This window comes from Malaclemys terrapin, chromosome 4, assembly GCF_027887155.1.
Source record: "Malaclemys terrapin pileata isolate rMalTer1 chromosome 4, rMalTer1.hap1, whole genome shotgun sequence".
Lineage (NCBI taxonomy): Eukaryota > Metazoa > Chordata > Testudines > Emydidae > Malaclemys > Malaclemys terrapin.
Window position 1 is genome coordinate 54,447,805 of NC_071508.1, and position 132,652 is coordinate 54,580,456.

At 39.8% G+C, this 132,652-nt stretch overlaps 1 protein-coding gene and 1 long non-coding RNA gene across 8 annotated transcripts; one reads left to right on the forward strand and one right to left on the reverse strand.

The window, feature by feature from the left end:
- Positions 1-32,312: 32,312 nt before the first annotated feature.
- Positions 32,313-38,876, forward strand: LOC128836999 (uncharacterized). The gene is made up of 2 exons (XR_008444874.1): positions 32,313-32,434; positions 38,683-38,876. It is a non-coding gene; the product is annotated as an uncharacterized LOC128836999 (long non-coding RNA).
- STK33 (serine/threonine kinase 33) lies at positions 34,784-119,075 on the reverse strand. Of its 7 annotated transcripts, none has more exons than XM_054027780.1 (14): positions 119,031-119,075; positions 75,408-75,685; positions 70,458-70,574; positions 68,666-68,779; positions 67,071-67,175; positions 65,594-65,732; positions 64,237-64,325; positions 57,626-57,710; positions 53,967-54,042; positions 49,016-49,128; positions 48,656-48,741; positions 39,114-39,359; positions 37,474-37,557; positions 34,784-35,626 (listed from the first exon to the last, which is right to left on the reverse strand). In XM_054027780.1, the coding sequence occupies exons 2-14, from the start codon at positions 75,615-75,617 to the stop codon at positions 35,459-35,461; spliced, it is 1,632 nt and encodes a 543-aa protein (XP_053883755.1). In that variant the 5' UTR covers positions 75,618-75,685; positions 119,031-119,075; the 3' UTR covers positions 34,784-35,458. The 7 variants fall into 7 exon arrangements, with proteins under 7 accessions (XP_053883755.1, XP_053883750.1, XP_053883752.1 ...); XM_054027775.1 differs by lacking the exon at positions 119,031-119,075 and adding an exon at positions 118,662-118,822; XM_054027777.1 differs by lacking the exon at positions 119,031-119,075 and adding an exon at positions 118,405-118,418.
- Between the last annotated feature and the right edge of the window lie 13,577 nt (positions 119,076-132,652).

The window sequence follows — 132,652 nt, forward strand, 5'->3', positions numbered from 1 at the left end:
CCTCCTCCTCCTCCTCCTCCTCCTCCGCTAAGGGTGGTTCGAGGCAGTACAGGTATCAAGCTTCTTGTATTACCCCCAAACTGGCTGGCAGCATTATTTGCCAGCACAAATTATCTCTGAGTAGTTCTGAACATCTACAATTTTTAGAACCCACCTTTTTTTCCCCATCAGCCTTATTCCCATTAGGAATAGCCCAGATTCTTTAATTGACAAGAGACTGCCCACAGTTTGACATTTTCATGTTAAACTAACAGTCACATTACTTTTTCATTTTTAAAAGGTACTATTCTCGATCAGCGCCAACATGCATATTATTGAGTGCCTTTCAAAGCTGGCATTTAAATATTGCTAATGGAATTTCTTTGTAATCATTCCCACTGAGTTTAACTCTGTACCACACAGCAAAGCCATCCTAGCATCTGCCATCGACTCAAATAATAACAGAAGATTCATAACTGGCTCTCACTTTCAGTTTTTGTAAACATGATGAAACAAGAAAGTGACTTTAAGAAAGAAGGCTCAACAGTAGTACAGTGGAAAGTCTCACCTGGAGGGTAGTCGTGCTTTGGGAAACCTCAGAAGAATTTTCTGAACATGGCAATTAAAATAACAATTATGCAAGGAATTCAAACCCATTTGGATTTCTTTTCTGTTAGACTCTTTCCTTTGTCGACACAGATAACTCTATTACTAACCCTGCTGCAATGCCCATGTTGCACTAACAAGTGTGGTTCTTTCAGGCTCAGAATTTTTTTCCTTTTCCTTTTTAAAAATAATCTTCTTATTACTCACTGTTGAAGTGAATGTGTTATTGAAATAAAATCTGGACAAGGACAGGTTGGTGGTTTTTGTTGTAGCTGAACAGCCAACTGGCTTATTTTAATCTGCTATTGTTCTGGAAATGAGGAAATATTTTTAACACTCCCAAAATGTGTTGGCCTGGTTTGAATAAAATCAGAAGCATTTGTCTGCAGCTGGGCCAAGATCACTCATTGAGGTAGCAGAGCAAACTGGATCGTAGGCTCTTGGAGGTAGGGACTATCCTTTTGCTAGGTTTTTATTCACTGGCTAGCAGATCAGAGTCCTGCTCCATGGCAGAGGCTTCCAGGTGATATTGTAGTGTAAATAATAAACACTAATGAGTTGCACACTTCTCCTCCAGCATAGTAAACTCAAATGGCTGAGAGTGTTGGAACCTTCTGGCTACAGGAAGGGCAGGCTGCCATTTTTTAAATCTAGTGCCAACTTGTATTTGTATACAAATTATTTAAAATATAATGTAACCCCTTTGGGGTTTAGAGAGTATGGGCCTTTAAATCTTTTTCCTAAGGGGGAGGGAGAGAGTAAGAAAAAAGGAGGGAAACGTCAGGGGGCAGCGCTGGAGCTCCAGGGAGAGGGGGAGGCAGCCTGCAGGCCCTGGAAAAGTTAAGCAGAGAGAACCTGCCTGAAGCCTGGGAAGGACAGGGCCGATCGGGGACACCCCAGGGCAGGAGCCAGGAGGCGCACTGTGCCAGGGAGGACTCGCCCGAGAAGGACAGGCCGGAGCTGGACCCAGTATCACTGTTGCCCAGAGCTGCATGGAGCTGTGAGTACTGGGGCTTGTGACTCAGCACTGGGGAAGGAGGGAGGTTGCTAGCTAGTTAAGTGGGGAGGTGGTCGCTCTGTGTGGCTTTGCAGAGAGCAGCAGAAGAGGGCACCGGAGGGGTTTGTTGGGGGAAGGTTCACTGGCGCTGAAGACGACCAGGAGCACCCAAGACTCACCACTGGACTGGAACTTTGCTCAGGACTCCTGAACTCTGTGTGCAGACACATTGCTCGGTGTCTGCCCTTCCAGACTGCGCTACCACTGGGCCTGTGTGGCCTTGGCTTGGATGCAGCCCTGTCTTACTGCTCCCCCTATATTTCCCCTTGTTGTTTTTCTCCTCTCATCCCTCTGTAAATAAATATTTCCCTTGTTATAGCCACTGTACTTTTCCTGTGGGTGTGTGTGTTCACTCTGGGGGGTTTGGAACAGGTACCCCTGGAGTGGAAGGAATTTCTCTTGCTGCATTCCTGCGCACGCCTTCTCTTGGCCAGAGCTGCCTGCAGAGCAGACTCCATCTTGGCCATGAGGGCGCTAAAATTACAATAAGTCAAACTCTGCTCTACGTGGAAGTCACTTCTGATGAAGTCAATACCGTTGCACTCATGTAACTGAGAGCTGAATCTTGCCCTATTAATTTAAATTTGAATTGTTATAATGGATCAGACCGGTGGTCCATCTAGTCCAGTATACTGTCTCTGTCAGCAGCCAGCACCACTCACTTCATGGAAAGTTGCAAGAAACTCCTCAGTGGACAGTTATGGACTAGCTTGCTCATTGGGAATGACTTTCAATCCCTGTCACCCAGTGGTTGGCTTATACCCTGAAGCATGAGAATGTATATCCTTATAAAAAATTGTATTATTTAATGTAACTGTGGTTCTTCTCTTTCTCCTATAAACGTCTGGTCCTTTTTTGAGTCCTATTAAACTCTTAGCTTCAAAAATATACTGTGGCAATGAGGTCTATGGCTCAAAAATGCACTTTTAAAAATCTCTGTTTCATTGAGTTATGCTGTATTATGAAAAAGGTAAATGGGAGTACCCAATTTTGTATTCTAGTACCCAGTGCTTCTATCATGTCCCCTCTTATTTGTCTCCTCTTAAACTAATCCATCAAAAGCTTTTCAATCTCATTTCATATGGATATTTCTCCATGAAGTACATTATTGTCTGTCTTTGCAAACCTTCCACTTGTATTATATCTTTACTCAATACCTACAGTAAATACTGATAATTAAGCATAATCCTTTCCTAAATACATATATACAGAAATATCTTGTATCCAATCAGCCAGAATGTCTGTGTGATGCTGTCATAGCTATCACCCTTTCCTCATTGCAGCTGCTACATCTCACTGGTTTCAATATTGTCCCCAATCTATTCTACGGGATTCTGCACGTATGCTTTTCAAAGATAACATGGGCTAATGAAAACACTGACTATAATCCTCCAGTACATAAAAGAAGCTCTTTATCAACTCGCAGTCCTGGATAGCCAAACAGGTCAGCCTCCACAGTAGTCTAGGGCAGGGTAATTCATGCGGCCAGCAGACACACATCACTTGATTTCACAAAGGCCATTTTACCTCTGTATCATGCAAACTATTTGAATTCACTGAGGTCCTGTTCTCTTGTACCAATGACAATCTACTTTTGGATTTAATCCACTGACCACGGCTCCTACAGATTTCACAGGCATCCCCTCAAGTCACCCCTTTTCTTCAGCCTATCTTTTGATACAATGCTCTGCCTGCCCTTTCCAGGCCTGGGGAGATGTGCAGGAGCAACTACACACTATTGGTAACCAGGAGCCCTTTCTCCAGACATTCATGATTCTCTAGGGGATCTCAACTTCTTGGCTTAGGAACGTCCTTCCCCAAAACTGGGCATCTCTTTCAGACCCACCTAGATTTGTTTGTCCCAACACTAAATATTTTCCAGTAGTCAGAAGATCAGTGGGGTTTTAAAGGAAATTACAGTAAATATGCGCAAAGGTACAGTTGTGGCAGAAGTGAAAGAACACAGGAATCATGTTAAGTGTCATTGTCGGTAGAACTTGGATGTGTGGCAAAGTAGCTTGCCATACAAATTCAATAGCAACAATAGCAGAAATTACAGCAGACCCCTGACGAAGAGAAGTCTCTGCATCCAGTCAAGTCAGGTAACTAAAGACAGAAGAGGGAGTGAGGAAAATTACTTAACAAGTACATGGTGATGTGGGTCCCAGGTATAGATACGGCTGGTTGAAAAATGGGTGTGTATGCTTTTTTGCAAAATAAATGAATAAACAAATAAGTAAACAAACAGAAATGGTTCATTTTTCATCCAATTTTTGAAACTTTTTGAAGTTTTCCTACCAGCACTAGCTATAAAACAATCCTGAATTATCAGAAACTCTCTGATTTTAACAGTATTTCTACGCAGCTAGTGCTCTGTCAATTCATTCCTTAGGCATGAGTAAACTTGTTATGTGTAATTTAAAACACATGTGAACACTATGGGTCACCTGAAACTCAAACATTACGGGCTCCCCATTGCAGGTGGGAAAGAATATGGAAAAAAGGAGGAGAGAAAAAACAGTTGGTGTAGTAATATATATTTACCTGTACCTTTACCTAAACATGCATATGACAAAATATTTCTTGCCATACCGTAATTTCTTGAATTTAACATTTAATAGCCAAAAGATGACAATTTCAGGAATGATACTAACGGCCTGATCCAAAGCCCACTGAACTCAATAAAAAAAACTTCCATTGGTTCAATGGGCTTTGGCTCAGGGCCCTATATCAGAACTGCTGGCTGGCTACCACCATTGTATCAATTCCAGAAATATCAACAATCTTTTGTTATACCCCAGAAAGGTAAATGGGAAGCTATTCAAAATGACAATGGATGGGAAAGTATTTCTCCAAGTTTGAAGTTAAGTGCTCCTCAGTTTTGATCTGAAGCACCCTCTTTATTCAAGTCTTGAGCCTCTGAGGGCAGAATAGAAATCATGCTAAATTATGGTGCATTTATACTGTGGGAAATTACTGTTAGATGCTAGCACTGAAATTATTGATGTATTTTTATTTGTGACCTTAGTAGTACTTGAAGACTGGTCTCTCTTTTTCTAGACATGAAACATTAGTACATTGACTTTCTGTACCCCCTTCTTCTCACAATTTTTCTGTGTTACATGGTACTTCAACCATGTAGCACCAGGAGTCACGATTTTCTGCTTCTAATTGTAAGTTAAAAGAATAGTGCCAAGCCAGCACCAGAGAGTGCATCACATTGTAGAGTAACCGTGGCCACATTCTGCTCTCAGTAACACCTGAATAGATCAGGAATCACTCCAGTGAAGACAGTCTACCTAGTATCATGGAGTTTGACCCTTTGACCTCACTCCTGTCCCTGTTCTTTTATTAGTTGTCCCCCGTAATTTTTTGGTCTCCAGGTCCTGTGGACCCCCCCCCCTTAGGCTAGGGGGGATCCTTTAGCAGTGGGCGGGCTCACCCGCCCACTTCCTGGATCCCAATAGGATCACGGAGTGTGGAATTTGGCCTATGTTTTTCGGGAACAGGTCTTCTCACTATAATGGATCGTCCATGGCTTAATTATTATTAATAATTCTTTATTGATTCTTTTACTGAGATTATCCATCAGCAGGGACATCCCTACATGAATGAAGAAAGAAAAGTAATGGGACTTAAATGATAGACCGCAACCAGGCAAAAGAGACTGGTGATGATGTCATATTTTAATTAGAGTCCATGAAGGTTTATGGCCAAAGATATTGAAATATAACTTAATGCAACTGTGATGATGTTTTTACTTTCTGCGTTTCTACAGTAATAACAGACTGTTACAGGGCTTTCCCTTCACCCTTTCCCCTGGTTCTTGTCACGCAGACAGAAAGCAGAAGACCAGAAGTCTGAGGTGCAGGCAATTCAATGTTTATTGGGTTAGTTTCAAGCAAGCGTATCCATAGCTCTGATGCTGCAGAGCCTTGTTTCCCAGTGTCCCATTCTCCCCATCCTTAGCAGGCATAATTATACTTGAAATGCACACCCTCGGTCCCATCCCTTATAATTTATGATCATGTTCTGTTTTGGGGGATCGTGAATCTGGGGTCTTCATCCCACCTCTTTTGTACCCCATGGGAGGGGTAAGGAGTAAGGTTGTGTACTGGCCAAGGCCAGGTTTTTCTTTGGCCTTTTAGTGTTTTATACCTTTCCCCCATCCCCCCTTACCCCTCCCAACTGGTTGCTTGACCTGGCCTTGAAATAGGAGTTGAGGCAGTCTTCAAGTGTGCATTCGTAAATTATACTCCCACCACGCCCAGTAACAATTTCATTGTTCTTATCTGTTTCCATTATAGTAACAAACCCATCTGGCTTGGCAGAAGCAACATACACACTGTCTTTGTCCTTTGTTCACACATATTAGTCAGAATATAAGTATATCAAGAATCAAATGGGCAAACAAGACCCAAAATACTGTCTCAGGTGAAAATACAGGCCTGAATCCTACATTGTCACTAGCACTCCTAACACAGACCTCCAGGCAGAATAAATTATCACACAGTTTGTGGGGCAACTTACATATCTGTATCCTGGGTTTATTTCCACATAATTTGCTGCATTCTTCAGGATTTTAATATTTAGTTTTTAAATGACTCTAGCTTATCTGGTTGCAAAGGTTGCCTTGAGTCTGTAAATCCAGACACTGCTGTCTCACTGAGTCTGCAGACAGAGCAGGAAAAAACACTCATCTATACCGAGGTTCCCCCAGTCGGCCTAATGCAGAGTATGATATTAATGTCAAAACCTAGTAACCAATTACAGCAGCCACTGCTGAAAAGTGCAGCGCACTCCTGCAGAGTCTGCAGGTTCCTGCTGTGCCACAGACCAGACTGCAATGGACATTCCCTGCAGTGCATGCAGTACACTGGGCCTGTGGGAATAACCCTGCACTGTTCAGTGATGTTGACTTAATATGCTAATACTATTAAACCAGCGGCTTTCAAACTTTTTTTCTGGGGACCCAGTTGAAGAAAATTGTTAATGCCTGTGATGCAACGGAACTGGGGATGAGGGGCTTGGGGTGTGAGAGGGGTGCAGGGCTGGGGAAGAGAGTTGGGGTGCAGGAGGGGGTGAGGGGTCTGGGCTTGGGGTGCAGGCTCTGGAGTAGGGACGGTGATGGGAGGTTTGGGGTACAGGAGGGGGTTCTGGGTTTGGGGGGCTCAGGGCTGGGGCAGGAGGTTGGGACGTGGGGTTGGGGCGCGGACTTACCTCTGGCGGCTCCCGGTCAGCGGTGCAGCTGGGGTGCAGAGGCAGGCTTCCCGCCTGTCCTGGCACCGCAGACCGTGCAGCACCCCCCCGGAAGCAGCCAGCAGCAGGTCCAGCTACTAGGCGGAGACGTGGACGCACGACTCTCGCCCACAGGCACCCACCCCTCCAGTTTCCCGTGGCCCCCCCGCCTAGAAGCCAGACTCACTGCTGGCCGCTTCCGGGGCGCAGCGTGGTGTCGAAACAGGTAGATACTAGCCTGCCTTTTAATTCCCGGTTGGCGGTGCTGACCAGAGCAACCCAGTGCCTGACATGGCGCGACCCAGTAATAGGTCGCAACCTGAAGTTTGGAAAATGCTGTATTAAACAACCTGTTAGGATAGAACAGTCTAGAGTTTGGGTTCTAACTCCAACCACCCAATAAAAAGACAAACAAAACAAAAACACTGCCAAAAATGTGTTCATTGCCAGCTCAGTGAACTGAAGCAAAAGAATATAACAGTAATTATGTTATTTACACTATAGGTATAGATGATAGCTCCTTGGCCAGTGTCAAATGGCATATCTGCACTGAAGTCAATGGAGCCTCACTGGTTTACACTAGCTAAGGCTCTGGCCCAATATATTTAAACCAGTTTCTAAACTGTAATCCAGTATTTTACAGTGGTCATTAAAGCAGAACTCTTCCCTGTTTCCTCCCGATCTGAATGGGCCTATGAACAAGAAACTTTCAGAATAAGTGAACTAAAATCTCATTCATTTTTTTACAGGCTGAGTATTTCGACAATGGAATTCCATTTCCAGTGAATCTAAAGATCACTTTAGCTACAGGTGGCCATAATTTAAATTCTTTTTGCGCTGCCATCAATCTTAATCATAGCAGCACTTCACATTTTCTCCAGTAAGGGTATTTTAGTACTCCCCCTGGAAACCCTACATTTTCAGGGATTTAAAGTACAACCATAAACATAGCTCCAGAATAGAACTTGGTTTAGAAGGTCTAAGGCTGAAAGCAAATATTTTCTTAGTATTTTTGAAAAGAAAATCATTGCAGCAATTTTTTTATATTCTAACTGAACCGGAAATTCTCCTGTTTCAGGGATATTTTTGCTCTTGTATAAACTCAGAACAGCTGAGTTTTTAAAAATATAACATTTGGTCACCGGGTAGTCTACAGCACAGTTAAAGTTTCCACATTTAAAACTGTTGAGATATTAAGATTGAAAAGTTGGCTAATACCCATGCTCATGAACCCAGAGGTAGATTTCCAACACTGCATGTAGCAGACTAGACGTGAAACTTTCCTTTTGTATCTAATATATAATCTTGGCCATGTTTCAACTTGATATGTATCAACAGTTCCAAAAAAGCAATATCCATCATATGATTAATTTTAAAATGAGTAAACATAGCAATGTACATATTTAACTGGTGCAGGAAAAATCTTTCTACTTTACTGTCACCATTATACAGTTCTTCTGGGAAATTAATATGTATCCTTAAATACACATAATATACCAAAATACACGCTGTATGCATAGTATGGAAAGAACAAATACATCATTAGTGTATTTACATAAGCCAAAGTAACTACTCATCCAAGAGACCAGAGCAACTGTGAAGTACTCAGATATTTCAATTGATTTACATTATACCTAATATACAGATTTTTTTAAATGTTTTTGATGCATGAATGAAGGGCCTGATGGGCTTTCTAAAGCCCATAAAAGTCATTGGAAAGACTTATTTACTTCAACAGCCTCTAGATCAGGCCCTATTGGCGCAATTATTGAGAAAGACTAACATCACTAGCACACCTAAACCTGAGTCAATGGGACTGCATGTCATTGTTTCCTGTGTTTGTATATTGGCTTGTGGTTAGTGCTACATGTTAGATGATCTCTGCCAAAAGTCCCATATCATATAAGAATCCACAAAGCTGCCCAATGTTTAGGCTAACCGTAGATAGAAAGGGAAAATTCTATATTAGATTGTTGTGTGAAACCCAAATGCACATGGAGGCATAGTCCCTGGACAGAAGATACTGGATATTAAATAGTTCTTGACTTTAGCCAAAGGATGAAGAAATGATTTCAGTTGCTCTATTTTTCTGTAAATCCGGCAATGATATTTAAATCTGCTGTATTTAAATTCTTCTCTGCAATTAAACATGTTTTACTTCTGCTTTCTGAGATCCCCAAAAAGGGATTGGACATATGCATTTGAACCCTTTTGTGTCTCCCAACCAGCTTCTGCTGATCCTATCAGGTTGCTATTGACAATGAGCAAAGGACAATATTAATTCATATATGTGGGATTTTTTATTCCAAATTTCCTTTCATTAACATTTGTTTAAGCTTTGTTTTGACATCAGAGGAATGTTTACTTGTATATACATTTACATACAATTCTATAAGTTACAAATCAAATCAAACTGCCTCTACCCCAATCTAACGCGACCCGATATAACACGAATTCGGATATAACGCGGTAAAGCAGCGCTCCGGGGGGGGGGGGGGGCTGCGCACTCCGGCGGATCAAAGCAAGTTCGATATAACGCAGTTTCACCTATAACGCGGTAAGATTTTTTGGCTCCCAAGGACAGCGTTCTATCGGGGTAGAGGTGTATTTGAATCTACAGCTCAGAATCATCATCTGAAACCCGAAGGGAGAGACACATCTCACTTTCTCTTCATGCCAATACTGTCCTCTCAATTTCCTAAATGTTCTGTGTTCCTCCTGTCCTAACTTGAGTAACTGAGGGCTGCAGACAGCTGTGTGCAAGTGCAGGGTTATGTGTCAGGCAGTTACACTTACTGGGACTCTAGCTATTCTAAAGAGACAGCTGCTGGACAAATGGCAAACTGACAGTTTTCCACTGACCTCTAATGAACTGCAGGTTCCTGAAGAATGAGAGAAATAAACTGCTCAAAAACCAAAGAAATAACAATATGGAATTTAGTTCTTGATAAAAAGAGAAACCCTGGATAGTGAAGGAGCCACTGGCAAGCAATTCCACATGCCAACATCAGTATAAAATAAAGTGCTTCCTATACATTACAGAAATTTCATTTCCCAGCCACTCACCGTTGAGCTGTCATGTCGGGACTTTCTGTTCAAATATAAAACCCTGCATTTTCAAAAGTGACTAGTGATTCTGAATGCCTCCATTTTTCAGTGCCCAACGTGAGACACCATAAAGGGGCCTGATTTTCAGTAACTGCTAAGCACTCACCCTCTGAATAGCAGGCTCCTTTAACGTCTCGCAAGGTTGCACGCTCAAACACCAAAGCACCCAAAATCACTACTCACTTTAGAAAATTTAGGCCAATACCTTTTTCTGTTAATACATGGCTAAAAGTACAGTTAAATATCTGATCTTCATACACAACCCTAATAATCCATCACCAGCCCCAGTACTGTCCAGTACATCACATCAGTGATTCAGGTTGCAGACTGGGTATATCATGCAAACTGTAAGTCAGACACCACCAAGGGTTAAAGTTTCCATGTGAATCACTACAAGATACTTACCAAGCAGTACGAGTAGGGGGTGACAGAGGGCGAATGGAGGTATGACAAGGAGTAATTCATTATCAGGAAGATACTTTGGACCAAAACTGTGTGTCTATTTACACCAATGCTGTCCCTTTTCGTGAATGTGATTTAAGGCATAATTTGGCTTAGGAAGATGCAATTTCACTAGCAAATTTATCTTTAGAGGACACATATATTCTGTTAATTATTCAAGTAAGATGTTTTGGAGCGTTCATCTCCTCCTTGTTTCCCTCCATATCCCGCCTTTGTTCTTACCTGCATGCCACCGGTTGCTTCAGTTGTTCAGAGATCATATCCCAAATCCTACACATGCCATAGTTCAGCATATCTGGAACTGCAAGCAAAACACTCCTACACTCTGCAGGTTGCTGGCCTTCTCAGTAATTAGTATCATCACTGTCCCTAAGGGGGGAAAATATGCTCTTGCCCCATTACCAGCTGTCTTCAGATCTTACTGTAGCTGCTCTCTCCCTCAAGGTATTCCTGCTTATGTTGACTTTGTGTTTTCAGATGCAATTTGTGATCTTTTTCATATCAAAAAGATTATACTCATCTACTTGTACGTATAGCTTTCTCACATCTCTCTTAGGTCTCTATTGCATGTTCATGCTGCAAAGATTGAAGTTTGTTCCTAATCTCCAGACTACTGTATGTTCTGCACTGGTACTGTACCATAAAGCTTTTTTTAATTTTTACTGAAACTTTAACCTGATCCAGCGGTTACTTACAACCTTGAATATGATGAGCCTTTTGAGGTTCAGATCATTTAAAACTTCTCATTTGGAATGCAAGGAGACTCGTTTTCTCTTTCTCCCACTGGGCTTTTCCTGCCTCCTTCCCGGATTCTATACCCTCACAAAAAATTGTTTGTCATCTTTGATCTGCAGCGGAAAGCATATTCTTCCATCCTATTTCTCATTCATTCAAAACTGACTGTTTCCTTGTTTTCTAGCCTCCAAATAATTTACCATTGAAGTTTCTTGAGATTATGTCATTGAGGGGAGATCTTTTAAAATGGGTTATCAGGGAAATATCAATTTTTTAGCCCTGAAAGTGAGCCTCTCCTGACAGTAGCCCCGTTTGGAAAATCTCTCCTTCAGATTGCAAACAAGAGTGGGTCTATGTGCATTACAATCAGAGATATCCTACATGGACTGTTTTGTTTACAGACAGTCACATAGAAAGCTGGGTGATTGTTCTGTTTCCTGCTCATGGAAAAAATTAGATGCAAGGGGGAAATTGTGTTTTGAATCTTTAAAGTAACACCTTCTAAATGGGATCACTCTCAAGGAAGGTGAATGTTTAGGCCTAATAGCCTTGAGTGAAATTGACCACTAACTTAACCCTTGGTGCTTGGGTGGGAATTCAGTGGTGCACAGGCCCTTAACAAGGGTGAATTTCACCCATGGACAAAAATGTCTTATAAATAAAGCATCTGATTAGGTCTCCATACAGTTCTACCATTGGACTACATGTATAAATGAGGAAACCTGAACTATCCTGACTTGTACCCATTAGCTGATTTCTATAATACTGTAGCTTCATTTTCCTCTCACACTCCATGCCTATGTACCAGTCTTCTTTGACAAAGGTGAACAATCTAAATCTTTTAAAACCATGCTCTCTTCTTTGGTAGTGTGTATACATAGGTCCATTTCCTGGTCCTAATTAGATCAATGGGCATTTTGCCTCTGACTCCAGTTTGTGTAGAATTGGGTCCTTCTTTCCATTCACATGACCTTATCCATCTCCATCTCTTCAATGCAAGTCTAGTCATGCTATGAGTATAAAAAACACTATATGATGAAACAGGTAACTGGTTGATCAGGGGGTTGATAACAGAATACACAGAGTTTTTCACCTCTACCAGTTTGTCCCCAATTCGCATCTAGTTGCTAGAGCTGGCTGAAATATTTGTTATTAAAGATGACAATTTTAGTCCTCAATAGAGGAGAGCACAGTTTTCCACAAACTAAGCCCAATTTTCTTGGAGGATACTCATTTTTGGAAGTGCTCATTGAATAATTCAGATTCTTGGTTGTTCCTGAACTGTTTCCGTCAGTCATCTGCTATTTGTATTTGTGTTTTGTGGTTGGCCACCTAAGGGCTTGCCCACACAAACACTGAGTTCGTGACAAGCGGTTATGTAAATCTACCCCTCGCTAGCCTGCCATAGACTAGGTGTCCACGTGGACCCAGCTACCGTCCACTTACAGTTCCTCTAGTCCACTTTGATCTACTCCCATTTCAAAGAGGGGTAGATCAAAGTGCACTAAGGAACGGTTAGTGTGCTACTGCAGCAGCACTTGGAGTGCAGGGTAGATTTACACCTTGGAGTGCTTGTGTAGACAAACCATAAGCGGCATAGAATTGTTTCTATACCCTGCTTGGATTAAACTTTTAAAGCATGTGAACTGCAAATAACTGATTGTTTTAGATTGGGATTTTCAAAGGGTTTTAAAGTGAATTAAGCATCCAGTATCCATTGACTTTTGATAGGAGTTAAGTGTCTAACACTCAGTCCCCTTTGAAAATCACAGCCTGGATGAATAAATGTTCGTGCTAAAATTCATGAAACTTTCAGGATTCCAAACATGTTCACAAATACCCAGCAGTTGCCCACATATCCAGGAATCATAGCAGAAAAAAAAAAAAACAGTGCTTTTATTCATGAACGTATTCACAAATAAATTATTTACTGTTTGGCCAGTTCTAGTTGTGATGACAAGCCATGAGCATACAATGTGAAATTAATTGGATATATCAGTCCAGTTCATATTAGACTGGTATTCAAAGCGATACATATTTAATGAATTTATACTACAGGATATGTTTAACACAGTGGGCCATTTACATTTACTTTAGTGGGGCTACACTAGTGTTACTGAGAGCAGAAGAGAGAACAGAGGTTCTGTAGATTAAAGCACTGGACTGGGACTCAAAAATTCTGGGTTCAATTCCTGGTTCTGCCACTGGTTCCCTGTGTGACATGGGGCAATCCACAATCACTCTGTAATTTGGTTTCTCATCTGTAAAATGGGGATAATAAATGCTTTGTCTATTTAGTCTTGTCTATTTAGGTTTTAAACCCTTCTGTCTTTTAAGATGTGTTAATATGGCGCATTGCACAATGGAGCCCTGATCTTGATTGGGGCCTCTAGGTACTACAATAATACAAATAATAATTTAGTTAATATTGCTGAAAAAACTATGGTAAAATATCAGATTAGTACTGGGTCACAATTTCTGTAGTATAAAAATGTACAGAATCCTATTCTTATCTGTTATGGCTTGTTTTCAAAACTCCTGCCATTTGAAGAAGCCCTCAACACCCCCCCAGTAAAAAAGCTAATTCGAAAGCCACATAGTTGCAGGAAATACAATGCTAGAAAACAGAGTCATGGCAAAACTAGTGATAAAATTATGAAGCAAAACACTGCTATAGTGAAATTCAGACATACATCTAGCCAGCTTTACAGCTACAATACACATTTGCTGCATATAAAAATTCTTCATTCAGTTCTGACAGTAGGCATTAGTCCATTTCTTTGAGAACCAAACCCCTTATCTGTATGCAGACTGCTTTTGTTCAGAGCCTTTCTTCATGTTCTCCCTCTCTTCTTAATTAACAGAAAACAGTTATGAATATTAAAGAACAAATTAACAACAGTGTAAATAATTTCTGGGTGTTTGTAGATTCCATATTTAGTTTTTAATTAACCCCCACTGGTTTCAAAAGGCTGTTTAGGAGATAGATATCCTTTTAAAATTCTCCTTGTGTTTTTTTTTTAAAGGTAACAGTGAAAAACGGCAGCTTGGTATTGCAGACACCAGCATCATATTTAGGGCAACATTCGGGCTTTGCTTCTTAGCTCAACTTGTAATGCAGTTTCAACAATGAAAGTCATGTAATGCCACCATCAACTAAATAACGTGGTGTTAGGATTCTGTGTTCTAAAATCTACAGTATAGTTATGGTAATGTTACAGGCCATTTTCTATCTTTAGTTACATGCATGCAGCCATTTTGATATCAGTGGGGTTAAATAGGAACATAGCGATTGCCAGACTGGATCAGGCAAGAGGTCCGTCTGGTCCAGTATCCTGTCTCTGACATTGACCACTATCAGAGGAAGGTACTAGAAACCTTGCAGTAGGCTGTCATAGAATAACCTATCACCAGGTAAGTTTCCTCATAACCCCCTAATAGCCCTGAAGCATGAGGTTTTATTTACCTTCCAGAGCTCTTGGGTTTTGTTTTGATCATCACAACAACTTTAGATTTCCTGGTTAACCATATAAACTTCCAATTCCTTTTCTAAATCTTGATAATCTTTCAGCTTCAGCGATACCTTGTGGCAATGAGTTCCACAGGCTAATTGCCCTTAGCAGAAAAAAGTATTTCCTTTATCAGTTTTAAATGTGTTGCTTTTCGGTCTCATGGCATTCATTACAGGTAAAATTGAGGTAAGTGTTTGTGCTCCAAACAGGGCTGGCTCCAGGGTTTTGGCCACCCGAGGCAGCCCAAAAAAAAAAAAAAAATCCGCGATCGCAATCTGCGGCAACAATTCAGCGGAAGGTCCTTCGCTCCGAGCGGGAGTGAGGGACTGTCCGCCGAATTGCCGCCGAATAGCTGGACCTGCTGCCCCTCTCCGGAGTGGCCGCCCCAAGCACCTGCTTGCCAAGCTGGTGCCTGGAGCCAGCCCTGGCTCCAAAGCAAATCAGTACCACACAAAGTGGTATATGTGTGTGTACCGTAAGAAAGAGCAATTTATGGCTTGTCTATACCTTTTAAAAATAAAGAGAAACAATTGGGACTTCTCCTGCCATCGATCTGTGCACACGTCCTGCTGAGTTCAACAGGAGTTGTACGTGTGAAACAATGACAGGATAGATGCTCTTAGGAATCTAATTTAAAGATGCCTCAGGAAAGCTTTAAATTGCATTTCCCAGTGAGCAGAATGGGGCATATCATCCTCTTCTCTGTGCATAACACCCATTAGCGTTAATTTGAATTATCCATGTTCACTGAAAGGAGAACGTGACCTGGTGCAAGCTAGAGGAATTTTTTGGATTCCCACTAATGCCACATATTCCCTCCACTTTCCCACACAACCATCATGGGTACATGTTCTTGAGAGACACAACATGCACTGCAGCAATACTCATCCCGACTACGACACACAAAAGGGCCACTTCTCCTCTGTATGTCCAAGGCAATTCTAAGGGATCAGAAATGGATACTCTGGATATTCTAAAGTCCTTAAACTGAAAAGGGAAGTTTGCTGCCTCTTTGCTGTAACTAAAAAAGCAACGGTGCCATCCCATGAATTGTATGACTCAGATCACAGGGAGGAAAATACATTTTATAGTCTTTAAAACATTATTTTATAACTATACATCTTGAGCCCCTACTTAGACAAAATTTGCTTTGCAATATACACTATTAAGTCAGTGGCAGCTCTGCCTGAGTAAGGACTGCAGGGCTCAGTCCACCGTTAGCATTTGTCTTTGGGGAGCCATTTCTAACCCCCTCCCTTGCTTTACTCTAGTTCTTCATCCTCCAGAAGAGAGCCCTAGTGAAGCTTCATTTTGTTTTATCCTAAGAATATATTAATGTTACAATGAAAATGGAAAGGCAGTTGTACAGTTAATTTACCAATAGTGATACAAATGAACTGAAATAGCTACTAACCCAGGTGCATGGGTTCCCATGGCCTAACATCAGTAGAACCACAATGGTTTCACTGTGGGGGTGGAATAGCGGGAGGTAATATCCTGTACACTGCATTGTGGCTTTCTCGCTGGATCCACAGAGGGGAGCTGGGAGCAGAGCAGGAGCATGACACAGTGAGTTCAGGAGCTATGCACATCCACCGAACTAATGCCCGCACAGAGAGGCTGAGGCATTACTATAGCTCATGGACAACAATAAGTGGCTACGCAGCAGAGACAAAGCTGTCCTCAGACCTGCCACTGGGTGGGCGGAAAGGAGTCCATTCCCGTCAGGGCTTACATAGATCTCCCACGTAAGGCTCATTTACTCATGCTTGCGGGGTTGGAGGAAGGGGAGTGGCCAGTGTATGGTCCACTGTGTGGGGAAAGTACCATAATTGAGCAGTAGGTGCTGCTGGCGCCTCTTTGCACTACAGCGCCCCAGTGCAGGAAAGAGATACCAGTTTAAAACACTCCAGGAAAGAAACGGACTCCAATCCCCAGCAGAATGTTATCTCAGGATCTCCTGCGCAAGACTGCCAGAACGAGCAGGAGTTTTGCTATGTGGGTACACGCCCACTAGTGACAGGGACATGTATGTTTCCTTGTGCAAAAAAAGAGCACAAGGGGTTTACTAATGTAGAAATACTTTTAGAGATCAGGGGCCATTGAAGTCATCAGAGTAACACCAATTTATGTCAGCTGGGGATCTGGCCCCAGTGGGCCTGATATTGCATACCAGCATCAACATGTCAGAAGGAGAAAGGAATGAAGCCAGAATAGGGTGACCAGACAGCAGATGTGGAGGGGTGGAGGATAATAGGAGCCTATATAAGAAAAAGACCCAAAAATCAGGACTGTCCCTATAAAATCGGGACATCTGGTCACCGTAGGCCAGAAACATGGTAGCAAAACATCTAGTACGGCCTCTGATGTCATAAAACCAGCAATGTGATCTGAACTAGCGTGGCCGTTGCCATGGCCAGTCCCTCAGCCCACCTTACTGCTACTTACGTGGGTTGAGAGAATTCCTGGACTGGTGCTCCTAATAGCATGTCTGGCAAGGGACAGGTAGCAAATGTTCTCTACTCACATCTGTTAAGTTACCTTTCTACACAAGCTGGTTTTCATGTTAACTAGGCCATTAGCAATCTGCAGTTCCTACATATTACAAGTGAATCCTGCCTCAGGAAGCATTAGCTTACACTGAGTTTTTAATGTAATATCCGCAGGGTTGGAGAAGGATTATATGGCATGAATATTTCCCCACACGACTCCACCTACTTCTCCTACTAATCAGACCCCCCAAGTCTCTCTTCTGCAGAAATCTGGGAGAACAGACGTGCTTCTGCCTTCATGGGGCAGCCTCCTCTGTGTGTTTTTTTGAGCCTGTTTTTGTGGTATCTTGAACAACACTCCCTTGCTGCATGGTGTCTGAGACAGAAGATTATGTGGGGTACAGCTAAAAATAACACTGATCAATTAGCGAAAGGGCATCTTCATGACTAAAAGCATTAAATTCAGCATTACAGAGTCATTTTGGGTACGTCTATATGGCGATAAAAGCCTCGCAGCATGGCTTTGGCTGGCCCAGTCAGCTGACTCGGGCTCACAGGGCCCAGGCTGAGGGGCTAAAAATCTCTGTGTAGACATTCAGGCTCGGGCTGGAGCTCAAGTTCTGTTCAGCCCTGGAGTCCCAGCCCTGCAAGGCTGAGTCAGCCGCAGGTGTTTGATCTCTGTGTAGACATACCTATTGTTCAATACTCGAACACTTCACACAGGTGCTAAGTATTTTTGAAGATATTCACAAATCCTGAAAGCTTCGTGAATTTTAGCACAAATGATAACAAGTTAAAAAATTGATACCAGATGCTTATTATTTAAACTATTTCAGTCATCCAATCAGGGAACAGAAATAATACCTCGTGACTTAGGGACCATCCATACAACATGAATTACACATAGCAAATAGCTACAAGTGAACATTTCATAAATAACCGGAATGTTGGCCTGATTCTCAGCTGGTGTAAATCAGCATGCTCCATTGGATCTGGCCTTGTGTGTCCAAACTATTCTGCAACTGCTACCAATAATGGCTATATCTGAGGAGAATCAGGATCAGCTCACATTTGACCAGCGAGCTCCAAAAACGGGCTAAATTCTCAATATAATTGTAAACCATTAGTTCAACCCAGCACGAGCTTAGAGCAACAATCTTTTCATCTGTTCACTTGTTCATTGTGGAGAACACTTATAAAGGAGGCATTTATAGAAATTAATGTGACATAGGCACTAAGAACAAAAAAGCCAAATTTGATGTAAATAGGTATCTGCAAACATTTCACAAAAGAGTCTCTAATGAAATCCTTGGAGAGCCTGCGTAATCTTTAGTTCAACAATTCAACTTTAGGTTCTTTTCTTTTTTCCTTTTTCTTTTTTTCCCCTTTTTCAGATGTTCCCCAAGGTGTCTGTGCTAGGAAATATCTTTATGGTTAGACAAGTTCAAATACAACTTAAAGAAAAAGTGTTTTTTATGTCACTTTTACAAGTTGAGGTCAGTACCTTACTGTTCAGTGAAGTCCCCAGCAGATAAAGCACAGGAGAAAGTCAGGGACAAGGCAAAACAAAGGAAGAGAGTTATGTTAAATTGTTAGCAGACCTCAATCTAGTTTAAACTGTGTTTTGTTATTTGAAAATAAATGTTTCCTGACACCCTCCTCCACGTCTTGTCAGCTTCTCACACAATTGCCACACGTCCTCACCATGTGTGGTACAACCTTCCTGAGCTCATCTCCATAGCCGTATTTACCTTAAGACTTGCTTCTGCCTTTGGTTTTTGCCCACTGATCACTTCTTGGGCTGCTGCTCCTTTTATGTCTAAGCAAGAAAGCAAGTACAAAATAGAATTGTAGCTACTAGAAGTGGATATGACCTATTAGATCATCTAATGCAGCTCCATGCAGGATTGTTCCCTACATTATGTTTTCAGTTGCTATGGCCAGTCTAGTTTTAAATTACCATCCTCGTGGGGCTCCCATTGCTTCTCTTGGGAGGCCATTTCACACTCTGATAAAGCTAAGTATACAATTTTCTCCCAAATAAGTACAGTATTTTCCCACGCTCCTGTAATTTTAAGAACTATCTCATCGTAAACAGGCTGGCATTGTCAAAGAGGCATAAGGGAGTTAGGCACCCAAAGTCCAAACTCCTTTGAAAATCCTATCCGTGATTCACAGCTCAGGTCCAGGCACTGTTGAAAGGTTGCCTTAAACTGTAGCACCGCAAGTGCAGTCCATCCATTGTACTGAGTACTCCTCTCCTCCATTATTGCTCCTAAACTCTCCTGTCCTTTTAATTAAACAGTAGTGCCCTATGTGTTTGGTGCCTTTGAATTTGATGGGGTTTCCTTTCATTAAGAGCAATAAAAGAACCACTTCTAATTCATAAAATTATAGTAAGTGACAGAAATACCCACTTTTTCTAATGTAAGCATCTGCACAGCTGAATGTTTTCACTGTGCAGTTGGGAATCACCCATCACAGTACATTAATATTGTATTAGAGAATGTAGATCACTTTTTCGTTCTTAATTGGTACTTAAAATTTTTCCTCTAGTGAAAATACTGATTGATTTTATGTTTAAATGAACTCGTTCACTGCAACTACAAATATCCTGCATACAAAGTACTTTAAACTAACAAATGTCACGATAAAAAATTGATAGACCTTACCTGGGGAAAAAAATGCTATTAAAATTAGCTTTATGCCGATTTCACATCTGTATTCAGAGATACTACAAATAATTGTAGGACATATGTAAGGAACCTTGAAATAAGTCTGCACAACTGTGCTTCATTTTTCAGTGTTCAACCCTGAAAGATTGAAAGTCATGACTCAAAACCCAAAAAATCACGAGATTATTAAGAATAATAAATGCTGTGTTCTTAGAATCATACAAATGGAGGGCTGGAAAGGACGTTGAGAAGTCATCTAGTCCAGCCTCTTGTGCTGAGGCAGAACCAAGTATACGTAGACCATCCCTGACAGGTCTTTGTATAACCTACTTTTAATAACCCCCAATAATGGGGATTACACAATCTTAATGTAATAATGAGCTTAATAAAGCCCCGTTTCTCACAAATTTGCCTGCTTGCTGAATCACTTATTGCTAATGAAACACTGAGCCCCTGGACTCATTGGAGTCTGTACTGGTGAAGGAATTAATGCTTAATGTTTGGTCTTTGGGTCTTTTCTTTTCCTTAGATACACTTCCCAGTTTGTCTGTGACCCTTTGCAAGATGCGCCCTTATCACTGACCAAGACAGTGTGTTCCCAGCCCTAGAAAGCAATCAAGTATTGGACACCTTTGCTTCCCATTTTACAAATAAGTTAACAAAGAAGTGGCACGAGATCACTGAAATCAAAATGGGGAATGGAACCAGGGTCTCCAACATGGAAAGCTCAGGTCTTAGCTATTCAGCTCCACTGCCTGAAAGCATCAAATATGTGTTTTTGGTTCTCAATATGCTAACCACTACACGACACCAGAGCCAGGGCCGGCTCTAGGCACCAGCGCAGGAAGCAGGTGCTTGGGGCGGCCAATGGAAAGGGGCAGCACATCCGGGTCTTCGGCAGCAATTCGGCGGCGGGTCCCTCAGTCCCTCTCGGAGGGAAGGACCAGCCGCCGAATTGCTGCCGAAGAATGAAGCGGCGAGGTAGAGCTGCCGCCGAAGTGCCGCTGATTGCAGCTTTATCTTTTTTTTTTTTCCTCTTCGCCGCTTGGGGTGGCAAAAAAGCTGGAGCTGGACCTCACCAGAGCCAGCAATAGGAGCCCAGAGTCCTGATCACAAATGTTCTACTGATGACTACCAAATACTTGTGTAACCCCCTGGCAAAGCATGTGTCATGTCCCCTCTGGCAGATGGTCCACATGCAGCACAACAGCTATTCCCATCTCTGAAGTGTTGGGGTGTGAAGTGGGGAACTGCAAAGACATTATTCAAATCTTGCAGCAGAACCTTGGAGGGGAACTTTGTAGTCCAATGAGGTTTGCATTTGTTTTGGTTTTATTGGTTGTTTTTGGGATTCTTTAAAAATCTGTGTCTGTGCGGACCTGGACAGGTTGGGTTGCCAGAAGCTGTGGATTTTGGGGAGCTGAGTTGCAGCAGGCACAAACGAGCCCGTTTCATGCTAGAAGCAGGTAGTGGGCAGGTGCATCAGAAACCTGGGAGCATCATATCGTTCACCCCTGTCAAGGCTGCTTCCCCACTTTGAACTTTAGGGTACAAATGTGGGGGCCTGCATGAAAACTTCTAAGCTTAACTACCAGCTTAGGTCTGGTCTGCTGCCACCATCCCAAAGCTAATTCCCTTCCCTGGGTAGCCTTGAGAGACCTTCACCAATTCCCTAGTGAATACAGATCCAAACCCCTTGGATCTTAAAACAAGGAGAAATTAACCATCCCCCTCCTTTCTCCCACCAACTCCTGGTGGATCAAGATCCAAACCCCTTGGATCTTAAAACAAGGAAAAATCAATCAGGTTCTTAAAAAGAAGACTTTTAATTAAAGAAAAAGGTAAAAATCCTCTCTGTAAAATCAGGATGGGAAAATAACTTTACAGGGTAATCAAACTTAAAGAGCTCAGAGGACCCCCCTCTAGCCTTAGGTTCAAAGTACAGCAAACAGAGATAAACATTCTAGCAAAAGGTACATTTACAAGTTGAGAAAACAAAGAAACTAACACGCCTTGCCTGGCTGTTTACTTACAAGTTTGAAATATGAGAGACTTGTTCAGAAAGATTTGGAGAACCTGGATTGATGTCTGGTCCCCCTGTCCCAAGAGCGAACAACTTCCCAAACAAAGAGCACAAACAAAAGCCTTCCCCCCACCAAGATTTGAAAGTATCTTGTCCCCTTATTGGTCCTTTGGGTCAGATGCCAGCCAGGTTACCTGAGCTTCTTAACCCTTTACAGGTAAAAGGATTTTGGAGTCTCTGGCCAGGAGAGATTTTATAGTACTGTACACCAGAGAGCTGTTACCCTTCCCTTTATAGTTATGACAACCCCTCATGTTTTAAGAGCATTACCCTGGGCAATGGGAAACAGGGATGTGCCCACTGCTGAGGCTGTGAGCGAGTCCCTGAGATACTTATAAGTCATTGGAAGGGAGACAGTGATGGGGGGGGAGGGTCTCTGGGGATTTAATAAATAAATAAAGGTCATAGTGAACTCATCTGGTAATCCTTTGAAATCAGAGGAAAGATTTCCAATCACTTCAAAGGGCTTTGAATCAATCCCTAAGTGACTGCCTAGGAAGGAGTACTGCGGAAAGGGATCTGGGTGTCATAGTAGATCACAAGCTAAATATGAGTCAACAGTGTAACACTGTTGCAAGAAAAAAAAACCAAACATCATTCTGTGATGTATTAGCAGGAGTGTTGTAAGCAAGACACGAGAAGTAATTCTTCCGCTTTACTCCACTTTGATCAGGTCTCAACTGGAGTATTGTGTCCGGTTCTGGGTGCCACATTTCAGAAAAGATGTGGACAAATTGGAGAAAGTCCAGAGAAGAGCAACAAAAATGATTAAAGGTTTAGAAATGACCTATGAGGGAAGATTGAAAAAATTGGGTTTGTTTAGTCTGAAGAAGAGAAGACTGAGAGGGGACCTGATAACAGTTTTCAAGTACATAAAAGGTTGTTACAAGGAGGAAGGAGAAAAATTGTTCTTAACTTCTGAGGATAGGACAAGAAGCAATGGGCTTAAATTGCAGCAAGGGCGGTTAAGTTGGACATTAGGAAAAACTTCCTAACTGTCAGAGTGGTTAAGCACTGGAATAAATTGCCTAGAGAGGTGGTAGAATCTCCACCATTGGGGATTTTTAAGAGCAGGTTGGACTAACACCTGTCAGGGATGATCAAATTCTTAGTCCTGCCAGGAGTGCAGGGGACTGGACTAGATGACCTCTCGAGATCCCTTCCAGTTCTATGATTCTATGCAACCACGTGAGTGGTAAATAACCACCAAAAACATAAGTAGCAGAAAAAAAAATTGAGATTAGTTTTGCCTTATAAACAAAGCTATGAAGACCCTGAACATGTGAAGAAAGCAAAAGTAAGCAAAAAAGCAAAAGGTTTTCAGGATTAGAAAACGAGGGACCTGTGAGGATGTGGTGAGAAAGCTGGACCTGGCTCATATCAAGAGAAAGTTAATAGGCTGCTTGTGTCCTGCACCCAGGTAGCCTCTGTCTCAGGGTTACCATTTCATCCCTGCCAGCCTCTTGTGCGAAAACAACGGCAGAACATCCATTGACATGAATGTATATAACATGGCATTAATTTATACACACTTACATGCGCTGCTGGCTGCTGGAGCCTTGGGATGGGATAGAGAGCCAAAAGCACAAACACCAGTTCATGCCAATACTTCCCACCCCTCTCCACAGCACAGACATAAATAAGCACTAACCCACCAGAAACATAACTATGGCCCCACCCCCTCACCAAATCAGTATGTACGAAAATAACGTCCTGCTTTGTCAACAGACACATGAAGAATGTGTTTCATGTGGACAGATGGACATTCCTAGCAGACCTGTGGCAGGAGCTGAAAACACTCTTCAGAAAACCCTTAGAAGTGGCAGGTCTGCCATAACAAAGCACTAGGAGGCTTTGCTGTGGGAACTCACAGGAGAACCTTTTTATAAGGACTACAACTAACAAATGAACACATTTGCACACCAGGATCACACAACGGAAACACTATGTTTCTATTTCAATAGGGGAGGAACTGAGTGTGTTTGGGGGCATTTACAGTGGGACAACCCAGGACAAATTCCACACTGGACAGGAGCAGAGAGGTGCACCTGTCCATACACTGTGTGGCATAGAAGGCCCTGAAGCCTGCGTTGGCTAAGGCAAGGAATTCTCAGCTCCCTGTTGTGCTTCAGTGCTGTTTCCCTGAGGCAAAGCTATTGTACCTTTTGTCTTTGCACTAGTTTTCAGGACTTGGCCTCTGGAATTTATTTGCTGATATCTGAAATCCATGTTAGTGGAAGCAGGTATCCAAATCCTGGCCAGATGCCAATGTGGGGGCTGTATTTTAGGTGTTCTTGCTGAATACCATGAAGCCAGCACACCTCTAGTATTTTATTCTCTAAAGAAGACAGGAACAGAAGGGGAGAGGAAGAGGCTGGAAAGGACAAGGGCTGAAGGGTCTAAAACCATTAGAGAACATCCCCCACCCCCTACTGAATCTGGAACTGAACCCATTATTCCTGGGGCAGGGAACATCAGGAAGAGCAAGGATGGTCTCATAGGTAAGGCAGTTAGAATGCTGCCCTGGAGAACTGGATTCTATCCTTGTCTCTGCCTGGGCTCCTATGTGATGCTAGTCAAGTCACTTACACTATACTTTCTACAGGTGGCCAACGTGTGTCTCTTAGTTTCTGAGTACTCAATTTGAGACTCCTGGGGTCTGATCTGCAGAAGTGCTGAGCACTGACAGCGGTAACTGAGGTCAATGGGAGCTTTGCACTGAACATATGAAGTGCTATAAAATGCAAAGCATTCTGAAAAAACAGGCCCTAAACGCCTCAAATTGGGCACCAAAAATTAGTGGACACGTTTGAAAATTTTTGACTTTAATCTCTGTGCATCAGTTCCTCATGTGTAAAAAAGGAGTAATACCACTTCACCTCACAGGTAAGTTGTGAAGATAATTTCTTTAATGTATGTAAAACACTAAGAGACAAGAGCATCATAGAAAAGCAGGTGAGGACATTAATAATTCTGTATTCAGTGCAGGGTTGGGACGATGTGCAGCAAAAATGGCATGGGACACACACATTGGATGATGAAAAAATATACATTGACTAGCAACCCAGTTAGCACCATCCATTCTGTGCACTGAATAAGGCAGGAGTCCTGTGGAAAAAATAGTACATGATTGTGTAAATTAAAGTCTGTATCATAGTGCATATGCACAAAAGGGGGCAAATTAAGATTGCACAGGCAACCTTAATTCAGGCATTTCCTAACTTTTGAGTGCTTGATTTTGCAACCCTAATATTCTTTTAACGTCGTTTCTTTGGATGTAACATTAGTAGGGCCCTATCCAAATTCATGACCATGAAAAACAGGTCACGGACCGTGTAATCTGGTCATCGCCCATGAAATCTGGTCTTTTGTGTGCTTTTACCCTATACTATACCGATTTCATGGGGGAGACCAGGTTTCTCAAATTGGAGGTCCTGACCCAAAAGGCAGTTGCAGGGGGGGGGTCACGGTATTGCCAGCCTTATTTCCATGCTGCCTTCAGAGCTGGGCATCCAGAGAGTGGCGGCTGTTGGCCAGGAGCAGAGCTATGAAGGCAGCACCAAAGTAAGGGTGGCAATACCATACCATGCCACCCTTACTTCTGTGCTGCTGCCTGCAGAACTGGGCGGCTGGAAAGTGGTGGCAGTGACTGAGGGCCCAGCTCTGCAGGCAGCAGTGCAGAAGTAAGGGTGGCAATACCGTACCATGCCATCCTTACTTCTGCGCGGCTGCTGGCAGCAGCTCTGCCTTTAGAGCTGGACTCCTGGCCAGCAGCTGCTGCTCTCCAGCTGCCCAGTTCTGAAGGCAGCGCCGCCACCAGCAGCAACACAGAAGTAAGGGTAGCAGTACCGCAACCACCCCCCACAACCTCCCCCACACACAACTCCTTTGGGGTCAGGACCCCTAAAATTACAACACCATGAAATTTCAGATTTAAATAGCTGAAATCATGAAATTTATGATTTTTAAAATCTTATGACCGTGAAATTGACCAAAACAGACTGTGAATTTGGTAGGACCCTAAACATTAGAGAAGACAAAGTTAATGTGTGTCTTGCACTTGAAGTGGTGGGTTTGGAGGGTTGTGAAGATTTAATGTAGTATTTCTTTGAGGTCCACAGGACAGATAAGTGCAAGGTCAAAAACTATGATCATTAACCTATAGTTAACCTATTAACTTTGTTATATATTTACTATGAACTAAACCAGTATAATTGTAACATGGAATTTTATTAAATGAATAACTTGCACAATAAAATTAATGGCCTTTCTCCACAGCTTGCAGCTCTATTTCCCAACTTTGTGTATCCTATTCCATGTCTGGTTAAGGAGAGTCAAACATATATAAATACAATGATCTACATTTTCTAAAGTGACGTGTGATTTTGGGAGCCCAATTTGAGACACTTTAAAAGGCCCTGATTTTGAGAAAATACTGAGCAGACACTCTTGGAAAAATCAGGCCTCCTTAATACATCTCAAGTTGGATACCCAAAAATTGAGATAACCAAAATCACTAGTCACCTTTGAAAATTTAAGCTATTCCATTTATATGTGTTTGAGTTCTTAATTCAATTAAATATCCTTAGCTATTGCTTTTTTTCCCCCCCCATTTTCCAAAAATTGATTTTGTTTTTAATGGAGCTGAAATTAACATGGCTCTTTGTTTTTTATACTTGTTTGTTCATCAGCATTGTTGATTATTTCACACGGCCACAACTCAGGAGATGAGGTTTGCGTGAGTCAATTAACGCTGCTGTAGAGCAGAGCCCAGGGGAGAAGCTCACATATGGCAAGATATGATGTGCAATTTGCTATTTTTTAATTTCTCAGTCAGAGAATGCTGGCCTGTTTAATATTTAGAAGCCAGAGGACATTCCTGATCACATTAGGATGTTTTTAAGGTAGGTCAAATTTGGAATTTCAGTAATTTGATATTATTTCAAGTTTATAAATGCCTTATGTGCCAAATATCTTAACTTCTTGAACATATACAGCAGTGAGATTTAAAAATCAAGACCTTTTTGCTATATAAAATTTTCTTTCACTATTCATTTCCTTAACCTGAATGTTACAGCAGAAAATCAGTAGATCTAAAAATAGTACATTAAAAGACTGCCAATGTTAGGTCCAAATTTTGCCCCCAGTGACATCTGTGGAACCCATGTGGAAGCATAGGAGGGCAGAATTTGGGCCAAAGTGTTTAATGTTTATTATAAACATTTCATGATAACCTACGTTAGACATGAAAAAGTCCTGTTAGGTCATCGTGTTCAGTTCTTTTCTTCTGTTCAACTATGGTCTGCCCCATGTTAATTTTAAATATGGAAAATACCATAATCATATATTCACCAAATAATATAGATCAGTCAATTAATAGCAGTGTGCCCTATCACCCCCTTCTCCAAGCTACCGGAGAGGATACCTCAGCAATGTTTCCTTGCAGAGTTTTTTCACTGCAGTCATTTCAGGGGGCGGAGGAGGGACACACGCAAGAACAGACCACAAACCCAGCATGCATTCTAAGGGTCAGTTGGAGGCCTGGGCCATCTATGTGGAGGTCATGTGTCTCTACCCTTATTCTGTGTCCCTAGTGTCTTTCCCTCCCTGCCCCCACCAGCACTCTGCCAACTCATCTGCAACAGAACCTGAAAAAGGGTACTTCTGTTGACCCACCCTGTAACACACAGCTGTTGGCAGGATGGAATATTCCCTTTTCATTGTTCTGTGTCTGCTCCATTAATGCACATTCCTCTATAGCATTACCCTTCTATGCAGAAGCTTATTCAAGTCCTCCTGATTGCCACTGACCTTCTCCACACCAACAATCTTTCTAATAAATCAGCTATTCTTTCTCCCAGACCACTAAGAAGAGTCTTTCTTCTGATCAAATTTCTTCCAGTCACTGTTTGCCATGTGTCAGGGGAAAAACAACCCATTGATAAGTTAGGTCATTGTGACTCACTAGCAACTGACAGGAAGGGGGAGCAATGGCCCCAGGAACTGGCAGTACAAAATGGATCCACTCATCTTTACATAACAGATTCAAATCTAGATTGGTAGCAACTGAAACTCATGACCATCTAATGTCCTTGTGAAATGAGCTTGGTCTCTCAGTGTAACTCCAAAGTGTCCACATCACCAGTTTGCTGGCAATCTCAGAAGAGGCGCCAACAACTGAATAGGACATGCAAACTGAAGTACCACATTACTGCTAGAGGTGGTCCCTACAGGTCAGGTTAGGGGCATAAATAGCAGAATGGTCTAGGGAAGCTTGGACTGTAGTTGCCCGTGCTGTCGCCTATTGTAAATAAACCAAGGACATCAGGGATCAGAGCGGTCAATCAGGCACTTTTTGAGCACTAAAATTCACTAAAAGTAAACAGGGAAAGGGTAACTGACTGTTCTTTTTGTCTCTGACAAGTGCTTTAATTTCTCTTTATTAAAATTTATGTGGAGACTTTTTTCCTCAGCAGTCATTTGCAATAGCTGGAACCTTAGTGCTGCTGATTTTTTACCACCTTCTCTCACTCACACAATCTCTCCTTTTCTTTGATCGTACAGAGCAATGCACAATCTTTTTCAAAACATTTCTTAGTTTTAATGCTGAGAACGTTGCAATAACTCCCTAGTGCATTTACTGGCAGATAGTGTTGTAATTTAGACTACCCTAGTACTATGGACTACCCTGTCCATATATCTTTTAGGATAATTAGCAAACCAGATACTTAAGGAAAAGGAGTCATTTTTATTGCAATCTTTTATTTTATTAACAGACTCCCAAAATGGATACAGTGATGCTTACAGTGCTTTTGTGCTTTTTGTGCAGATTATAACAGATGCATGATAAGCTATGCTATACTGTTATATTACATAGCATTAACATGAACGATAAATTCACTTCTAGCATACTTTTTAATTAAACTTCACTCCTATTATTAAATTCAAATTATACCAACCAAGAATATTGGTTCAAAGTAATTTTACATCATACATGGGGCTTCCGAATAGACATTTGTTTTGATTGGGGTGGAAAGGCAAATTAATTCATTGTTCTGGTTCAGAAATCATACTTGGTGTAGATGAGTGAACAATGATGAAAGATGTGAGGTAGCCAGATCTTAGCATTCAAGCAGTTATGAAAACTAACTTTCCAGCTCCCTCCTACATATGTAGAGGAGGAAACAGGCTAGACACTTACGGTACGTCTCCAATGCATACTCTTTTCAGCAGTGTGTAGAGTACATAGACTACATGCTCCCGCCCAGCACAGGTATAAATAGCAGTGTAGATGGGGAAGTGGGGGGCAGGGAGTGCTTAGGTGAGTAAAGACACACCTGAACCTGCTGGGTATATACTTTACATAGCTATCTACTCAACCAAGCAGTACATCCCCCCATCTACACTATTTTTTAAGTGTAACTCCCATCCTGTTCCTTAATACAGATAACAATATTCCTAAGGCCAGATCATCCCAGAAGATGCATGCACATCTCCTAGCCAAGTCAACAGAAGTTGTGTGTTACTCTCCTGGGTTGATCAGATTTCTGGCATCTAGATTACAGAATCATCCTGCCTGGGCTCTTTTGGTCAATTAATAGCATACTGCTACACAAGGGTGGAATAAGGCTAACCAGTGCCTGTATTCATCAACATTTTGGGACCACCAGCAGTGTCTTCCTTCTAGTTCCCACCCTCCTTCCCCTTCAGGTCATTCAGATTTCCACCCCAGTCCTACTTCCTAGACACACTTTCCTTCCAGCCACCCCTTACTACTTGAACTTCCTCTTAAGCAAGGCAGGTCAGATCCCCCTAGCAAGCAGCTGACCAGCAGCATTCAGATTCCTATTCAATCTCAACCTACAGCTTGGCCCTAGACTTATTGCTTTGTCCACAGCATCTCTGACCATGATGTTCAGAATCCAAGGATCCCACTGTAATCTACCACTGGTACTCCATCAAACTGCTGAAAGTGATAGTTTTCGCATTTAACCTTCAGAGAGAGACAGCGACAGAGAGAGAGAGAGAGATGGTAGGCCATTTTATAGTCTAAAAACTGTTGAATACAGATAGATGAGAAAGACAGGAAACAGATGGATCCTTGAACCTGTTCTGACATTTTTTATCCAATGGACATGAAGCAGGGAGGCAAAAATAATCAGACACTCATATAATATATAATGCCAGCATGTAGGTACAAATGATGCCTAACACCTGTATTCTTTTTAAATAAGCCTGAACATCTCAGGTAACGTGTACCTGGAATCAGAGTTGGAGTTAAGTATGGACCAAATTTAAAATCCAGACAAGTGAGGAGTAGTCAACTGATCCTTTGCTAAACCGTCTGAATGTTATGAATTAGAGTAACCCATTGCAGGGGTTACCAAACAGCAAATTTTAAACGCACACACACACACACACAAACCCTGAGGCAGAAAGTAACATAGGGAAAGAGTACAAGAAAGTTCCACAAAAGGTGTCACTGGAGAAATGGCATTGGTTGTTTCACAAAGAGGAGGAAACAAACAATGTTGTACTTTTAATCTCCTCCAAAACCAATTAGGAAATGCTTCTCATTCCCTTAAATACTTACATACAAGATACTGTCCATGCAATCAGGAAAAAAAAGCTATTTAACTGTTCTTGGTCTGTTTAAAAGGATAGTCAGTGTAAAGGCCTGCTGTTAGAAAGTGAATAATAAGGGACTGTAGTAGAAAAGGAAAAGGATCCCTGCATACCATCCTCTGGATACATATTCACCAATACACAGCAAGAGCTAACACTCTGATGGAAATAAAGGAAAATAAAACGTTACAGTGATTCTTAAATCTTGTCTGACCCAAAACTGAAATGATGACACTTTTCTTATAAAACATCACTCTACCAGTGCATGCTGTCGTATCAACAGTATACACACCCGCCCAGATTTGGCTTTACAGTTCAAATCTGAAAAGGAAGATACTTTATGACTTTTTATTCATGGGTTGTGAAATCTATTTACTGTATGAGACTTCCAATGTCACTTCCTCTCTCTCAGGTGAACCTTGTGGGGTAAAGAACGATGTTAAATGTTTTCAAATATATTTTGTTGCTGCTCACAAAAAGTGTAATATGCCTGAAAACAAGTATAGAATTTCACAACACAGCTTTTCAGAGGAGCAGATATACCAAGCACGCAGGTGTCCCAACATAAAAAAAAAAACAAAACAGTGAACTTTTGCTAATAAGTCAATGGGGCAAAATATGACAAGTGCCATAATGCAACCATTCTGTAAGGAAAATTCTTCTCTTTGGGTGTCCTGAAATCAACCGGTCATCTGCTTGGCTCCATCATGTGCCTCACCTATTTTAAAACATTTTACATGCAAACTTTATACACGTGAAGGGGTGGCAAAATATCAGCAGTCAGCCTCTTCTGAGAAAAATAAGACATAAAAGCCTGACATTGCTCTGCACTTAATTAGGTCTAACACAGCGACAAGTAAGTTTCTGATTTATAGTAAACCTGATGTTCACAGAGCAAACTACATGCTCAGTTCAAAGATGCTGATCATTTCATACAGAAAAAGGATTCTGCTTTGTAATTGTACATAATATTAATATTTGAAACATTCTTAAGGGTGATTGTACCTATTAAAATTGTATGTGTGGAATGAGAAATAAATGAACTGGTGTTGCATTTTTAAAGGATCAGGTTACTGTTGATTAAAGCCTTGTCTACATTAGTATTTCAAATTTCCCACTGGTGCAGTTCCATTGGTGGTAGAAACAGTGGGAGCGCTAGTGTAGACAGGCTGCCAGCAGCCACCAACATTTAAATTACTATGTCATTTAGACCAGCTCTGCATAGAGTTAGACAAGACTGTGGTTAAAATGCTGATAGATAGCTGGCATCAACTCCCCCAGCTTTGCTACCACTAGCAGCAAATTGGAAGGAAAACGTCAGCAGAGATGCAGTGCAAAAGTTAGCAGTAGCAGGAAAGACTGAGGTGTAGGTCTGAGAGAGACACATAATATGTTGATATGAATGTTACCATTGACTCATCTTTCATCTTGATGACATAGTGACAGGCAGGTGGTAAGGGGAAAGAATAAAAAAGCACTAGGAAAAGGGGTGTAAGGGAGAGAGACACATACCAGGATGGGGGAGCAGAGGGAGAGAGCACAGTACTAGAGGCTGGTTAAATGGATATAAGTAGGATGGAATGGGAAGCAACAGAGAGTCGAAGGCCAGGGGAGAAACAGGCACAGTGGAAAAAGGGGGAAACAGAAGAAAAATGGGCAAAGTCCCTTGCAAGCTATTGAGCTCAGTGGAGCGGGTAAGCAGTGATGCAGAAAGAGCTGGGGAGAGGAAGACAGCAAGCACTCAAGATACAAAGGGGGAGGCTTGAAAAAGAAAAATAAATCTTTTAAAGAAGGAAAAATTCAACTGAGGGAAAACGTGGACACTGAAAAGGAATGAAGAAAAGACAGAAGCAAGGAACAAGGTAAAAGAATGCTTGGAGCTACAGTAAGGGGTATTTGTAGTTTAAGAATAGGTTTGTCTGCTCAAACTCTGGCACTTACTGATTTAATGGAGGCTTCTCCAGTCTTTGGGATCCTAACAAGGGTAGAGTCACAAGCCCTTTCCAATCCCCGCACACCAAACTGGATGCTATATTTCACCCAGAAAATCTGACAGGTAAACTTGGAAATTTTATCGGGTGTGTTTATCGGGGCTGTTATCACCTAAGCTTGCCAGGGAGAAAGGGGAGGCCAAAACCCACAATAATCTTTCCAAGGCCTGCGAGATGAACCCTCCCCAAAGCCATAATGCAAATGTGATCATTTGTTAGCACACAGGTGAGAAGTGCTGCTCAAGGAGCTGCACCAGCGTTCCCCAGCCTGTAGGATGTAGTGGGGTGGGGAACAGGTGCATCCCTGCAGCAAGTGCCGCTTCCTATGTGCCTGGAGGTACCAGTGACCTCCTCCGCTAGCACTACTGCACGTGTGCCAGCTTCCTCTTTGTGGGATAAGAAGGAGTGCCGAAACAGGAGCAGCAGTAATGCAGCTTGTAAGCCCTGTTCCCACCTGCTCTGCGACCAGGGGGACAATATCATCTGTCTCCCCTTCCACTACTGCTAAGGAAGGCAAATACTACCTCCCAGCTAAGGGAGGACAAGAAGAAGGGAAAGAACACTGGAGGACAGAGAAAGCAATCATTTAAAATAGGGTGTCCAGATGTCCCAATTTTATAGGGACAGCCCCGATTTTGGGGGGCTTTTTCTTATATTAGCACCTATTACCCCCCACCTCCGTCCTGATTTTTCACACTTACTGTCTGGTCACCCTAATTTAAAAGAAAACCAGAACTGTACATACAGGATGGAAAAAGATCGAGAGACCACTAGGAAAAGGAGAGAGAATGGACTACGAACAGATGAGATATGGCAACTGCAACAAAGCACAGCATGCCAGGACAAGGCAGAGTTTGTGTAGAGGGGGCTCAGCACTGATCCACCAAACAGGCGTGTTCAAATCAAAAAGGCTGGGAATCACTAAGCTCCACAGAATTGGGTACCCACGTAATTTCTCAGGAGAGTGGGAAGTAAATAATTCTCCTGACTTTAAAGGTAAATGTTACTTATTGTACAGTGCCAGCACTGTAAAAATGATATACTCCTTTGATGTGGGGCAGTAAATTTTCAGGTTCCCATGGTTCAAAAGAGCAGCGGTGGCAGATTGTCAGCATGTCTGCTGGGCTTCTAAAAATTCTATATATGTTATAAAAGGGCTTATTTGAGCACAGAACACAGGCACCCTCGACACTGTATCAAGTCAGTGAAAGAACTTCATTTTGCAGCTATGCAACTACTGTGATCAGGTAGGACTGACCTGAGGTTGGCTAATGATGCAGCCACAGCTCTAACAGAGTGAGTTCCGACATGCCCTTCAAGTGACTGTCTCACTAAAGGAAAAGAATGAGCAATGCGAGTTAATAGCCCACAAGAGATAGGTCAGATTGTGGCCTAAAGAACTAACACGTTGGTGTCATGAGACTCAGAAATCCGGATGGACTTTGTAAGAGGCTTTGTCCGCTTCAAATAAAAACAGAGAGACTGTTAGATCCAGTATGTGGAACAGGGCTTTGCTGAGACAATCAAGACTGCATAGGAAAAATACTGGAAGGGCTGCCTGGTTAAAGTGATATTCTGGTAGAATTAAAATCAGATGAATATAGAAATTTATACTCTTATCAAATTTAGTATAGTCTGGAGAATTTATATCTTTGAACTCATTCTATGTCGTAAGATAAAAACACCAACCAGAAGATTAACACTCCATATAAACATACTTAAACATACAGGATCTATCTATAGGCTTCAGAGAGAATTTGGGTGGTTTTTCATTGTGTTGATATTGAATGATTCAACAGAGATTTTAACGGATTTATCATAAATTTTTTTTAAATGTCCTGATTCCTGCACAATCTGTTTGAATTTTATTGGATTGTTTACGACCCAAATAGAAACAGTTGAAAATGTGTGACATCTAGGTTCTGACAAGAACAAAAAAACTCAAGTATTTTTGTGGGGAACAAGAGAAAAAAAAATCTATTTGGTCCCCCAATACACAGTGAATGTCCTGAGCATAAGTGATTGAATAACTTGTAATATAAAGTTTGTCTAGTTTTCTCCCCCAGTGGAGCAATGTGAAGGTCTACAGGTGAGACTTACCTTCAGAGAGAGGCACTGAATTTTGAACGATAGAATACAATCTTATTTTACACAACAAGCCTTAGCTTAACAGCACACTTCACTGTCCTTTTGAACATTAAGATAAATTACGATGTAAAGGCCATTATTCTAACATCTGCTTTTATTTAAGTATTTCATCAACACATCAGAAGTTTATCAGCAAGAACCACAGCAATTTCATCATACTTCAAAAATACATCTCCCATTTGTCAAGTTTAAAATAAGTTTTGTAAGCAATCTACGGTGACTTAAAATAGCAGTAACAAATTTCATTGACCCAAGTATTTGTGCTGTAATGCCTAGAGCAACTTTATAAGCAATTTCCTAGAAAATTCTTATAGTGCAAAGGGCACGCTGTTATTCGGAACCCCCCCATTACAGATTCTGGCCTCTCATTTTTTCCCCATATATGTTTGTGACAAAACTAATGAATCTAAAGTAAAACACAGCAAGTGGATTCATATTAGTGAGCTACTCACATGCACAGTGCCTGCTAGTGTAGAACAAATAAGTTACATACCTATTTAGACAATTTGATAATCTGCAGTCTCACAACAATACTATCAGTGGATGTCTTCTTACAGGTTAGGAGTTCACACTGCTTTGGAATCTTCTTCAGTGTTAGAGGAAAGCCAGAGCTTTCTGCTGATTACAGGGCTCAGGAGAGCAAAAAGGTTAACAGTTCAGGATGTACATGTCCATTTTTATGCAGTGTCCTCATTTTGGCACAAGTAAGTTGCCCCATTTGTATGTTGTTCAAAGTTGATGGAAACCCTATGATTTCTTTTTGGTTCTAAGTGTGGTAGCGGGTTTTGGTATGTTTTTATTTCCCGTTCCTTGGCTTGAAGACATAGAGGACTTTTCTGTCTCCCCCTTCTTTTCTTGACTGTCCTGATTTCGCCTTGAATTTGACACTGGAGATACTGACCTACCTGCAGAGGACTATAATTAAAAAAGAAGTTTAATATATATGTGTTTTTATGTTAACAAAATAACGGTAGACATCATAGTACAAAAAGCAGATGAGTTATGTAGTGGTACCATGCCAGTATTATTCTACATCAATGTAAGTTATAAAAAAGTAGTTAAAGACAGTAAAGGACATTATAAGTGCAAGAGAAGCTAATCTATGAAAAATGCAATTCTTATCTTCTTCTGTGGTATTCTTGCACAGCTTTCATTCCACTAATCTAAAATCCCATGCTTTGGGGACAACACTACATTCTTAATACCTGTTTAGGACTACTTACATCCAACTGTAATTACCTGATATTAGTCTTCACTAGCCAGACTTCTGTACCAAGATTTATTATTTTAAGGAATATAATAATCACTATTATTGTTATTCAATTATCATAACAATCCAAATACATTTTAAAGCTCTTATCTTTATCCTTTATAAATGTGTAATTAGGACTATTTTTTCTGTTCTGCGTCTTGATTAAAACTTGGCCAATGCATGAGCGTACCAATATTCTTTAGTTCTCCAAGTCTTATTCTCTAATTTCCAGGTTTCTCTCCTTACTAGAACTGATTTTTTAAAAAAACCTGCTAAACCGATAAAGCAGTCAACAGCCATCCCATAAATACTGTCACTAGAAAAGGTTCAGAAAAGGGCAACAAAAATGATTAAGGGTTTGGAGCGGGTCCCATATGAGGAGAGATTAAAGAGGCTAGGACTCTTCAGCTTGGAAAAGAGGAGACTAAGGGGGGATATGATAGAGGTATATAAAATCATGAGTGATGTGGAGAAAGTGGATAAGGAAAAGTTATTTACTTATTCCCATAATACAAGAACTAGGGGTCATCAAATGAAATTAATAGGCAGCAGGTTTAAAACAAATAAAAGGAAGTTCTTCTTCACGCAGCGCACAGTCAACTTGTGGAACTCCTTACCTGAGAAGGTTGTGAAGGCTAGGACTATAACAGAGTTTAAAAGAGAACTGGATAAATTCATGGTGGTTAAGTCCATTAATGGCTATTAGCCAGGGTGGGTAAGGGATGGTGTCCCTAGCCTCTGTCTGTCAGAGGGTGGAGATGGATGGCAGGAGAGAGATCACTTGATCATTGCCTGTTAGGTTCACTCTCTCTGGGGCACCTGGCATTGGCCACTGTCGGTAGACAGGATACTGGGCTAGATGGACCTTTGGTCTGACCCGGTATGGCCGTTCTTATGTTCTTATGTTCTTAAATCTCAATCATTTTATTTTTACTTTCTGACAAAGTGCAGTTAACTATTGTAAGAGCACTTCTTGGGCCAGAGTCTCAGCTAGTACAAATCAGCTGATGACTTCAATGGAATGATGCCAATTTACACCAGATGAGGAACTAGCCCTTAATGTTTATCTTTATATATTCTAATTTTTATTTCTGCAAAAATCTCATCCTTCACTCACTTGTGCTGTATCCTTTTAAGTCAAAGAAACATTAACATAGATAACATAGGATTTACCACAAAATTTTAAAAACTAGGTGCTTCTTTAGGAATCCATACCTAGGAACCTACAACAAGTGGCCTGATTTTCCAAGATGTTAGGCACACAAACTACCACTGATTTCAATCGGACGTGCTAGGTCTTCAAGCATTTTTGTTTCATAACAGAAATCATTTGTAAATCTTATCGCAAAACAATATTTTAAAAAGTGAATAAAAACTCACCTGTCTCTAGTTAAACACTATTTTTTCTCTTATTCTAAAAGTGTCTTAAAATAAAATGTCAGCAAAGAAAACATAAAACTACGTAAAACTGAAGATAATTGGAAAAAAGAGTTTCTGAGAGAACACTTACAGCAATGGATGGCTTCGGGGCTATACTCTTTTTTTTAAGTGTCCCATTTGGTAAAGCATTTGAGTTATTTTTTTTCTTGTTGACCTGTGAAAGAAAAATCAAGTGGTTGGAGTAATAAACCAAGTATACTTAGGAGGTTAGAAAAGGGCCTACAATATGTCTACACTGTGATAAAAGACCTGGGCTGGAGCCTGGGCTCTGAGACTGGTGCCAGGCACTTTTTAATCGTAGCGTAGACATACTGGATAGCCTCAAACACAGCTCTTTTGAGAGGCAGATAGATTGGTTAAATATTTAACTGGCAAAAGTTAGACCCATTTATGAAACTTTTTATATACATTTTTTACTTGCAAGTTTACTATCAGTAAACGTCGTACACAGCTCAGCTCTTCCGTGTGTGTTAAGCACACCTTTCCCTTATGGCAAAATCCAGCTCCTTCCTCCAGTGGGGACCCCAGATCAAATGGTCTTGGGAATAGTTCCACTGTATGGACAAGAAGCGGTTAGCATTTGGGGAGCCCAGCTCTGCATAGCTTGTGTATGTGTCTCTAGGCAGTTGGTTTGGAGGAACATGGTGATCTTGAGGAGCGTGTACTCCTCCAATCCACAAGGCATTGCCACCAACCCTCTTCCCCCATTGCAGCAGGTGCGAAGTAGCAGCAGGAGCTACCACAGCATTGAGGCTACAGTTGCAGCTGAGGAGCAGCTCTGCAGTTTGAGTGAGGAGATAATTTCTTTTCCATATCCCTATTGAACTGCCTATGCAAAGTCCAGTTATTCAGGGGGGTGGAGGAGCTTCTAATTCAAACAAGAATATTCTGCTCTGATATAGTCACAGCACTGCAGCTCCATATCCAAGGCTGATTCTCTGCTAAGTGGAACCGTTTCCAGAGCGGGCACTATACTGTAGAACAGTGAAGACTTCAACATGCTGCATAGGAACAGTCTGCATTTTGATCAATAAATCTAAGAGACAGAGAGGTCATAGCTAATGCAGAACCACCAGCATTTGCACTATGGCTTTTAGTCTCTTCAGGCCAGGGATTCAGCTGCATGCTATGAAAAGTCAACACTTTAAGCAACAAGTCATCTGAGAAGTCAAAGCAATGCTTATTATAAGCATTATTCCTTGGGCTTCACTATGTTACTAGTGGTTTATACATGTGTTGCTTGCGAACTATTGTTTACCTTTTCCTTCACTTCCCCCAGGATGGTTTCTTGTGACTCCGACTTACAGAATGCAGAAGGAATGTGGAAGAAAAAAATGGAGTGTCCATCAGAGATTCTTCCTCATCTGCCCATATCATCAGTTTCTTAATATCCTATTCCTTTTCTGTTAAGTTTCTGCACACACACCAGCTTAAGGGAGTGAACAGGAGCAATAGATTCTTAAGGAATTGGTATTCTGGGTCAGTCTGGTTTTATTTCTCTTCAGAGGGTAACTGTACAGTACACAGCTCATCCTGTATCCTTGTATTTATTCAGATTCTGTACCCTATGTATAAATCTTTCACTAGGTTCCAGCGATCCTCTATGGCACTAGGTCATGTTCACCATTCCTTACCTTACCGATGTATTGACCCTTAATAATACTTAGCACTTATATAGTGTTTTATTTGTTCAGAGTATTGCACACATACCTGTTTTGTTGGTGTACAGGGTTTGCTGCTCCCACTCTCTGTTTCAGTTTCTGCACCAACCTCTGAGTTGCCATTGCTGCTAACAGGACTTTCCTGCTCTTCAATCATGTTTTCCTGATTCAATGCAGTAGATGGACTATTCAGTTCTTCTTCCACATTGCAAACTTCACCAATGTCCAGGTTGTTATTCCATTCCTTCATCAGCTCTAGGACATTAAATGGTCTCTGGACAATATGTGTTTCACCCTATATGGTAACAATTGGGGGGTTTTTTTGACTTATTGACTCTAGAACACACAACATTAGAAAATTTAACACCAAAGTAATTTGCCTATTTGCTATAAGAATAAGAAGTAGAATACATGAATCCTTACTCCAAGTCCTCGATCTAATTGCTAGACACACTATGTCAATTAAGAGTTCTGACTAAGACTTTATCTTTTTATACTTGAGTGATAGTGCCTGGAATGAATTTCTTTTGTGTGAAATAGGGCACATGTGCAGAGTAAACTAGGAATGGATTCATTTACTTAAATCTGCAATTAAATGTGGGCAAAATGGATGGCACAAACACTAAACTAACTACCTCATTTGCAGGCATAATCAGGCAGTTAAATATGTAAGTACATTGAATTGTACCCACAAAATCAGGCTGAGTTTAGGCCTTTTAAAAAAAATCTAGGCCTTAAAGAGCTCCAGATAATTATATAGCACATAAAGAGAAGTGGGAGTTTGTATTCTGACAATTTTTAAGAAGTGGAATCATTTAAGTTAATTGTCTGTGTTGGCTCATTTGAACACCTGTTGAGTTTAATTGGCTAGCATCTGGTGCTAATTGTGGGTAAAGAGAGTCATGGATTACTAATTGGCTGTCTTTACATTGTTTCATTTTCTTTTGTCTTCCTTTTCAGCTTTTTCTGTTCGGGTTTTAAGAACGTGTGTTTCAGTAAGATTCAAGACACAAAATGAAGAGATGTCCAGTTATTTGTGAATAATGTAAGATGCGGTATTTCCTCCATGAAGACACCCAGCACATATCTAGAAGGACACACAGTTTCAGCTTAGTGAGCACCACCAGATTGCTGATCTTAAAAGCCTACTTGCCCCACTACAGAAAACTCAGGAAAATTAAAAGTTCATCAGTGAGAATTTTCAAGAGGAAGCAGAGAGGTCTGGAGTATGTTGATCAGAAACGACAGTGGGAGATAAAATCTGGGTTACAGTAAAAAGAATGAGTCATGGATATAACCAGGACTAACAATTTCACTAAATGCTTTTCAGTTTAACTGGTTCTATGAACTTGAGATTTAAAAAGAACAAAAACTCCCCTCAAAAACAATTAAAATATTGAAAAATACACTTCTGCACATAATAAGGGCAAGAGAACTGGGCACAAGAAAAAGCAATGGCAGAAGGGAACTCGATAGTTCAAAATATAGGCTCTGACCCTCTGACGATAAAAAGTGCCATGTATCTGCTGCAAGTGCTGAGTTCCCTCCATTCCTATAAGACTTCAAGTCATTAGGAGTTAACACAGGGCAGCACTTCTTTGGATGAAAATATGGGGGAAGTCATAACTGAATCTTTATAAGGAAACAAACTGTAAATTGCCAGGGTAGCACTCAAACACAGGCAAACTCCTGTCAGCTGTTGAGAAAGAGCCTGTCTTGAGTCACATTATAGAAATAACGGTGGAGTCTTCAAATCAGGTTGGCGATGTAGTAAGTTGAAGAAAAAGATGTCTAAACATGTACCGAAATGCTACTGACACCACCAGGAAAGTTGACAGAGGCAGCTAAAAACTTTAAATAGACTGATAAACATGGTGAACCCTGAGGAATTTTAGGGTTAAGAAGCTATGGAGCATTTTTTTTAAAACAACGAACAGAATAACTGTATAACCAAGCATGGGGGAGCAAGCATGTTGCCTCACACATACTTAATGTGACAAAAACACTCATTTTTATGATTTTCCATTCAGAGTGAAGTGAGAGACAATGATTAGCAAAGAGAACTCTGACTACATCTGTCAACATATAAGAGATATATTAATTAAAAAGGAGGCAGGACCTTCTCACCCACAGCAAATGCAATATAAACATAAAATAACTAACATGGGATAAACTTGCAAGGACAGCAATAAAATCAACTAGCAAACATAGTTCATGAAAGCAGAAGGGAAAGTAACTGGAAAAATTATTGTAGAGAGCACCGTACAACTGTTTCTCTTCTTGAAATGTGTTATTAATAAAATATACTATTTTGTGTCTAGTGGAAAAATGTGGAAACCAAGTTCTGAACTCAGTTGTAGCATAAAAGATGTCTGTGAGAGACCAGCTCCCATCTCTGTTTTAAATGCTTTGACCATCATCACTCTTTTCAAATGCATGCTCTATAGAATCACAGAAGTCACAGGGTTAAAATGATTGTCAGATGGGTCATTTAGTCTTTGTGTAAGCTGGTGAGCTATCTCACCATCCCAGGAAAGAACTAGTGCCATGCCTGAGTCTATTGCAGGCGTCTGCCTCTGGGCACAATTTATTGTTCAAACACAAAACTCGTAACACTAAAACAAAGCAATTTCCCTGACCAACACAGGATGCAGTCCACAGAGACTTTCCCCTGGCCTTTCTCAGCCCCCAGAAAAAGGACATACCTTTTCCTTAAATACCTGGTTGGGCTATGTGACAGACAGGTAGTCCTTATCCCTTTCCTGGACGTTTTACCCTGTCACATCATTCCTTTGCATTTTTCCAGAACTGATAATGTCATGATCATTACTCCTGATAGAGATGGACCAAGTCTAGTAGTAAGTATCAGTAATAATGGCAATTCCACCAACTCCCTTGGCAATCTGTCCCATTAGCTAAGCTGTTTTATTATTTAAATTTCCCCACATTCACTTTTTGTTATGTTCTCTTTAAGTATTAAATGGAGATATCCCATCTCCTAGAACGGGAAGGGACCTTGAAAGGTCATCGAGTCCAGCCCCCTGCCTTCACTAGCAGGACCAAGTACTGATTTTGTCCCAGATCCCCAAGTAGCCCCCTCAAGGATTGAACTCATAACCCTGGGTTTAGCAGGGCAATGCTCAAACCACTGAGCTATCCCTTGTAATTCATTATTGGTTTCTGTCCATCCGTCTAGCATCCATTTGATATATAGGGAGAGGTTTTTTTTTAAACCCAGCATTTTGTCACCTCCTTCTGGTCTGCTGTTTATTTGATATAGTTGTCCCTGTTTTCATCATCATAAATTCTATTAGGACTTTAATATCTGCTCTAATTGCAGACATTGTTCTTTCTTTCTTGGCTATGGAAGCCTTTGTGCCGCTTTGTCTATGTCTTCAGAGGTGGCCTTTCCATTTGGATTATATATTTTCCATCTTTCCAACCTCAGCTATTTACCATCCCCATCCTACTGGGGATTTTTCCAGTGACTTTAGGTCGTCTCTCTACCATGTCCACGTTTCATCTCTCTGCCACTCCCATGCACCAGAAGGGAGTCCACGGAGAGTTGTGCTTTGTGGCACAGAAGCAGGGTGGGCCTCCTGTTGTGCCTCCACATCCTGTTTCCTGTGCAGCAGAAGCACACAGGTTCCAAATGTGTTCAGGGCGGACTGCAGCTGCGACATGCGGGGAGGAAGACAGGATTAAGGACAATAATGTTTTTCCTTTGGTTATTTAATGAAGGGAGTGACTTCTCTGTAGGGCCCTGATTCAGCAGTCCTTCCCTATTTAGCTAAGCACTTAGCCTGAAATTTTAAAGGTATATATCTATGCATTCCAAGGCCAGAAGGGACCACTGTGAGCCTCCAGTCTGATTTCCTAAATAATATAGGCCATAAAATAGCCCCAACATAATTCCTAGGGAATAACATTCAATCTTGATTTAAAAATTGCCAGTGATGGACCCTTGGTAAACTGTCCCATTGGTTAATTACTCTCACTGTTAAAAGTGTACGCCTTACTTCCAGTCTGAATTTGTCCAGCTTCAACTACCAGCCATATTTGTTCCACAAGTTAGGAATTTATAGATTATAATATATAATAGAATATATAATAGAATAATAATAATAGATTATAATCAGGTCGCCTCTTAGCCTTCTCTTTTAAACTAAATGGATTGAGTCTATCACTATAAAGGATGTTTTCTAATCCTTTAATCATTCTTGTGGCTCTTCTCTGAACCGTTTCCAATTTATCAACATCCTTCTTGAATTGTGGGCATCAGAACTGAACACACTATTCCAGCAATGACTGCACCAGTGTCAAATACAGAGGTAAAATAACTCTCTACTCCTACTCGAGATTCTCCTGTTTTTGCATCCCAGGATCGCATTAGTTCTTTTGGCCGCATTGTAACATCGAGAGCTCATGTTCGGCTGACTATCCACCACAATCACCAAATCTTTTTCAGATTCACTGTTTCCCACGATAGAGTCCGTCGTGCTGGAAGTGTGACCAACATTCTTTGTTCCTAAATGTATATATTTGCATTTAACCGTATTAAAACACATACTGTTTGCTTGTGCCCAGTTTACCAAGTGACCCAGATGGCTCTGAATCAGTGACCTGTCATCTTTATTATTTACCACTCCCCCAATTTTTGGGTCACCTGAAAACTTTATCAGTGATGATGTTGTGTGTTCTTCCAGGTCATTGATAAAAATGTTAAGGACAGGGCCAAGAAACAATCCCTGGGCGACCGACTAGAAAAAGACCTGCTTGGTGACGATTCCTCCTTTACACTTACATTTTGAAACCTATCAGTTAGCCAGTTTTTAATTCACTAAATGTGCGTCAGGTTAATTTTATATCCCTCTTGTTTTTGAATCAAAATGTTGTGAAGTCAAATGCCTTACAGAAGTCTAAATATACTACGTCAACCCTATTATCTTTAGCAACCAAATGTATAATCTCATAAAAAAATATCATGTTAGATTGAGAGGCTCTATTTTCCATAAACCCTTGGTGATTTACATTAATTAGATTGCCCTTCTTTAATTCTTTACTAATTGAGTCCCATATAAGTCACTCCATTATTTTGCCGGGGATCAATGCTGACAGCCCTATAATTACCCTGGTCACCCCATTTACCCTTTTTAAAAATTGGCACACCATTAGCTTTTTTACAGTCTTCTGGAACTTCCCCAGTATTCCATGATTTATAAAAAATCAACATTAATGGTCTTGTGAGCTCCTCAGCTAGCTCTTTTAAAACTCTTGAATCTGGACCTGGTGATTTAGAAAGCTTAGAAGCTTTAGTAGCTTCTGTTTAACATCCTCCAGAGATACTAGTGGAATGGAAAAAGTGCGATCACCGTATGATGAGACTATATCATCTGTTTCTCCCCAAATAAAGAACAGGAATATTTATTGAACAACTCTGTATTTTCTGTATTATTATTTATAAATCTACCATTTTCATGGACCAATATCATTGCCGGGATTATTTGTGTACCTAAACTATTTAAAAAACTCTTTTAGTCATTGTTCTGCTCAATGTTGCAAAAACTAGCTGATTTTGGAGAATAAGTCTTGTTGAAGGTCAATATGATTTAGGCTCCTAAATCACTTTGGAAGCTCAGAGTTAGGCTCCTAACGCAGTTAAATTCATTAATTGCCTTGGGCAAGCCACAATTTCTCCGTGGCTCAATTTTCCCATCTATATAATAGATATAAATAATACCAATCTACTTTACAGGAATGTTATACGAGTAAATCAGTTATGACCTGATCCTTTAGCTTCCTTTCTGAGGCAATGCCTAAATACATTTAAAAATCTGGGCTTTAAGGCATTGTATAACTTTAGGAACATGCTTAAATGCCATTGACTTAAATGGGAGTGAAGCACACCTTTACGTAATCTGCAGAATAGGGATGGGTTTAAGCATGTGCTTAAATGTTTTGCTGAATTGGGGCCATAGATTAGATAGCAAAGGTTTTTTTAATGAAGATTGATTTTGAGAAGTTTGTAGCCAAAAGAAATGAAAAATCTCATTCTGTGTGTGGAAGTTTATACTCAGAAAAATGCTGTGCCTCCTGGTTCCGCATCAAGCAAGATAATGGACTGGTAATTTCACCAAAGAGAAATTGTATCACAGCACCAGAAAATGATAGAACATCCAAACTGTGGAAGAGTTCACCTTCAACAGTGCTCACAGACTGTACCAGGAAAAAAAACATGAATAGCAGGGGAAAATCCAAACCCCTTGTCTGAAAGGAAACAGCACCCTCTGCCAGTCTCAGTGCTGAGAAAAAACCTCAGACATTCTCAGTGGGCAGTGAAGCAAAACAGAGATGTAGTACCTTCGAGCTTAAAATATACAGTACTAGATAGAAAGGAAATGGAATATAGGTTATGTGCAAATATCAAGGTTGAACAGTTGATAGGAAATTATAGGATTGCACTAAACTATGCACATAATAATAAACTATATTGGTTCTAAAAATTCCTGAAGAGAATTATATCGACGATGTGCAAAATATAATGTACCAGCAGATCGTTTAAACACAACATCCTAGTTGCCATACAACTACTCGCCTTCATCTGACCTTAACAAGATTCCTCTATTCTGGTCTCTTTTTTGCCTATTTTTTCAGATGATGAAAAGGGAAAGTGAAAAGGGTTGGGAAAAGCAGCAAAATGGTGTATATCAAAAATAATCAAAACTAGAAATAAAATTGTATTAATAAGTATTTGTAAATAATTAATCAGCGATCCTTTGCACAGCCCACAGCCAAACTACATATTGTCTGAAACAGACAACAGATAAACCTCTGTGGTAATTACTATCTAAAATTGGTCTTGAGGTTTGTTGATTAAACTGTAAATGTAATGTAATTCTACAATGAATTTTGTTTATTATTTTGCCACATTTATCTTTGACGTGTCACTTTTTGTTATGCAGGATAACTTGTGACTGTATAACTTTTGGGTACAGGTGGTTGAGATTTTCTGGTGGGAAATTGTAATGCCAAATGCATTAACTCTTATACAGGAACTCATGTGTCACTTGGCACCGAGGGGTTAATTTTTAATTTTTTTATGCACTACAAATCTCTACATGATATTGCACTTTCATGTTACCCATCTGGACACTTCAAAAATCCTATGAAAGCTGAAGCATGAAGTAGAAACTAGTGGCCTGATTTTCAGTACTGAGCACCTACAACTCCCACTGAAGTTAAACAGGAGCTACAGATCCCTCAGACATCTTAAGGAACACTGAAGACAACACATAAGTAGTATCACTTATCACTGAAAGTCCTCACTCTACACTCCTTAGCAAATCTAGCGAGTTTCTTATTGGAAACTGAAAAACATTTAACTACTCCTCTTCTAACGCCACAATATCAGAGCCTCGTGTACAAGAAAACAAATGTTTGGGGCAAATTAAATAAACAGTTTACTAATAAAAAACAGTTGCAGGACTTAAGTCTGAACAGAGATATGCATATATTCAACAGAAGTCTCATCTACATTTAAGGAAACAGCCATGTTGAATGCACCCATTTTTTAAACAGAGTCAGTTAACATGGGTATTTTCTTAGAGGTCAGTTATGCGTTCCCACAGCTTAATTTGTAAGAGTGGTGGTAGGAGAGAGAGATTGCTGTTTGCAGCACTACTGGCTCCAGAGAGTTCTGTCATGAGAGAACAGTTTTACATTATGCTTGGAACCTTGTACCTGGGGTTCTGTTAAATCAGCACATCCCCTGGTCCCCACTTTTCAGTACACTCGTCCTTGAAAGAGAAGTGGTTGTAGATGTCTTCTGTAACTACACTCCCCTGACCAGTGGATTTTCTGCAGCTGGGGGGTTGTTGTCAGGGTCTGTGATAGCAGAAGCCAATATGATCTTGGGCTAAAAATCCATCCCATTATGTATAAAAATCCAAACTTGACAGAATCTGGGTTATTGCCCTGTGCTGAAACTAAATTTGCAGGTGTTGGACACATAATTACTACCAGTAATTATAAAAATAATTTACACAGGGCTTGTTTGTGGAAAATGCATAGCTAGATCTGAGAAAAACTAGTCTCCTACTTACTTTTTAAATGAAGAATAACACAGTAAATTAAGTCTAGTGTTCGAGAAATGTATAGTATGAAAAGGAAAGGTTTATTATGAATTACGGGAATGTTCTGTTTGAATTTTGTAGCTCTTATACATGATTTACACTAGAACTCCACTAATGTACAGTTTGGTAAGCCACAAACCAACAACGAAAGGAGATTTCCAGGTCCACAGTTTACTGACGCACAGAACAGGGAGGTTCTCTTGGTATGTCAAGGCAGAATTAATATAGGTGTCATCACACTTCACAGGCCCCTGAGAGAGTGTCAGGGTCAGCCATGGCCCTGCCCCAAGAATTTACATGACAGTAGTTGATTGTCTCCTCTGAGATCTCCCTGCTCAGCTAGAGCACGGCCATTGTATTGCTGCTGGAGTGGCTCTGTTGTGGCTGAAGGAGTGATGAGAAACTGGTAGCTCATTCTGAGTAATGTATAGAGGTGTTCTACCTCCCCTACAGAACCAATGATTCTTAATGAGCCTCAGGTGCCTCGGTGTCCTCTTAGCATTGAGCCCTGCTGCAAGAGCAAATAAAGATGGCTACCACTACTATTTTGTTGCTATCTCCCCATCTCCATCCCCTCTGCCTGACCTTCCAATGAGCTGCATAATGGGGTGCATGTATTTTGATAACCACCTCAGTGCTTAATATTCTCATAGTGTAGATCAGGGGTCAGCAACCTTTCAGAAGTGGTGTGCAGAGTCTTCATTTATTCACTCTGATTTAAGATTTCGCGTGCCAGTAATACATTTTAACATCTTTAGAAGTCTATAATATATAACTAAACTATTGTTGTATGTAAAGTAAATAAGGTTTCAAAATGTTTAAGAAGCTTCATTTAAAATTAAATTAAAATGCAGAGCCCCCTGGACCGGTGGCCAGGACCTGGGCACTGTGAGTGCCACTGAAAATCAGCTTGCGTGCCGCCTTCGGCACACATGCCATAGGTTGCCTACCCCTGGTGTAGATGTTCTGCATCATAATGCAGTGATAACAGAACTTAGAGAATAGGTTTGGAACTCCTAGGTTTTCTTCCTGGCTCTATAACTCATTTGTCTAGGGAAAGTCACTTTTTGTCTGTGGCTCAATTTGCCCATCTAAAAAACAGGCATAATTATATTGACCAACATTACAGGAATGTTGTGAGATTTAATCAGCTAGGACCTGATTCTGTACTTCCTTATGGAGATGAAACACCCTTTGAAGTCAACATAAATTTGCCTGGGTAAGAAACACAGTCTCAGGCCATGGTAAGAAACTAAGGGCCTTATCCAAAGCCCACTGGAGTCAGTGGATATACTCCTACTGACTTCATTAGGAATTGGATCAGACCCAAATAGGAGGCTATGTCTGTGTATTTACTGGAAAGGACAGAGGTGATACAGCATGCATGGCTGGAAGGTCAAAATTCAGTTAGAAAACAAATAAAATGGGAAGAATTTTTTGTAAAAAACTCAAAACTTACTGTTATCCACAGGTTATCAAGCAATTCATTAGCTGTGATTCGGTGGGCAGGATCTACTCTCAGAAGTAGCTGCAGTACATGTTTAGCTATAAAAAGACACTTTGATAAATCTCATTTCTGTTAATTATAACAAATCCAACACATCTCCCAAATGTCTCTGAGTGCTTTAATTCAGCTGAGAATATTTTACTTATAATGAGATTAAGTTAGTTCACAAAATCATTTAAGTGAATTTTTTTTCTTAGACTCAATTTTACTTTTATGAGAAAATTAGTTAAGGAGGTCCAAAATACTGTAATTGTTTGCGGAGTTCATTGTTGTATTATTGGTGTTTGTTTTGTCAGATAGTTTAGTACTTACCAGCCTCACTAACTGTTTGCCAGATTGGATTAATAAAGTGCAGTTCTCCTTTCTTTATTAGTTCAAAAAGTTTTTCTTCTGAGCTTGCTATAAAGGGAGGGTCACCACAAAATCTACAACAAAAGTAAAGTCAATTAATAGATTCTTACCATTGTCCACTGATGGAATAACAGGTACGCAAGATAAAACAGACCAGTATGACTGGAGAAGGTTCAGAAGGGATCTACAAGAATGTTTCAAGAGCTGAAAAATATACTTTACTAGGAGAAATTAAGGGGCTTATCAAAGAGCAGGTTAAGAGGTAACTTAATCACAGTCTCAGTCACAATCCACAAAGGGAGAAGATGACTAATATCCCATAGATTTTTAACCTGGCACACAAAGGTGTAACAAAATCCAATGGCTGGAAACTGAAGTTAGAAAAATTCAAAATGGAAATAAGGTGCAAATTTTTAACAATGATAATAAACTATTGAAATAATTGACCAAGACATATGATTGATTCTCTATCAGTTAAAGTCTTTAAATCAAGATTGGATGTTTTTCTAAGAGATATGCTCTTGTTCAACCACAAGTCATTGGGCTCAATTTAGGAATTATTCTTCTGTGGTCTAAGTTATGCAGGTGGTCGGACTAGATGATTATCATGGTCCCTTCAGACCTTTAAACCTACTAAATTATTTTGTTCAAACAGTGATAAACACAGTCTCAGTCCCCAAAATGCATGAGTCAGAAAAAGCCTAGTTCAGAGCCCAGGATGAGTTTGTTGCACTAGCAGTTAAAACATTTTTTTAAATCTCTAAATTGAAAAAAAATTGACATAAGTCATTGAGAGAGAGAAACATGGAAATTCATTATGTCCTTTGAGCAAAGTCAATTTTCAGGAAAGAACTGCACTATGGGAAATTAAGTAACTTTGATCTTTTTAAATTTGACATTTACTATATGTAGTCATATCTCAACACTTTACTGAGCTACATAATATGGAAATTGCCTGATGTGGTATAATCTAAACTAATGTGTCAACAGAAAAGTGATTAAGAAAATAAATCTACAAAAGTGTCAGAAAAATATCTAGGAAATGCATGTATGTGTTTGCGCACGCATGTGTGTAAATAATTTGTGAACACAGACATCCCTGGCATTTCTCTGCATAAAATAAATTATATAACAACTTTCTTGATAGTAGAGTAAGTACAGTATTAAAACAAATGACTGAACTACATGGTATTGGACTTCATGTCTGCCAATTCCGTTTACACTTAAAGGAAATAATACAATACAGTATTACTACATTGTGTTATTTTTATCTTTTATATTCATTATATACTGACTAATGTGGAAAGAAACAAACAAATGAACACATTCAAAACAAAGCTGGGTAAATATTATGAAAACATTTGTGCAAATATTAAATAAATGAATTTCTTTTGCCTATGTTCTTGACACTTTTGTATTTGGTTTCTGTGAACAATCTAGTTTACGGGCAGGAATGTTCACAGAAACACCAAATTCTAAGGGATCTCAATATAATATTCATGGAAAGTAAACTTTGGACTTGTAAATGCGAAGTATTTACCATGGAAACTAGAGTCTATAGAATGATAATCAAATCAGAGAGCAGAAATATACAACCTATGTTTTGAATAAAAACTAACCACCAGAAATTAAATTTCAAATATTCATAACAAGTTGCTTGTGAACAATCTACAGACAAAGATTTACATGGCAAATGATTTCAAATAGTGATTAAATTCTGCTCGTGGACTATTTGAAAACAGAAATAAAGACTAAATTCATCAAATAAATTATTTGCCACAAAACACAGAAATAGCTATTGAAAATGTAACTGGCATCTCCTAGTGAAGGATGTCTGTCACTTTGTATCAAAGTATAGAATTATTATCCTGGGAATTTTTAATTTTGTTAAGGTAAAACATAAAATTAATATTTTAGCACTTTTTCCTGCCCTAAAACTTTAATCTCAAAATCACTTTTAACAAAAACTACTCTGTTCTCTTTTATCCTTCACTATTTTTCCTCTCCCTTCCCCAGCACTTATCCACATGGAACTCAATTTCAAGAAAAGAAAGAATTTTAAGCATGGCTTCATTTTAATCTATGATGCTGTAAGTACTGGACAGTGAGAGGGTTTGTATACCCCATATGTGCTGTGAGCTATTGGTTAGCTATGAGCAATATAAACACTATCCACGGGGCGTGGACGAGGTAAAGGAGGGAGGGCTAGATTTGCCTCCTTAGGTAAAAGCCTTACCTATAGGGTAACAAGTTAGCTAGCTATCTATATTAGCATGCTCTGAACTGCTACAAAGCAGTCCTGATTGCACATAGGAAAGAAACTCTTTACCCCTACCCAGTACACAACTGGATTTAGGCATACACTTAGCATACTGAGCAACAAGATTCCTTTATTCATCAATAAACTAACATATTTCTACATGTTAATGGACTCTCTTCATTGATTACTATTGTATATGATTCTATCATTACACGTTAAAATAGAAACAAAATGGAAAGTTTAAAGTACATCTCCGCTTAAATTATATATAAAAATGCATCATGCTGGCATTGTCCCATTATGCAGAGACAGTCCTGTGCATTATCATTCATGAAAACTGAGTTCATGAGTCACCTTATGCCCCCCAGATAAGTAGAGATCAAGCCTGTTGTGGCAATAATACACTTGGTGTCAGGATGGAGCATGTCAAAGGGAGGCATTGTTAGTAGCCTAGAAGGGTCAAAGTTGTGCTAGTGGCAGTAATGGTTGTAATAGCTTCTTTAAACCCATTAAGGGAAGACCAGAAACTTGTGCGATGAGGGAGAGGGAGGTGCCACTAGCAAAAACAGAGTTAACAGAAGAATATCCTACTGCTTTCTCTAATACTATTTTCAAATTAAGCAATAAAAAGAAATGTGAAATGGATTCTATTAACTCATGTACAGTATGTTCGATCTTGTGCTGTCAACACAACTAGGTGTGAATTAATGCTACATTGGTCTAACATTGTTGTGATTATAAAATGCTAATTTAAAAATATTTATATTGCTAATTAAGGAATAAGGTCAGAAGTTCTCAGCTGCGACTGTTATCAACACAATTCACTGTTCTGAATTTTACAAGTTCTCAGCAGTGAATTGTGCTGATTGCAGACACAGCTCAGAATTCTTATTAACCAATCACATCACCCAATTTCTAATGCCCATTTTATAATATATTCTATCATACTGACTTGTGCAACTATAACTACACTGCCATGCCAACATTAACACCATAAAGTAGGACCATAAAACTGATGATGAATAAGCATAAAAAAGTTCACATAACACAATACACACTAGAAATTAAAATAAGAATATGGGAAATAAAAACTATGATGAGGCCTTCATTATTCTGCGAACAAAAACAAAGGTGGGTTAGTTGCAAAGTAAAAAAAAACCAGACAGAGGAACCAATGTATGGAGAAAGATAAAAAAAAATCCCCAAAAGGGGAAGGTATGAGAATATGAATTGCATATATGTGTGTGTTTACACACACAAGTGTGCATGTACAAAAGCTAGGACATAAAAGAATCAGATTGCATGTAAGAGAAGTAGAAAAGTCTTGGGATAGAAAGCACACCAGTGGATCAAATAAAAAGAAGCAAGGCTCTAAAATCAATGCACTAAAACCATGAATTAGGGAGAAGGCAGCTAAGAAGAGAAAGCGACCAAGAGAAAAATTAAGAATATGAAAATATAAAACCACTAAGAGCATCTGTAAGCAATGTGACCTTTAAATTATGTAATTTTCACTTTTCATTCTTTATAGACTGTATTATGCAAGGCACTCCTGTAAGTATTTTTGCTGTAACTTGTTTTTAATACTTGGGATATGCTCACATGATTTTCAGCTAATAACTAATTTTGAGACATTTCTTCTCTGAGAAATAATATCTCATAGTTTGGTAACAATTAATGTACTGCTGTCTAGGCATGGTAATACTGCTACATTATGAGAAGCTTTATTAAAGACATTCATACAGTCCTGTAAATGTAAGGCTTGATTTTTCCCTCTTTGATAGCTATCAAGGTAAATCACAAAGAGTCAAATCCAGCATCTTTTCAGCCAGACATGTAAGGACCAGAATGAAGTGGAATTTCTTCATTGCTGCTACATGAGGACAGACAAGCTGTGCAGAGAGACTCTGCAGCCCTTGCACACCATAACTGCCTGCCAGCTACTATAAACTGGAGAAAAGGTGCTGCTGTGCAAAATAGAGGGGTGTGAAATGTAGAACGCTCTAACGTGTCATGCTCTAACTATCCTGTGCAGACTGTGCCGACGCAAACTAAATGGTACCTAGTTCACATTGAGGTACTCACATTTCAGACAGGACTACTTAACAAGCATTGGATACCTTTTAGTTCATGCCAGCAGAATCTACACAAGGCAGTCAGAGCATGACACATTAGAATATTCTACAATTCACATCCTTCTAGTCCACACTGCAGCGCCGTTTAGACAAGCCCTGCGCCTTTCCCTGCATGTTTCCCTGAGTATGCAGCTTTTTTGCTTGGGTTGTGCACTCCATTTGAAGATTTGCCCTATAATTTGCAAGTCAGTAGCCAATTCCCTCAGACCAGCATGTTAAAAAGACAACACCTAAATCCTTAGTTTAATTTTTTAGAATTACAATGCAATGTTCTGTAATCAGATGTTATTTCAGGACTATAAACTGGTTCATAAACTAAATCTTCAAAATCTGAGCATACTTTTAGCTCTCTTTTTCAGACATTCATTTGTAATATATTTCATATAAGTTATTATCTCAAAGATCTCCAGTCTATAACCTCTTTGCACACAAGTTTACTTTTTATTTTAATAAAAATTCATAAGCAGATTTATTATAAAGGGACAGTAGATTTATATTGATTTTACAAACTACTTACAGCATGTACATAATGACTCCTATGCTCCAAATGTCACACTGTTGGCTATAGTCATGGGCACTGATAACTTCTGGGGCTATCAACCAAGCAGAAAAAATAATATTAATAATAGAAAAAATTACATTTAAATGCTTAAACACAAACATGAAGAATGTGCTGATGTGGTATAATTTATTCCCCTACGAAAAAAAGAACCAACAGCAGATGTTTAAATGAATAATGTACAGGCCTTAACAATTCATGTTGATGTGTCCTCACTTTTATCATTTAGCTGCTAACAGGATTGTGACATGGTGACATTAACTTGTGACTAAATGTGGTATTGTTTTTCAAGTCGTAAATTGTTAAAACATTATTTTATAAAATACTGATTTAAAGTACTGCATGATACCACATTAAACATGTTTCCTTTCTGAAAAATAAGTGTAATATATAAGAATATTCACCTTTTCTTCATATGGCATAAGGGCTTTCAGTAGCACATATTGTCTAACATATATTCTGCACAGTGTACAAAATTTTTTCAAATTAACAATCCTGAAAATAAAAATGTTTTTGAACACTTAAATGGCTTTATATCTTTATTTCCATGTGTACTAGATTACAAAATGCATATACTGTAATCTATTCCCTAATCATTTTTATGTTGATATAGCCGTATGTTTAAAAAAAATGCTGCTTTGGAGCCAAATTGGTGGTGGTTTATCTACTACATCATGGGACTGAAGGTCATGAGTTCATTGCAAGACTTGAGGTCCTCATTCCCAGAATCAATGAAGATGACACGTTTTGGCCCCGAAGAGAAAGCGAAAGCTAAATGCTTCATGCATCAGTACCCCCAACCTATGCAGCACTGGAGCAAATTGACACTAGCTGCCTTAGTAGGGGTTCTCCCACCATCTCAACAAAGTCTGATTAACTATCTCAACCTCAATAACATTTTAATATACTATTTAACATTCTGTTGTCATTTAAAGTCTCTTTTTTTCAAAGCATTTGCCTCTTGATTTAGATATCAAGCTACAGAATGTACTTTAAAATACTGTCATAATATCATAACTTGTACACAAAATGTTTAAAGGAGTATTTCCATTGTCAGTATTTGCCAAATTTATCAAAAGCTATAAATCAAAATATCATCTCATCCTTAAGATATTAGCTAATTATTATATTTTAAGAATATTTTAATACTAGCATTAATCTATTCTATTAAAAGTAGGGAAAAGATGGCTACATTGCAAAGTGCAAGAGCTGGAGAATTCATACAGTTTCCTGTCTCCAAGAGAATAAAATATAGAGGGGCAGATTCTTCGCTGGTGTAACTCCAATAAAGGCAATGAAATAACATCACCAGAGGATGTGGCCCAAAGCATTTTTAAGTGCCTAGCTTGTACTTGTTACACACACTGAATAGGAAGAACAGCTATTTCTAGATTAGCTATAAAGGTTAGCTACTGATCACAAAGTAATTTCATCCTACACAGAACCCTCCTTTTAAAAAATATTTTGAGATACCATTTTTTTAATAGATTGAAATGCCTGTGGGGCTAAATTTTTTATCCTTCATTATCTTTCCCAGAAGGAGATCTGCTTTTACTTTGTTAAACAATCCACAGTCAGCTAATCAGGCTGTGAAACTTATTGCCTAAATGTATCATTGAGGAAAAGAGCTCAGTAGGATTTGAAACAGAATTAGATATTGGATGATGAGGACATCCACAATATACAAGACTAAAAAATGTTTAGACGGTCATAAAACATCTACTAACTGATTTGGGAGGAGGAAGGGAGTTTTAACAAATTTGACCTATGGGCAGGTTACTCCATAATTACCAACTTCAATATTTCTTTCAACTTCTTCCGAAGCATCAGATACCAGTCACTGTCAGAGACAGAACCACTCATAAGGCAGTTCCTATATGAAGCAGTATTAGGCCACGTCTACATTAAAAAGGTAAGTCAAACCAGTTATATCACTCAGGGGTGTGAGAAATGTATACATTGATCAACATAGTTATGTTGACCTAAGTCCCAGTGTAGACAGCGCTAAGTTGACAGAGAATTCTTTCGTTGACCTAGTTAGCGCCTCTTGGGGAGACATATTAACTACAGCAACAGGAGAACCCTTCTCAACACTGTAGTGAGTGTTGATGTGCTGCTGTAGCAGCTGAAGTGTAGACATAGCCTCAGTGTTTAATCCTCTTTTTCCCTTTGCAAAGTTTAGGAAGACTAGGGTCTCCATGTCCTCCCATTTTATCTGAGGGAGGTTTGGGGTGGTGGTGATGTATGTGAAATTTTAGAAGCACAAGCTTCCTGTTTCTAGTTAGGACCTTTAATTCGTAACAAGTAGTGAGTATGCCGAAGGCCCGAGTAAGGGTTGGGATTCTGCTTTTTGGGGGGTGGGGGATGAGTCGATGCCTCTTTCCCTTAGATCCACAGCGTGAGCTCTCTCTGCAAGACCTCAGACCTTTCTAGCCTGCTCTCCAGCTGACTGGAGAGAGGAAGGACATCTGAACAAACATCAATCATGTAATCTGTTAGAATCCAACAGCTATGTTACCCTTACACTGGGAGCAAAAATTCAACAAAATGAATTTCTAGTCTGTGGAATCCAATGCTACAGGAGAAGCCAAGAACTTAATAGGATTAAAAAAAAGTGAATTAAACATTTATATGGATACTGTGAACATCCACATTACACAAGATAGGATACGAAGTTTATAAGGAATATAAAGCCTCATGCTTCAGGACACAAAGTTGGTCACTATAACTGCCAAGGGTTAGAAATAAACTTCTCCACTATTATTATTATTATCCATTATAGTCACTTGCACCTCCCTCTGAATCATATGTTACGGACTACTGTCAGAGACAGGATATCAGACTAGACCAGGGGTGGGCAAACTTTTTGCCCTGAGGGTCACATTGGGGTTCCAAAACTGTATGGAGGGACGGGTAGGGAAGGCTGTGCTTCCCCAAACAGCCTGGCCCCCACCCCTTATATGCCCCCTCCCACTTTCCACCCCCGACTTCCCCTCTCAGAGCCCCAACCATCCAAACCCCCCCCCTTCTCCTTGTCCCCGACTGCCCAACCCCATCCACACCCCTGTCCCCTGACAGGGCCCCCAGAACTCCCACGCCAATCCAACCACCCCCTGCTCCCTGTCCCCTGACTGCCCCCCGGGACTCCCTGCCCCTTATCCAACCCCCCTGCTCTCCGTCCCCTCACCATGCCACTTAGAGCACCAGGTCCAGCAGCTGCGCCGTCCGGCCGGAGCCAACCATGCCACCGCGCTGCCTCGCAGCCCTGCCGCCCAGACCACTGGCAGCACGGCAAGCTGAGGCAGCGGGGGTGGGGGGACAGCAGGGGAGGGGCCAGGAGCTAGTCTCCCCAGCTGGAAGCTCAAGGGCCAGGCAGGACAGTCGTGCAGGCCAGAAGTGGCCCGCTGGCTGTAGTTTGCCTATCTCTGGACTAGACAGATCATTGGCCTGATCTGGTATGCCGATTCCTATAAGGGAGGGGGAAGCTCCTGACAAAAGGAGCTTAGAAATAGGCACCTCTCCATGGCTATTTGTGAGCAAGAAAGAACACGGAGAGTTATAATTGCATTTCTTCATGTGATAAGAATAAACAAACATTCATAAAGTGCTGAACTTACCCATGTAGGTAGGAGTCCCACACGTAGACTGAAACATGCTTTCGCTACCACCTACTTTCTGTACAGCTAAACCAAAATCAGTCACCTACAGGAAACAACACAGTAGTGAAACTATCCATACTGACATGAAGCTGAAGTTCTTCTGTCCAGCTGGGAGTTCATTGTTTGTAGCAAAACTGCTACAGTCAGAGATAATGGAGTTTGACTGGACCTCTCAAATCATCCCACTCAATCTCCTACCTCAAGCAGGAAGAGCTCTACCCCATTCCTTTCATACATGTCTGTTACTTTGGATCAAACACTGCTAATGTTTGTTCCATAACTACCTTGCTAGGCAACCTGTTCCACTATCTAAGCCTAAGATATTTAAAAGGTTTTTCCTGATATTCAAGATAACCTTAGACCCAGAGGTCATCAAAAAGGAATACACCAAGGACAATGGACAAATTCCTGTTAATCATTTTGCTTTCCTTGTTGATAGGGCAGGCTGGGAGGCTAACCTAAAATCTACTACAGATAGTAGAGGCAATAATCAGATACAGTCCATGGTGCGGGTAAGCAGGGATAGGGCCAGAAGTCAGAAAGGAAAGTCAAGTGAACAAAACCAAAACTTCTGTAAAATCAGAGAGCTGTTTATTAAGAGCCACACAGAGTTTGGACTGGGGCAGAAAACAACTCCTTACTCTAGCAGTCACTAGAGCATGCTCCCATGTGGGCCCACTCCTCGCAAAGATTGCATGTTCCTTGCACAGCAGTAGGAAAGTTGAAAGGGAAGAGGCAGCAGCAGGGGAGAGGGGCTGTTGAAAGCACACTTCAGCTGCTTGAACCAGAGAAAAGAGGGTGAAGACTCTTCTGCAGCTCCTCAGAAACAGTTGCTTGGCTAGTCAGCAGCTTGGGTCTACTGCACTCTGCTTTGCTTAACACATTCTGCACTGTACTCAATGTGTTTGTGCTTGCTTATTAAGTCACTGGTGGCTCCCTTAACCTCACAGGCTGGCTCTTTAACAAAAAATGACAGGGGGTAGAAAAATAACAATTATTACAGGCAGTTCTGTGAGCAATGTTCTGTTGGTCTGATCCAGACCTCAGAGTAGGATCCCAGCATCTCCGTTGAACCAAGAAATGAAGACAGAAGCTGGGAAAATTGGTTTGGAAAACCCCCAAACACCTTTTTATTTATTTAGTTATTGTTTAAAAATCAAATTAGAGGTTTATTCTATATGAAACTGGTGAGCGTGAGTAGGTTAAAAAAAAGAGAAGCTATTAACCACACTTTAGAAAGTCTCTCTAATATAAAGTGAACTAACACAGAGACTCTTCACTATTGTTTATTTAGGGAGTAGCTGCATATATTTTGTGGTTCTGAAGTACACCTGAGGTTACATTTATATCTGCTAACCGCTTTGGACTCTCATGGTAATGAGAGGTTTATCTCATGAGATGTTTGCAGTGAGCAACATTTTAATTTAAAAAAGCATTTCCTTTTATTTCTTTAAACTTATCTGTTTGCTCTTTTTCATTCCGAGTGTTTAATACTGGGAATCATTTCCCCAACTTCACATTAAATATTGAAAGGGTAACATTGTATTCTGTCCCTTTGCCTCCTTACACACAATATTTCCAAGCTATACAAATGACATAAATGGGGGACAAACCCTCTGCAATTGTTTGCTGTGGGGAGAGGGTGCAAGAAGTCCCTTCTGTCACAGCACAGCCATAACGTGACATCCCTGAGAACAGGGAAGGTTGCCTTTGAGTACTGGGGCCATGCTGCATACCCCAGAGAAGGTGTGCTGGGCTATGCGAGGCTCTTGTCACCTCTGCACATCAGGATGCGACAGTACAGCAAAGAAGGCACACTACAGCTTTTTTTTAAAAAAATTGTTATAAAAAGTGCAGCAATTTCTGTTTTTCGTATATCATCTCTAGCACCCTTGTGGGCATCCATCTAATACAGTAAAATCGCAAATGGAAAATTTGTTACTTGATTTCTTTTCTGTGAGTGACCTCTCTCCCAGTCAGAGAGATGTGGACTGTGCATCTTTTCCTGGAAATAGTGGGGGCAGTTCAGACTTGACCAGTGGACTTTGGGAACTGGCCATATCCTTTATCCCTGAGATAAGTGTGATGATTTGAGGATCTGTCTGTACCACTTCTGAATTGTTGATAATTTTATGAAATTATATCATGAAATTACTGTGTCATGGAAAGCCTACATGGATGTGGATCCATCAGGAATTAGCAGGCTGCGTCATGTCTCTCCCAGGCCAAAGACAATGGGGAGTGATCAGCACTCAACTATCATCTATTCAAAGTAAAACATCTTGGGCTAATGGCTTTTTTGTACCTGGGAGAAGACACTTCCTCCATTTGTCTGAAGGAAGGGGGCTTTGAGAGCAGTGGAAAAAACAGAAGGCAGAACAAAAGAAGCAGGTAACCCCAGAAGTTGTCTATAAAGGGACTCGTAAAGAAAGGGAAGTGGGAGGGAGTCATCTTGCACCCGAGTAAGATAAGGGAGGCTGTTGCAAGGCCAGGGTAGGCAATGGGGTGAAAGACCCTGTCTGCCAGAACACAGATGATCCCCAAGGGAAGGATAAGCTAGTGAGGGACATCGTGTTTATAGTGTTTTATTGTTTTGTGTGATCTGTACTCTCCTGTGCTTACCATGATTAAATATAAAGAGCATAAAGTTGACAGACTGAACAGAGTGTGGTGTGGGTGGGGGGGGGGGGAAATCACAACTATGGTGCGACCCTGAGAGTTAAACTGTAAACCAGAAGCTTTGGATAGAGTTCTAAGCGAGGGGCAAGTTTAAGTATTGGGTAGCCTGAAGGGTCAGTGCTCTGCCCAGAGAGGCTAGGCAGGTGGAGAATGGGTTCCAACACTCCAAAGGAAGGATGCCAGATACAAGGTCTGCACCCTGAGAGCATGCGTAGGGACCCCTAGATCGGGGCAGTGGCTGAACTCCATTCAGGCTCCAAAACTATAAAACACCCCTGGGAATCCAGAGCATAAAAGTTTGGACTCCCCTCGCAGCAGTGGGTGGCACTTGCTAGGATCTGTGAAAACAAGCACTTCCAAGGTGTACTGAAATGTTTAATTTCAACTAGTTAATAGATGTAAAACGCCTGACAGTAACACCCCTATACAACTGTGATAGTTACACACAGGGACCCAAGGAGAGGCCATCACAAAAATAACCCAGTGGGATAGGTCAGTATCAGAAAGGAAATCATCTGATAAATTGTTTTCCATTCTGGATCCTCACCTCTCCTAAAGGGAGACATTTGGGATACAGAGGAGAGTAGGGAAAATTACAGGGAGAAGAAGATATGTAGGACAGAAAGAAGGTTCCTTCTTCCCTAAAATTAGCAGTATTTATCTACTACAGGATCACCACCTGGAGCAACTTTCTGCCCAAGAATGAGACTGTGGAGAATTAAAAGTGAAGCTCAAAGTGTTTTCTAAAGGATGAACAAGCTAGTATCTGGATTGTGAAGGAAGGATCTTACACTACATGGGCTTCATGTGGATAAGCCCACCAACTGAGGGACTGCATCACTCTGGATGGTATCTTTCCTTTCCTTTGCATCTCTTGTAGACAAAGATTCTAGGCCTCTAAAATTAATCTCTGAAGCCCTCTTGTTAATTCATATTCATATAGGAATCTCCATGCAAGACTGTAGAAGATGCCTTGGTAACTCTTGGCTCTGAATCACCTTAAACATTAGTGCTTGAATGTTGCTGAATCGCATAAGGAAGATTGGCTCTCCTTGTGTTTCTCTCAACCCCCAGATTGGCAATCTTCCAAGAGGGGGATTAGAGAATTCTTCATATTACAAACTTGTTTATCCGTAGCATGGAGAGACACTAAGTAGATCCTTCTCGTGAGGTGCCTGGTGCTGACATTCTGTCAAGTACGCCATCAATAGATATGTTCCTAGACTCCTCAGTGGATAGTATCACTGTCAGTTCTTTCATAGACACTCTCAGGGATACAGACAGAATGAAAGGTAATGTTTTGTATTGGTATTGGTGACTGCCAATGAGAAGGCCTGGTGGTAATATGGAGACAAGTGCCTGCCAGTTCCACCAATATCAGTAGAACCCTTCAAGAGTCTGCTGCAATCCTGGAAGTTAAATTCTCCATCCTGAATTTCAACTTTTTCCATCAACTTGTTCAGATTTTGAGAATTTAGACAGACCAAACTCTTCCTGATCTTTTTCTTACTATATGGCGTAGACTCCTGTGCACCTTGTGTCTTGAGGGACAGTTTCATCTATCCCTAGTCCTAAAAGCTATTAAATGCCTTCAGAATGATTTGATGTTTTTCCTTTTTTCTCCAAGGTGTGTAAGAGCCCATATCTTCACAGCATACTGCCCTACCCCCAGTGTTCCTATGTCTGAAGTTGCCAGGAGAAGGAATATCCTGCCCTCTAGTGCTATTGCTGGATGGATGCAAGTCCAGCTGCAGTTTGGAATGGAAGGAGGGATTGGCCCTGTTCCTGGGTCTGGCCTTTTTCCTGGTGTTCCTGGCCCAAGTTTTACCCTGGGAAGTACTTTGTGGTGGACAGGAATTGAAGGGAGTTTCTACTCTTATACTTAGGACTCCCTCTAAATCCAGGGGTGTGTGGGACTCTGCCTTGTGCAGGCATATGCCATACACTGAGCAGAACCTCTTCCTTCACCAAGAAGCATCTGTCTCCTGGCTGCTACAGTAGGCCTCCACACTCCTCCCGTATCTATTACTGCTCCGTCTAGTGTCAAAGGAATAGTGAAGGTTCAGGCAGACACCATTCCTCAGAACTCGAGAGAGGGAAGTGAAGATCCCAGCATCCATATCCCAAGTCTTGAAAGCCCGGTGATGGGTAGAGGCAGAGTACAGATCACAGCAATTCTCCCACTTCAGGCAGTGGGCTGAAGGAAGCATGTAAAAATCTCAGGAGAGCAGCAGGAACAGGGGCAACAGCATGAAGGTCCCACAAAAAGATGATAGAGGTTGACAGCAGCTGTAACTGATTTTGTCGGAGGGGCAATTAATTACTTTTGTGAGGGAAGAGGCAGCAATGGCAGTAATTGATTTTGAAGGGGATGAGAAAGAGAGAAGGAAAAGAGAAAGGAAGATTGTGATTGAGAGGACAAAGGGAAATTGAGGAGCAAGGTTTTCTATAAACCATGTACTTGCATATACATAATTCCTGCAAAACAGGGGAGCTGTTCTCCCCAGGTCTCTCCCCTACCCTGCAACCACTTCTACTGCCACTAACTATGAAAGGATCTCCACAGCTCAATCTCTCACTTTCTCTGTTGGTCTTCAGATTGTTCCATCAGGCCTATTCTACCATGAGGAGGACAAGGTAAACAGAGGGAAAGATCTCTATAGATAGTCCCATTAAAGAATGGAGCCTAGAAAAACCTTAGTGCCCTGGACAGGGGAGTGTGTGTGAGAGAGAGAGAGAGAGAGAGAGAGAGAGGAGGAGGAGAAGAACGATCTTGCTTGCTGCAATTCTAAACTGAGGTATAAAAGCAAGACTATGACTGGATAATCCAGGAGGGCTGAATCACTGCTCTATTTGCACTGCTGGAGACAGAGAATTGGGCGTAAGAACAGAATGGGTGTTCTGACTCATGACAAGTCTGAAGTGCCTCTGTTATTTGCAGGAACAGAGATGCAGCCCACATGTCCCACACAGGGGGAGAGATCAAGATACAGAATTTTATGTTTCTCAGAATGAGAATAAGTTATGCAAAGTGGACACCAAGGTACATGTAGGCTGGATTTTGTACCATGGAATTTTCCAGAGCATTTTATAAAAGCATCGGTATTACACAATGTATGAGATATGATATAGATAAATCAGTATGTTCTATATTGTGTTTATGTTTATATGGATAAGCAGTATGTATGGATACATACAACTATCTACTGGATCAGATCAGCAATCCAACACTTCAATTCTACGAGCTTGTAATAATACACAGCAGCTGCTATTAAAATGGGGAACAACTAGTATATGATATAACATATGATTTATTAGCCTTCAAGGACCAATTATTACAATTAAAATCTATAGATATAAGTACATGGTACATTAATTGTGTTTAGTTAGTAAATATTTAGTAATATCTAACAAAGCCTAGAATGGTATATAATTGATATTTAAATCAAGGGCTTAGTCTAGATGTGCTTTTTTCTAAATTACTAAAACATTTACATTAAATAGGCAATACACATAATTTAAAAATTATAGTTTAGAATTCCTGCTAACTTACTGTTACTAAGAGTTTGGAACTATCCCAAGGTAAATCTAGATTAATAAGGTATGCTTTCTTTAAGGTTTGTTTCAACTGACCTAAAAGTATACCACCGATATCTGACAACCCCCCCCCCCCCCCAAAAAAAAAAAAAAAAAAAGTATCTTTCAGCAGTGGCACTTAGCTTCCAAAATGATTCATTTTAATAATATCTGCATTAGGCTGGGCAGGTTTCTTAGTGTTCTTAAAACACAATATAGTGGCTCTATTCAAAAGCTACTGGGGGGCTGACTTTGATACCTGGGTATCTAAACCATTGCTCAAAGCAAAGAGTTGCTACAATTTCTAGTCTTACCTTTATATTTAATTTCATTTCGTTTTCTTCATCAGTTTCACTGCTTTTAACTAAAATGTTTTCCAGTTTTAGATCTCTATGAACAATATCTGTCAAGGAAGAGAACAATAAATAAAAATGTATTTATCACTTGTAGTCAAAATATTCTGACAAATGTTTTTATCTTGTGGAAATTACTCATTCAAATGAGTTTCAGTTTCAATGCATTTAGCTTTCCATTACTGAAAACTTAAAAGGAAGGAGTATTTGCCCTTTGATCCAAGGAGTCTTATATGAAGATTCCAAATCTGGATCAAATTTGGATCCATCTTCCTGATGATCTGTAATAAGAAAAACAGTTTGCATTGCTCTGTGTTATACAGTAGCAGACCTGTGAACATCTTATAGAAAAGAGTAGTGGATTATAGATTTACAAAATGTGCATATATTTTCATAAATCTAGTCTCGTCTCATATCCAACAGACCAAAGGGGATGGGACTGTAGATTTCTTTATTCCCCTTTCTCTGCCCACCAAAAATAGAGAAAAAAGAATGAGGAGTACTTGTGGCACCTTAGAGACTAACAAATTTATTTGGGCACTTTGGGCTTTAGCCCACGAAATCTTATGCCCAAATAAATGTATTAGTCTCTAAGGTGCCACAAGTACTCCTCGTTCTTTTTGCTGATAGAGACTAACACAGCTACCACTCTGAAACCAAAAATAGAGAGAAGACCAAAGAAGGGGCCATTCCACAGACAAGGAATCATATGTTTGGGTGGGAGAAAAAGAGGAACTGCTAATTCCTCCAACTAATTCCAAAATATAGAGATGAATACATTTTTTTGTGTTATTCAAATACAAATCTTCATACTCCTACAATATAGGGAAAATAACTGGATACACTGAACTCTAGTTTTCTGGCTGAATTGGTTAACTCTGTCATGGACTGTGCAGGATTTTAATGCCTCTCTGGGGTGAATTAAAATGCTGATATTGACTGCATCTCACCAAGTGCAGGACAGACAATTAAGGAATATCTAGAGCACTCCACGCCTGCTTCTTTTTCTCTGCTGTAATAGACTATTTACTTGGCTGCTGAAATAAGTTAATGCTGTAATGCAAAGTGGTTGAGACTTAAGAAGAAGAAATTCATGTTATTGTCAGATGGGCAGTGCCGGAACAAAGAAGCAAAAGGAAATGTTAACAGTTTAAATAGTGGAGGGAAAGCACTAATGTAGGATGCTTCACTCCTAGGCCACAGGGACACCAGTACTCTAGGAAATAAATAATATATATAAACAGAGATCACTGTTACTCTTAAACAAAGAACTGACATTCAGAGCCAATTAATAAATGCAAGAAATGAACATCCTTGCCTTTTTTGTGAAGATACGCTATTGCTGATGCAAGGCTTTGAATTATGTGCCTTGTCTCGTTCTCTGTAAAGCATCCTTTCCTGTGAAGAATTTCTTTAAGTTCTCCATCCTCGCACAGCTCCATTACAAGGAACATCCGCTAACATTAATAAAGAACCAAAATAGTGATTTTCTTTTATATGTAAGATTGAATATTTTGAGTACTAAAACAAACTCTCAAATTTTCAAGAACATGTACAACAAAAATAAAATACAATATGGATTTTAAAGACTGTTCTAAGAGTTCATTCAGCATATTGTCAACTTCTTAAAAAAAGAGAATCCTATAGAAGCATCACTAAACCTAAAGACACAACATGATCTTCTTTAATGACTACGAATAAAGCTGTAAATACATATCACATGAGCAACCTTGACTAATTAAATAAAAGATAAAATATATTCTTACAGCTCATCAAAAGTGATCTGTGCCAGTATAATGGACATCATACAGTGGCATCATTACAGCGTCTTTGAGCTTTGTGCTGTCCAACACAGCAACAACCAACCCCCTTTCACAAACTGTGAAGTAAGTGACTAAAAAAATGACACTAAATTCACTCTCAAAAAAGCTTCCATCAGACCTTCCATCAAGCTCTGGTCTTCCAGCTATTTCTCAGAAAATGGGACAAATCAAAACGGAAAGCTAGCTTCCGGCTGGGTGTTTTCTGCCACACTGCAACCAGTGGACTGCCCCCTCACATAGTGCTACAACAAACATGACGAGACAAAAAATAAACTTCACTATGACAGTACCAGACTATAAACTAGCTAATCCTGAAAGAAAAGAAAGAATTGGGTTGTGAATTTACAAAAGGAAAAAAAATGTAAAAACCAAGGCCAAATCTATGCTAGCCAAACAGAAGAGTTATCTGCTCCCCAGGGCCCCAAGCAGCCAAAACCAAAAAAAAAAAAAAAAGCCGCGGCCGCAATCACAATCTGCGGCGGCAATTCGGCGGGAGGTCCTTCGCTCCGAGCCGGAGTGAGGGACCGTCCACTGAATTGCCGCTGAATACCTGGACCTGCCACCCCTCTCCCGACCGGCCGCCTCAAGCACCTGCTTGAGAAGCTGGTGCCTGGAGCCGGCCCTGCTGCTCCCGTTAGAGACAGGCACATAAGTAAGTAGGGCCAGCAAGCTAATTCCTTTAAACAGGAAATGACAACACATGGAATTTGATTATCTTTTGAACTGCTGGCAGAAGGATTTATATTTACTGCCTAGAACAGCCTAGAAAAAAAATTAGGAAAAATTAAAATGCACATTTCTCCACAATTTTCTAGTCACCAGTGGTGAGGAGAAATGTCCTATAAGAGAGGGGAGTGTACAAGAAGGCAAAAGGAATTACCTCAGAATGCAGAAAAGAAAGCTTCTATTGCTCTCTGCACCTTTCATTAAGTATTAATAGCATTCAGAGTATTGCAATTAATGAACCCTTACCTTAGGGGTCTCAAACACCTCTTCTAAATGTATTATATGCTCATGGTTCACTCTTTTTAAGATGCTCACCTCCCGTTCAAGTAGCTTCACAGCAGAGCTTCCAGCCTTAATTTTAGATGGAAAATGTATTTTACAGAGCATGACAATATTCATGATATGACCATATATATTCCACAATGGCAATTTCTGTTAAAGAAGTCTACAGAATGTGTTAAACAAATGAACATGTCTTACATTTAGAAAAAGAGTTACAAAATAAATCCTATTGTACTTTGGGGTTGCTACCATTATATTTTAGCTTTTTCAACTAATAATGTCTTACATTTATATACAGTCTTTCCATCAGAAACCTTTCTGAAGCACTTCATAAAATTGTGTTCACATTTACAGACGTGCATACATGTGAGAGAGAAAATAGTAATTACTTTCCCTAAGATGGAAAAAATGTGAGAACACATATGTGTGAGAGACACAAAAAGGAATTATTTCACCTAACGTGGAAAGAACATGACCACTGTTTAACACACACAGCAACGCTACACAAACATTCAAGACAGAAAATGAAGAAGACTATCAGGGAAATGCAGATAAACAAAACGTAATTACTCAAGTTGGAAGCTGGCCAGCTCACAGGAGCTAAAATCTCTAATCCTGTGAACATTTGCAAGGGGATCTCAAATGAACGTAAATGATTTTTGTCTTATTCATTAGAAAGTAACAGAAAGAAAAGCACCTCTTCACACCACACTGGGCTTTGGCTTAGTACCGACGTGGATGGAAGAGTACAACCTACTCATCTTGGAGGTCTCCCATCCAAATATGATCAGACCCAAGCTTACTATTCTTGTCATATGATAAGACGTGATTATAAGAACCATATTTTTGTAACTTGTTTGCAATAACTTAATTAAGGAGAATTAATCATTGTCAGTTTAGCAATTTGATAATGGTAAAACTATGAGCAGTAATACGACAATACCTCTAAATCTGGATCAGCTAGTAGCCTGTCACACACCAAAATAACAGGGGCTGCTAATATTAAAGTTTTAACAGTATTTCACCTTTTCAAGGTCTGTCATTCAGCCATAAAAAAAAGTTGGTTGCTGGCTGAAATTTGGCATGTAAACTCTCAGACTACGTTCATATGTTTTTTTGAATGTAAATCATCAAAAAATCAGTTAAGCTAATATTTTGTTTTATTTAGGATTTTTAAAAAGTATTTAGCAAAAAAGAAATAAACTTTAAATGGTATTCACTTAACATCCAATGTTCTCTAAACAGATTTGGATAATTAAGGGTCTGATCCGGCAAACTTTTTCTTCAATTATGACTTTATGTAGGAATAAGAACCCCAAATTGCATTTTTATATTACATTTTTAATATTTAAAACTTGATGTGACTCACTTTCTGCTACAAGGAAGAGATAGTGAGAATATCAACTAAACAGTGATACATGTACTGATTGCAATGTGAGTTTTGGATACACAAAGATACTGAGAAGAGGCACAAAGATACTGCAGAAACAGATTGGATAGAAAATCAAAGGAAAAGTAAGACAGGTTTAAAATAAATCAGAGATCTACATAATATTTACCTTTTCCCTATTCACTTTTTTGATTGCCCATTTTTTGCCGGTTTCCTTGTGTTTTACTTCAATTACCACCCCAAAACTGCCTTGTCCTAATTTTCTTCCGAAATAATAGATTTGCTAAGGAAACAGAAACCAGAAAAAGAGATTTTGTTTTAAAAACTTTGGTGGCAAAATATAGTTGTCATTGTTAAAAGTATCTGAACTGGAATGTTTAAAAGATCTCTTTAACAGGAGATGATGAACCCTGCCCATGTACACCAAGATTCATTTTTAAGAGAACACCTGTTCCAATTGTCAATGCAAGTTGATATAAGAGGGTAGACTGCGATGAGTTATGTAGATCTCAGTATGAATTCTCCATCTGAAAATTTTGTGGGCAAATCAATGAAGAATTTTGTTTCATCGTCTATTTATTATCCCACAAATTAGAGTGCTGGACACAGTTACAAAAGAATAATAGATAATGTAGGTTAAAACAAACATTATGCAGACCTAACACAGGGAAGACTCCTAGCATGTTCAATGCTAGTTTAGCCTTAGAACAGCAGCATTCAAATATGCTGTGAAACAAAATACATAGAAATCACAATTCTTCTATACTTACAGTACCTAACAAAAGGCAAATTTAAGTTTCCTGTAGATCTGTGATTTGTAAACTTATATGTAAATAATATGATAGGCTCTGATTAAATGCCTATTGCAATTGCTGGAAGCCTTTCACACTAACTTCAATGGTGACTGGATCAAGTTCTTAATGATGAGATCTTAAACATTTTTTTTCTTTTAAACAAAAGCTTAGTACTTTATAGCTGACCAACAAAGGAAACTACTGGGTTTGTGCTCCAGTTTTATTTCTATTCCGAAGATACGATTTCTAAGACAAGATATTTCTAATGTACTAAGGTCCTGTTATGTTAATTTCAACACATTTCCAAAAAGTAACAAAAACAAATACAAGAGGGAACAACAAATGTCTGTTGTGAACCCTTTACAGACTTCTCAACACACCTACAGATGGATCTTTTGGTTAACTTTTCTGCACGGGCATATAGCCCCAATCAATGAACTGTTTATTTGGGTCTGTTCCTTTTTGTAGAGGGGTGGGGGGCAGGGATGTTTTCTCAATTAAGAGTAAATTCATTGATCTAACAAATTAATATATTGTGACACAGGATGGACTGCAAATGAAGTGCTGCACTTCTGACCACACACAGCAGGTCATTTTAGAGCACTTGTTTCTGCATCTTTGAAGCAAAATTCATGGAGAAAACAAATTTTCATTAACCAAGCATTTTGAAGTTAGATGATAGAAACACCTATCTCTCACTAGGTGTTTTCTTCTTTTAGGTCTTAGATAAATGAGCAAGAAGAATGGGATTCAAAAATAGCAGGAATACCTCTTTTTTTTTTTTTTTTGGTACTCGTTAAAAAAAAGTGTTATCCTTTCACTTAAACAGGAGGAGAATGACTTTTTGGTATTGCCTTTTTCAAAAGGTCTTATAGCTGTACAGTGGTAGCAGGGAAAGGATCTGGACTCCTGAATAGAGTGAACATGAGCCTTAAGACAGAAAATCACGACTCAGGTTCCTTTGGATGAAAAACAGCTGCAATTTATTTTAGGAATAACGTGCTGAAAGATCAAAATTGTTCATTTGGGGGGGGAAAAAGGGAAGCTCAAATTCCCAGAAATGATTAAATGTTATACAAACAAAGCTAAATGTCTCTATCTGCTGATGCAGAACAGTTAAACCTAAGGTTCGGCAGGATATTATTAATGATAAAAGTGGCTACATACCTGAATAGCAGCTCCATCATCTATTCGTGTGTGAGGAACTTTGCTTTCTGCACTACTGCTGCGAGTTGACTGGGTGAGCATTTTTCTATAAGATTCTATTAGCTCTGATTTTGGCATCTTTATACAAAAATATGAAGCATGAAATTAAACTACAATTCACTATTTTAAAAATTCTTAGATTGTTTCAGATATTTCAGTATTGTAAGATATATACTACACTAATTCACAGTACGTAATAGTTTAAAAGATGAACAAGATTTAAAATCAATTACAGGATTCCACATAGCCCAAGATTAATAGTTAATAAGTTGAAGATGGCAAAATATCTATACAGAATTATGTAAAAACCAAGAATAAGTTTTGTCTTTTGCAGGTCTCTATTGCTTGTATTCAGTGGGCTATATTCTGTTTTAGTGAAAATAGAACTATTCCATTAAAGGCAGCAGACTTGCATCTGCTTACAGAGGGGCTTAACTGGACAGGAAGTGGCTCAAAAACTTGATCACAATAACCACATTTAATAACATGGCATCTTTATACACAATTTACTTTACTGGGCTGTTCAAAGTGGTGCCAATATATTTTGGAAATATCATATGGTCCTACACTGCCAATTTTAATTTGTGTTTTTGAATTTCTCTCACACACAAACAAAATGATCACACTAGAATTCCTAGTGAAGCTGATCAGAAAATTTTTAACTAACCAGGTTTTTGTCAGAAAATACAGATGTGTCGAAACCAAAACTTTTTGTGGGAATGTACCAATTTTGACAAAATTTTCATCAGGAAATGGTTTTGCAGGTCCAGGGCAAACTTTCTAGTCAAAACTAGGAAGGTTGGAGGGAGTGGGGAAAGAGACCAAAATGGTTCAGGCACTCACTTAGGATGTGGGAGACCCAGATTCAAGTCCCTAGTTCTAATCTATTGGCTATTCTAACTGGGTCTCTCAATCTCTCCTGTTACAGCTATTCCACTTTGTATAAATAAATATTCATTGGGCCAGAGAGAGAAAGGGAGAGAGACTGACTATAGCCCAGGGGTTAGAGCACTCACCTGGGATGTAGTAAATTCGGATTCAAGTTCCTGTTCCAATAAATATTTAATTATTTATACAAAGTGGGACAGCTCCAACAGGAGAGATTGAGAAAGACCCACCTCAGAAAACCAAATAGTCTGGTGGGTAGGGCATACATCTGGGATGTGGAAGATCCACGCTCAAGTCCCTGGTCTGAATCAACATATTCCAGGATGGTGCACTCTCTCTTCTTTGAAAAACTTCAAAAGGTCTTGGTTTCCTCCCAGTAGCCAACAGGAAAATTTCTGAAATCTCAACAAAGTTAATGGGATGAGCCAAACCATTTCCTGTCCAGTTCTAGATCCTAGCAGTTTGATTCTCAGTCATTTAATTTCTTGCATGGTAGAGTACAGGAGTGCCACAGACACATTGAAATCTTTTGTGGAGGTAAACATTACAGCCATTAGCCAAAATTAATGACCAAGGCCCCATTGAGCAAAGCACTTAAGTACTTAGCTGTAGACATTCATTGATGTCAATCATACTACTCACATGCTTGACGGCAAGTACTTACTCATGTGCACAAAGTTAAACGTGCCTATGTGCTTTGCTAAATTGGGATCTGAATGAAGAGGTCATAATACTCTTAATCAGAGGAGTTTAATTGTGTTTAAAAATGATTGTGTGTTGGGGACTTAGGATTTATGGGGCCCTATGCAGTATTATTGAACTGGTGCCCTTATGCCCGACGGCAGCCCGGGCTCGCATGTGTATTTTAGATAAGGGTGATCTTTTGAAGGATTTATTTTAAAAACTATATGTCTGAAGATCCAAGCATTTAAGACTAAAGATGAATACTCAGATTGTGCATTTAAAAATCTATGGAAGGAGTTTTTAGAGATGTGATTTTATAATCTTCAGCAACACACTAATGAAATATTTTAAAGCAAATTTTAAACTAAGGTCCTGTAGACTAACATGTTCTGAGTAAATATGACAGTAATGCACAACTGTTTTTGTCAGTAAATTCAGAAACTGACAGTATATATCTGGGGGTTGGCAAATGCCTGTTAAATGGCTTCATTACCACTTGAATGGCTCTTTAACAGTCTCAATGTTGTGCTAATAGATCTGGCAGGCTGGAGGCTTTTTCACTTTTAAGTTACTAGATCCCCTCTGGAGGAAGACTCACCAGGCTGCAGCAGCAGCCAGCTGTGGTGGGAGCCTGAAGGAAGGGTCAGAACAGGGATAGGAAGAGGCGGGTGGGTCGACACTAAGGCCCAGAGGTGCCCCAAATTTTCAGGTGCCCTACGCATCCGTGTATGCTGCGTATGCCTAAGGATAGCCCTGGTTGGGGACACAAAAATCCTTCACGTAGAGCTGCTGACTGAATACGAGTGAAATAGGGATAAATGCGGCCTTAGTATAAATGGTTCAACAAGTGCCCTTGACTTTCCTGGTCACAGTCTGACCTACAGAAACAGCTTCAAGTGGCAACAACTCTAGAAGGAATTCATTTTACTCACATACTAAAGTGATGGACACTATATAAACGCTTGTCATAAATAAAATAAATAATTATCTGCAATAATTATGCCTGATAACAAGAAAAATATGCTTTCAATTGATGAGATATGATACAAAATTGTTTGAAATAAAGTAATGTTATGTGAATCTGACACTGAATTAAATAATAGAAAGGGTTTCTTATATTTTAGAAGATGATCGCCATTCAAATGCAATTTCCTCATTTATTTTCAAGCACCACATATCTCCTGACAGGTCTAGCATTGGATATTTCCTATACACCAGTGGTCAAATAGTTAGCTATAGGTTTACCATATATACAATTGCTATTACTAACAGAGATTATTCTACAATATTATCAGATACTCTACACTATTTACGTAGTGAAGGAATAACTGAGGCTGAATGTATTTTAGTTTTCTTTGCTAAACACATTTCCTGTTTTGTCCCCCCACTTACAGAAATGCTGGAAAACAAGTCACTGATGGTATATTCAGATATGACTGATTTAAGAGGATATTGAATTTGCGTCCAGCAATTTAGAAGTGCTTCTTTAAAGGGGACCCATTTATGTTAATATATCCCAAATGATGGATTTTCTTCTGGCATTCAGTTTTAAGTGCTTTTTTCATTTTATTCTTTTCAGATATATATTTAATACAAACTCCTCCAATAAAAGCTTTTAAAGCTTCCAATTGTACAATTTTAGAACCTTCAATATTAGAGAGATTATGTTCTGAGATAAATATGTCCGCAATCAATGCATTAACTACTGCAGGAACAATACTTAAAGAAAGAAACTCTGTACATCAATAAGAATGGCCTAAAGAGAAATTAAAGACAGATAGTCAACTTAAAAAAACATACTTTTGTCTGAATTTTTTACCTACTATTATATAGCATACAATTATTATTATGTACTATTAAAACATTTAAGATTACTATAATTGAAAGAGATTAGAGGGGAAAATAAACTAACATATTCAAACCTGGATGCCTAAAGATTCCTAAATCAAAAGCCTGATCTTCAAATGTGCTGAACACAACAGTTCTATTGACTTCAAGGGAATTGGTGAGTACTCAGTTCTTCTGCAAATTAGACCACTTCTATTTAAAGCCTTGCTTCAGCAAAAGCTATTAAGCATGTGCCTAAATCCATCCTTGTTCAGGACGTGATTCAACAAACCATCCTTTAGCAAAGAACTTCAGCATATGCTTTACTGAATTGGGTCAAGGGGGCCTACATATAGAGTTTTCTAGATTGTTTACTACATGCATTACCAGCACCTCATTTACAGTTAATTGCACTGTATAGTCTGACCGACACATTTCTTAGGGCTACAATGTAATTTGTCTCAGAGTACTACTTGGCCTGTCTCTTAGGCCTTGGCTACACTTGGGGATTCACAGTGCTGCCGTGGCAGCACTGTGAAGCACGAGTGTAGTCGCGCCGCCAGCGCTGCGAGAACTCGCTTGCAGCACTGCAAGTACTCCACCTCTCCGAGGGGAATAGCTTGCAGCGCTGCGAGTGAGCGTGCAGCGCTGCAGGCACTGATTACACTGGCGCTTTATAGCGCTGCACTCGCTGCACTCGGGGGGGGGGGGGGGGGGGGACGTTTTCACACCCCTGAGCGCAGCAAGTTGCAGCGCTGTACAGCGCCAGTGTAGCCAAGGCCTTAGGGAGAAAAAAAAAAGTCCTCTGAACAAGGGTTTACTCAATATTTGTTTACAACTTAGGTTAAAAATGATATAATTTTATATTCATATGGTATAATCTTCACTCTGAGTTAAATGTACATCATAGTACATGAATAACTTAGCACTTATAAACCACTTTGCAGTTTCAAAGCATTAACTAATTAATCCCATTAAATCCATTTAATATGTAACCTTTTCGTGTCTCTTGAGGTAAGATATTAACACCACATTTTCTTCAAAAGAAAAAAAAAATCAGGAATTTACATGTTTTAATATATTAAGTTAATTTGTTCTGCAAATTTTCTAATAAATTATTAGATTTTTTTAAATAGACAGCTTCTTCCATATAATTGGTCCTATATGGGTATGGTCAAGCATAACATGTTATATCATACTCTTCTCATGGTATTCACAATTTCTAGAGAACCAGGAATTTAAAAAAAAAAAACATTATAGATTGTTACATGCAGTATACAAGAGCTAGGAATTATTATATTATTATTATTATTAGGTACAAGGCTTCAAAAACATTGTGAATAGGGAAGATGTTTTAGAATGTAGTTAGAATCTGGGCCGTTCTACTATACACACTTATGAGGGCACACTGGGAAATATAGTCCTTATTGTTCTAAGCAGAAATGAGCACTAGTCATTATGAAATAAAATCTGGATGGAAAGGAATGGTATCTCTAAACCCAATCTGCTCACCTCTGTTACAAAAGAGATTTGTTCCTCTGACTGGTGAGGCAAGGTGTCATCATGGGAACTTAAAAACTCAGATGTCTCTAGCAGAGTACCTCCGGAGCACATTGGACCCTTGTTGCAATTAGGGCAAAAAAATACAACATCGCTTGGTTGAAATGAAGCGGAGCACTTGGTGCATTTTATGGTTTTCTTGTCCTGGCTGAGATCAGTCATCTGTTCAGTGTTGTAGAACTTGCTGTGCAAATTAAATGGTAGCACAAAGACCGGCAGGAATGTGTCCACTGATGAAGGAAGAACAAAAAAGCTGAGGAGAAGAATGGGAGGGTCACAATTAGTGAATTTGTGGCACAAAAAAACTTATGTTCTGATTATGAATGTCTGCCACACTGACAAGGAACTAGACTGGTACAACACAGAATACTGGTTTGTACAGCAGATCTGCAAAAACAGAAGTTGTAGTTAAGAAAATTTTCCTTCAGCTTTTCTACTCACGCCTGGCACGTTCAGGGAATCATAGAAATTGGAGATGGGAAAAATAAATTCCTGCTTATTACCAATGCAAGGTTGTTTTCCACATTTATTTTCTAGTTATTTCTTTTTCATAAATGGGATATAACATATTTGTTAAAATATTTCAAAATACTTAATTAAACCTAAATAATTGTAACTGGCATGATTATGTTGTTATTTTGACAAATAAAAATGCAGAATTTTCAAATATTGTGTACAGAATTTTTAATTTTTTGGCACAGAATTCCTTCAGGAGTAACTAATGGCGGGGAAAGGGGCATGAAGGAGGGCTTTAATGGTGGTCATGAAATAGTTTTGCTCACTTAAAAGAAAAATATTTTGCTCATTTTCTTAAAAAGGGCCAACATTAAATGTTATACTACATTTCCTGCCTAGTTCGAGGTTTTTGTAAGCTGGCATACTGTGGAATGGTTCTTATCAAATTAGAGTCCTTTCTCGGCTGATCAATGAACTGAAAGATAAATTCTGGTTAACATTATCAATTAAACTATGCAGAAAAGGAGAGATTCGGTTTTACAAAACCTTCATGGATCTTTCTATCTAGCCAAAACAGACCAGAGGAAATAGTTTAAAAAGTGGAACAGAAAAAGAAAAAGGAAAAGGACCTGCTGCTGCTGTAAATCAAAGCACTTCCAATGGTGGAAAACATTGATCCTACATTGGCTTCTTGCTTGAGACGTCTTTTTCAATACATTTTAATTGTGTTCTAAGAGGCATGTGACCTTCCATGCAGCCTTTAGTATATCACTAGAACAGGCCAAGACAGGCCAACCCTAAAAAGTTTCCGATGTTTTATTAGTCCCTTAAACTACAGGCTATTGCAGGGGATCTAATCAGTCAATTAGAGAATGAACAATAAGTGACAGAGAGCTTTATTTATCCCAAGTAAAAAAAATGAGAAAAGGTGAAAGGTGTAATCCACGGGACAGCAATTCTAGTGAACACAGGGTGTGACATTACACTCCATATTCTTTATGGAAATATGCTTATGATATGGATATGACATAACTGAGATATACTTTATGCAAGATGGCTCACGTAAGATATCACTGGAAAGGTAATGATTTATTGAATGCAATTATACAATTTGTATGCCTGTATCATTTCTGCATCTGAAGTTAGGAATATTGACTATGTATCTGTATTTCAAATGGAATTCTTTCAGCATTACGCCCAACTAGCCCGTCAGGTACCACAATGAGAAAGCAAGACAGTGCTAATGGCCCATTACCAGAGACAATTGACTGTAAGAGAACTGTGTCTTCCTGTGGATGCTCCAGAGAGCCTAAGAGCAATGGCGGCCACAGTCTTGCAGAGACATGGGTCCGAGTCACCTGGTTCTCGATACGCCTTCCTCCCCTTTTGGAATGCCAGTTTTTCCACTGGAAGAAAAGGGTTCCCGCCTTGCACAAGAGCTACATAAGGCAGGGGAGTGACATCACCGAGGTTCTCCTCTCCCTCGCACACAAAGGGTAGGTCTACACTTACCTCTGGGTCCGGCGGTAAGCAATCGATCTTCTGGGATCGATCCCGGAAGTGCTCGCCGTCGATGCCGGTACTCCAGCTCGGCGAGAGGAGTACGCGGCATCGATGGGGGAGCCTGCCTGCCACGTTTGGATCCGCGATAAGTTCGAACTAAGGTACTTCGAATTCAGCTACGTTATTAACGTAGCTGAATTTGCGTACCTTAGTTCGAAATGGGGGGTTATTCTGGACCAGGCCTATGAGACACTGAAAAACACCTGGAAGCAAGAACTGAACTGGGGAGAGAAGGGTTGAGCCCAAGCTGGAAGGGCGTCTAGCTTGTGAGTCTCAAGCTGGAGACCAGTGCAGCTGCCTTTCAAGACTTTCTGTAATCTGCCTGCAACAATATCTAGAGTGAAAAAAATACTATTTGGAACCAATTTCTTTAGTGAAACAAGCTTAATTTGTGTGTTTTGTTTTATTTGCTTAGTAATCTGCTTTGTTCTGTTTGCTATATTTTAACCCGGGGTGGGCAAACTTTTTGGCCTGAGGGCCGCATCAGGTTTCCAAAATTGTATGGAGGGCCGGTTAGGGGAGGCTGTGCCTCCCCAAACAGTCAGGCGTGGCCCAGCCCCACCCCCTATCCAACGCCCCCTGCTTCTTGCCCCCTCACAGCCCCCCCTGGGACTCCAGCCCCATCTAACCCCCCCGTTCGATGTCCCCTGATGGCCCCCTCGGGACCTCTGCCCCATCCATGCCCCCCTGCTCCCTGTCCCCTGACCGCCCCCGGACCTCCCGCCCCTGACTGCCCCCTGCCACCCCATCCAACCCCCCCTCTCCTTCCTGACTGCCCCTGGGGACTCCTGCCCCCATTCAACCCCCGTTCCCTGTCCTCTGACCACCCTGACCCCTATCCACACCCCGACCACCGCCCCAAACTCCCCTGCCTACTATCCAACACCCCCTGCTCCCTGCCCGCTTACTGTGCTGCCTGGAGCACCGGCGGCTGGCGGTGCTACAGTCGCGCCTCCCAGAGCACCAGGACAGGCAGCTGCACTGCCTGGCTGGAGCCAGCCACGCCACTGTGCAGCACAGAGCACCGGGTCAGGCCGGGCTCTGCAGCTGTGCTGCCCGGCAAGAGCTCACAGCTCCGCCGCCCAGAGCATTGCGCCGGCAGTGTGGTGAGCTGAGGCTGTGGGAGAGGGGAAACAGCGGGGCAGGGGTCGGGGGCTAGCCTCCCTGGCCAGGAGCTCAGGGGCCGGGCAGGACGGTCCTGCAGCCAGATGTGGCCCGCGGGCTGTAGTTTACCCACCTCTGTTTTAACCACTTAAAATTCACCTTTTGTAATTAATAAATGTATTTCTTGTTTATAATATAATCCCATTTGTGCAATTCACAATTGGGGGGGAGGGGTAAGAGGCTGTGCATACCTTCCTCCAACTGAGGGAGGAGGCAGATTTCATAATATACTTTTAGGTCTGCACTCCAAGGGAGGTGGACACCTGAGTGCTGGGGCAAGTCCCTTAAGTGGAGACTTCCCAGAGCTGATCTCATTATGTGTGTCACATCAGGTGACATCTCGAAGAGAGGAAGCCATCACACAGTGTATTTGTTAGATTTATCTATTTTCTACTCTTACCAATAAAAACAAAACATAAGGATTTAAGATCCAAACTCCTAATTTAAAAATATAATATAATCAAGTCCTCAAATATTCTAACACACAATTCCTGGCATTAATATCCGCTCCTATATCTATCAAATAATGAAAAATGTAAGTTTTATATAATTGAAAAGGTTTTTGTGGAGAAAGGAGAGAAATTTGATGTATTTTTTTTTAAAATATAGCAAGGCAATAGGGTACATGTGGTGCAAATAGGGAAATAGCAGAGGGAGGGAGGGGCTTTTTCTTATATAGGCGCCTATTACCCCCCACCCCATCCCGTTTTTTCGCAGTTGCTATCTGGTCACCCTACCTAGAAGCATAAGGAACATTTTTCTCACATACTTGTAGCTGTCTATTTTTGCCACTGTGAATTAAAAGTGTGATCAAAGCACAATCTGAAATTACTTTTCCTTTACAACTCAAAAGTGTTTTTAAGTGCTTTTAATCAAAGTTAACAATTGTGAGGGATCCAGGAGAGACTGGAACTCATGGATACATACAATTCTTATTGGCAAAGCAGGTATATTAATAGCCACTTTTTCTGTTTGTGAAAAGAGGAATGTTCACACACTTGAAATTTCAGCTTTCTAGTGGGTAAAAGTATTAACTTCTAGTTCTCCCAGGCCATGAAATATTGGACCTTAAATACGCATCTCATGAATATGTTGCATTTTCTTTTACTTCAATTCCAACATGATTTTAGCAGCTCTGGTACTCAGAACTGAGATTTTCAATGTTATTGCTTATTAATCTCAGATCTGCTTCTAAACCTCACAACTGCGAACTCATCAATAACTGACTTCCTCTGTGGCCTCAAGAAAGTCATTTCACTTCTCTGCCTCATTTTCCTTATCTGTTAAATTAAGATAATTCTACTTCCCAAACTATGTTGTTGTCAATGTTTGGTAAATGTTAATGTCTGCAAAATACTTTAAACAGAAAGTGCAATACAGGTGCTATATATTATTATTTTGACCTGCTATTGTTATTTTATATGTAATATGACAGCACCTAGAAAACCCAAATTACTTACTAAGACTCATTCTAGTGAACCCGCAAATACTTTTAGGTTCAATATGTTTTTCTAAATTCTGGTACTGGGCATTCATTAAAAAGAGATCGGGGGTAGCCGGGTTAGTCTGTATCTACAAAAACAACAAGGAGTCTGGTGGCACCTTAAAGACTAACAGATTTATTTGGGCATAAGCTTTCATGGGTAAAACCCTCACTTCTTCCAGACTCCTTGTTGTTTTTATTAAAAAGAGAAAACCTGAATCCTTGTCCCTTGCTAATGTTCAAAATAAAGCTAGCAATAATCATAGAACTAGCATTTTCTTAGCAGGCTGACCCAAGCCAACAGGGAAGTTGACAAAAATCATCTTCTCTGAAGCACTGAACAGGAAAAAAAAATGCATCTAGTAGCATTTGTTTATCAGTGTATGATCATGCACTGCAACAGCTGATCCTGCCAATTAATAAAGTAATATATAACCATGGATAGAGGAATATTTGCATTCATGAGTAGCTATAGCAGTACCTAGTGACACATACTGTATGTACGCCTACAGAAAAGACTGTCCAACTCTGTTTTAAAATAAATGTGAAAGTGGCATTTTTATAATAGACACCAACATAACTTCTCCCCTACTTACTAGCCATTTTTCTTAGAGGCTTGCAATTTTCCTCTTTCATCTTGGCTCCTTTGTAGACAGCACAGGTAGAATGTTAGACCAAGAAGCTGAAGCACTTCTATATTTACATTGTACAAAATCTTTAAACAGGTTCACTATCAGTAATTCACAGCCGTAAAAGTACAACGTGTAAAAAAATACCATTAAACTGGTGAAAGCAGGCCATCCAATCTTTTTATTCAAGCAGGTTAAATTATCATACTTAAGAGATATGCCGAAGCCCTTTTAGGTGCTATTACTATTCGCAACCAATTTTGCTAGGACAACAAAAGCCAAATGAAAATAACCACAGACAAATCCTGTCATTGATTCCCCTGATCTATAACAGACAGTCAGGACATGACTCGAACTGGAAGATTGTCTACTTATAGAGCAACCCTTTGTTGTTAATTTGACAATTTTGGTGTCTCAGATAGCTGCACACACAAATCTGTATGCCTGGTTTTGAAATGAAGTGCACTGTACTGCCAAGTAAAAGGTTAGGTTTGGGAGCAACACTTTGGTTCCAAGTTTACAAAACCAGAGAGACCAGGCAAATTGTTGATGTACATGACAGGATGGTTTTGCTCTTTAACAGTCTGTCTTTTTTATGTTGTCCCATTGGAATGCTGTTCTTTCCTGTGTTTTTTATTTTGTTTTGTGTGGTGTGCGTGTGATATGAAGTATGCAATACAGACAGGTTTTTTTTCTCCCATTAGTCACTGCAGTGTTCTTCTTTTCTCCTTCTCAGAAAATAAGGAAAAATGGCAAATAGGCAAATACATCCTCCCGTGTAAAAGCTAATGATGGCGGTCAAGTTGCTAATGACTGGAACAGCTATGTCAGCCAAGCCCCGGGATACAGGAACAGGAAAAAAATGCAGAAACCTCAAGAGAAAGGAAACTAGCAATAAAAGCTTTAGTTCAGAGCTGACTAGTAGCCATGAAATTATTCTGGGCTAAGATCCCTTTTTCATTATTTAGGGTAATCTTTGTTGTGTCTGGGTACATTTTGGTTCTGGTTCATTTCTCTATAGTGAGGTAGAGATAGATTAAAAAATTATATTTTCTTTTCTGGAGCACCCATTTTCTTTATAAGCCATCACCACTTGGTCTCGGTGACCGTGATATCTTTGGATTTCAAAAGACCATTGTCTAAGTGCTGCTTACAAAGTGATTGTTGAAGCAGTATTAACTGCAGCCCAAGATGACTGCTGACGCAGTATTATCTGCAGCCTTAGCAGAGACTATGTATTCGACCCGCCTGTAGTGAGTAACCTAACGATACAGGTGATAGTATTATGGAAGAGGATAGGACCAACACTTTGGGGAGAAGGAACTCATTGGCCTCAGCTCACCATCTACAGCTAGAGAGAAAAACAAAGAAGAAAATCCAAAAAGGGGGGAAATGATTAGCCATTGCAAGCCAAAGCAACTACACCTACCAGAAACAAATTTCATCTTATTAGAGTACCGCTTTTCACATACATGCTAGATATGGAAATATTTCTTTTGCGCACCTACATATTAACTACGCTTGTGAGTGTGCTTGTTACTGTCCAAAAATGACAATATTTTAACTCCAACTTAAATATAAAGAATGCAACGTTCAGCCACACAAAGCAATAGAGTGGATCGACCACACAGGCACAAATGAATAATTAACTTGGAGACTTCAACTAATAACTTTTCTCCTACAAAGTGTTACTGTCTGTAGTTTTATTTAAAGTACATAATCATGTCAATTTTTTGTCTGCAGAGATCAAACATTTTAGGGTGCAATGTTACGCATTCCCCAAATATCCAGAGAAGAAGAACCACCTAGCAGTCCAACCAAAAATGAAAGCCATCATCTAGACAAAAGAGCAGCACAGAGAACTGACTCTCTCTTCTGGGCAGATTTAATTGTTTTTAGAGAGACAAAGTGGATGAGGTAATATCTTTTATTGGACTAGCTTCTGTTGGTGAGACAAAACTTTTGAGCTTACACAGAGCTCTTCTTCAGGTCTGGAAAACATACTCAGGGGAACAGAGGGTCCTGTGGCACCTTTAAGACTAACAGAAGTATTGGAGCATAAGCTTTTGTGGGTGAATGCCCACTTCGTCAGACTCAACCTGCTGCTGTTAGTTTTAAAGGTACCACAGGACCCTCTGTTGCTTTTTACAGATTCAGACTAACACGGCTACCCCTCTGATACTCAGAGGGTATGTCTACTCTGCAATTAGACACTCATGGCTGACCCATGCCAGCCGACTTGGACTCATGAGGCTTGGGTGTAGGGGCTGTTTAACTGCAATGTAGATTTTCAAGCTTGGGCTGCAGCCCGAGCTCTGGGACCCTTCCATCTCACAGGGTCCTAGAGCTCAGGCTCCAGCCAAAGCCCAAACATCTACACTGCAATTAAATAGCTCCTTAACCTGAGCCTGAGACCTGAGTCAGCTGGCACAGACCAGCAGTGCCAGGCAACAGATTTTGGCTTGCAGGCAGCCATGGTAAGCCACAGTCTTTTGGCTTTTTTAACCTTCTTAACATGTGGGAATGGTTTCAAACAGTAGCGCCCTCATTTCCCATACCAAGCACCCCTTGGGTTGGCCATTTAAAATGGGTTTGCAATGTAAAAGGAGGGGCTGTGGTTTCCGGGTTAACATGCAGCACAAACCCAACTAACCCCCCTCCACCCCCCCACGCCCAATCATCGGGGATGATCACTTCACCCCTCCCCCCGCACCGCGTGGCTAACAGCGGGGAACATTTCTGTTCAGCAGAGCAGGAACGGGCACCTCTGAATGTCCCCTTAATAAAAATCGCACCATTTCAACCAGGTGAACGTGAATGATATCACTCTCCTGAGGATAACAAAGAGCGATAAGGAATGGATGTTGTCTGCATGCCAGCAAACACCGGGACCATACGCTGCCATGCTTTGTTATGCAATGATTCCAAACTACGTGCTACTGGCCTGGCGTGGTAAAGTGTCCTACCATGGCGGACGGGATAAGGCAGCCCTCCCCAGAAACCTTTTGCAAAGGCTTAGGGAGTACATGAAGGAGAGCTTTCTGGAGATGTCCCTGGAGGATTTCCGCTCCATCCCCATACACGTTAACAGACTTTTCCAGTGGCTGTACTGGCCGTGATTGCCAGGGCAAATTAATCATTAATCATTAAACACGCTTGCTTTTAAACCATGTGTAATATTTACAAAGGTACATTCACCAGAGGTCCCCTGTGTGCCCTCAGGGTCTGGGAGCACGCCTTGGGTGAGTTCCGGGGTTACTGGCTCCAGGTCCAGGGTGATAAACATATCCTGGATGTTGGGGAAAACGGTTTCTCTGCTTCCTTGCTGCTGTGAGCTATCTACATTATCTTCATCCTCCTCTTCCTCGTACCCCGAACCCTCTTCCCTGTGTGCTTCTCCAGTGACGGAGTCATAGCACACGGTTGGGGTAGTGCTGTCTGCACCCCCTAGCATGGCATGCAGCTCCGCGTAGAAGCGGCATGTTTGCGGCTCTGCCCTGGACCTTCCGTTTGCCTCTCTGGCTTTGTGGTAGGCTTGACTTAGCTCCTTAATTTTCACGCGGCACTGCTGTGCGTCCCTGTTATGGCCTCTGTCCTTCATGGCCTTGGATACCTTTTCTAATATTTTGCCATTTCATTTACTGCTAGGGTGTTCAGCTAGCACTGATTCATCTCCCCATATGGCGAGCAGATCCCGTACCTCCCGTTCGGTCCATGATGGAGCTCTTTTGCGATCCTGGGACTCCATCACGGTTACCTGTGCTGATGAGCTCTGCATGGTCACCTGTGCTCTCCACGCTGGGCAAACAGGAAATGAAATTCAAACGTTCGCGGGGCTTTTCCTGTCTACCTGGTCAGTGCATCTGAGTTGAGAGTGCTGTCCAGAGCGGTCACAATGAAGCACTGTGGGATAGCGCCCGGAGGCCAATAACGTCGAATTCCGTCCACACTACCCCAATTCCGACTCGCTAAGACAGATTTTATTGCTAATCCCCTCGTCGGAGGTGGAGTAAAGAAACCGGTTTAAAGGGCCCCTTAAGTCGAAAGAAAGAGCTTCGTCGTGTGAACGTGTCCAGGCTTAATTCGATTTAACGCTGCTAAAGTCGACCTAAACTTGTAGTATAGACCAGGCCTAAGGTGCCACGAGTACTCCTGTTCTTTTTACTGGATTTATGGCTTACTACAACAACCTGTAACCACTAACAACCCCCTACAGCTGACTTCCCTCCCTTTCTTTCCCCCCTGACTAGAAGAGTGTTAACGAGCCACTTCACCTTGAATGGTCCCTTGAAATATGTGTTAGCTACTTATGCTAAACAATCTGTTCTACAAAAAGAAGAACAGGAGTACTTGTGGCACCTTAGAGACTAACAAATTTATTAGAGCATAAGCTTTCGTGGACTACAGCCCACTTCTTCGGATGCATATAGAATGGAACATATATTGAGGAGATGTATATACACACATACAGAGAGCATAAACAGGTGGGAGTTGTCTTACCAGCTCTGAGAGGCCAATTAATTAAGAGAAAAAAACTTTTGAAGTGATAATCAAGCTAGCCGAGTACAGACAGTGTGATAAGAAGTGTGAGAGTACTTACGAGGGGAGATAGAGTCAATGTTTGTAATGGCTCAGCCATTCCCAGTCCTTATTCAAACCGGAGTTGATTGTGTCTAGTTTGCATATCAATTCTAGCTCTGCAGTCTCTCTTTGGAGTCTGTTCTACCTTGTATTTAGCTGTGACACTCTTGACTACATTTCCTAGACCCGAAGAGCTCCGTGTAAGTTCGAAAGCTTGTCTCTTTCACCAAAGAAGTTGGTCCAATAAAAGATATTACATCACTCACCTCATCTCTCTAATATTTTGGGACCAAGACAGCTACAACCACACTGCATACACTAATAGTTTATATGCAGTCACTGTTAAGTGCCTAAAAATTAAGGAGATCAGATAGAACTGAGGGAAAAGTTTGTAACAATGAAAATCTGGAATGGTTATTCATTAAAAGCTTGTTACAGTGTTTTAGTAGAAGGTACTTTAAATATAAAAATGCACCTAAAAGCAGTTATTCTTTATCCCTCTTTTGTTGTTGTTTTTGCTTTGTTTTACATCTCTATTCTTCAAACATACTCTGAAGATGGATTCAAAATTAACAAGATCACTTATTAACTAAACTATTAGAAAATACAACTATTTTATATTTTTGTACAGTAGTATCTTTTATTCAAGAATCTCAAAAAACTGAAGGGGGAGATTTTCAAAGGCACAAATGTGAAATTGTTCCCAGTTACTGCTTATCAGTCAGTGAATCATCTTTTTTTTTCTGGCCATATTTTCACAAGTGGTCTCTAAATTTATCCCAGAAATTTCACCATTGCATTTTTTCAACCTGCAAAATTCCAACAATTCACTTAGTGTGTGCAAGTTTCAGTTTTGCATAGACAAATGATTGTGGGCAAAATACAAGAGGCCAGAGTCAAGTAGTGGGGGGAGGGATAGCTCAGTGGTTCAAGCATTGGCCTGCTAAACCCAGGGTTGTGAGTTCAATCCTTGAGGGGGCCACTTAGGGATCTGGGGCAAAAATCAATACTTGGTCCTGCTAGTGAAGGCAGGGGGCTGGACTCAATGACCTTTCAAGGTCCCTTCCAGTTCTATGAGACAGGTATATCTCCATTTATTATTATTATTATTATTATAACTTTCAAAAATGTCTCTTCAATCCCAATTCTGCATTGTAATTCCCACACAGACTGCTGAGCCTAAGTGGTTCAAAATGCATAATGGAGACTTAATATTAAATCACTGCAGGCCTGATCTAAAGCCCACTGAAGTAAAGGGAAACATATTGATTTAAGGGGGCTTTGGATCCTGCCTTCAAGCTGTTCATATAATATTAAATTTACAGTTGCTTTGTCAGAAAAACAAATAAGGCTTATACCAGCCATTTATAATCTATGGATTTCTACATTGTTCTTATAAAAACAAAAATAGAGAGTTTATTTCCCCCTATAAAAAAGTAACATCTGAAAACATGCATAAGCAAATAATCTCAGAAAAATACATAATGAACTTTTATCAGATGATCTTAGGGACAGCTTTAAAAACCAAATTGTCAAACCTCACCAGGCAGAAGTGGATTGAAAAGGCAGGGAAAGAAGAATAAAAAAGAAAACTGAGCTATGGAAAAAGTGGGCAAGAGACAAACTATGTAAACAGGTTATTTTTCTTTATCTGTGAGTTATATTTAAAAATGTACCCTGAAATGTTCATAAATTAAGGCCGTTTTTCCATGTAGGGATCCTGTTTGCCAACTCAAACAACTCACACGTTTTTTTTGAGTTTGTCACCAGAATTCTTCACTAGAATTACAGCCCTATTATGTTCAGTGGAGCTACGCTGTTCTTATATTATAAATTACAGCAATATTCATAAATGTAATGCAATAAGATTTTCTTTTATTTGTAATTTGCATGTATTGGGATACAGTAGTGTATGATACTGTATATTTAACTAGAATACCAAAAATTTACTATATTTCAGAATATATCTATTTATTTAGCAAAGTACTTTTATTTAGTGAACATTATAGTTAGGTAATTGTATTCTATGTCTGGACAAAATTGAAGAATATGTTGCAGATTACACATATTCTGCAAATTTGGGAAAGCATTGGACATTGGCAAGCATTGTAATACCAACACTAAGAAAGGGAAAGACATTTCAGGGATGGCACCAAGTTAACGGCATGATTTAATAGTTCTCATCTCAGTCAATTACAAAATAATAATTTACAGGATGAAAGTTTTTGGCTGGTTAATACTTTGAAATACCTAACTGTTTTCAAAAACAAATTTCCAATACTGGAGAAAAAAAATTTCCATTACACAGACATGGTACAGTCCTCTGATACAGGTAACAATTAGGATGATATTACTAATCAACTCTGCTATGAATTAGTTAACACAAAATTACTGAATCGATGGATTGTAAAAACCCATCCCAGAGTAACTACAAATGCAAAACTTTCATTGACTGAAATATGAATTACTGCACCCCAAGTTTCAATACAGTTTATTCTTGTGTCTTGTCACTTATAAAACGTATAAGTCTACATACTTCCAATTAGAATACATATTTTATATGTATTTGAATATGTTGGTATCTGATTCAAATTGACTCTAAATTCAGCACTAGAGCTAATGAATAATCAGGAATTCTAGTAACAAAGTCCAAGAAACTACAAGCAACTAAGATTGGTTATGGTGCAATGAAAAATCAACTACTGTGTGCATTTAGCACAGCAGTGACCTTGAGTCCTCTATACCAAAATGTTGATAGCTACATGACAATTTTAACCATTACCCAAAGAGGAATGCTACTTCAATAAGTGATTTTCATTAAAAGATGTGGAAATTCACCCATAAATTTCTTTGTTTGGTGACTTTCTAAAAATCTTACAATGGAACCATAAAAAAATGAAGCTAGAATCTGATTTCATTTACATGAATATAAACCTAGAGTAACTGCACTGAAGACAATAGAATTACACTGGATTTACATCAACGTAACCAAGATTAAGATCTGTCCCAATATGATTAAAATTAGTAGAGCGCATCATTTGCGGATACCCTTGCCCAGGGAAAGGCAGCCTCAGGCATGCTATTACTAGATTACACAATTTCACTGACAGGTTGAAGGGTTTAAAAGGTAGTTGAGAAGTGTGGAGGATTTCATTTTTCACAGCCAAAGGATCTTCTTCCTCAATTAAAAGGACACCATCATGCCATTTCTTCAAAGTTAAAAAAGTTCTGACCTTTGTTTCTAAGAGCTTGACAATAACATTTTCTCCCTGTATTTCCCGCAAAAAACATTTTCAACGGTGGTTAGAATACAGTTGAACAGGTATTTTTTGTTTAAGAATAAAGTACAGTACCTTATCATGCAAAAATATCCACAGAAACCAGCAACATTGATAATACCATCACAGGTGTGGTAACAGTGTTAATAGGTTCTGCTGAGGCAACTGACAGAAGACAAAACATTGTTTTACTGCATCCCATAGAAACAGTGTCCATGGTTTTATTTACATTTCTCAGTGATAATAAGCCAAATACCATGTTGCTCACTCTGATTTTAGTAGAGTTTTGACTGAGTAAAGAGTAATGGACTTATTACAGAAGTAGAGCAGTGGCTATATATTTTTAGGTCTTGTTTTTGCACTTCAAATAGGGTTTCAACCTCTTTGTTTTGCATGAGGAATACAGTGTATATTTACAGCACATAATCTGTGGGTAAAGACATTTCCTCGAAAATACAATGTAATTTAGTTTATAAGTTAAAATTAATTTAAAATGGGACCTTTAAGATAACTTTCTCAGTTGTCTCACCTTTTGTAGAATTCCTTTTGCTAACTAATGAGTGATTCATTACTATTCATACTTTCCATATAGTTAAAAATCATTGCTAACTAGTGATTTATGCACATTTGTAGACATTAGGATGCAGTTAAAATTAATAATAGTTTCTTTCCCATTATATTCACCATTTTCCCTTACTCAGAAAGGCCACCATTTCCCATAACTTACATTGGCTCTGAAGTGACCTAGTAAGATTGAATCTACTCATATCCTCAGTAAAGATTTTACTGAGGGAGAAGGGTAGTACACCCTTAATAAAGATGGTACCATCAGGGGCGGCTCTAACTTTTTTGCCGCCCCAGGCAAAAAAGAGCGCCGCCTCGTTGTAACACCCCCCTCCCCCGAGCGCTGCGCCGCCGACACTCCCCCCCACAGCGCCTCACCGGGCCGCCCCAACCCCCCTGCCTCCAAGCGCCGGGCCGCCCAAACCCCCGGGCCTCCCAAACCCCCGCCCCCCCACCCGCCCCCAGTGCCGGGCCATGCCGGGCTGCCCAAACCCCCGCCCCCCCCCCCGAGCGCCGCACCGCCCCGGGCCGCCCAAACCCCTGGAGTGCCGTGCTGCGCCACCCAACGCCCCCCCAGCACCGCACTGCCAAAGCCCCCGCCCTCAGCGCCGCACTGCAGAAACACCCCCTGCGCTGCCCAGCCGAAACAAAACAACAACAACAAAAAAAACCTCGAGCGCCGCCCCGCCAAACAAAAAAACAAAAACACCGTGAGCGCCCCCCACCACCCCAACATTGGCCGCCCCTTCTAAGGTGCCGCCCCAAGCACGTGCTTAGTCGACTGGTGCCTGGAGCCAGCCCTGGGTACCATCGCCCATTCTTGTGATAGACCTAAAGTCTCTAGCTGCTCTCAGGAAACATGGTCACGATTTCATTAAAACCTCCCTTCCTCCAAGTAAGGCTGCCCTTTATAAAGTTGTCTGTCATTTTCCATTGTCTTCAGTAGAACTTACACATACCTCTTAATCTTCTTACCTGCTGATATTCAGCACAAGCAAACAATACATGACAATTGACCAAAATACGGAACAACCAGGGTGGATAAAAATGGATGATTTTTTGATAAAATGCTTTTAGAGGAAAAAACCTATCTAAAGATCGTTTTAATTAAGACACATTACAGCTCAAAGATACCTCATCATGGAATAGGGCTTATAAATTCTAATTCTATAGTATGAGACAATATATTCATGTAATTTTTAAGAAAAGTTTTGTAAATGAGATCCAGTAGTTCATGGATTAGGGACCCAATCTTACGGGGTTCCAGGGGCTTCTGTATAGATTATTTAGGTTAATCTTTCTATCTACCCAATGGCATTCAGTGCTCAGTCTAGAAGATACCATCAGAGATGCTTAGTTTTGCAGTTCTCAAACTGTGGATTTGTGTCTCCAGAGATAACATGCTTGTTAACAGCAAAACTATTTTTAAATAAATAAATAATATATAGAGGTGAGAAATAACAGACCTCAACCCTATTGTCCCTCTGCTAATTTGTGTACACAGAGTCAAGCCTTTACCCAGGGCCGACCAGAGGATTCAGGGTGCCTGGGGCAAAGCAATTTTGGGGGCCCCTTCCATTAAAAAAAGTTGCAATATTATAGAATACTATATTCTCGTGTGGGCCCCTGCAGGGCTCAGGGCAAGTTGCTCCACTTGCTCCCCTCTCTGGGCGGCCCTGCCCTTACCTCTCTCTAAAAGTGTAAAGTTTCAAAAAGTTCAATCAATAGAAGATTGTTGGGGGCGGAATAGATCTGGACAAGGAGAAGAAGTCTGGAGATAAATGTGAGAAGGGAGGGACAGGCACTAGAAACAAAAGTGAAACTGTTTGAGCAGCATATTCCAGAAGTCTTGAGGTCTTTCTGAGTGTAGCATTCATTGATTTGAGATCTACCATAGCATTCTCTCACTAGAAGGGAAAACCTATAATGGCAGCAGGCTGTAAAAGAGACCCAGTTTGGGAATATTTTAATGAAGTTCCTCTACCTGTGGGTAAGACAGGCATGCATGCAAAAAGTGCAACGAAGAAATGTAAGGTCTGGTTGCCCGAATGAAACAACATTATGAGAAGTGTTCCTTCTCAGGAGGAAGCTGCGCTGAAGATGATGAAAGGAACATGTCTGAACATGCAGGATCTTCAGGTTACTAAACTTTTTTATTTCATACTTCTTTCTTAAGGACTTCCTGTCTTCCTTCTGGACTATTCTTGAATTCTCATGTTTGAGCAAAAAAATATAGCTGTTACTCTATGGTTCTATCATTTGAGATGCAGTTGTGATCAAAAATAAATAGCTGAAATTGGCAGATCTTCCTTTTACAATTTCACCTTTAAAGTAGTACCAAGTGTCAGTGAATGCAATGAGTAATACTAAATGAGAAGTATGGTAATAATAATTAAATAACTGCATTGACTTATTTTGTTTAGGAGAATCCATCCTCCACATACAGGATTCTGAAGACTATCCACCTTCAAGATCACCATCATTTTCTATAGTTTCAGAGTTATCTGCCAATGATAGTGTTTCAGTCACATCATGTATGTCACATTGCCACATTATATCACCTGTAGCAAAAAGAAAAAAAATCTCCATCATCCAGAAACAACCATAGATAAGTTTCTGATAAGAAACAGCAGATTACAAAAAGGTAATTGATGAAAAAATTGCCCGGTTTGTTTATGCAACAAACTCTCCTTTCCATATGATTGAGAACCCACACTTCATTAACATGGTTCAGTCATTAAGACCAGGATACAGTCCACCCAACAGAGCAGATGTCGCAGGCAAATTGCTGCATAAAGTGTATGAAAGAGAAAAGTGTGCAAAAGGTCTAGTGGGTGAAATTGTTAACCTGAGTCTTGATGGGTGAAGCAATGTTCGCAATGATCCTGTTGTACATGCTTGTGTGACAACAGGAGAAGGGAATGTCTTCATTACAGAAACAATTTATACATCAGGAAATGAACACACAGCAGAATACTTACAAGTACCAGCAGTAAAAGCTATAACAAACTGTGAATAAAAATTCAAATGACTAGTACTCAGCTTGGTCCCAGACAATGCTGCAAATGTATCCAAGATGAGAAGAAATTATTTAGAAGAGAGTCCCAAGCTAATAACATATGGTTGCAGTGCTCATTTGATGCACCTCCTAGCCAAAGACGTCAGTGTTCCAGAAATAAAGGCTAATGTTGAAATTGCAAAATACTTCCATAACCACAACCACCTTGCAGCAGCTGCTCTGAAAAAAGTGGGAGGAACCAAGCTAACTCTCCCACAAGACGTGCGATGGAACTCAGTAGTGGACTACTTTGAGCACTGGCCTAATCAAGAACTGGCCTAATCAGATGACCGTTTGTGAACAAAATCGTGAAAAAATAAATGGCACTGTCACAGCCAAAGTTCTCAACATTGGGCTTAATAGAAATGTTGAACACATGCCGAGTACTCTGAAGCCTATTTCTGTAGCCTTGAACAAAATGCAGGGAAATAGCTGTTTTATTGCTGACGCTATTGACATTTGGAAGAAACTGAGTGAGATCTTAAAAAGAGAAATATGCAGTGACAGAGTTAAATAACAAGCATTAAAAAAAACGAATGGGACAAACACTATCTCCAGCTCATTTTTTGCAAATATTCTCAATACTCGGTACCAGGGTCAAACCTTAACTACTGAAGAAGAGGAGTTGGCTATGACATGGACATCCAGCAATCATCCCTCCATAATGCCAACTATAATAAACTTCAGAGCTAAGGGTGAACCATTCAAGAAATATATGTTTGCTGATGATGTTTTAAAGAAAGTCACACCAGTGAACTGGTGGAAGTCACTTAAGCACTTGGATTCAGAGACTGTTGAAGTGATAATTTCACTTTTAACACGAGTAGCTTCTTCTGCCAATGTAGAAAGAATATTTTCTTCCTTTGGACTAATTCATTCCAAATTGAGAAATCATTTGGGACCTCAAAAAGCAGGAAAGCTTGTTTTTCTTTTCCAGATTATGAACAAACAGGAAAACGAAGGTGAAGACGACCGAGTTAGCCTCAGAAGCCAATATTTTAAGTTTCTCATGTTGACCTGGCTGACATAGTCGATTTAATTTTTGTTTTTTTTTAAATATATTTAATTTAATTTTCATTTAATTATTGTAGTTAAAAACAATTTTACCAAAAACAAATCTGATTTTAAAAAACTTGAATGTTTAACTAAATTCAAAAATTCACATGCTTGTTTTGTTAAAATATTTTAGGTTTGCTGTTGAAAAAAAAAATCCAGAATACACAACGTTGTTGTTTTAGTTATATAAAACAATTTAAATGTCTGTCTGGTGATGTTCTCCTCCTAATACAGCATGGCAAGAAAATCCTCCAAATATTTATGATTGACCTGTTGAATTGGAGATAGTTCACCTCCTAATGACTTCATAAATATCTGCTTCAATTACCTTTCATAAATGAAATAACCAATCATTCATTTGTTGATATAGCTGTAAAACTAATCTGAAAAGTTTTCAAAATAAATCACTTAAAAATGTATAGTGTGTACTTTTTCAAAATGAAACCTACATCTATCTCTGAGTTGTGAAGAATATGTATTAAGGTTATAACAACCAACAAGAATGCAAGAAATCCATGATTAAATCGAGTCTTCCTGACTAGTGATTTAAATCATGATTTAAATCAATTTGATTTAAATCAAATCCACCCTGGGAACAATTGGATTTTATTTTTTGTTGCACCATAATTAACAAATTATAATGGCTTTTAACTAAAAAAATGTATGTCATTAAGGATAGTCTCACTGTGTGAATCAAAGAAACTAGTTTTTGTTTGTTTGTGTTGCTTAAAGGGAAAACTGGAGAAACAAAAAATTCTATCCTGTGTAACCACTGGGACATATGTGGATTTCAGCAGGGTACGAACCTACCACATGAACTAAAGGAGTAATTTATCTACTGTGTGGAGCAAATACTAGAAGGGGCCATGACATGCACTTAGCTAGTTGCTTACACCCATTTTTGTTAAACTGCAATAGAATCTTAGGGATAAGGGTTCCTACTTTTTGTTCCTGACTCCTGGAATGCAAGTGCAATTAAGTGGTTAGGGTAGTGGTTATAGATAGGATAGACAAGCTCATAGATCACACAGTCAGTCTGAAATGCTGTGTGGCTAAAACTCAGTCTGCCAAATTAGACATGAGTTTTATGCCCAATTTCAGCAGAAGTGACCACGTGCAACCTCTCAATCAACTTATTTCCTACGGTTAGGTATGAAGCCTTGATCAATAATATGGGTGACGTAGAGTATGTAATGAGTAAACAATAATGAGTGAGAGAGGTGTGATTTTAAGTCATGGTTTCCTGACTCCCAACTCCCCTAAACTAAGGGCTATTTTGATAGAGATCTCGGTCTCTCTCATGAATTCCAGCTCAGTCAGGAGGAGCAAGTCCCGCACCGCCAGTGAGCCAAGTGAAGTGGCTGGTGGCACACATAGAATATTCACTGTTTCCCACTCCAACTAAACAGGTTGTGATCTGGAGATCAGACTCTGGGCTAAGAGAAGAGCTGAAGGTCCTACGACCGTATCTGGTACCAGGCCTGAGAAGCCGATCTTATTTTGAAGATGACAGTCACAATTTTTTAAATCAACTTTTACATTCATATACAACAACATTAGTTCAGACATAACCTTGCTCCCAAGCCCAGAATCCTTGGAAGTCATTCTTCACACCAAACTTTCTTTTCTTTCTAACTCTCTTGACATGAAACCTTCACTAAAGCACTGGTAGAAATTGTCCTTTCCTTAACTCTGCCTATGTGGAAAACCTTACTCACATTCTAATATTTTCATATTTTGACTATTGCAATTCCCTTCTCTCTGATCTTCCTAAATCCTAACTCTCTAAATTTCAAAGGTCTAGGATGCTGTGGCCAGATAATACTCTTGCTCCAGGCAATTAGACAAGATCACTTACAACTGTATTCACAACTTCCTAGCCAGCTCTGAATTCAATTCAAAAATTTCCCCCTGGTTTTCAAATCTTTATATCAAGATGTTCGACCTGACTTCCCAATCTTACATACATTCACTCCACTTCTCCAGCATTAGTTTCCTCTGTCTTTCCTCAAATGTGAGCAAATTGCTGCAAAAAAGTCAGTATTTCCCCTGTGTTGAGCCCACATTAGTTTGGCTCTTTGAACCCCTTCTCTCTGACCATTCCCCTCTTCAATAATGTTTTATTATGGACTATGTATTAAAGCCATTTTAATAGATGTATTATTGTTTTGCTTAGGCAGTTCAGGAGGTGTGGCAGGGGGTGCGTGCTCAAAATTTTTTACTGATAGGGTGCCCGATCAAAAAAGTTTGGAGACCACTGGACTAGGCACTCATCCCAAAGTAAATGCTAAAGCAACCCTCTGATTCTTAAAAATCAGAGCATAAACTCGTATCTATGAAGAGAAATTTATTATGACAACATTAAAACAGTATCAGACAATAACATCAAACTTAGTGGCTACTAACCAACACATCAGAAATAATCGGTGAAGCATATTAAAAAAAACACACAAGCACATACTCCCAAGGGAATGGGCAACAAACTAATAGAATCAAGTTATAACATGAAAGAATCCTATTGTTTGGCAGCCAAGGATAACAAAAAATACCCAGCCTGGACAAGTGAAATGTAATTACTTACTGCCTGTTGGTTAAGCGGCTGACTAGTGCTTAAAAATCCTTTGTGCACTGATTAACCAGAATGCCTTAACCTCAGGCTGAGACTAAACACTGGCTTCCTGCCTCATTATTGCAAACTTACATCCCAAGGTTTGACATTATAATATTAATGGAATTTATTTTGTATTTAACTAAAATCACATGAGCCTGTAAAAAGGATATTCTGTCCTCCCCGTCTAGTGTTCTATCTTCAGCTGCTAGGGATATTTGTGAATATCAGTCACAGATGGGCCATATGCCATGGTAGGCAATCGCATCATACCATCCACTCCATAAACTTATCAAGCATAGTCATGAAACAAATTATGTTTTTTGCCCCCAGTACTCCCCTTGGAAGGTTGTTCCAGAACTTCATTCTTCTGATAGTTAGAAACCTTTGTCTAATTTTAAGCCTAAACTTATTGATGGCCAGTTTATGTCCATTTGTTCTTGTGCAAACATTGGCCCTTCACTTAAATAACTCCTCTCCCTCCCTTATTTGTAGAAAGCAATCATATCTCCTCTTAGTCTTTGTTTGGTTAGGCTAAACAAGCCGAGTCTCCTCTCGTAAGGTAGGTTCTCCATTCCTCTCATCATCCTAGTAGCCCTTCTCTGCACCTGTTCCAGTTTGAAATAATCTTTCTTAAACATGAGAGACTAGAACTTCACACATATTTCAGATGAGTATTACCATTACCTGTGCCTTTTATCGTGGTAATAACACTTCCATAACTTAACTGGAAATACTTACTTGATGCATCCTAGGATTGCACTATCCTTTTTCATAGCTGCATCCCATTGGCAGCTCACAGTCATCCTGTGATTGACCATACACCTAGGTCTCTCTCCTCCTCTGTCCCTTCCAAGTGATATATCCACAGTTTATAGTAAAATTTGTGTTGTTCGTCCCTAAGTACACGACCTTCATTTTGACTAGTAAATTTCATCCTTTTTCTATTACTCCAGTTTTCAAGGTCATCCAAATCATCTTGTATGATATTCTGGGTCTTCTCTGTATTAGCAATTACCTCCCAATTTTGTGTCATCTGCAATTTTGATTAGCACACTCCCATTTTTTGTGCCAAGGTCATTAGTGACACTGTTAAATAACATTGGCCACAAGACTAATCCCTGAGGAACTCCACTAGTAACTTCCCTCCAGCCTGACAGTTCACCGTGCAGCATGAGCCGTTGTAGTCTCTCTCTCAGTTCCTTACCCACCTTTTGATTTTTGTATTAATCCCCATCTTCTCCAATTTAACTAATAATTTCCCATGTGGAGCTGCATCAAATGTCTTACTGAAATCCAGGTAGATTAGATCTACTGCATTTCCTTTGTCTAGAAAATTGGTTATCTTCTCAAAGAAAGAGATCAGGTTGGTCTAGCAAAAGCTAGATTTTTGTAAAACCATATTGTATTTTACCCAGTTACCATTTACATCTTTCAAAATTTATTCTAAGAGTTTGCATACAACTGAATTCAAACAAAAGGGCCTGTAGTTTCCCAGATCACTTTTCTCTCCTTTCTTAAATATAGGTACTATATTTGCAATCCTTCAGTCATAGGGTATAGCCCCTAAATTCACAGATTCATTAAAATATTCTTGCTATTCAGCCTGCAATTTCATGTGCCAGTTCCTTTAATATTTTTGGATGGAGATAATCCAGGACCCCCAGTTTGGTCCATTAACCTGTTTGAGTTTGACTTTCACTTTCAATGTGGTATTTTCTATTTCCATATCCTTGTTCTCATTAGCTACCTGCCACTGTCCCCAAGCTCCTCATTACTCTTATTAAAAACTGGGGCAAAGTAACATGTTGGGCCACACCTAGATGTTCAGTCCCACTTCTTCTTCCCTTGTTTTCTTTATATATATAGAAAGAAAATATAGCCATATATATATGGCTAAAGAACCTTTTACTATTTTAGTTTCCTTTGTAAGGTACAACTCTGCTTAGCTTTTCGCAGTTCTCACTTTTCCCCTACGCTCTCTGACCCATCCCTTCTTCCATTCCTTTTAGGCTTTCTTCTTTCTCTTGATAACCTGATTTAGATGCTTGCTAATCCAATTTGGTCTGCAACCCTTTCCTACGAATTTTTTTCCCCTTGCTTGGGATGCAGGCTTCAGATAGTTTCTGCAATTTTGTAATTCCAAGCCTCCTCCACATTCAGGTCCTTGAATTCCTCAGTCCAATCCACTTCCCTAATCCCCTTAATTTTTTTAAGTTTGCTCTTTTGGAATCAAGGACCATAGCTGCAGACCTATTTTTGTTTATCCTTCTATTCAATTTAAACTGAATTAATTTACTATCACTCAGTCTCAAACCAAGATTGTTGTCGACAACCAGTTCTTCTGTGAGGTCCTCATTGCTTACTAGTATTAAATCTAAAATAATATCACCTCTTGTTGGTTCAGTGACTATTTGGTGAAGAAATCTGTCAGGTATCACAACCAGGACTATCTGTTCCCTATCATTATTAGTAGTACTTGTCTTCCAACCTATATCTGGGAACTTAAAGTCTCCTCTAATTGCACAATTCCCAGTAGTATTTATTTCACTAAAAATACTAAAGAGGTCTCTATCAATATCCAAATCAGATCCTGGGGGGGAGGGGGATGTCTGTAACAGACCCCAAGCACTATCCCTGTGGAGCCTCTGTTACCTTCCTTCCCCAAAGTGATTTTGACACAAACAGATTTCTGTTCAAAGTACTTCAAGCAGAAATCTCAGCAATCTTAAATCTGTCTCTCCCTGGACATAATAAGCTTTGAAGCTCTGAATGACTTTTCAGAGTACATTTCCCATATCTTGTAACTTCTGAGCAGGGTCTAGAGAAGTAGTAAGCATAGAATACCAAGCTTCAATAGGAAAGCCAAATGCCAAACACAGTCACATATGACTTCAAAAACAGATACACGCAACTGAACATTTTAAATCAACAAATAAGGTATAACTATAATTGTAAATTTGTCTTGCTGTATACTATTAAATGTTTTAAATATGTGCAAGGAACATAGAACCAAAGACCACCATGTACAGTGGACTATAAAAATGAAGACAACACGCTTAATGATTGTGTAAATCCAAATACAAGGAAAGCCACATTCTTAAATTGTGGCTCTCAGATACCATACATTCACACAACTTCTGTTATAGACAAAGGGAATTACGTGCATATGCAAGGTGTGACAAAGTTCCTCCTCCATCTTGGTGGATCCTGCGCTTATTGGTGGATTTTCTTGCCTCAGAGATTCACCATGTGGGTTGTGGAACAGCCCAGAGACCTTCCCCTCTGGAAGAACCCACAGTCCAGGTCAATTGGGAGGTTTGGGGGGAACCCGGGCCCGCCCTCTACTCCGGGTTCCAGCCCGGGGCCCTGTGGACTGCAGCTGTCTATAGTGCCTCCTGTAACTGCTGCATGACAGCTACAACTCCCTGGGCTACTTCCCCATGGCCTCCTCCAAACACCTTCCTTATTCTCACCACAGGACCTTCCTCCTGGGGTCTGATAATGCTTGTGCTCCTCAGTCCTCCAGCAGCACACCCTCTCACTCTCAGCTTCTTGTGCCTCTTACTCTCAGGTCCTCACACTCACCCCACAAACTAAAGTGAGCTCCTTTTAAAAACCCAGGTGCCCTGATTAGCCTGCCTTAATTGATTCTAGCAGCTTCTTAATTGGCTCCAGATATCCTAATTAGCCTGCCTGCCTTAACTGGTTCTAGCAGGTTCCTGATTACTCTAGTGCAGCCCCTGCTCTGGTCACTCAGGGAACAGAAAACTACTCATCCAGTGACCAGTATATTTGCCCTCTACCAGACTCCTGTACCCCACTGGTCTGGGTCTGTCACAAAGGGTAGAACTGGACACAAGGTTCCTATAGCAATGTTATCCCTGCCACTTTGCACATATGCAGTGCAACAGTATAAGTCGTGAACAACCACTCACGACAGTAATGATTAGACGTTGTGAATGGGGAGTTTATACTCTGTATCAGGCAAACAGGTTAAACCCCTTCATGGCGCAGAAAAGTGGAAATTAGTCTTTAAAAAGACTTTCTGAGCTGCCAGACCTGGAGAGAGCAGCTGGCAGCAGTGACTGCTAAGTCTCCTTGCCTCTTAAGTCAGGCAAGTGATACAAAGAAAATAGATGGGGTGAATAAGAGAAGCTGCTTTCTGCCTAACCCTGAAGTCTCCTGAATGAAGACCCAGCTAAGGGAAAGGAGAAAATAGGGAAATTATTTCCATCACTTAAATTAAGGATCTTACTGACACCCAAAGACTAATCACAGTAAGAACTGGATTAGTAGTTTGTGGCATTATGTGGTTTGTGGCACTACATCTAGGTGGAAAGAAGCTACCCTGTGCTAGTTTTGTCTTATTTAGAGCTGTGGCTAAAGGATGCAGCCCCACGACTGTTTCATTTTCCTTTGGCTGAACCTGGAATTTGATTTTAACTCACTTTTTTTTTTTTAGGTACCTGACCTAAAGAGCCCACAACCCTAGCCTTCAGGGTGGCTGATGGTCCAGTTACAGATGTATATAGTACATTTAATATTGCATATAGTCCCAGGCATCGTTACAGTCAAAGAAACAAGGAATCCACCTACGCTAAGACCAGTATCTGAAAAGAATTTCAGATTTTGGGTTTTAAATCCAAATTAAACCTAGGAGGAAAACAACAATTGTATATTCACTCATACACTTGGATTAAAAAAAATAAACTCTTCAGTACCAACTGCCAGCCCTGCAAGCTCAACCTGGGATCCTAAAGTCAGACTGGGTTCTTTGGGGTTAATTCATCACCACTGGTAATGGGCAAGAATTTTCTAGAGTGGAATGACACTGCTCATTGACTGGGTTATCGGAAGATTTAAAAATTGTGTTGTGAATGCTAATTATCTATGGATGTCATTATTAGAAGACTGGCCTGCTATTTAACGTATTATTCACACCTGAACAGCCAAGGGGCACCAGAGCATAAGCAGGAGATGAAAGACAAACAGAAGGAGAACCACTAGAAAACTGGCTTCTCCATTTTGAGCACCTGTATAAGGTTAGGGGTTGACTGGGAAGGTAAGACCTCACTTGAAGAAGAGTCTAAGTCATAATACATAAAACCTTTAGAGTTAACAGGACTAGTGCAGAAAAAGTGTACAACCTCCTACATGAAAATTAAATAACAGTCTATTCCATGAAGCTGCAGGGGCCATACCCCGCTCTGTCAAATGTTGTGTTCTTGTGCAAACTATTTTTCTTTGTGCATTTAGACTATAAACTCATCAAGGCAAGAACTTAATATCTTTTTGGCACTAGCCTACTATTATATGGTACTATGAACATTTACAGTGTGATATATTACTTATTTTCACTAAGTTAAAAAAAATATTAAAAAATTCATAGAATTTACAGAAAAAAAAAATCAAGAGATGTCATTCTTGGTCTCTTCCTTTTATAATTCAGGGTACATTGTGACACTGGTAGACCAGGTGCCAGCTCATGCCCAGGCCCCAGGCCTCACTGAACATTTACAAATAAATGCATAGCTGGAAACCAGTCTTGTTTACCTGTGTGTTAACATTATCAAAATAAATATTAGATGTAAAGTTGAAAAGAATGCGTGTAGTGTTTTACAGGATGCTGCATGTATTGTTCTCACTCAACTATACCCCATTATAAAGTAATAGCAAACATTTGCATTGTATATACCCCTGTAACTAAGTAACCCATCAAAAGTAGCCTTGTGTAATGCAAATAATGAACTGTAACAGGAAAATGCTAATTCCTGAGCACAGAAAGCAAATGGTCATTGCCTGTGAGATCAAAGTCTCAAAGTACATTCCTCTCTCCTCTCCATGAAGGGACTTTCAGCTTTGTTTTATAAAAAGAAGCTAAGCATATGGATTATCCTTGGGTTTGTCCTGAAATACTTTATGAATGGACAGATCACAACAACTTTGCAATATATTTGTGTTATATGCTAGCTTGCTTTAACCTGTAAATTACTCTTGTATCTCCTTCCTAGTTAATAAACATTTAGTTAGTTTATTACAGAATTGGCTACAGGAGTTGTCTTTGGTATGAGATCTAGGATACTGATTGATCTGGGGTAAGCGACTGGCCTCTTGGGACTGGATGCACCCTGAATATTGTGTGATTTTTGGTGTAAGTGACCATTTATCACTAAGTCCAGCTTGCCTGGGTGGTAAGATAGACTGGAGAGTCTAAGGGGACTGTCTGTGGCTCTATGTTCACACTGATCCAGGAGTTCACATTTGTTAGTGGGTTGGTGAAATCTAATTGTAGAACACACCACCAGTTTGGGGAGGCTGCCCTGTTTTTGACACTCATGATCATGAGCCACTCCAGACAGCGTGACATAGAGAAAACAGAAAAACACCTATCCCCGGATGACAGTTTGTATATCAGTTTGTTTACCTAGGTCACATAGCGAAGCAAATATTTGTTTGAGGGTGGAATATCAAATTGCAGGAAAGAGCAAATTCCCAGCTACACATACAAAAACTGGGACTTCTCTACCTCCACAAGGATTCTCTTCCTCCCTCAAAGGCAAGTTAATCAAAGCTCTCATCATTCCTTTGAAAAGCTACAATAGTGTAAAATATGAAAGAAGGTATATTGTTGAAATGTTTATCTATACAATTACTTTTTGAAAAATCACATCTACAACCATGGTAAGAAGACACTCCCTTCCAGTGCAAGCACAAAAGGACTCAAGATGATGCAGCCCATAACCTGGTACAAAAGCTAAAAACAAAGTAAACATATACTAAAAAAGAGTTTATCACAGGTGGAGTCAGATAAACTTGAAGGCCCTGTATTTACGGAACAGCATGTCTTTTTCCAAAACAACAGACCTCAAATGAATCAATTCCCAAGAACCAATGACAGAACAAAGAGACAAGGGATTCATGATATGTTCAGGCAAGTTGGACACAATAAGCGTAGCTTACATTTTATATGGAGCCTTTCATCCCAAAGTGCTTTACAAACTATACAACGAGTTGAAGCAATAGAAATTATTTAAACAGTGAACACCACACAATAGTTTAAGACAGGAACTGAAAGCCAATTTCTAACTGAAACTGCAAGGGGAATTTTGGTGAATTACATTCTACATACCAAGTTGGAATTTGGCCAGGATACCCAGGTTCCCACCCCTGCTCGTATACATATTCCCATGTGATCTATAACAACAAGCCATGAGAACCTCCATTTAATATCTCATCCAAAAGACAGCAGAATTGTGTTTAATAGTGACTCAGAGAAAAGAACAACCCCTTACTGTGAATCGCCAACATCACTTCTGCAGCACCCTGCTTTTTCCTTCATAAAAAAAGGAAGAATGATCTTTTGGTTACCACTCAAGATTGAGAGTGAAGAGATCTGGGTGTAAATCACAACTCTCACAAAACACTTGCTGTGAGACCCAGGGCTGGATTTAGGGGCAGCCGACTCAGGCAGCCACCTGGGCTGACGGGCTTGGGGGGCACCGGGCTCAGAGTGCTGTTCGGAGTACTGCAAAGGATATACATTCTGTTTTCAGCGTCAACTACCAGGTGAAAGAGCCTCACAGACAATGTTACAAATCTGGCTGTGAAGCCATTAAGGGATACTCACTGGACGAGCCGCACTGATAGCATAAGGTCAGTTACGTACCACGTGACTGAGGTTTACAACGTCCTGATTGAACTGTTGCAGTCGAGTAAAGCTGAGGCCAGATTCCGACACGAGACACAAAGCCTGGCAAATCAGATCACTGATTTCAAATGTATGGTCTCAGTTGTGGATTGGCACGTATCCTTTTCCAAGTAAACATTGTAAGCAACACATTACAAACTCAGTCAATGGACATTACTATCATACTACTTTGATGAGAAGCTGCCTTGATTTCATTGTGGCCTACACAGACAACAGATCTGAAGATGCCAAAGAAATGGCAGAAAACTTAGGAGTTGAGCCTCTTTTCAAGGAAACTCATATTCATAGGAAGAAAAGACAGTTTGGTTATGAGAAAAGAGTTCAGGTGATGAGAAGCTTGGAAGAAAAATTCAAGAGAGGTTTTTTTGCTCGCTTATTGACATTGCTCGAGTGTCCATCGAAGAAAGGTTTGGACAAATGAAGCACCACAAAAAGACCTGTTTTTTTGTATGACCTTAGTAAACTGCTGGCACTTGAACAATTGTATAGACCTTCGCTGGGTGCTGACACATGGGGAATGTTCAAAAGTTAATGATAAAGACCTTTATGTCGAATTGGACAACATCTGTCATATTTTACAATACGGGAAGCACAATCCATTCCAAGTTCTCCAATTCATTCATTCATGAGGTAGAGCTGAAGGACACTCTTCCTAATGCGTGGATAGCTTTGAGGATTCTGCTCACACTGCCAGTCACAGCCGTGAGCACAGCTCTTTGAAGCTCAGGCTCATTAAAACATAGCTTCGATTGACAATGGTCAACGAGAAACTGATCTTGCTTGCTATTTTATCGCTTGAAAATGCCTTTGGCCAGTCTATGGATCTCTCTGACACTGTGCTTCAGTTTTCAAGGGCAAAAGTGAGAAAAGCGACCTTTTGAACTAAAGGACTAAGGTTAACATTCTAAGGCTGTCACCTACTATAACACTATTTAATATTGGCCCACCCAATGTTGGTGCACATTATTCAAATACTGATCTGGCCCAACTCCACCGAACTTGTGAGATTTGATGGGATCACACCATAAGAAAGTGTTGCTGCAGGTTACAAACAAAGTTACCTATTTAGGGAAAAAACATGCATTTCTACACTCCCACCTTACATTACATCTTGTGGCTCCCAATGTTTTTGGAAATTTTGGAGGCAGACGCAAACCTGAAGAAGAGGGTTAGAAACTAGTAACAATGTCATCCATCTGTGAACCTAAAAGTTTGTAAACTCAAAGTCACATTACTCACTAAACATTTGTGAGAGTTAATAATACTGTAATTGTCACACTCACATTGGGGTAGGAGACATGGGAAGTTCAAAAGTCAGAAGGCAGACCATAAAAACTCAGTATCATGATTTGGGGGCCAATATAAAGATTTTTGAGGGTTTGACTCACAATTTTTGGTGTTAGCAATACTGGTGCCATTTCACTTTGACTCCATCCCATCTAGGAGTTGGATGCTAAGGCTGCAGTTATTTCCATGCAGCATCTCTGCTACTGTTCTATTCCCTTGGGTAAATAGCATGTGAGGGAAGAGGGAGAGGGTTCTGTGATACTGGCAGACCAGGTGCCAGCTTATGCCAAGGCCTCTAGGCCTTACTGAGCACTGACAAATGCATAGCTGGAAATCCATCTGGTTCATCCGTGTGTCAGCATTGTTAAAATAGATGTTAAGTTGATAAAAATGTGTTTAGACTTGATTAAATGATTTTAGGATGCTGCATGTATTGATCTCACTTATAATATCTGTAGCCCATGGCATAAGGTTATATTGAATTTTTATATTGTAAACCTCTGTAACTCATCAAACAGGAGAGAAGCCTTCTGTAGGAAGTCTGCATTTGTATTAGAGAAGATGTTAGGTCGTCCTGCCCAACCAGAAGACCTTTGAAATCAACTGAGACATTATGAGACATCAAGGAACAAAGATTTTGAACAAATTGCATTCCTCACCCCTTCCAGGAAAAGGAAATGTGCACATCTCATCACATCAGCTTGGACTCTGGGAAGAAGAAGATAAAAATCCCTGACAAGAAGAAAATGGGTTCTTTTTTCTGCATGGACTCTACAGCGGCAAGAATCACCAAGCATAAGCTAAAGGTCCCCAATTATTTTTCCTAGGTTAGCCCTAAAGGACATATGGAGTTTGCTTATTATAGAAGATTCTATTACCTTTTGGAATCTAAGACTGTAATTCATTTGTGTGTGCATGTTACCTGCTTTAACCTTGTAAATAACTCTCACCTCTTTTTTTAAGATAATAAATCTTTAGCTTATTACAGGACTGGCTGCAAGAGTTGTCTGCAGTGAGAGATCTGGCGTGCAACTGACCTAGGTTAAGTGACTGGTCCTTTGGGACTGGGAATAACCAGAATATTGTTGTGATTTTTGGTGTAAGGGACCATCTATAACAAAGGCAGGCTTGCCTGGGTGCCAAGATAGACCGGAGTGCCCAAGTAGATGGTCTGTGAACAGACGGGGTTCCATGGTAAAGCTATTATAGCACTTGTGGAGTTCATTCTTGCCACTTGGTTAGTGAAATCTAATTACAGAACATACAATCAATTTGGGGTTTGTACTCTGCTTCTTGACAGTCTGCCCTGAGGTTGGCACCCACGTTTGTGAGCCACTCCGGACAGCTTGACAGGTTTTTCCATGAATTTTCCCCTTGCATGGATCCCCACTGCCTAGCTGTGTTTCTCAGCAAGTGAAAGAAACGGATAACCCCCTATTCTCCCAATATATGCTATTCCAAATTTGCTGTGACCACTTTGTTCTATTTTAAATAAATAAATAAAAGACTCAAAGACTTAAGGGCTATTCCCAAATTCTAGGTTTAGGACATGCAGGTAGAATCCATACCTTTATCTGAAAGCCCTGATGTGTTTAACTTAGAGCACAACTCTGTGTTGGCCAATATTTTCTAAACATTTATAAAACAGATAATATGAAGAAGTCAGACAATTGCAGTTTAACACAGAAAAGCAAAAGCTTAAGGATTTTGGTGCCAAAATTATGTGGTAATCAGGGGGCACAGAAGAAATTACATTTAATGATTTTGGTCATTCATGTAGTATATGAGCCCAGAAAAACACAACTGCAGTTATTATATATAGATACATCATCCAAAAAGCTGAGTGTAAAATAAAACTGAAATACAACTGTAAGTGCTTACGATGAAAACATAAAACTTAACAAGCAGCCAACGATACCAACTAAATTATCTCCCACAAGGTGGCATCTTTGTTCCACATTTTCTTTCTATAATAGCATGGATGGAATTGACCTATTATTTATAAAAAAATATTGTCTCTCCTCAAACAAAAATTGTTCTTGGAGGTCAATTTACAAAGACATAAAACAGAGTTTATATTCAGCAGTTAGCAATTATCTCTAATCTAAAAATCAAACACTTACTGATTCCACATTTCAGAAATGAACCAATTTGCAAGTTACGGCTTTAATCTCAAAATTTCTCCATTTCTATTTAACTACTAAATGTGAAAAGGCAAACTGCTTTCTAAGTGGCTGAAGAAATAAGCTCTTTGGATATTCTGTCATTAAAAACCTACACATTTGTGTAAGTTTTACCTTAAAAATCATTTGTTTAAATATTAAATCCAAGAGATGCCAGGCTTGAGGTGCTCTATTTTTTCTGGAAAAGGACTGGGTAGAAAAGAATAGTGGAAAAAACCCAGGATGGTGGGCTTAACATAAATTCACATTTGACATGCATGTTGGACTGCATGCCTTTTTCTTGTTTCTGATACAGATACTTGATGATCTTGAATTACTTCAGTATAGTTCAGTGGATTTTCACTCCTCTTATAATGAAACTTCACTCTCCTACAACCTGGCTTTTCTGCATTAATTCCGTAGAACAGAAGTTCTCAAACTGTGGTCCGTAGACCACCAGTGGTCCACAAGTTCCATTCAGGTGGTCCACGGATAGTTCCCTCTAAGGTGAGCGCCTGGGCACTAATTAGGTGCCTGGACCCTGGAGAAGACACACATATACGGTGAGGTGGTGGCTTTCGGGGAAATATGGGGTAGGTGGGAGGAAGCAGTGGGGTGAGAAGAAGGGGTGGGGGAATTTGGGACATGCAGGGCTGTGGCAGCCAGAGAAAGAGGCGACTTTCCCCAGCTCCAGGGCTGTGGCTGCCGGGGAGAGATGGCCCTCCTTCCCAGCCCCAGCTTGGGGGCTGCTGCGGCGGGGGAGAGAGGGCACATCCATTGCATCAGAAAGGTAAAACTACTGATATGAAAATATGAGCTGTACGCTTTTATTTGTAGAACAAAAAAAGTTAATTATTAAGGATTTTTTAATATAGCGCTTTTATCCAAAGTGCTTTACAATAGTTAGCTGATGGTACAAACAACATTTGGAAAGATCATTAAGTGGTCCGCCGAGACCCCCAGCAATTTTCAAGTGGTCCATGGAAAAAAAAAGTTTGAGAACCACTGCCGTAGAATACAGCAAAGAATTTTCTGAATTTCTGGAAACTTTGTTCTAAAATCTTTTTTAAATGGCCTGTTTACTATCTGGAATATATGTATATTTTGGATTCCTATGATTCATGTATCATTTACACTCCTTTGTATTAAGCACAAAGGTCAAGCCATCTGCTTCTCTAGTGTAAAATATACAAAACCTTTATCCACCAACATTAGTTATACAGTACATAATGAAAGCTAATCCAGAACACGATCTTCAGTTCACAGCTTGACAAAAGAACACTGCATGAAAAAAGGAACTGCGCCAGCAGGAATGCAAAAAGAACTTATGAATAAATAAACAGGAGTGTCAAATGAGCAAACCAGAGCAATTCTTGACACAGGATATCAAAAACATTAGCTCTAGAGTTTGAAGGAAGTTCTTTCACAAACCTGGTGTCTTCAGTTACTTTCTAGATCATTTTAGCTACAAACATACCTTCATTTTAGATCAGGTAGCTTTCTCCTTCCTCGCACCATCAATTTTCTTGAGTTGAATATATTAAGGCAAATGTGAATTATTTCTCACCATGCACTGGTGAACAAGTTTCACCACTTCTCATCTACCAGGAATACATTCCAGGCTAGAGGCAAAGCATTTGCAGCATAACAGTTTGTTTGTATTTGTATTCCCTATTACTACATCTCAAGGCTCCAGTTCAGCACAAGAATGAGTAGTTTTGGGTAACCAGCAGCTTTACCTTGTACTGAAGTTAGGTTTCTTCTTCATATCACAAAAGAATCCTGAGGTTGCCACGTAACGCATTATCCAGATGCGTAAAGTGGCACAAACAACAGGTTCTCCTTGAACATCAAGCATTGTAGCTGCCGAAGTTTCAACTGGAGCAAACTCTGAAAACAGTTCCTTTGAAGACACATGCTTTTAGTATGAGACATACAGTGTAAATTATATTTGGAATAAGAAAATGTATATTGTTACATTAACAAAAGCATGATTAAGTTCCCCCTAGCCATATCAGAAATCACAGGCACATTCATTATTTACTGGACTTCTTTAGAATTCCATGCAGAAAATGCACTGGTTTAATGGTAGAGAGTATATGTATGAATTTGAACACACTAGGGGTTCGATTTTCACAAATTTTGAGCACCCACAATGCCAACTGAAGTCAACAGGAGTTGTGATTGCTCTCTGAAAAACAGAGCCACGGTAAAAATATTGATGAATGAGGTCTTTTGAGGTCAAAAGAAGGAACCAACGCTAAAGAGCCTACTTACTCAGATTGCTAATGTCAGAGTTATTTTAAAAAATTACAGACCAGGTATTACAGCTATGATAGTAATAGTAAGCACCTATAGACCAGAAAATCTGTCTTTGGTAAAACATTTTTATAATATTTTAAAAGTATTTCAATTCCAGGAGAGCATGTAGTAAGTTGCACTGAGAAATGTGCCTTTTCCTGACAAATGTACTGATTGTGAGACTGTCAATAATAAGAAGAAGAATAAAGTTTACTAAACAGATTTTCATCACATCCCTACTTAAAATCTGAGTCAGAGTATATATTGCATGCAAATCTTTGTTCCTTTGGGAAAAGATCTGTTACTTATTGACAACTACAAATATAGGATTTTGCATATTTCCTATACCAAGTCTCACATAAAAAGTAGATTTTGAAATGTTATATACAGTATTTAGAAGTGCATTATACTTTCTTGCAAGGCAATACTTTTAATATGCCAAGAGAGAAGAGCACATATCTTGATATATATTCTAGTATGGGCAAGTATGCTGTTATTGTCATTCTTCTCCTCTGTTTAACTTTGTTATACCATATATTATACATGTCTTGCCTGTATATATGCAAGGGACCTTCAAAAGAGAAGCAACAACTTTTTGAAAAACGTTAATGTTGCTCCTACCACCATTCCCTGTCAAAGAAAGCCTAGAAGTTCTTTAAAAAGTACAGAGAACATTCCACATCACCTTTGTAAATGATCATTTTATTTTTATAAAGAAGACTAATAAGTGAAGCATTTTCCCAACTTCTTGCTTGTTTTCCTAATAGGAATAAAATGATAAATGATGAGAGAAAGAGAATAACACAGAACTGTGTAAAAAGGATGCTGGCCTCTTTTAACCTGCTGATTTCTTCCAGTCAAACGGTTACGCTAAATATACTGCAGCAGGCCAGGACAGCTAGTTTTACAAAGAAAACAAGGATGCTATTGGAAATATTTCAAAATGTTAATCTATTTTAATACAGTAAATAAACAAAATCAACAGACATTCTGATTTATGAAGGATAAGTTCATTTCCTATATGGAATTGATATTTAGATATCAGTTAGATATTTTGGTTATTGACATGGAACACTTCTTACACTGTGAAACACTTGAGAGGTCTGGGGATGCCAAGGGGTATAATTAAAGGTATTATTTTGTCCACAATTATAAATTATATAATTTATACTATTTCCTAATTAAATATGCTTTATTTTCTTTTAAAAAAGAAAGAAAGAGAGAATCCTTTCAGAAGTCTGCAATGCATATTTCTCTACTTCGCTAGCTAACTAATGAAAATTCTCTACACATACTCGAGTCCTGCAAAGTATTTTCCAGAGTAGGTATTGTTTAAAGAACATGTTTGTACTTTGCAGAATGGAAGAACATCAAAACCACATATTCCTTTCAATACTGTATTATATGTATATTTGTGATTAAATCTAATGCCATGTGATGTAAAGCATGTCCACAGGATACAGAAAGGCTTTTCAATATTTCCGCCCATTAGAAAGCTAAGGCCCACTCCTTCACTCCTTGTTCAGCTAAAATTTCAGTTGAGGAGAGAAGCAAAGAATGCAGGGCATTAAACATCCTAATATGATACAATGGTATCACAAACATAACAATCTATGAAACGCACATTGGACAATTTTCAAATTGCATCTGAATAGTGTCCAGCATTTCTTCAATTTTCTGCACAATTTAAAGTTTTTGTAGCAGATAATAACTAATTTATATCACAAGAAGAAGAACCAGATACATTATTTGCCTACTAGAAATTGTGGACTGAATCTTAAACTAAAGATAATTTTCTATATCTAGAAAAAAGTGAAAATTAACAAATGATACCATAAAGAACACTCAGATGCCTTCACGAAGGAAAAAAGAATGGTCTTTGGAGAAAAGGTATAAAACTTGTCCCTGTTTTCCTTACACATATGAATCCAATGAAATATAACCCAGTTCATTTGAAATGCAGTAGAAATCTATTAACTAATAAAGGCCAGGGGGGATTTTTCTGAGAGCCAAAGGCCATAATCCACCTTCAGATATGCAGAAGTAATTCCCACATATTCACTGTCATTTTCCCATATTGACTTAAGACATGTATTAGTGCAGAATTTAGCTCTAAATGTGTTTTATAGGCAATGAAAATATTTTAGAAATTCAAGTCATTTGCATTTATTTCAAACAAGTTCTTAAATTTCATTCTTATCTCACTAAAATCAGTTTTCCCCAAGTCAGAATTATAATAATTTATTTTATAAACTAAAACTATTAATATTACTTTCAACTCTCCAGCTGAAGGGTCTTCCACAAGGTTTCAATAAAAGGCAAGTTCAACAAACAGAGTCTAAATTCTATTTCAGAATGACTAACTTAATTCCTTTAATGGAATTGAATCCATTTATACTAGGACGGAATATGGTTCCATGAATCTTTCAAAGTGGGGGGAAATTTTGTAATACTGATAAGGGCTGAACCAACTGTCTTCAATACTGCAATAATTTGAAAAGTGCCCATATGCTCATGTGCCCTGGACATATTCTGTCTGTAGGATTGTTGGAGTCATGTTGGTCCCAGGATATTAGAAACACAAGGTGGCTGGTCAAGAAGTTGGTCCAATAAAAGATATTACCTCACCCACCTTTTCTCACTATGGACATATTCTCATCTCCAGAACATCAGGCAAGACCAAAACTCCAGTATATGTGTACACTGCAAATGAAGGTATGATTGTAGCACAGGTAAGTGTACCCTATGCTATCTTTAATCTAGCTAGCATGGAGTAAATATAGTAGAGAAGACACGGTGGCACAGGCTTCAGCATGGGCTAGCAATCCAGGTACATACCCAGGGTCCCCAACAGATACTTTCAGGGCCAATTAACCCCAGTGGAAGCCCATGCCACCATGTCTTCATTGCTATTGTTACCCACTCTAGCTAGAGTAAAACTAGTATGTGTACACTTAGCCATGCTACAATCACACCTTCACTTGCAACACAGACATACCCTAAGATTGTGGTTAGTTTCTCTAGTGATTGTGGCAAACTAATTTTTTTAGACACTCCAGGAAAGACACTTGCTATCTTTGGGTTTCTGGACAGAGAGAAACTTCCAGACCAGAAACCTTATACATAATCTCATCCTACTCCCATTGAAATGAATGGGGATTTACTTTCCTCGACTACTGCATTAGATCAAAACAATACAAATTTCAAAATACAAAACCCTAGTCCAGCCTCACACAATGGGACTAAAATACAGTAGAATCTCAGAGTTACGAACACCAGAGTAACGAACTGACCAGTCAACCACACACCTCCTTTGGAGCCAGAAGTACGCAATTAGGCAGCAGCAGAGACAAAAAACCAAACTAAATGCAGTACAGTATTACGTTAAACGTAAACTACTAAAAAAAATAAAGGGAAAGTTTAAAAAAAAAGATTTGACAAGCTAAGGAAACTGTTTCTGTGCTTGTTTCATTTAAATTAGGATGGTTAAAAGTAACCTTTTTCTTCTGCATAGTAAAGTTTCAAAGCTGTATTAAGTCAATGTCCAGTTGTAAACTTTTGAAGAACAACCATAACATTTTGTTCAGAGTTATGAACAACCTCTATTCCCGAGGTGTTTGTAACTTTGTAACTATATAAATATTAAGTTTAAAAAATAGTTTAAGGAAGAAACAGTTAAAGGATTGGGGAGGGGGAGGTTGTATTGATATTAACAGAGGATTCAACATCAGGAAGTCTAATGCAAATTTAATTATAATCTCAAGGAATAACTCATTTCTCTAGTGACCCACAAAAGGCTTCAATGTTGTTTTAAATGAAGATTTTTGATTAATCAGGGTTTAGGTAACTGAGGTTCCACTGTAGAGTAAAAAATGGACACCATAAATATGCATCTCGGAAAAGAGGCTCAATAAAAATAATTTGGAAGCTATCATACTTTTAATTTTTATATCCACAGTTGCATATTCTGCTATAAAGAGGAAAACACAAACTGCCATGAACACCAAGATAGGTGCAGGAGTGAAAGAAAAAAAAAGTTTGCCATTTGAAAACTATTTGCATAACGAACAGTGGCAATAGAAATGTCACACTCCATCTCAGGCAGGCTTTAACTGTACTATTCCACAGAGTATATGAGCAAAGCTGCAAAGACCAGATGCTAACACTTTAATTAATTCTTAAGATCCTTTTGGTTTACTATAGAGAGAGAATGTGAAATACTTAGGGTGAACTAAATTGAGCATCAAGTACATTGAGTTTTTTGATTGCAAATTGATTTTCCTCACAGCAGGCTATCAGTGTCATTTCAGACAAGCATTGCATTAAGATACATACATAGCTCTTCATAACTTTTAACTATGTTCAACAAAACATTGGGATCAGAAAGTTAGTCAAATCTTTTAGGCTATTCTTAAATTCCAGAAAGGGCATTGACAGCAGATGATCAGGTCAAGTAATGTACAATAAATCGAAATATCAATTCATACACAAAAAGCTTTCTTGTGCACCAGTTAAAGTTGCTATATTACAACATAGCTGGCACAAAACCACAAAAGCAAATCTATGAATAGTTAAGCTATCTAATAAGACATGCTCTCAACATTTTCTGTGTGGAGCAATATTGACAACTGCACATTTGTATATGTATTTTTTTTAATGTTTTAAGCATTTGATGTCACACAGATGCAAATCTGTATCTTTCTTCCCTCCGTCCCGCCCCCCAGGTTCCCCTCAGCTCAGAATAGTGGCTGGAGGCAAACTTGGGCCAACTAATTTTCAGCGGTTCATCGCAGTGGCTTTCCTTGTGTGTTGAATCATGATCAGACACAAGAGCTGGTTAAGCACTGGAAGACTGCTCAGAGCTTTGTTTGGCAGGGGGAGTTAGTTAGTTCTCCTCCCAGTTACTTCTCTGACTTATAGCTTTTAGGGACTGAGACATGGAGAGGAAAACAACAGTGAGAGAGCTCCTGACAAGATGAGCTCTGAGCAATGTTCCTGGGACAGCCCCAGGGTTCCCATGGTTCATCATGGCAGAAGATCCTTTGTAACAAACCATGAGAAGTTTGCTGGTCCAAAGACTGCCATTGATTGCCTTCTGAGGATGGGAGATACCAGGTCAGAAAAAATGAGACTGCACTGGGGAATAGAGGAAGGAGTATTGCCAACCGCAAAGGTTCAAAAATCATGAATCAGAGCTCAAAAAAATATGAGACTTATTTAAAATCATGTTACTTAAGAGCAATAAGTAAGTCTACATTATTTTCCATCTGACATCTGATGTTTGAGCCGTTACGGAGAAGCTGCCCAGCTTCAATTTGTATGCAGTCATTTCTTGTTCAAAATTCAACTTTGAATGCACAAGCATATAAGCCTTCCAACTGGCTGCTTGAAAGGGTACTCCACTTCCCCTCTATTAAAACCTGGGGTAGAAGAGGGGAGATAGTTGATTAGTAACTATCACTATCCTGCTGCCATCATCTGACCCTTCCTGTTCCTCTCCCTGTTCTATCATGCTCCTTTCATGCTCCCTCATCATCTCCTACCTCCCAACAGCCCCAAATATTAGCTTTCCCCTTCTTATCAATTTCTCTCTCCTACACCATAACACACCTAGTTCTCCCTCATATTCCCCCACATTCACCTACATCTCCACAGCCTTCTTATTTGATCATCCCTGTTCCCATAGCCTCCTTACCTGCCTCTCTATTAACCTGCTTACCACACTGTTCCTTCCTGATATTCACCAGCTCCTCATGGGGTCCCTCCCTGCCTCCTAAAAACATAAGGACAGCGCTCTCCCTTCGACTCCGGTACTCCACGAGAGGCACAAGCGGAGTCGATGGGGGAGTGTCTTCACTCGACTTACCACAGTGAAGATACTGCGGTAAGTAGATCTAAGAACGTTGACTTCAGCTATGTTATTCATGTAGCTGAAGTTGCGTAACATAGATCGATTCCCCACCACCACCACCCAGTGTAGACCAGACCTTAATTGAGGGGAGACTGTGGACTATGTCCTATCAAGAACAATGAGAGATGGTGGAGTTTTTGTAAAAGAGCATTCTATTCGCCAGTCTCTGCTGGCGCACAAACTATCCGTTATAAAATATAATTGGAAATGATTAATTAAAAATATTTTGAAAATATGAAAAGTGGCTTGGGTGGGACAGATTCTCAGAATGATGGTTAAGTGAATTTTAGTGATTGTGGGACTGTTTTTTCCCCCAGATGAGTTTTTAAAAAGAGGGGCCTTCTTAGAGGGCTTATTTCTGATTAGGTTTAACCCAAACCAATTAATAAATTTACTTGAAAATGTTCAGAAAATTCCATCTTTAAGCACATAATATGTTGTGCAAATTTGGGGAAATACAATGTATTCTTCATACAAAACACACAGTTTGGATCCCCAGTTTAAGTGAAAAACTCAAATAAATTTAACTAAGAAGTCACAACCAATGCCTTCACAATACTAGAACATATTTTGCACAAACCCCTAAAATTATGAAACAACAGCACTGAAGATACACTAAATATAGTATTTGTTTCTAGTTGGTTCTTTCTTGTTGCCTTTTTATACAATGCTGCATTACCTGTGAGATTTAAAATGACAAGTAATTGAAAATTAGGGGGAAAAACTGTTAATTATTCTACAGCAATGATACAATAATTATATCCGTTTATTGTCCCTTACGTTCTAAAACTCTGCAGTTATGAAATTATTTTAATTTAATATTTCAGAAAGGATTTAATAATCAGAGTTACACAGTTTAATAAATTGCTGGAGGAAAGGTGTACTCATCTAGTGTAACAGATGAGTAAAACTTCTAGGTTGTCTACAATATCCAAATGGCATGCTAACCAAGGCACAAGTAAACAAGCATTTCAAATGAAACAGAAAAGGGATGAGGAAGAGATGATCTTGGGGTGGGTGGGACAAAATAAAAAAACTGCAGACTAGTGAACCCTGTTGGAAGACAGTCATTTTCAAATGTAACTTTAATTTTACAAACACCTACTAACTATACCAACTGCATTTAATTGCTTTTGAACTGCCCATCATCTTGGCAACTAGGACATTTTCTAACCTCTATTGAATTTGTCCTTTTCCAACTAATTCTTATTTTGTAAGGATCAGAAATTAATAGTTATTTTTATTTACATAATAACTACCACATAAAATTCACTAACCTCTGTGTTTTTTGAATGATGAATTTTAGAAAAATTATTTCAATTTTGAGGATCCTGCTACAGTCTTGGTGGCATAAAATACACATATGCAAGCCTTCACTCCCATTGTAGCCTTAGCTGAATTTTTACAGCTTTAGTAAATATTTCAAATGTCTGTTTTAAATCAGCAATAAATATGTTTAGTATATTTAACTGAATTTAGTGTTTGCCTAAGATACTAGACTGAGTTCTGGAAAATGACATCCCTCACAAAACAGATAAAGCAATGGCAGCAATAGTTTACCAGATCAATTTATCAATGTGTCCTAGCCTTGGCCTAGACCATGTCTAAAAAGTCTCCATGCTAACTCAATCCTTAGCCTCTCTGCTGCTACTAGGGTGACAACAGAAATAGTGTTTCTTTGATGTGGAGGGAGAGCGAGAGGAGACTCACCATGAAAAATTCAAAGGAATTATTTTTGTTAAGAGTATTTTTAAAAGTTCCTATAATGCTATAAAAATTTGCAAGTTTAGATTTTTGTCTCTTACCGCAATCTTCCTTATAACTCTCTGCACTGTGTCTTGCTAGTGAAAGAGTTTTCACAACATCTGGGAGCTCAACATAGCTCTGCTGTCTTTGACGGTTAAGTGAGGTTGCAGAAGAGCACAAAACTTTATGGCTTTGCAGTCAATTAGATTTGAGGGGGATTGTCTTTGTTTTTAGTTCCATGATAAAAGAATGGTATATTTTAAATTAGGTATTTAGAAAATAGATGACTTGCTCCATTAAGTTCTTTTAAGGCAGGGCCATTTTGCACAAAACTTTAATGTTTAATGTTAAGTATATGATATGTTAAAGTGTCCCTTTAACATATCATATACTTGCCTCGTTTCTCTGAAGACGACTTATGCAGTCTGCACAACTGTTTTGAAGTCGACCTCTAGCTTAATTAAAATATTGCACGTCTCAGCTGCGTACATTGTTTTAATGAATTTCTTTAATGTTAACCTTATTTCAAAACAGATACTGAGTAACAGTCTTTATACAATTCAACTGATTTCCCAATACCTCCAAGTGACAGCAGTATCATCCTCAGCACTTAAGTCTGTTTTGAAGTCTGCTTTCCAGATCACTTAAATTGGTTTTATTGGTGCAATGGATTTTACCAATTTTACTGGTAGAAGGGGCTGAAGGTAAATGAGTTCAGAGCTCTCCAGTGCCATATAAAACCAGAAGCTGATGATGATTTGACCTTCACAATACCTGTACAGATGCAGGACTGCACTGGCAACAACACTGTCAGTCACTCCCAACAACTGAAAAACCAGAATGAAGCAATGGTGCTCCCGATCTGCATTTTTAATGCAGACTAACTTTTAACTAAGAAGACTACAGCTGTATGCCTATTTAAAAAAAATTAAAATAGCATTAAAGAGAGGGACGTGTCAAAACCAACCTCACTTTCTAGGTTTACAGATTACGATCAAGCATGAAATCGCAGTCCCACATCCCCCAAAAGTTAATGGAACAAGCAGGGAATAAGCCTCTCTCGCGGATCCCAGCTCCCCCTGCCGATGGGGGCAGACCGCGCCCCGGGCCGTGCCTTGCCAGGGACGCTGCGGGACTCCCCAGAGGAGGAGACGCCGCACCCGTGCCCGGCTGGACCACCCAACCCCGGGAGCGGGTCTCGGCCACATGCCTTGCGGACGTGCCCAGCCGCGGGACGGAGCAGAGCCCCAGGGGCGGAGGAGGCGATCCCAGAGCAGGGCCCGTACCCCGCTTTCTAGCCCACACGGCGGGGCGGGGCGGGAACCCCTCAGCCAACTGCTGGGGTGGCGGGTGGGCGGGCAGGAAAAGGCGCGAGCCTGAGCTGCGCTTACCTCTCCGCGCAGGGCCGGGGGCCGCCCGATGCCGCCCCTGCACCGTCGGGGCTCAGGGCACGGCGCGTGGCGGTGCAGCTGCCCCCACGCTGGCAGGCGGGTGCCGCCCAGGCAGGGACCGGGGTGCCGCAGGGGGCTGGGCCCGCCTCCGCAGCCGTCGCGTTGCCATAGCAACCAGACAACTTGCGAGCTCCGGCACGGGCGGCTCCAGCCCCGGGGCACTCGGCCCTGGCCGCCGACCTGGGCCGGACACTTACCCGCCGGCCCCGTTCGCCTGCCCTCGGGCCCCGCCGCCCGGCTCCGCGCCGCACACTGCAGAAACTTTTCGTCCCGGCCACCTGCCTGGGACCTGCACAGGGTACAGGGGCCGCGCGGGGACAGCCGCAACAGAGCGCGGAGCCGCTCCTCTCCCCCCCTGCCCCGGAGGGGGCGGACAGCGCCTCGCGGCGGGGTGGGGAGGAAGGAGAGACTCCCTCAGAGCCAGACACCCGCCACACGACTGTGGAGCCGGGGGAACTCCCCGCATAGCTACTGCCCCCCCCTCCCGGGGAAGGAACCTCCCCCAGCTACTGCCCCACACTCATCGGGAAGAGGCCTCCCCCCTCACAGCTGTATGAAGTTAATACCTAAAATGCATACGAAATTGACATTATGAGCTTGATTCTGCCCCATTCAAGTCACTGGCAAAACTCTCAAGAGTGTCAGCTCAGGCCCCACCTGTCTTAGGGTCAGATCTTGCCACCAGTTCGGTGTGAGCCAACTTCCGGTGCTGAACACCTTGCAATACTTGCCTTTGCTTAGCAAATGCAATACTTGTGGGTGCAGTGCTTGAGAACTTGTGCAAATTAAAGGCCTGATGGGTACTCAGACACATAATCCTATCAAAGGTAAGGTGACTGGACCCTTAAGCAGAAATTGTAGGATCATCCTTACAGTGTAATCTGTATTAGTTTAGTACATTATCAAACATACAATCTAGTTTTTAAAAGTAAAAGAGGTATACATTAGACTGAATTATCAGCATATTTCAAGAGTCCTGAAATATTAGACATTTATTAAAGTACTGCACTGTAAGAGAGAAAATGGAATCCAAGACTAGTTTACTATGTGCAAAAGCACTTTCTTATAGAACAAAATTGTGTATATTTGGCATTTGCTGTACTGCCTTTGTATGAATTAATGCAATCATATTATATATGCACATACACACATGTATGTACAATGGAGTATTACTCTGAATTATTATAGGCAGAAGATATCACTGAAATAATAGATTGTGGTATTGTGACCTTTCACAAGATCCAAATCCTTGTCACCACTAGAGTAGGTAAAATATATTTACATTAGGTAAATATACTGTCCTAGATCTAGTCAAGTAATAATTAATCTATAATCAGATAATGTATTGTGTACTGTTTACTAAAATCTACTATGGTAACTGCAGTGATTACACTATAATGTTTAATTGTTTATCTATTACAGATGACAGATCAAAACTAAATACTGTTGTCAGTATACTGTAACACTAGCAACTACTGCATATGTCAGTTCTTCTTTGTATGCTACAGTTATAGTTAACTAAAAAAATTGGTTGATTTAACAAAAAACTAAATTAAGAAATATCTTTATTCTTATTGTCTATTCACTTTTAATTTTTAAAACATTTTAAAAACACATCTAACTTTGGAAAGTGGCTACACTGCATGTAGTAATTACTCTTCTTTAACAATGATTATTATGAATTGTGCATATGCTGGACTATTGTCACTTTCCTCCTCCTAATGGTTTACATTTAGTGAAAGGGAAAGACTAATAACATATTATGCAGCTAAGCATAATGCAGGTACCATGGAGATGATTGCAGTATACATGTACCTCAATAGAAACTATACAAATTTCTCTACATCGTTCTGTCAATGCAACTCAATCCTGATGCACACCAAACCTTATACTCCATTCCTTGGCCTGTTTAAAACAGACAATGTCAATAATGTTAACTTGGGCAGTGGTTTTGTAACTAGAGCAAAAATATATTTAGGCCTGAGATCTTCAAGCATATTTTCACTTGGGATCTATACAAGATTTGAACCCAGAGGTGAAAAGTTCTTCAATTATGTTAATCTGAATAAGGAAAATAACTTTATTTTTAAATTTTCAGAAGTGGTCTCTGTCAGATATTAATGGAGGGCACATGTATTAAATTTGGAGTTAGGGGGAATATTATTGTTTAGCCTAGAGAGGAACCAAATGAAATGTGAAGAGAACACTGCAGTTTTTTAGGAAGGAAGCATTTTTAAATGTTTACTCTGCAAAAGTTACTAAATATTTTAGTAAAACATTGCACAGAAAATTCATTTGTCCTCCCAATTGTTTCAAATTTTAGAGACTAAATTTAGTCATTAAAGTGTGAAACATAAGGATTTAGTCCAGCTTTTTACATGCGAATCTCAACATAACCTTAACTATGGAGTTGCTACTTCTGTCTCCATTACACTGAGCTGAGATACAGTAGATTCTATTAATAATTCTCATCTGGAGGTTTTCTATTGTCTTAGAGTGTAGGAATGCTGTGTAGTTATTGAACCATAACTGTGTATTCCCCATCTCCACCCCAACTTTGCATTAATCAATTCTGGGTGTCCAATTTGCATAATCATTGCACAGCTCTCTCTCAATAACCATACAGTATGTGAATCCCTATATCCTGTCTGACAGGTATTATTAGCCAATCAGAATGCAGAGATTTATATACTCTCAATACAGTTATTTTTTATTTTTAATAACAGCACTGAAAATATGCAAATTTCTCTTCTCTGATTAGCTACTATAATCCCTCTCCTCTGATCATCTCTTCTAATCAGAATTCTTTAAGCTTTCTGCCAGCAACTATATCTCATTTTTTTTTCTTCCTTTAGGGGAAACTTCAATTCCAAAAGTCACATTAAAGTAAAATAAGAATAAATACAAAGCTGTTAGAGAGCCCATTTTTGTTTTTTGTACTTCTTCCTTCTTTTATATAAAATTTAAATATTTTAAATTCCAGTTATTCCAGCATCAACATACAACAGAAGATGCTTCCTCTTAGCTCAGTATTAACCATGGGCTAGATCCTGCAGCTGGATCCACTGCATTGCTGCACCCAGGTGGATCCAAGTTGTAGTGCTTAACCTAATATCCTGGGCTAGTAAACACTGGTCCACTTATAACGTTAGGCAACCTTAACCTAGGAGTAGCTACCAGGTCTGCTTATAATAAACACTTTAGCCTTTGGCCCGGGAGTTTATTCAGACAGTTTATTTATTCCAAGGGAATTTATCTTATAAACAGTAAGTATTCTCAAGTTTCAGAATATTCATTAAGAATGTCAAATATAATTGTATTTTATTAATCATTAGAGATCCTTTCTTCACTGTATTAAGAAAGTGGCAATAGCAAACATGATCAACTACATTATTAAATTCTTCAGATTTTTACTGCTTTTATGGTACTGGCACTGCACATACAATTATATTTCTACACTCTTTTACTCAGTTATTTTAGCCAATGTGAAAAGTTTCAACTCTATGGGACCCAAGGCTAAATTTAATATTTATCCGATAACCTATAGGTTGAGACTGGAGCCTATAGAAATACTGCATCTTCATTTATCTGGTGATTGGTAAGAGCTTTTGTGATTAAAAAAAGCATATACTGAACTAATTACATTTGTTTTCCTAAAGATGTTCACCACTTTGAGAGATGGTAAAACCACCAGGTACTAATCTCATAGCAACACTTACCCCTGCAGTAGCTCTCAGCAGAAGAGAAAGCACCTTTGGGGCTTAAGGCACTAATAACTAAGTGCAAATAATAACTACACACTCTCATTTGTGGATTTCTCAGTAAACATTCCCTATGCTAAAAATATTAATCTATTTCACTTACATGGATACAAATATCTTAAGTGCAGATGCTTGATTTTTTTTCCCATTAAAAGTGTTTAAAGAAAATCATATTTGACAGGTTTTAATTGAAGGGAACTCTATTTTAGATGAACATTTTTCACCAGCTCCTATCTTGATTGCTTTTTGCCCTGAGGGCATTATGAAATATATACCTACGGCTATTGCACTTTATACTACCTAATGCAATGATGGATTCCCTTGACATATTGGTTGGAAATGACTAACTTCTAATGCTGCTCCCCTTGTAAGATACAAATATCAATTTTTTGACCTAAATAGATAGTATAAAACTCTCTTTGCCCACCTTTTGTCCTGGAATATAAATATACACATTATAGTAAATGGATGCTGTCAGAAAAACTGACCAGTAGAATTCCTGCCTTTCTATACAGTATATGACAATAGTTTCGATGAGTTTCTCTTATCATTTATTGCAAACATTTTGTTAAATCTTAAGTATTTTACCTGAACCATGAGCATAGAAGATATAAAGAGGCAAAGGTAAATATAATACTAAATTAATGAAAGGGCAACTACAGCAGGAGAAGGAAACTACCACACTTAGGGTCCGATCTAATGCCTCTTGAAGTCAATGGGAGTCTTTCCTATGGTTCCTTGACTTTTGGGGATCTTTTAAAGGGCCTGACATCTCCCATTGAAAGTAGAAAGACTCCCATTGACTTCAGTGAGAGTTGGATCAAGCCCTTAAAAAGAAATGATTAATCAAATCCTAAACTTGTTCTCTATGTAGAGAACAAGTTTTTTTTCTCTTAATTAATTGGCCTCTCAGAGTTGGTAAGACAACTCCCACCTGTTTATGCTCTCTGTATGTGTGTATATATATCTCCTCAATATATGTTCCATTCTATATGCATCCGAAGAAGTGGGCTGTAGTCCACGAAAGCTTATGCTCTAATAAATTTGTTAGTCTCTAAGGTGCCACAAGTACTCCTGTTCTTCTTTTTTCTCTATGTAGAGTATTTAAAATATTGAAATTTTATATAAAAGGAAGAACTAAAAGTGTTGATACATTCAGTAAATATGGCTAGCATTTCAAATTAGACTTCAGATATTCACCATTCAGTATCTGAGGTTTTAATTATTATTTAGCCTGAGGAGGAGAATAGTTAAATTAATTCCCTCATATAAATTAATATTCACTGTTCCTTAAGAAGGCCAATTTGTTTTCTAAAAAAAGCAATACTCTTTTGAGTCCAGCAACCTGTGTTCCCTGGGTACATTGTTATGTCAGCCCAGGAAGGACTAGGCCTTGGCCTGTAGTCCCCTGGTACTCACTATAGATAACTCAGTTTAGTTAGTACCTGCAGCTCTATTCCCTCGGGGAGCTGTGAAAGTGGTACCTACTGACCAGCCTGTCTTCTTAAATCAAAGTATTGTTTATTTAAAACCAAACCATTTCAAAGAGAAAGGTCTCAAACAGTGAACAGACTAGATGCATGTGTAGCTTACCTGGAAGTTTGGGATGGGCCCACCTACTTCAGACATTCTGGCAGGACCGACTTCTGCATCCCTTTCAGATTGTTCTCTCCAGTAACCGCTCACTGACAGTAACCACATACCCAATCTTTTTAACCATTTAGTGTCCCTTTGATCTTTAGGCTCCCAGACTTGGCAAACAGCAATATAATTATGTCTGGAACCTGAAAGTAGCATCTTCATCACTAATAACCCTGCCATTGTCTTGTAATTGCCCCTTCTCCCCCATGTTTTTGGGAGGCTGCTTATCTAGAGCTATTGTGTTGCTTTCCTGCTAGTTTTCCCAACAAAACTTCAGTGTAGATATGGCAGTATATACCCAGGCTCCCCAGCAGGCTTATACTCCGCTTCTTAGCCCATGCTGCCACATCTACGCTACTGTTACCCCTGTGAGGTAGATTAAAGCTAGTGTGGGTACGCCTATCTGTGCTGCAATTACACCACTTGCAGGGTAGACATACCCACAGTGACTTTCATTGACCAGGTCACATACAGTATTCATAAAAATATTACAGATTAGTATTCCTAGATTATTATGTTGTAGATCCATGTCAGTCACAGGTCCATGCTCTCCCTGTCTTGGACTTCGAAGGGTTCTGAATCAATACTGCTAATCATTGGGCCCCTCCAGTTCATTTGCCAGATTAAAATGGCACAAAGAAACTTTAAAGTTGCCCTAACAAGACAACTGGTGATTCCCTTGTCATGGGAAAATCTCTGGCTGTCACACAGCCAGCATGACCAGCAATGGCCTCCGCTCCCAGGGCATGAGGTATGTGTTGGCAGTGGAAAGCATCATGGCCAAAGTGTAATACATTTAGGCAGTTCATGCCATAGAAAGGCCCCTTGGAGGAATAATTGCAGCTGGGAGTAACTGTAAGATGCTCTGAATTACATCAGGGTGAAATGAATTGGCCCCAGACAGCCCTAGAGATCAGAAAAGCACTGATAGTTTAAAGCTATGACAGGCAATGTATTCTGGACTAACCTCAGTTTCTGAATGGTTATACTGTGTAATCCCCAGAAGAGTGCATAGCCACTTATGGTAGGAAAAGTCAAACATTCCTTGCCACGCACAGATGGAAAAGTGGGGGTTTGGCCATTGCCACTATTGAGTCATCCAGAGACAACCCTGGGATTTAACATAATACCCAAGCTGCAGATTTCTTCTTCAATCCTCAGTTTCTCTGTAGCTGCTTTAAAGCCAGCATAGCCAGACACAAAAGAGTTACCCAACATAATGTTCCGAGTCCTACGCCAGCTTTTCTTGCAGCCAGCATAGGGGTGAGGCCGCCAGGTGGAAGGAAGCATGGCTGGGGCTTCCTACGCCCCAGCAATACATAGCTACCGAAACAGCCTTTTGGGGACCATTGGCAACCATTGTAAATTACAGCAGCCTTCTATCCCCTTGTCTCCTGAATTGCAATGTGTCTCTCTTGGCGATAGCCAAGGTCTGGGTCCTTGATTTGCAAATAGAAACAATCCCTCTATTCAGAATTGGAAGGTTATAATAAAATCTTTGACAACTCTTCCTGTTGCATCCCTTGCCTTCTTACATTATCTCCCTCTTATCTGGATTGGGCTCACCCAGCTAGCCCTCATCCAGACCCCAATCTCAGGCACCAGCTCATTCATGCTCTTACCATTACCAGTTCCATGCACAATAACACTATCTGGGTCATTCTTATTCACGTATATGCCCAGTTTGTGGCCCATACTCAGGAACAGCATTGAATTCTTATATATTCATTCTCTGGAATGTTTCAGGTCCAGGAGAAGATTAAATATCTCTAGTTAAATAGATGGTATCTGTTAACAAAAAAATAGGAATTTAAAATATCTAAATGTTAATTAATCCAGGAGAGGTGAACATTCATGTCTATTCCTAGAGTAACGTGACTTATTACCAACAGTTACTGGTGTGACATTATTAGGTAGTCTAGGAAAGAGAATATACCAGAGTACTGCATGGAAAATGACACTCTTTTATTGCATTTCATCTTTTTAGTTCTAAAGTGACAGGTTGATCTAACTGGCTAGCCAGTAATGTAAACTTCCACTTGCTTCTCTGTCAGTGCACCATATACTTGACCCTCAAACTGCCCCAATACTGTATTGCAGTATTACAGTCTTCTATCATTTCAAAAGTTAATGGTTTGGCAAGGCCTAGTAGGGACTAGGTTGAAACCACTGAGCTTGGGTCACATTTGACATGCAATATTTAAATCCATATATTCTGAGGTGAATTTTCAGAATGCTTTAACCCCACTACTTAGCTCCACTTTTAGCATAATCTATTGTACATCTGTTTTTAAGGAAAATCTCCAGCAAATCTTTACAATAAAGTCTCAAAAGATGCAGTATTAAGAAACTTCCCAGTGATATAAATCTGTGTAAATCACTTTGGTTGTGATCTGTTAGTTTACAGAGTTCTTCCACTTTGAAGCCTGCAGACAGCTATTTTTGTCTGTTATAGGTATAGTACTACATATGCACAGCTCCTGCATCATCTGTGCTCACATATCACTAACTACATTTCAGGAAATAATCATAAGAAATGGGGGTGAATGTGCTTTATCACATGATAAGGAGAAAGGGGAAAACTATATACAAATACATTAAGCATTTTTATATTCTCATTCACAACATTGTAAAGAGCAAATAAAATGCCAGAGCCTAAATCTGTCATGACAGAGAAAATGCTACACAATCTCATAACAAGATATCAGGTGACTCTCAAAAGTTTTCCATTAACTAAGACCTCAAAAACTTAAATACGGATTTAAACTTTTTGAGGCCACCAATCGGAATATTCAAATCTTGTAAGATTACCCACCTACACGTTCCATTTTATAATCATGTTAACTTGAAAAAAAATCATACAATCTATAGCATAGAAGGGCAAGTGTCCAGCAGCAAATAAAATGGGCCAAATCTCCAGTATCAAATTTACCACCTCTTTAATTATCAGGATCCTTCATCTCCATCTACTGGTATCATTCACAAATTACAGTAACTGTATACAATGCTAGGGTGTAGGAATAGAGTGCTAGATGGAATGTAAAAAGTCAGCATTCAACTAAATAAAACAGAAGAATAACCATGTCAAATCCATGTAAAGTTGTGCAATTTGAAGGTAGACTTTGAAAAAAAAAAATCAATGTAAACCCTTTGGGAAAGCTATTGCAATATCTGAAGATCCCACAATATGTGATCAGATTATTTTGTGATGATGTTTAACCTTGCTACAGATGGACTTTCCATACAGCATATTCTGGGAGACCAGCCAATGTAATCAATCTGTGCAGTGAGAAAGATGGGAGAAGTATGGGAGAGATAGGGTTGTGGATTGGCAATATTTTTCACTTGGCTAACGAGAATCTTCATTACCTATTTCAAATGTGACTCAAAATATCACCGAGGATCCATAATGACTTCAAGCCACCTAGCAGTTAAGAAATCAGCCTTAAAACTTAAGAGTTCTGTTTTCCTCTCAAGAAAAATACATGTAATTCCCATTGATTTAATGTGAATTACAAGCTCATGGCAAGGGGAAAAACAGACCGCTGTAATAAGGGCTAGCAATCATCTAACAAACATCTGTACAATTAAGCAATTTTGAGCTATATTGCTGGATGAATATATAGATCAAAAACACTGAAGCAGCATGAAAATGCCATTGCTAGGTTTCCACAGAGAGGGCTGATGGATGACATACAGCATCCTGCAGACAGGAAGGGGGCATTACAGAGAAGGCTAATGCAGGAAAACAAGGAAAAATTATCAAAACCCTATTAGACATAGGGTCATCCCTCAAACACTAGTAGGAACAGAGGGAGGGACAAGGGACTAAGACTGATACTTCTGGAAATTGACCATGTTATGTGAAGTGTCTGAAAACAAGGTATTTAAAAGAGCCAGGAGCTGAGGTCCAAATTTTATCTAACTTTTTTTTTCTCCTTTACCCATTGGCAAAGTCCTTGGAATTCAGGGTGCAGAAGGGAAAAGAGTTGAAATAAATGCTCTTTTCCTGTTTTTTTCCCTTTAAGAAAAAAGTCTTGCAGCCTGCAGATGGGAGCTAGAAGCAGATAGTGTGCAGTAGAAAGGGGGGGAAAAGTTAGCAAGGAAACATTTTAGTTTGTGGTTAGAACGGGTTATTGAGTTCTAATGGATTGTTGAATTCTAAGGGATTTGAAACTACTAAGGCCTTGTCTGCAACAGAGTACCGGTAATTTACTATGCTAAGCACCACGTGGTAACACAGTGCATCCACTCTCAGAAGTACTCCAATCACAGGACTCCAGGGGCTGGAGTTTTTAAAAAAACACCAAATATTTTATGACTTACAAGAAAATTGCAGAAGTAGGCAATACAGCACGTGTCCAATACCATTTGGATTACACTTTCAGCAGGCTAGTTTGGCTTGATTTGTATCAGTCTGCCCCAGTTGGTTGGTATCCAAGTGGTCCATCAACTAAACAGTTCGGCTAAAGCAATTCAAATAGAACCTCCCACTGCTGTCTCACAGTGCTCTGCTGGCTTTTCAAAGTCTCCTGGAATCCACTGTTTCTAGGAGCTGTGCTAGCATCTGTGGGATAATCACCTAGCAGGCAGTGCAGTGAGAAGGGTACTAGCATAGATGTGGGGGCAAAACGAACAATTCAGACCACAATGAAGCCTGGCTGGAGTGGAGTCACTAAATCTTTTGTGCTGAAACCAGTTCTATCCTACTGGCTCAGTTACAAAGCATCAGCCTGGCCAAAGAGGCACAGTGTGGCCAACAACTGGAACGCATCCTTTCCAAGAAGAGTATGTACAGAAGTAAAGCAACAGTGTAAGATACTATAGTGCTTAGGAATGGGAAATGTACATTGCCAGACAATTCATTTTTAGTAAGGAACGACATTTCTTTTACAGAAGATACCTCATACGCTAGGTGCAAGTGCTTAGGTAGTTCTTTATTTACAATCAAGTATTAGGAATGGGCAAATCCCAGCATGACATGTGCTCCTGCACATATGCCCCTCTGCATCACAGTTGTAAGGATATTTATATTACAGATCCCTTTAAAGAGATATTTGAAGTATTCTGACTCTATCACACCTCCAGTTGGGGAAGAGAGATATAAAACCACAAATAGATGAAAAATAACACACCAAAATAGAATTGATTAGCAGTTAGGAATCTTCAGATTGCACCTCTGTAATTGCTACATACAACAAAGGTACATGATAGTCCAGTTTTTGGCTGAGCATTCTTCTATAACATCTGTTTTAAAATTTAAAAATCCCCAAATCATCCAGAAGGCAGTCACCCCATTTTTCTTTTTGTCATCTTGTCCAAAGTCATTTCTCATGTGTCTACAAACTAATAGTGCTTTTGGATAAGACTGCCGATTATCATCACAGACAGGGGCTCCCCATCTGTTCATTCAAACAGTATTGAGCAAGATTCTCCATTTAAGTCTATGGAGTTATGCTGATTTACTCCAGTTAACATTCTGGCCCAGTGATGGCATGTCAACAGATTATAATGCCAAGACTCATTATTTAACCATCACAGTAAACAAACATCCTCTTCTATGTTTTATTTGCAAAGCTATTTTTATATCTTTAATGCTACAGCAGGTACATTTGATCTACTGGATAGGTTGTTGCTATAAGGCCGGAAGTTTATCCAGAAATTTGAATCGTAGGGAATACAGAATAAGCGTCTATGGGTGAGACAGGATTTTGAGGAACTCAGCTATATTTAGACTTGATACGGTATACTGTGATCTCAAACAGAGTTTGAGCTAGTTTGGCAATAATTATACCAAAATCTGTGGAAGAATCAGATTGGAGTCAAATGCTATCTTATTCTCCTCAAGAAAAGGTGACAGGGGGGCAATGTTTACATTTAAATTCTTTTTGCAAAATATCTGGCCAGTGCCAGTATGGAGAAACACATTGTGCAGCATATACGTCATCTCTATTTTCTACAAACTATTTCAAAGGAAACAAAATTGAAACTTGCATAATTTTAGGACATTAAAAAAAAATCTTAACACCCAGTGTTATCATACAAGACCTCGCCTAACTGCACTGAAATTTTTGGCATGTCCTAGAATGCAGAATGTACATTTTGCCTGCAATTCGTTGCAATTATAATTTGATTCCCCCTTGTATATATATTATGAGGTTCTTTGTTTGTTTTACTTTTCAGCTATGGCTTTATTGAGGTCTCTCCTAACAGTCTTATATTTGGCCCAGGTTCCTTATTTCAGTTTTATCAGCCATTATACACCCATTAGTCTCAGTGAAAGTTATTACAGATTTTAAACTAATGGAAAAGATATCAAATTAGATAAATTCATACTTCATATGAAAGAAATCGTATTAAAACCTGAAGAAACAATTCCCATATCATCCTGCAGAGGGAGAATCCAGCCTGTGAGGCATGGGAACCTTCTGAACACAATCTAGAAGTGCTCTTTCCATTCTGCGCACAACAACAAAAATCATGCTGCAGACCAGCAGAGACCAACTGCCTTACTTTAGAATTACCAGCAATCCATGCTACCATCGTTGTCCACAGCGGCAGCAGGCTGGAAGCCAAACGTGTCCAGCATTTCCTCAATAGACCTGCTGTATGTCCCGCACATAGATAAGTATAAGTAGCTGTGTTTTCCAGATACTGTATCCTGAATGAAAGAGGTATAGTACGTAGCAATAAGGAGACAATCTGAACAAAAAGCCTCTCCGGTGTCGATCCATTCCCAGGATGGTACTGACTGAATACAGGATCTGTAAAATCGCCTCAGACCATTGGTCTGTCCACAGTCCAAGCCATTGTCACCAGCAATGACAGTTACCCGATCTTCAGAGAAAATTGAAAAACACCTGGTCTGATATACAATGAACTACAGTGAAAAACTGACCTCTAGAGTGATCATCTTACACTCTGAAGTAACAGATTTGATTGCATTTATCTTAAATGAGTAGGAAGAGCTGCAAATGGTATCAAAATTATTTGCTGCTGGTAAAAATCCTGGTAAAGTAGCCAATCCAATGAATTGCAACCTCAGTGCTTTTCACAGGCTGGTTATGTGTCACATAAAGCAGAATTCCCTTTCCTATGTTCCACATGTACCTGCTATTGTACATACATTTCCCCCTTATTCTCATACTGTGCAACAGTGTAAAGGACGGACCAATCTGTTTTCACTATGCCCTTCATAATCGTCAAGTGTAGTTTTGCCCTGGAAATTTGACTGTAAAATAATGGCATCTTGACATTCCAGGTTTATTGCATCTCGCTGAATCCAAATTCATTTTGTCACTTTGCAAGTAAAAATATGTTTAGTTTTTTCAATCCTACAAACTCATCCTGAGTTCTGACAGTCACAGTGGGATTTTTCCTTCTTGGGCATCACCACTATTAATGGAGGGTCTGCAGGATAAATCATGTCCTCAGTGACAGCTGTTAAAAAACCATTAGCCATATGTGGGTTTGGACAGGTGTTGTTGAGGGAATAATTTGACCTGGAGATCATTTATTATTGGGGATGATATATGAGGAGGACAGATCCAACTTTGACTGTCGGAGTGCAATGTGCGTTTGTAAGCCTGGCGGGCGGACAGACATATTTGTCTTGCAAAGGAAGCACATTTTATCTGGAAACAGTGAGACACAATAATCAGGGAATACCATTATGCTATTTTTACAGTTGTTTTCCAGCATATAACCAGACTTTGAAGACCTCAATCAAGTCCCCTCTAACTCTTTTCCTTTCCAGGTTAACTAATCCTAGTTTTTACAATTTGCCATCATATGTAAAGACAGCCATTCCTCTAGTCAGCTTCATTTCCCTTCTTTGGATCTTCACTGGCTCATGGAAAGCAACCAGTTAAGAGATTTGATCATTCGATGCCTCCTGTAGATAGAATTGTACCTTAATGCCCCAGAGGAGATTTCCTAACTTCTCTTGTGCAGATTTTAGGCACCAGTCTTGCTGCAAAGAGAGTCAGTCACACAGGGGGATCCTGAAGTCTTTGCAGAGTTCCATAAACCTAATTAGGACTCCATGAAGGCTTAATAATGTGCTCGTATGGAACCCATTGCAGGTTCAAGGTTTTGGGCCAAATCTATCCCTGGCATAACTCCAATAACTTTCTCTCCTCCCTGGCCAGCGAAAGCAGATGGGATTGGCTCTGTGGAGATTAAGCAGGCTATCAGCATTATAGGATGCAATTCTTTAACCCACTTTTTGAATACTCAGGTGGTCAAAGACTTTCCTACTTAAAGGACAGTGAAAGGAGAGATGCTAATTTTCCTTCAGGACACTGTGCTCTGCTTTGTTAGCTGTCAAGCAGTTTTCCCTACTCAGGGACTGAATGGCACCAAGCAGATCTCTGCGTCTCCAGCACGCTGCAGCAACAGGCTGGCAGCCACTCTGCTGTGTGAGCCCACTCTGGTTCCTTGTCTATGGCACTGTAATAGGGCTTCTATTACAGGGGGTCTCAAGTTGACATGATGCAATATAACATAATACGAGCAGTAGGGGAATACTATAGAGCGTGCATGATGCAAGAGCTAAAGCCAAAAAGATCAATAAACAGATCAAAAAAATCACCAACACATTCTTTACACCTGAAAGGCTAGTGCCAAATAGTAGCCTGAGCACTTTGGTGGTGTCTGTGGTATTTAAAAGCCAGATACAGATAGGAGATTACTTTAATTATACTTGAACGGGGTGGAATATTACGTCAGGAAGACTTTCTGAGGCTCGCGCCTCTGGGGGATCCCCCTGGCATGCAATTATCACC

What these genes read in the sequence shown, in the direction of transcription:
- STK33 (XM_054027780.1), bottom strand. Translation starts at nt 75,617, where the DNA reads ATGACTGATCTCAGCCAGGACAAGAAAACCATAAAATGCACCAAGTGC. An exon ending in AAATCTCTTTTGTAACAGAG is followed by an intron (nt 70,575 to 75,407) that starts GTGAGCAGATTG and finishes TTTTGTATAAAG; the next exon opens with ATGCCAAAATCAGAGCTAAT. An exon ending in CCCCGAAGCCATCCATTGCT is followed by an intron (nt 35,627 to 37,473) that starts GTAAGTGTTCTC and finishes TTTTAATTATAG; the next exon opens with TCCTCTGCAGGTAGGTCAGT.